General features: G+C 44.2%; 2 protein-coding genes across 3 annotated transcripts; both read right to left on the minus strand.

Annotated features, from left to right (window-relative positions):
• Positions 1–5,694: 5,694 nt before the first annotated feature.
• EIF4G (eukaryotic translation initiation factor 4G) lies at positions 5,695–45,762 on the minus strand. Of its 2 annotated transcripts, none has more exons than XM_086815000.1 (13): positions 44,964–45,762; positions 44,003–44,139; positions 43,740–43,859; positions 43,558–43,643; positions 38,717–43,416; positions 38,421–38,615; positions 11,903–12,233; positions 11,678–11,782; positions 11,454–11,546; positions 10,161–10,254; positions 6,626–6,714; positions 6,153–6,221; positions 5,695–6,009 (listed from the first exon to the last, which is right to left on the minus strand). In XM_086815000.1, the coding sequence occupies exons 1-13, from the start codon at positions 45,143–45,145 to the stop codon at positions 5,947–5,949; spliced, it is 6,264 nt and encodes a 2,087-aa protein (XP_086671126.1). In that variant the 5' UTR covers positions 45,146–45,762; the 3' UTR covers positions 5,695–5,946. The 2 variants fall into 2 exon arrangements, with proteins under 2 accessions (XP_086671126.1, XP_086671125.1); XM_086814999.1 differs by having other exon boundaries at positions 43,731–43,859; positions 44,964–45,681.
• Positions 45,763–56,817: 11,055 nt separating this feature from the next.
• On the minus strand, positions 56,818–108,214 carry LOC147628030 (uncharacterized). The gene is made up of 2 exons (XM_086815001.1): positions 107,588–108,214; positions 56,818–58,141 (listed from the first exon to the last, which is right to left on the minus strand). The coding sequence occupies exons 1-2, from the start codon at positions 108,077–108,079 to the stop codon at positions 57,407–57,409; spliced, it is 1,227 nt and encodes a 408-aa protein (XP_086671127.1). The 5' UTR covers positions 108,080–108,214; the 3' UTR covers positions 56,818–57,406.
• Positions 108,215–144,179: the final 35,965 nt, after the last annotated feature.

The following is a 144,179-nucleotide window of genomic DNA, read 5'->3' on the forward strand; positions in this document are numbered from 1 at the left end:
TATCATCTCATTATGTGCTCTCTTGAGCTTCTCCACTGTGTGTTTGTGTGTGTGTGCGTGTGCGCGCGCGCGCATTCTTTCAACCCCATTTCCAACAAGAAACTCTTTCGTTTGGATCCCAAAAACCTCATAAACCGCACCCCAATTTTTCTTAAGCAAAGAGAGTTAGGTAGTGAACCTCAAACGCTAGTTAAAGCTGTGAGACAGCCAACATTCCATTGGATCCCAACCAATCCCATAGGGCTTCTATGAACAAAAACCCTACATTTGGGTTCCAAAGTCATGAAAACTTACACCACAAGCCTTTGCAGCCATGCCATCAAATGCCAAACCAAATACGGAGTGACCAAAAGTTATGCCTTTGACATCGCCAAAGCTTAAGCAAGAATGGAGAGTAGTGGTGGGTTCCACCTCAACTCATGTGTCAACGTCACTTTCAGAAAACTCAGACGAGTCGGTGGCCACAAATTAGTAAGAGAAAGTATGTAGTGCCCTTACCCATCCCTTTTCCCATCAAAGAAGAGCCACCCATGATGCCAAGCCCCAAAGAGTGTCATACACACACAATTGCAGCATCCTCGACGAGTAACCCTAAGGCTCAAAAGGAACACCACCACGACCCCACAACGTTAGTTGTTGGTGGCCACACTGCAACACCAAGCTAGGAACTGGAAAGACAAAGCTCAATCAAGTGTGCCAACAAAGACACCAACAATAGGAGTGATGTCAACGCTTTTGTCATGGATGGGTAAGTGACTCCTCTTTGCCTTCGCTCAGTGAGGCCACACGATAAGCTGAAACCTTTAAACCCCATTGTAATGCAGCACTTCCTATTAATTGTATATAAACATATACTCGAAAATGATTAAAAAAATAAAAACCAAAACAAAACTAAAAATAACCAAAAGTTAAAAACGCGCACGTACACTTACGTGCATGTAACACATATATAGATGCACGTATGCATAAACACATAGTTTGTATATAAACATCTATAAACTAATTCCCCTCTCTGTCTCTGAAGCCCCTTTGAATTTCCTCCCCCTACATTTTTGAAACATCCCTCCCTTGTATAAACAGCATCCGAAGATCCTTTAATTTTTCTCTCTCTACATTTTTGAAGTACCCCTCCCTTTTAGAAAAAATTATCACATGCACGCACACACATACACATGCACTTGTAAAAAAGGTCAAAGAAAAAATGTTTTTTAGAAAAAAAAAGTCACGTGTTGACATAGGCTCATGTGTGCCATGTGGCAATGAAAGATTAGGGATTCCATGTCTTTACCCAAACAAGAACTTCACAAAAAAAAATTGATTAAAAAATAAAACAAAGACCACATGGTGACGTAGGCTCACGTGTGCCAAGTGTCAAAAAACGTAATTTTTTAAAATTAATTATTATTTATTACAAAAAAAATGAGAGAGAGAGAGAGAGAGAGAGAGAGAGAGAGAGAGAGAGAGAGAGAGAGAGCATGAAACCGACAAGAGAACTTAAACGGGAAGAAAAACCAACAAAACATGGTAATCAAACGAAGAAGAAGAAGAACCAAGATGTTGGTGTGCAAAACAGACAGTCATGTTGGTCCAAGAAGAAGAACCTACCATGTTCTGCCTCTCCCTCCACGGTGCAAAACATGCCCACAAAAATGCTAATCAAACGAAGTAGAGATGCCCATGTCAGTGCAAAGCCACATATGATCGGTATTGTCCCATCGCTCACAATTAACCAATGTACATGCCATACTAGGTGTCCTAAATTCTTCCATTCTCATGGACAACCCAACCTCATTCACACCTCTCTTATCTGCCATCCTCAATACACATCAACACTCATTTCCCTATCTCAAACCATGTGTAAGGATCGAAGAGAGTAGACAAATAAGTGTTGAAAAAATGATTTGTTAAGAGTTTTCACCAGAAGGAGCGTCTACACGAGCCCACCTTTTGCTCAATGCCCACATGTACCTACAATATACACACGGGCTCTACATCTAGTAGACACATCAATAGGCACCAATATCTCAAGCACTTGCATTAAGCCTCATTGTCAACCATCGTCCATGTACATTTCTCAATGAGGGGACCATAGTGGCGAGCACAAGCCTCACCCATGGTACGACATCTTCTGGACCTTTCTCAAATCAACAGGAACCTTTATGGTCTCTTCTTTTGTCCTACCATCCATTGATCCACATCGCCTCTATCCTAAGTGCTCATTAACACCAAATCCCTTGAGCCACAGAGGTCGCCCAACTCCATCACCCAACTCCATTGCAATTATGGTAAAGCTGCTAGTATGCATCAACAATGTAATAATCTTGACTCCCCAAGAAAAGGGATGTCAAGAAAATGTTGAAGTAATAAAGAGAGTTGAAGAAAGCAGTTGAGTTGGTGAAATCTTCAAGTTGGAGAAGTACACACATAGGGTACACACCACCTACCCATTTTCCATTCACGTTACCTACATATTTCAGTACTACAGACATCACATTTTTTTCATATCTTGCATCTCATGGCATACACAAACACATGCACCAGCAATTAACCTCGCCAACACCAACCCTCCATGTACATCTCTAGATAGGGAAACCATGGTTGGCCCCATGGTACGACCCACTTACCCTAGCCAATGTATTCACTAACAAAGAAGCCCAATCTCTAGGCATCACGCCATGAGGTCGAGACATACTATCATGTCGTGTGCCATGAAGATCTGGACTGCCATTTACCCATACCAATCACTACATGGTAGTCCTATCACACTCATTCTTCCAATCGGAGGGTACGGATTGCTTCTAACAATGACCTAATGTTCATGGGTCCACGCCACTTCCATAACCAACGAAGGTCTAGCATGAAAAGCCTCTACATCGCCTATCACTTTTCGTGCCCCTTTCAACCATGATGCCTTGTATCCAGCTTCAGATCAGTCTCACGAACCATACCGCTTACCCTCGCATGCCCACTTCATGGCATATCCTAGACCATCCACACCTTTCCACGCTTGCAAGAAACTTCACCACCACCAACTTGGTTAACACGAGGACATGATCACCATTACGAAGGGAGCCATGTTAACCACTCCCTATGTTAACATGGTTTCACCCGCCCAACCTACTGTAAGGCACTTTGCCATCTTATCCACTAGAAAGGGCACTTACCTTTTGTAAGACAGTGTTGGAACACATAAAGTGGCCTTACCCAAGGCTTCTCAACATGTCCTACATATGACTCCAGTTCAATCTCAAACCATACCACGAACCCTTGCATGCCAACTTCAGGGTATATCATGGACCATCCACATGCATCTCCAACTAACCTCGTCAACCCCAACCCTCCATATACACCACCAATAAAACTTCACCCTGGCCAATGTATTCACCAACGAAGAAGCCCAATCTCTACGTATCACGCCATGACATTCAGACATAATGTTATGTCATGCCATAAAATCCAGACCACCATCTACCCATACCAATAATTCCATGGTGGTCAACGCTCATTCTACCAACAATCAGAGAGTGCGGGCCGCTTCTACCAACTACCTAATGCTGATAGGTCTACGCCACTTCCACAACCAATGGATACCTAGCATGAAGAACCTCTACATCGCCTCACTTTTTATGTCGCCTCAATATGCTTCCTACCACTAGGCCTGCCCAAAGGTTCTCATCAATATACCCTGCATCCGACTGCCTGCTATGGATTGGTCTCGAACCATCCTCGTGTGCCAACTTCATAGCATATCCTAGACCATCCACGCCTTTTCACCCTGGCAATAACTTCACCATCGATGTTGTCACACCATTAGGAAGAGGGATATGTTAACCACTTCCTAGGTTAACATGTTTTCGCTCGTCTGACTTACTGCAAGGCGCTTTACCATCATCTGCCCCGCTTGAATGGACATTTATCTTTGTAAAGTGGTGCTAGAACATATAGAGTGGCTTTGCCCAAAGCTTCTCATCAATATGCCTTACATCTGGCTCCAAATGGATCCCGAACCATAGCATTTACCTCACATGCCAACTTCGTAGTGTATCATGAACCATCCCCACACCTTTTCACCCTGGCAACAACTTTACCACCGACTTGGGTAACATGATAGGACGCAATTATATCATCAAGGAGGGGAGTATGTTACCACTCCCTAAGTTGACACGGTTTCAACCACCCGACCTGTCGGAAGGCACTTTGTGATCTTCTTGCTCGAAGTGGCACTTATTTTTTGTAAGACAACGGTGCAACATATAAAACAGTCTTACCTTGTGCTTAATGTCAAATACGAAAAGTCTATGGACTTTTGTACATACTTGCTTAAGACTAGTAATAAAAGTGGAACCATTTTTAAGTTTGACCACGCTAGTGTGAAAACTAATCAATTCTATATCCGTCATTTTTTGCAATAAGCAATACACAATCATTCCCTTACAATAGAATACTTATGAGCTTCCCCTTATTCTCTACTCTTGCCTCAAAGTATCCTTATCCGTGAGTTGATCTAGAACTGACCATTATTGGAGGATTGATGTGTTGCAACTCTCTACTTTTATGGCTTTCTTAATTGCCTCTTGGAGAACCATACTTTTGTGCAGCCATGGTCGTTGCTCTAGGCAATGAGCAAGTTCCTCCGCACCCACCCTTGGTTGTATTAAACTTTTGTGAAGAGTAAAGCTACAAATCCAAAGCATCCGATGTGTGGATAATGAAGATCTTGAAATGTCATAGACTTCTTGATTTGATCACACCATAGAACCAATGCTTTGGGTTGCCCTCCTCTCAAGTGTAAAAAAAACCATCGTTCCTACACAGACCATTCATAGTAACTATCCTTTATCTCAAAAAGATGATGTGAAATCGGGACAATATACATAGCCAACAATTGTTTAATATAAGAGATTCGAAACTCACACGTTCTCAATTAATAAGTCCATATTCACAATTCAACGTGCTTCAAAAGCAGTCTTCCATTTCACTCCAACACATGCTTAATCACATTTCCAATTTACAGGCCCATATTCACAATTCAGTGTGCTTAAAAGGCAAACTTCCATTTCACTCCCACACATGCTCTTGCAACTACCGAATACTTTTACAACTTAACTTTTGCATTCTTTGAATCCTGGTAAAGGGAAGAGTGTAACTCGACGCCCACCTTCAAAACTTTTAAGAACAAACAGCACTTAATATCAAAAAGTTTGCTTAGTAGAGATTATGTAGAACTAGGTCTAGTCTTCAAAAAAAAAACAGATGGATTCTGAAACCTCTCATCAATTGAAAACAAGACATTTTATTGAGGGTGCAACAATTCAGGTCACAAGAAACCAAATAACATTACAAAATCACATAACCAGTGAAGAGATGAAGCTGTTTTATAATTGGATCTTGCAGCAGCCAGCATTTCATGCGACAAGAAACCAAATAACAATACATCACTTCTTCACTGAAGAGGCACGCCAAACTGCAGTAGAAACTCACTTGCGTGTAAGGAAAATAGAAATAAAAACAAGTGTTATCAGGTTGGATGAGCTTTCGCGTGTGCATTCTTTCAAAAGTCAAGATACTGAAGAATTAGGAAAATCAGATCAACAACCTACCTGAAAACGAAATAATTTCCTTGACGCTTGTGTTCCATGCACACCACCTTTCCTCAAAGCTATTATTAGAGAGAGAGAGAGAGAGAGAGAGAGAGAGAGAGAAGGGAATTGGATTGAACGATACATATACAACAGTGGCAGATTTCCCACTGCCTTCTGTATCTGAACCGTGACAACAAATAGTGTACGTGAATCTGAACTAGAAAAAGTTGCATAACATGTCATCCACCTGAAAGTGATTTAAAAAATTTTCTCAGTTGAACGAAGTGTCTCTGCTATTGCTGTACAAAATCCGCTCCCACGTTCAAAGGGAATGCTCCATGACAAAACAAAGTTTCACAGCTTGTCAAAAATCTTGTTCAGGTGCTGTTCGCAACCATGATAACCATCTATAAACATCCCTAAGAGCCTGCAGAAACACATGATTCCACAAAACTTGTTTACTTGTAGACAAAATCCAAGGGACCTGAATTAGCGAATAACAAAAGGTTCTGGTGGGATAAACATAGGGGCGTCCCCTATAAACTAAACAAAGAACACTCAGAGAAAGACCTTATCCCTGCCTAGGGTGGGATCATTCACATCGTCTTCCCATTTGACGTATGCAGACTCAGAAATTACCTGCAAAATATTCATCAAACTTTACTGGTTGCAAGCCTTAGTAGACCCAGAAGGATGCATTCAATAGTGATGATGTTACATATAAAAGGCAGTCTCAAAAATAAGATTTAAAAAAATCAATAAAACAAGAACAAAAGGTGCCATCACATGTGCTGATAGGTGAGGAACAAGAGTGGTGCTAGTAAGAGAAGAAGAGGAGCAAGGTAAAGGGCATGTGCGAGGCAGATATCCCACACACACAGCACACACGTCATGGCTGCCCTCCCTATTCAAAGCCTGAGGTGTTCTCATAGATTATTGAGGCAGTGTATATTGACATATGTTCCATTCCCATCGAGGTCACCTGTGTGTACCTTCATTTCCATTAAAACCAGATAGCTGCAAAATTGCTTAACTTCACGTACCTCTTCCTGATAAAAAGTATTGAACAAAGTGGTCATCAAGCCCATTGGATGACCTATATCATGGACAAACAGTTGCATGGCAACAATGTCTGAAACACACAAAAAAAGTGTCAAGACTCAAAATACAAAAGAGACCAAGCAGGAAATCAAAAAGATGAACTTGGTAATGTGATAGGCAAGCAATTAACACCTTTCAATCGTGAGACTGCCTGAGCCATCCAAGCGGAAAGAACAGGCAGGAAGGAAAGGGTGGAAATCGGGGCTGTCTACAAACGGGTTTAGACTTGGAAGAGACCATTGTATCATCATAGATACGAGCTGAATGAATGGCCTCGTCCAAAGTTTTGCATTTGTTATTTTTAACATGTAAACGGTATGAGTCGAGTAAACCGGCTACAAAGAACCCCAAAAGAGTTGTGGGATCCATCTTCGTAGCTTTCATCTGCAAGTCCCCTAAATTTCTGGAGGTAGACCTCATAAGTGAGGTGCTGCGAGGTCATCGTCAAAGTTGTAAACCGGGCAACAACATCATAATCATCCTCTTTCTTCAGGAATTCTTTCTTGAAGACATCTTCGAATTGTACCCGAGTCATTGGCTTAGGGTTGAGTTCCTTCCACCAAAGCAAAGCTTTGCCTGAGAGGAAACCTCCTCCTAACTGGATCTTTTTCCCATCGTCATATGGATGGAACTGAAAATGGACTTGCCACTTATGTAGCCAAGTGTCCACTATCTCCTTGGTACGCTGCTTTTGCTCGCCCCCGAACTGTTCTAGAGTAATGTTGGGACCTAAAGCAGAGACCAAGGTATGCATACCCGAAAGAGTAGATAGGGTAGTGGTCAACAGAGAAATGGAGTTCTGCAAAGCCTACATCTGCACGGGGATTTGTGCTTGACGTTCCGAAGAAGAAGCTTCGAGAGCAACTTTAAACTCTTGGAAATCTTATTTTGACACATAATCGTTGAAAAGGTCGGCATCCGTATCTTCCGTAGCCGACAGGCCTTCACATTCGATAAGAGGCTCAAACTCGGATTCTTGGATCGACATCTTGAAGAGGGCAAGGGGAGAGAAAATTCGATCTTGCACAAGAAAAGTGCTAGAGAACTCGAGAGCTTGAGAGCTTGAGAACTTGAGAGATGTGTGGCAAGAAGCCCACTTAAGGGGTTTATATAAGGTTCCCCAAAAGCAATCTTGAGCTTTTGCTTTTGTGTTTATATATATATATATATATATATTCTGTTTTCTTTAAAAAAACACCTTTAAGCTTTAAATAGGACTTTAAACTCTTCAATAAGGTTTAATCCATTCAAAAAAAACGAAAGCAAGCGTATGTTTTTTTTTTAAAAACAAAAGCTCAATTTGACACTGGTATGCTTTTACGCTTTTTTTTTCTGCGCCCACCTGAACTCGACGCCACACGTTGCCGGCGTGGTCGGAAACCGTTGTGGCGTGCGCACTGCCTTGTTGCCTGCGAAAAGGTGTGGCTGCCTGTGCATAGGCATCACCACCCGCCCACGGCTGTCTTCGGCTACTTGCGCCAGCTTGCGCCTAGGCTTGGCCGCCTGCCTGCCTAGGCTTGGGTGCATGCCTTCCTAGGCTTAGACGCATGCAGGCCTATGCTGCCACGTTGACAGTCCATCCATGCTTGCGGTGCCTATACACCTGCGCCCACAGCCTGTGCAAGACCCGACCAAGAGTACCCTGCGCAAACAACAGCCGGCGATCCTTTCTCTCACTCGCTCTCTCTTTCTCTTACAACAATAGCCGACTGCCTTTTTTTTCTCTCTCTAAACTGTTCAATGCCTGCCCAGCTCCAAGCTTCCCCAAACTTCGAAGCTAGTCTTGTGTGCGTGTAGCACACGGTAGATACACACTGTGCACACATGACACCTGCCTCCCCCTCTTTGATGCTGCCCCCCCCCTCCCTCTCTTCGTTGCTCCGTGCCTCCCCTCGTCTCCTCCCTCCCCATCTGTGTGGCCTCGCTGAAGTCTGTACCACATTGTATATCTATTGCGAGCCTTGGAGGAAACCCCATACAGCAGCACGTGGAGTATTCTGGCCTTCCAAGCCAATGCTTCATTTGCTATATTACAACGGCAGTCATCCCTTTCCCGCCCTATTGCCAGTGTCATTTAATTTTCAGCATTTCTATCTTGTATTGTGCTGTGCCATTTCATAGATGTTTTAGAGTATTAATAGTACAAGTGTGTGGCAAGATTGTGCTCTGCCCTTGCTCTACCGCGTTGGGGGGTATCTCAGGATCCACAGATCTTTACCATAGATTGCAAAATCATGATAGTGTTGATAGTGTGTTAATTCTCTGGATCAAGGACCCAAGTGAGCAGCTGGCAACAGAGCTGCTCATATTTGCACAGGCTTGTTCTCAGATGGGTATTCAAGTAATGTGAATGCCTGAAGTCAATTCATTCTTCCACATCCGTACCCAATCCATCAGGCATTCACATCGACAGAATGCAGCACATTCGAGCTCTTCTAAAACAATTCATTTACATAGACCTTCTATCCTACAAAGCGTTGCTTTCTTTTGCCACACAAGCTTCTAAGCCTGTGTATTGCATTTGAGAGATGCATCATTGCAAGTCTGCATCTTGCACGCTTCAGAATTGCAAGCCATGAGAAACAAGCCACTTTTGTAGTAGTGCTAGTGATTTCACTTGCAGGATTAACAATACAGGATTTATGCTCAGGATTATATGTGTGGCTAGACCAGAAATTGAACTGTGCGCTAGTATTAGCAGTGCACAACACAAGGGTCCCATAGCCAGTCATGGTGTGTTAAGCACATATACTTCAACTCAAGCAAGAAGCCGTCTCATCATTCACTCTTACGAGATTTCTTGGTGTTTGACAGTGCTTTTTCTATCACCTAGACACATCTTAAATACAAGATACCCTAGCAGGCTATCTTTGGTCTCAGGTGCAGTGTCACGAGTACAGCACTGAGCATACAAGTGTCTCAACTTATGCATAGCATTCTTTTTTTTTTAATGAATGCTTTACCAATGTAACCAGAGCACCCCACACTATGGCCATGTAAGGTTGAATGCTGAACCAGTCATCATGTTCACAGAAGCTGAAGAAACTCAAATTAAGTAATGTACCAATTGCCCTCTACACAACTAGGCATGAGCTGGGAAGCTCACCCTTAATAGCACAGATACAGTTGACAGGCCTACCGCACCTCCAATTGCGTAATCATTACTATAAGGTTTACTATTATGGTGTCAAGCAATTTTTCATCATGGACATTCATCCTTTCACAATTGCTGCATTGGAGTAAAGGTTTAAAGCAAACAACCCTTTCATCATTAGCATAAAGACACCTACAAGATAATCACACAAAAGCTTTATGTGCGACCATTGATAACACAATTAAGCCTCCCATACCTAATGTCCAGCAGACACAGGATAAATGCCATAAGTCTATTAAAAAGGGTAAAATTACAGGATATGCCTGAAAATAAAAAATAACAGAAGACAACTGCTGAGACACACAGCAAAGCCTTAGACTTACATTGCCGTTGCTTCTCCTTGTCCGAGGCAAATCTCCTCAACAGTGTCCTATATTGAGAGAGCCTTTCTTTGATAATTTCATCTGGTGGATCTTTCTGTACATAACAGAATCAAAAAGTTTAAATTCAGAAATCTAACCTTCAATTTATAACAATTCAATTTTCTGCAGAAATCTCTAAAAACTGGTAGAAGAAAGTAACATTACCTCCATGGTGTTTTTAAAAAGTAAGGAGAAGACATCTTACACTTATGCATATTACCTCCATGGTTGTTTAGAAAGGAGAAGACATCTTACACTTATGCATATTACCTCCATGGTTGTTTAGAAGAGTAAGGAGAAGACATCTTACACTTATGAAAAATAATTTCGATCCAAAACTTGAACCGACGTACTTCTGAAGTTGGATGGTTTCAGACATAAAACAAAGTACCTTTGTGGTTGGATCACTCAATCGTGCAATACTAGATATATAATCAGCCTGACTCTGTACATACTACAGAGAGACTACAGAGAGACAGCATTCACAATACTCTTTATTTATTAATTGGAGATCTGGACCGAGCTATCATGATTAGCAAATCTGAATAAAACTTGAAAAGGTTACGTGACACCAGTGACCAGATCTAATTAACTTTGCTAGCTTTTAAGCCTGTCACAAGTTACTCTTTGGGTGACCTTGATTAAACTAAATACTCTCTTGTTGCTTCTAGAGCTCACTCTTCCTTCTACTACTTCAGCAAGCTTCATGAGTAGCAACTACCCAAATGCATCCCTCGTTTCACTCCTGCCAGAAAAAATTCCTCCTTGATATAAGGGTTTTTGGGCATCTTGAATTGTGCATGTCAGACTCCAATCTTTGAGCAAGTGTAAAGATTAAAGACCCCAAACCATTACTCAGATTAGAAACAGTATGTACTTGTCACACGTCTAATCTTCCAACCTTCAGTTCAGGTGCTAGACATGGCGTCCATCCACTCTAGTGGTCTACTGCAGCCACTGCTAGCCATTGTCAACAACCTCACAACCATGTCATCTTGTTCTTTTCAATTTCAAAAGCTTAGCTCTTACCCTTACTGTGCATCCACAAAGGCGCTCCATGGTGCCAAAATGAAACCCTATGTGAAGGACCATTGTGCCTCTCTACCACACTTGAAGTTGAGAACCACACAGAGGAAGCGATTCCTCGCTCAAGCCAACTTGCAAAGCACCATAATACTAGAACGTGAGCATCATGAAAAATATATTCTACACTGGAGTGAAAGCAACACTGCTAAAAAAAGATGTTAGCCATACCTCAAAGCTACTAGGTATGGAATGTTTCAGTACTTGAGTCATCAGCATCTGTAAAAAGGTAGAATCTGACTGCATTGGAGGCGTAATGCTCCTCTGAAAAAATCAATTAAGAGAGTTTAAAAACAGATCGATTAGATGCTATGATCTCCATTAGAATCTTTAAAACAAGCATGTGCAATTAAGCCCATCGAGGCATGATTAGATCAAAAATTGAAGTCACTGACCTCTAGCCACCTCAAAGTCTCTGAAATAGGTTCATTTCTGCTTAAATGGTCCAACAGTTGTTTCCCCACCTGTTGAATGATGGGTGGTGGTCTATTATCAGAATCCTGGAAAAGAACATGTTTGAACACAACTAAGCATGAGTCCCCGACGCAAAAAGGTTTGAATAGTACATCTGAAAACAAGCAGCTACTTACATAACTTTGTAATGAGGCATGCAAGCTCACCATATCTATACAGTGCAGATTATATTCTTGGAAAAATTCAGATATTTTTTTGCTTCGAGGGTTGTCAGAGATAATGAAGTCTTCAAGCCGAATCCTCGAGGATTTAAACAATTCCAGCAAATGTGTCTCTCCTCTATCCTGACGAAGACCAGCAAGCACTCTTCCAATCATATCAAGACCAAAACCACTCTGCATTTTTAACAAACCCGCGACTTGATCAAGTAACAAAACTTCTGCTGAAGTCAGCCTCGAGAGCATTTCAGCAAGAAATTCTGGGGCCCTAGGTACATCCATTATCGAATCCTCCAATAACTCCATAAACATCTGAAAGCTGAAAAAAATTAAACATGTAAGGTCTTGGGAAAGTAAACTATAAGCCATGATTTGTGGAAGAAAAGTCACAGGATGGGAAGAGTTAGTAACATAGATGAAAAGCAATACTGGTTTTCATATGCTCCTGAACTCATTTCCTAGCAACCCTCTGAGATCACACAAACAAAGGTTATTCTTATTCCTACTCCTACCCAACCTCAATAAGGTATACAGCAGACCAGGCCATAGGACAGAGAACAGGCCTCAATCACAACCTTTATCCCTATGCAGCACAAAAGGCAATGGGGCAATGGGACAGAACAGACCAACAATCACAGTGTTTATTCCTATGCCGCACACCAAGTGACGAGACAGAGAAGAGACCATCAATCACAACCTTTATATCCCTGCATTAAACCCCTGAACCCATTGACGATAAGCCACAAAAAAATCCAGTAAGAGCCTGGACAAGTGACATAAGGATGGTCTTGTAAGGACTTTGACCACATCCAAGAGACCATATATTCAAAGGCAGTGAAAGAGCTCCTGTCACGTGCATCCCGCACTTGGATACCACATGCACATATCTGTACAGCAGAACCTAGAGTGGTAACTGATCCCTTGTGAGCGCTAGTCCGGGACGAGTTAGCTAGGGTTCCACTCTAAGTGTCCAAGGTCAGGTGTACAAGTCCCGTACATGGTCTTGGTCACGTGTGCAAGTCCCACACATGGAGCAATGCCAATCTATATTGTGAGTCACCCTCTAGAATGATGTAGAAGTGTATCAAGCTCTGCCTAGGACACTAGTCATAGGTTTAGAGGTCTTATATATATATATATATATATATATATATATATATATATATATATATATATATATATATATATATATATATATATATATATACACATACATATACACATATATATATATATATATATATATATATATATATACACATACATATACACATATATATATACATATATATATATATATATATACATATATATATATATACCTAGATGAATTCAAGAACATGCCCAAAATCACCTTTTAAGAACGTACATGTTATATACTCATGGTAGTCAACCCACAAGACTATACAACTATACAACTATCAACTCCATTATGCATAGTATGGACTAGATACTACGACATCCCCACTAACATCATCAGTGCCCAATAGTGGGTGTAGAACTCTGTATCAAGATAAGCTCTCACACACGCACTCCACACACACACACACACACACACACACAAGAGCATATATTCACACACAGCCCTTCGTACTGAGTTTCTGTCAAACAACCCTTGTGGCCCATCCTAGGGACCAAGGAGCCCAAAGGGGCTAGGGCCTTAGTTAGCGCCCTTATGGGGCCTTGACAACAGTTGGTCAGCCCTACTAGGGACCATGTGTGAAAGGTGCCCCTTTATGGTGCATATTTTCAGGTCATGGGGATTTATCTACCACCCTTGTAGCAAACCGACCAGCACTTTTGAGTCATATATAAGCATGGGCTTGTCAAGGGCTCAATCCATCTCATTATTCAGAAGTGCTAAAGTACTTCAAGGGCCAGGACAGCCAAGGGAAGTCTGAAGCAAAAGGTGAACTTGAGGGTCAAAATTAGGTCATCTTCAAGCAACAGGTTTACAGCCAAGGAAGATCTCCAAGAAGTCGGTCTTTTTCATCATTCAATAAAGCAATGAGACATAGCGGAAGCCGTCATGCCTTAATCACAGCCCTTAAGCACCCTATAGGAACATTTAACGCAAAACGCACGAGAGAAGAGAGAGAGAGAGAGAGAGAGATAGACTGGTTTTCAGTATATATATTATGTACATGGAGAAGGTTACATGTATGCTATCCGTAAATGGGCTACTTTTACTTCTCACTACTTCTACTGGCTCTACATCATCAAACTCCAAAGAGGAAAGAGATTAGAAATGAGCTAACATGCGTATGATGTTGATATGTTGGTCGGCCAGCTGATTTGTCCTCTGACATAAAATATGTAGCATAAAATGCTAACTTTTGTATTTAAATTACTCATAAATGCTGCCGACTCACACACAATGCTGCCGATTGATATTCTACTACGGTCGACCTGATATATGTGTACTGAACTGCTGCTGACCTGATGCATGCCGGTGAAGACGCACTAAATGCACCTAATACTGGTGCCTAACGAGGGATATGATCAAGGATTAGAGACATCCCCTCATGCTAAGCTTGATGACGGCAGTCCAACTTTTTGTCTTTGACTTTGGATGACTATCATCATTCCTTGACTACTCTGGGCTGCTTGCATTTACCTTGCTTGGACCTGTACACCCCTTATGACAATGCCCTTGAAAATTGCGACAATGCCCTTGTGGTGCAAGTATGACGCCCCTAGGGTGGGGGGTGGAGGTTGGTCCTCATGCGATGAAGGTAGGGTGCGTGTGGCTTGCAAGACTACTAGCCCAAGTACGGGAACTCTACATATTATGATGTGAAGCTGTGGGACTAGTCCCGATATGGGAACTCTACAATGCTTGGTGATGTGACTGCACCTTATGCTCTAATACCAATGTGACAGAGCAGAAGCCTTCATGCCTTAATCACAGCCCTTAAGCACCCTATAGTAGGAACATTAACACAACTGGTTTTCAATATATATATTATGTACATGGAAATAGTTACATGTATGCTATCCCAAAATGGGCTACTTCTACATCTCACTACTTCTACTGGTTCTACATGATCAAACTCCAAAGAGGAGAGAGATAAGAAATGAGCTAACGTGCTATGTTCTTATATATAATGCTGATATGTTGGTCGGCTAGCTTCAACTGCTGTCAGCCGGGTGAGATGCCCAGGAAGATTATCAGAGGAGACCTCCACTACAATTGGAGTGAAGCAAGAATGCCCACTGTCTTCCACTCTCTTTGGCCTCTACATCAGCGAGATTTCAGCCTTCATTGATAGAGGAGGGGGAGGAGGTGTATCACTACCAGGCATCCTTGTTTCCATACTACTTTATGCTGATTTGTTCTTATTGCAGATTCTCCAGAGCCATCTTGCATATTACAGGACTTGTGTGCACACGGGATCTCACAATACACCATGGGAAAACCAAGGTTATGGTCTTCAACACATCCCCTCTTTTCGCATCTCGACCAAGTTTCACCTACATGGGCAGCCCAGTGGAGATTGCATACTCACATGTGTACTTGGGAGTCACTTTTACAGGACCGGTCTTCTCGATGAGCTTCTCTTGCTCTCACATGTGGAAGCTCTAGGAGTCTTTCAGCCCTAAACACCATCTTGGAACAACCTGATGCAAAACACAAACAACCTGAGAGAGAAGAGAGAGAGAGAGAGAGAGAGAGAGAGAGCTGAGTCTCACTATTCATATAATACAAAAAGATGTACATCATGGCAAGCCATAGGCTGCCCCTCGTGAAAAGGTTCTAGACCAAAAAGAGTCCTCCCTAGAGGAATGAATAAACTACCAAGAGCCTAGCCAATGCTATGTATAGGCCTTCGAAGGGATTATGAGCTGGCCAACATGATGTCCGCCAATTCCCTAGACACAAACATATCTTTGCTACAGCCGACTAGTTGTTCTCATTCATTGCTGGCCGACAGCCCTCTTGGTCAATTCCCAATGCCTTATCATGCCCAGCGGATCTGGAAAGCCTTCTACACGCTAACCACATGCTCGATATCCTTGATGGCCCCCTTCAGCTCCATAGATTGTATGATGATGATGGTCCCACTTTGTATCATATGGCTCAGATTTGACATTCCCAGCTCATAGCTCTAGTTTTTGTTTTCTTTTGTACCATGATGAGATTACATGGACACTATTGTATCAGTTTTGGTCTCATAGACACACTGGGTCTTTTCAAGACGTTTAATCTCTCTCTCTCTCTCTCTCTCCACTCTAGTGTGACTCCAGTCCCTCAAAGGACAATTGGTTTATAGCCTTTGGAACCGACCGAAAACGTCTCCTACACACATAATGGATGGTTTTATTGTGGTAAGGAAAAACTTGACCACTCCCACTATGGCAACTTCTTGTTGGGGTAAAGGCGTTATGCCCACCCTTATAGTGTGTACAAGCCCATAAGTTATAGTACATAGTACACTTAGTACTTTTAATGTACTAAGTGCACTATGTGTACTAGTGCAATATACATGTGTGATAGGGGAGTCACACACTCATGCCTCATGAGTTGACTTATCCCCACAACTCTCTCTCTCTCTCTCTCCCTTGCTTCTCTGTGTATGTCTCCCACATGACCAAACCCTAATTCTGTTTCTCCCACACAACTGGTATCAGAGCCTTCAACTGTAGCACACAGTCGAGCCAGCAATCGTAGAAGGGCAAGCGCTCGGCGTAAAGCCACGAGGCGTGTAATCTTGAAGGGCGAATCCAAGGGGGTAGGCGTGTCAGGCGCCTACTGCAACCAAGGCGTGTCAGGCGTGTCGGATACGTAAGCCAAGGCGTCTCCCACTCAGCGTTGGTCGCTAATCGTAATCACTGGCGCTGGCGTGAGCAAAGGCGTAATACAACAGCCGAATAGAGGCAAGGCGACGTCAACAAGTGGTGCTAGGCGAAGCTAGGCGCAGGCAGGCGAGCTGACTGCTGGGCGTGAAGCGAAGGCTACCACAGCGCGAATAGTGCCAGGCAGCGTACCTAGGCGAATGCACGAGCGAGTAAAAAACTCAGGCTGCCTACTGTGAGCGTTCGTAGAAGGCTGCGTACAAGAAAGCTCTCACACAACTCGTATCGCTTGCCGCCTGCCACTTACGACAGCTTCTGTGTTGAAGACTCCAGAAACAAAGCAGCACACGAATTCTGCAGCACGCCTGAAGAGCCCTCCAATAGCATCAGATTTCTGCACAGCAGCACCAAATTCAACACACCCTCTTTCCTGCAACAAAATCAGAAATCAAGGTATTTGTCTCAATTTTTTTTGGGATTTGCAATTGCGCAGGTGCAATCATCAATTGAGCAGATACAGGTGCCGAATTTCTCAATTTTGAGCAAAATTGGCAAAATTGGGTGACATTGGTCACAATCAGGATCAATTTGCAGGAAATTGGTCACAATCAGGATCAATTTGCAGGAAATTGGATGTCGAAATTTGGGGCTTTTGATGTAATTGTGCAATTAAGCACTCATACATGCTGTATGATGTGAAAAATCGCACATTTGGGTAAAATTGCAGCAAATTGCAGTGCAAATCAAGGGGCTTTTGTGCCGATTTGGTTGATTTGCATGCAGGCGATCGCATTTGATGCTGTGAATAATGTGTTGATGCCTTACAAGCACTCAATGTGCCTGTAAATCAAGGGGCTTTCATGTATTTGATGTATATGTGGCCAGGGGGAAGAATCGTGAACACTCTGGATGCCTTCATGTGCGTCAATGTACCATGTATGATCAGAAATTAATCTTAAATCAAGGGGCTTTTCAAGTTTGTATGCTTGTTGAGCTTGGCAAAGCAGCAGGCAAGACATTTATGCCTTGAATCCTCAAAAATCAGCTTGCAGTCAAGGGGCTTTTGCCCAATTTCTGTTCGGGACTGTTGTATGCAGTGTACGGGACTGTAAAAGTCTGATTTTTACTCATTTGGACAGCCACGAGAGCATTTATTGCTATTGTACCTGCTGGTACAGATTTGGCACAGCTTTGTGCATGTTTTGGCATGGCTGTACACTGTTTTGAGTGACCAAAAGGTTCAATTTCAGCTGCTGTACTTGCTGGTACAGGTTTGGTACATCATTTGTGAGCACTTGGTACTGCTGTACAGTACTTTGGAAGGGCAACAGAGCACATTTAAGGTGCTGTCCAAAATCTGCAGCAACCAGATTTTGGTGATTTCATCACAAAAAGTGGGAGAAAAGTTGCATTTGTGCTTCCGCAGTGGGAGATAAAGCTTGGGAGAACAACTGTGAGCACTTTGTGTGCTTTTGGTGCAGTGTTTGCACATTTTGCAAGGAGTCAGGCATTGACAGGTTGCATATTGCTATGGCAACCACAGGTGAGAGCTCTTCATTGCTTCACATCAAGAAGCTTGAAGCCTCGCATAATTATGATATTTGGCAAACCCAGTGCTACAATGTGTTGCTCCAGAAAAAGCAACACAAGCCTATCAAAGAAAGGGGTGTGATGCCCGCTTCTCTTACTGCTGAAGAGTGGGAAGATATGGATGAGCTGGCAAGATCTACTATCATGTTGTCTGTGTCAGACTCATTACTTTTCAGCATTCGTGAAGAGAAGACAGCTTGGGGAATGTGGCAGAGATTGCAGGACTTGTATGCCCAACAAAGTGCCTCAAGCAAAGTGTATTGGTTGAAGAAACTCATAGGTCTTCAGATGAAGGAAGGGGCGTCTATGACAGCCCATCTAAATGAGTTTAATGGTATTGTCAGCCAAGTCAGCCACTAGCAATTCGCATGCTATGCTGTCATATGCAGATGTTGAGGGTGCTCTTCTTCAAGAAGAGATGAACAGGAAAAACAACTCTGTTGAAAAGTCCAATGCAATGAATGCACGTGGGAGATCCCAGCAAAGGGGGAAAAGCCAAGAAAGGGGAAGGAGCAAGTCTCGCTCCAAAAAGGATTTGGAATGCCATTATTGTGGCAAGAAGGGACACATTAAAAAGCAATGCTACAAATGGAAAAATGATCAAAAGGAAAAGGGAAAAGGCAAAGACAAAGAGAAAGATGAAGCCAAAGATGTAAAGCCAAAGGGCAAAAGTGGAGTCAAGATTGAAGAAATCAATGTGTCACATGCAAGTGGCAGTGAGGATGAGGTCCTATTTACGTCTTCACTTGATGCCCATTCACTTCTTACAGGTGGTCATGGTATGCACTCATGGATCATTGATTCAGGTGCCTCCTTTCATGTCACAGGTTGCAGAGACTTGTTTGTCAGGTATACTGCTGGCAATGAAGGAGTGGTTTATTTGGGTGATAACCATGCATGCAAGATTCTTAGCGGAGGTGATGTGAGGCTTGTGTTTTCAGATGGCTCACAGCTTATGCTCCATGATGTCAGGCATGTGCCTGAGATCAAGAAGAATTTGCTTTCTACTGGACAGCTTGATGATGCTGATTATGTTACCACATTTGGCAGTGGAAAGTGGAAGATTAGTAAGGGCTCACTGGTTGTTGCCAGAGGCTCTAAGGTGGACACTCTTTACTTCATGCATGCAGGTGTTTGTCACCATGCTAATGTAAATGCAACCGAGCTGCCAGAAATTTCTATGTGGCATAGCCGGTTGGGACACATGAGTGTCAAGGGAATGGAGCAATTGTCTCGTTTGGGTTACTTGCCTTCTCTAAAGTTTTCAAGTTTTCAATTTTGTGAGCATTGTATATATGGTAGGCAACTACAGTGCCCCCACAAGAAAGCTCTTGGACAGAAAGATGCTCAGTTAGAGCTTGTGCATACAGATGTATGTGAGATGCCTCAGCTTTCTTTGGGAGGGGCAAAATATTTTGTGTCTTTTATAGATGATGCCACACGCAAGGTGTGGGGTTATCCTCTTCGTTTGAAGAGTGATACATTCTCAGTGTTTCAGAAGTTTGTTGCTCATGTTGAGAATCAAACTGGCAAAACACTGAAGGCTTTGCGTTCCGACAATGGTGGAGAGTATATGTCCAAACAGTTTGAGGACTTTTGTGATGCTAAAGGCATCAAGAGGGAGCTCTCTACTCCTTATGATCCTCCACAAAACGGGACAGCAGAGAGGATGAACAGGACCATTCAGCAGAAGGTCCGTTCTATGTTGTCACATGCTGCATTACCTCATGGTTTTTGGGCTGAAGCTGTTAGACAGCCGTTCATCTTATAAACAGGTCACCTAACACCAAGCTTGGTGGGAAAGTGCCAGAAGAGGTATGGACAGGGAAGCCTCCGTCATACAAGCACTTGAGAGTGTTTGGTTGCGTTGCGTACGTGCACATACGCAGGGAAATGCGCACCAAACTTGATCCTAAGTCTCACAAATGCATATTCCTAGGATATGGTGACAGAGGTGAAATGGTGTATAGACTTTGGGATCCCATGAATAAAAAGATCATACGCAGCAATGATGTCATTTTTTATGAAACATGCATGTATAAAGAGCCTGCAAGGCAACAGGAGCCTGGCAGGGTCATTTTTGATGATGATGGACATCATGGACAACAACAAAGGGCTGTAAATCAGCCATTACAGCAAGAAAACCAGCCCTTAAATGGTGCTGAAAATGGTCCAAATGGACAGCCAGAGATGGCAGAAGATATCCCTATGGATATACCACAGTTAGAGGAGATACCGGGCATGATTTTTCAGCCTTATGGCATGGAACAGGAGCCACCAATGGGTGATATGCAGGCTGGACAGCAACCTGCAAATGATGGTCATTGGGTACGGAGGTCCACAAGACCCTCCAGAGCCCGTGACAGGTTTGTTCCAAGGGTTGACTATTTGATGCTTACTGACTGTGGGGAGCCGTCATGTTATAAAGAGGCTTTACAGAGGGCAGACAAGGCTCTTTGGGAGCGTGCCATGAAGTCAGAGATGGATTCTCTGCACAAAAATGGAACATGGAAGTTGGTGCATTTGCCTGCAGGCAAGAAGGTTTTGCCATGCAAATGGGTATACAGGCTCAAAGTTGCACCAGATGCAAAGCCAAGATACAAAGCCAGGTTAGTGGCTAAGGGCTTCAAGTAGGAATATGGTGTGGACTTTGAGGAAATCTTCTCTCCAGTGGTCAAAATGACCACACTTAGAGCTGTGTTAGCTTTGGTTGCACATGATGATCTGGACTTGATTCAGATGGATGTGAAGACTGCTTTTCTTCACGGTGATCTCCATGAGGAGATATATATGCAGCAGCCAGAGGGTTATGCAGTGAGTGGAAAGGAGAAGCTTGTATGCAAGCTGAAAAAGAGTCTTTATGGGCTCAAACAAGCACCAAGAGAATGGTATCATAAATTTGATACATTCATGAAATCCCAGAAATTCAGGAGAAGTGACATAGATCACTGCTTGTACACCAAGAAAGCTTTGGATGGCAGTCTATTGATTCTCATTTTGTATGTTGATGATATGTTGATTGCCGGGAAATCTCGTAAAGAGATGGATGCCTTGAAGAAGAGGCTGCATGAAACCTTTGATATGAAGGATTTGGGTGATGCAAATCACATCTTGGGTATGCAGATACTTCGGGACAGAAATCAGCATGTGTTGTATTTGTCTCAGAAGGAATACATTGGCAAAGTCTTGCAGAGGTTCAATATGGACGGGGGGGGGAAGAAGACTAGTACTCCTTTGCCTCCATATGTGAAACTCAGTGCTATGGACAGCCCGCAGTCAGATAGAGACAGAGCTGATATGGCCAAGATTCCGTATGCTTCAGCTTGTGGCAGTCTCATGTATGCCATGGTTGCTACTAGGCCGGACATTGCATTTGCAGTGGGAGTGGTTTCTAGATACATGGCCAACCCTGGCAAGAAGCATTGGGAAGCAATGAAAGGTGTCATGAGATACCTGAAGGGCACACAGGATATGTGCATTTGTTTTGGCAAACAGGATGCATTAGTGCATGGTTAAACGGATTCAGATTATGCCGGTCATCCAGATAACCGGAAGTCTACTACCGGTTATGTATTTACATTCACAGGAGGTGCTGTGTCATGGATATCCAGGATGCAGAAGTGCACAGCCTTATCTACTACAGAGGCCGAGTATATTGCAGCCACAGAGGCTTGCAAGGAGGCATTATGGCTATCTCGGTTAGTGATTGATTTGGGCTATACAGGTGATATTCCATTGTTGCATTGTGACAGTCAGAGTGCCATCCAGTTGGCAAAGAACCCTGTCTTTCATGCAAAGACGAAGCATGTGGATGTGAAGTATCACTTCATCAGAGAGGTGATAGAGAACAAGCAAATTCAGCTTGTTAAGATTCATACGGATGACAACCCGCTGATCTGTTGACGAAGAGTTTGCCTCCGGAGCGGTTTGCTCATTGCAGACACTTGATGGGCATTGGATGAGGCCAGTTTCAGCCTTGATATGGCCTTGCATATTATCATGTACATGCTGATTTTTCTTTTCCTTTACTTAAGGGCACTTTGCCTTTAAGTGGGAGGTTGTTGGGGTAAAGGCGTTATGCCCACCCTTATAGTGTGTACAAGCCCATAAGTTATAGTACATAGTACACTTAGTACTTTTAATGTACTAAGTGCACTATGTGTACTAGTGCAATATACATGTGTGATAGGGGAGTCACACACTCATGCCTCATGAGTTGACTTATCCCCACAACTCTCTCTCTCTCTCTCCCTTGCTTCTCTGTGTATGTCTCCCACATGACCAAACCCTAATTCTGTTTCTCCCACACACTTCTCACAATGAGAGAGAACAAAATTGTTTCTTCGACCGCAACTACTTCCAGAAGCCAAGTTACCAATGGTGGTACAAACGCCATGTTCCGAGAATTTATGTGCGTCATATCGCAACATGGGAATCAGATGTACGCGTGATGACTTCTATACAGGCCTTGGAGAAATGGATACCTCTTCATGATACCTCGACGCCCGCCTTCCCGCCCCTCTCCTCCGTCAATCATCATGATTCATCGAGATCCCTTCCTAGACCCCTTCCCAAATACCTACTATCTCCCTTGCGGAGTTAGCACAATAGCCCCATGTGTTACATGATTTATAGGTACAAGAGGTAGAGCTTCAAACATAGGCGACAACGCGAGCTACCGCGCTAAAGGAACGACGACACGTGTAGCACGAGCGATACCTTGCACCTCTCAACGCAAGAACGGTACAAGCCACTTCTTCGACTCGCCTTCACAAAAGGGTGAATTTTAGTAAGTATAACTGTAAACTCCATCCCACAACTTCGTACTCTTGGATTCATTATGGGCCCAAGAAAACTCTGATTATGGAGTTGCTGCCTATAAATGGGACCAATTTGTCACGGACCGCTCACTATCTTGGGCAGCTCGAGGATGAGTATCGAGAATTGATTCTTACAGAAAAGTACTACTCAGTCTATGACCGGGAACTCCTCACGATGATACAGGTCCTAAAGCATTGGAAGCATTTCCTTTATAGGCGCGACTTTGAGGTTCGCGCAGATGGCTTCAAACGAAGCCAAGCACGAAGTGAAGTAACCATCAAAACCGTTGGAGCCATATTTTCTAGCGATTTGGTGGAATAATCGAGTACCTTCCAAGCAAGGCCAACCTAGTTGCCAACGCCCAGAGCAGAAAAGAAACCGTGTCCCACATCCAATCCACACTGTGGATCTTACTAGTACAAAACTAGACAAGATGAAGCACAAGTACGAGGATTCTGTGGAATTCGGTACTCAACGGGAATATGCATTGGACGCCACACGACCATGCCACTTCTTGATACGCGATGGTAGGCTTTTCTACAAAGGCCGCCTCATGTTGGGTAAATAGGGAAGCAGCACCCCCCCACACACACACACACACGTACACATTCATGTTAGCTTGACAGAGAAAGAGGCACCTACCTCAATAATATTAGATATACCAAAATGAAAGTACAATGACATGATAAGGGGTAGCACAAAGAGAAAGGCACGTAACTCAATAATGTTAGATGTACCAAAATGACATGATAAGGTAACACACACTAAGTGGCTAAGAGGGTGTGTTCCTGTCAACGAAGAAAAAAACCCTCGTAAGGAGAGAAAAAAGTGCCCCAACTATCCTATGGTGTTCACACACCACTGCCTGTGACATAGAGTCAACAAACACCCCTGGAGTGTTGATGTCACCGTGTACAAGGATAGACTGATCAATCCCCAAAAGGCAATAAGCCCAAAGCTATGCGAAAAACTTTAAACTTTTCACGAGAACGAGCCTTCGTGAATAAATCTGCCATGTTATCATGTGTAGGCACACATACAAAGCTGATCTCTCCTGCTGGGAATCTTTCTTTGGCATAATTATAATGCACCTCAATGTACTTAGTGTGAGCATGAAACACTGGATTTTTCACAACAGCCAATGTGCTCTGACTGTCAATGAAAATGGTAGTGTAGGACGATTGTCCAACACCCAAATCGACCATAAGGCGTCTAAGCCAGACACACTCAGCTGTAGCTGTAAAAGTTGTCCTTTACTCCCCTTCACAACTTGAAATGGCCACTGTTGTGGCTGCTTCTTGCTGGGCCATGATATACATGAATCACCAAGACCAAAGCACAAGCCGTGAGTGGACAATAGCATGTGGTAACATCCAGCCCAATCCAAATCTAAACAGGCATGCAACTATGAATCACGTCCCCTAGAATTGAACAATCCGAGGTGCCAGGTGCCCTTTAGGTAACGAAAAACCCGCTTGATAGTCCTGCCGATGGAATAGTGTCAGTCCGTATTGAGAGTCACCCTCTAGAATGATGTAGAGGTGTATCACGCGACACAAACCATAGTTATGTGGGCAGGTGGGCAAAGGGGCAGCCTTGTGGGCCACCTCAAAAGGCCGCCTTAAGGGACTTGCCTGGGTAGCCCTTGTGGCCCACCCTACATGGCCAAGCCCAACAACCCATGGAAGGGCTGGACATCCAGTCCGCCAGGCCTAGAAGCAAGGCGGCCAGCCCAAAGGGGCTAGGGCCTTAGTCAGCCAACCCTTATAGGAACTTGACAACAGTTGGCCAGCCCTACTAGGGGCCATGTGTGAAAGGCACCCCTTTATGGTGCATATTTTCAAGTCGTCGGGGATTTATCTAGAGACCCACAGGCCCGTTTTATGTGGGTGAGATTTCAGCTGACAGGGGCAGGACTATGTACATTGCTGTGTGTTACTTTCCACCAGACACCTCACATTATGCCACAAATACAAAGGAGATAGAGGAGGAGATAAGAGGATGGAGAGGAGATAGAGGAGGTGGAGGAGAAAGAGGAGACCCGAGGAGCTACATCACCATACAGTGCACTCTCAAATGAGATTACAGAGTGCTGTAGGCATATGCTCACTTATGGTAGTGCTATGTGTGAACAGGGCTTAACCAAGGGCACTTTTTCCCATGTGGTTTTTCCCCTTGGACATCAAGTGTGAAAGGACACTCTAACATATAATATTTTGTACTTCTATATTATATGAATGTGGCACACATGCAAGGGTTGACTTGCATTTTGTGGATACCACACTTTTGGCTCTCTCTCTCTCTCTCTCTCTCTCTCTCTCTCTCTCTCTCTCTCTCTCTCTCTCTCATTTCTGTGTGTGAGCTTCTCTACCTTGCACCTAACCCTAATGTGCAGGTTTGTGTGTGTGAGTGTGTGAGTCCAACCCCAACAATTGGTATCAGAGCAGGGAGCTGGCCCTGAAATTCTGTCGCTGGAAGGAAACCTGTAGATTTCTGTCGCCCTGCGAATTTCCGTCGCCGGCCGTCCGTCGATTCCGTCCGACAGTTCCGTCGCTGCTCCACCGTCTGGCCACCGAAGGGATTAGAGGAACTGATAAGGTCGCTGTCAGAAACTCCTGTAAATAATCCTCTAGGGCACTGACTTCTGAATCAAAAGTCTCCTGTGTGACCACCAGGATGGACTCGTCTTGCTCTTGTGAGTGAAGATGAAAGAACAGGGGAATCATAGACATCACGGAAATAAAAATTATCCCTGAAAGAATCAAAGGAAGCACGCAACTTGCCAAGAAGTTTATGGATAGAAGAAGGAATGGCTGTAGAGAAGTGGTCTCCTGAAGCCATGTCTGCTGAAAAAACAAAGTACCTCCTCTCAAGTTGTGCACAGCAAGAGAAAGAAGCAAGAAAGGGAAGGGAGGGTGGGAATCTGAATATAGAAGAAGCAGACTATCTCAGAGTTCCTATCCTCGGCACCTGTGAAGAGGGTTTCAACTAATAACAATAAATATGCAGAAAACACAGCCTACAGTAGCAAGAAATTGCAGCACTTGAGGCAGTCCCGTAGCTCCACTGTAAAACAAAGGTTAATGATGAAGAAACGCAGCAGTAAACAGCTCCTATATGCTGAAAACAGTCAACAGCAGCATGGGAAAAGAAACGCAGGTTCTTGTAGATGTTACCCGCTCTGATACCATGTAAGAATGGGTACTATGCTGAGATACCCACTCAGAAATGCTGCAAGATATATACAACACTGTATATGGACAGCAAGCATAAAGGAGAAAAGAAGATCACTGCTGAATATCACCAGAAAAGGCAGTACATCATGTGGAGCAGCATGAGGGAGGTCCCGTAGATGCTGCCTATCACTGCAGAAGCTGAAAAATGAGATGATAATGATGCTAAGCCAAGCCACCTATATATATGTGGGAGAGGAGCTGGTCGGCCAGCTGTAGCACGTCGATAGCTTGACTATAGCAAAGAAATGCTAAAATGCCTAAAAAATACCAAAAAAATGCTGAAAAATCTCTGCTAAGATATGCCAATGCAGGGCTTCATATGGAGCTAGATACAAGCATAAATATGCATGGGAAAGTCCATCGGGGAATGAAATAATTTCCAACAGAGAGGAATAGAGTTCTGAGACAGGATTTGATCCAGCTGCACACCGGGGAGACTTGGTCGAGTCCCCTTCCCACCAAGATGCAGTACTACAGAGATCATTTCCTTAGATTCACAGAGGATGGATTTGTCAGACCCCACGCAATATGGATGTACACGTCTCACGCTATGAGGGTGACTATTGGTCCTATCAGAGTTTCCTCGCTCTGGAGATTGACGTAGGGAGAGTAGCAGAGACCCCTAGAGAGGACAGAGTCTGCAGATTATGCTAGAGAGTGGTAGAGCTAGACGAGCATTACATATGCACATGCCCTCTATATTATGAGATCAGAGGGAGATACCATTGCTTGTTCAGAGAGGGATTTGGCCCACTTAGTCGGGTGATGGAGTATCCTCATCGAAGATGCTTAGGCCTTTTCCTCCTTGAGCTACCAAATGTGCTGTAATACCCAAAACATCGGGGGAAATGCCCCCATGCCAACCAAATGTACCTGTAATACCCGAAATTGCCTACAAATAGTGCCAATTTCTGCAAAACCCCCAAATTTCTAGTGCAATTATGCACCAAATCTGTTGAAATCAAAGCCAATAGGTGCCAATGTCAGGCTCAATGGTGAAAAGCCCCAAATTTCAATAGGCAATGTGTGCAATTTCAGGTCAAACCTTGCAGATCTGGAATTTGAAGTTGCTTTGGGCAGAGCATAGCAGAGCAAGTATAGTTGGACTAGGGCAGGTACAATCATACGGTACGGGGCATAGTACGAGCAACAGGTAGCAGAGCAAATCTAGACAATACGGTGATGAGGCGGCGCAGATCTAGGCGACAACATCGATATAGTACGGCGGTGATGGCGTCGACAACAGATACAGGCATAAACGGCGACGGCGGCACCTTAGCGACGTCAGATCTGGACAGGCGGCGCCAAATCTAGGGCGGCGCGGGCAAGGGCAACGGCCCACAGGGGCGGCAGCAACGCTAGATCTAGGGCGGTGCGGGCAGGGGCGACGACGCACAGGGGCGGCGGCGACAGCGTCAAATCTGGACAATTGGCGCCAGATTTGGGGCGGCGCGAGCAAGGGCGACCGCGCACAGAGGCGACGGTGTGGAATGGCGACGGCGACAACGTCAGCTCCGGACAGACGGTGCCAGATCTGGGGCGACGACGCACAGGGGGAGCGGCGGCAGTGTGTAGCTGAGGGCGCGACGGGGACGGGCAGTACGACGTACAGACAGAGGTACAATCGGAGCAAGGACGGCCGTACAACACAAGCGGCGTCGTACGACGGTGGATTTGAGAGGTGACGACGGCGACGGGCAGCTGAGGGCAGCAGGGCAAGGTGGCTGCACAGCGGCTGAGCGCAAAACTCTAACCCAAAACAGCAAAAAACTTACTGCTACAAACCCTAATACAATAGGCTGAAGCTCAAGCTCTGAAGGGCAACAGGGGGCAAAGTGTCATGTGCAGAGTGTGTATCTACCGTGTGCTATACGCACGCAAGACTAGTTTCGAGGCCTGGGAAAGCTTGGAACTAGGCAGGCTGATTGACGAGCTGAGTTAGGGATAAACTAACGGGCGGGGACCCAAGTATGGACGGGTGGGCGCCCAAGTGTGGACGCCCGATGACCGGCCAAGAGCCTATAAAAGGGTGGCCAAGGTTAGTTATTGGGATATAGAGAGTCTCGCAAGTTTGTGAGAGCTCTATGGTCTTGGAGCCTGGATCTAGTGCAGACGTGCACCTACTTTATGCAACCGAGGCCGGCAGCAATCTCGAGGCCCGCGAGGACAGCTTCGTGGCGGTATGGGACGTCGCGAGGAGGAGATTGGTCGGTACGTCATCCTAGTTAGCTCAGCTCGTGGCTCGGTGGGGACAGCCAAGACTGTGGGCTTGCCCACGGCTGTCATGGTTGGGAGGTGAGTCAGGCCTGCACCCCCTTGTTTGTTTGTTTGTTCATTTGTTTGCAAGATTCGAGTTTCGAACCAAGATCGATCACGAGGGGATCCGTGGGGATTTGACACAAAGCCTAATGCTAACCCTAACCCTAACCAGGCTCTGATACCAATGTCGGGTAGAAGGGAAGCTAGCCTGCACACACACACACACAATCTCAAGCACAAAGAAATGTGAGAGTGCTGGAAAAGATGTACTCAATAATGATATGAAATGAGAGTACAAGTGAGTACTAAAAAGCCTAGGGCTAAGTGTCCAACACACATAAGTGTGTTCACACGGGGAAAACCTATGTCCAGTCACAGGGAAAAAGTGCCCGTGAGTAAGCTGGGTTCACACCTGAACTAGCCGGGATGACCAACAGACGTGTGGCTATGCAGCTTTGAGATCACTCAAGAAGTGTTGGAGATTGGTTGTCGAGTGTTCAAATCATCAGTGGCACAAAGGTAGGCGCCTAAGGCTTGTATGGCCAGGCGGCCAGGCCTACGTAGCCAGGCAGCCAAGCCTACGCAGCCTAGCGCAGGCACCCAAGCCAAGCCAGGCAGGCGCCCAGGCCACGCAAGGCAGGCGCCCAAGCCACGTGGCCTTGTGGCCAGGCATACTTGGGCTGTCGCAGGCGCAGGCTGGCGTGAAGGTACCGACTGAAGCGCAGGTGCTGGCAACACCCGACGACTGGCAAGGTGGCGCCGACAGGACAACTCACGCAAGCAGCCGCAACGATGACGTCAACAACAGTGCCGGCGGCTAATCCAGGAGGGATGAGAAAAAAAAGAAAAACAAGGAAAGCACTTGTTTTTGGGCTTTCGTTTTTTTTATTTTTTAAAGGTTAACCCCCCCCTCTCCAAGGTTAAACGTGTTTTATTTTTTTTAAAGAAAATTGAATATATATATATCCATATATATATATTTATATTCAAAAAAAAACACAAAAGCAAAGCAAAAGCTAAGCCTAGCTTTTGGAGATTTTTAGCTTTTGGGGCTATCTTTATAAACCCCTTAAGTGGGCTTCTTGCCACACATCTCTCAAGTTTTCAAGCTCTCAAGCTCTCAAGTTCACTTTCACTTTCCTTGTGCAAAGATCAAATTTTCTCTCCACGTACCCTCTTCACGATGTCGACCCAAGAATCGGAGTTGGAGCCCCTTGTGGAACGCGAAGGCTTGCCGGCTACAGAAGGTACCGATGCCGATCTTTTTGACGATTTTGTATCAAAATCAGATTTCCAAGAGTTCAAAGTAGCTCTCGAAGCTTCTTCAACGGAACGTCAGGCACAAATCGCAGCCCAGATGCAAGCTTTGCAAAACTCCATTGCTCTATTGACCACTACCCTCTCTACTTTCTCGGGTATGGATACCTTGGCCTCTGCTTTAGGCCCCAACATTACTCCGGAACCGTTCGGGGGCGAGCAAAAGCAGCGCACCAAGGAGATCGTGGACACGTGGCTACATAAGTGGCAAGTTCACTTTCAGTTTCATCCATATGATGATGGAAAGAGGATCCAGTTAGGAAGGAACTCAACCCTAAGCCAACGACTTGGGCACAATTCGAAGACGTCTTCAAGAAAGAATTCCTCAAGAAAGAGTGACTATGATGTTGTTGCCCGGTTTTCAGCTTTGACCATGACCTCGCAGCACCTCACTTATGAGGTCTACCTCCAGAAGTTTCGTGACTTGCAGATGAAAGCTACAAAGATGGATCCCACTACTCTTTTGGGGTTTTTCGTAGCTGGTTTACCAGACTCGTATCGATTACAGGTTAAAAATAACAAATGCAAAACATTGGACGAGGCCATTCATTCAGCTCGTATCTATGATGATACGATGGTCTCTTCCAAGTCGAAACCCGTTACCGAGCAGGGGAACAAGCATAAAAGAAAGTTCTCCGCACCTATGGCTAACACGACAGAAGGAAAGTCTTCGGACCAACCTTCGAAGAGTTCCAGTTCGACACCAACGAAGAAGAAACGGCTCCTTAGGGCTTTAAAGCTCAAGAAGAAAGGACGTTGTTTTATCTGCGAAGAAAAAGGACACATGCGTAACGAGTGCCCAAAGCAAAAGGGTACTAAGACGAACGCAGGACCCAAGCCAAAGGCAGCTAACCAGTTGTCTTTGACAGGTACGTCAATTACTGTACTTTCTCGCCCTAGTACTTGTTCTGATTGTCTGTTCAATTCTAAAGTATTTGGCTTGCATGATCTTCTCCGAGTTTATGGAGAAGTGAATGGCCATAAAAATCACATTCTTTCAGACCCTGGCAGTTCACATAAGCCGAGGAAGATGTGTTGGGGTAAAGGCATTATGCCCACCCTTATAGTGTGTATAAGCCCATAAGTTATAGTACATAGTACACTTAGTACTTTTAATGTACTAAGTGCACTATGTGTACTAGTGGAATATACATGTGTGATAGGGGAGTCACACACTCGTTCCCATGAGTTGACTTATCCCCATAACTCTCTCTCTCTCTCCCCCTTGCTTCTCTGTGTATGTCTCCCACATGAACTCTAACCCTAATTCTCTCTCCTATTCAACTGGTATCAGAGCTAACTCGTACCGTCGTGCTGAATTCTGAAGATACTGGTCGTACCCTGATCTGGTTGCCTTTCTCTGCCCAGCCAACAGGCGTGGGCTGCTTCAACTGATGCCCAGCAGCAGCTGGGCGTAGGCAGCCAGTAGCGTGGGCTGCCCAGCAGCCATGAGGACTGCCCAGCCATTCAGGCGCAGCCAGGCGCCTACAGCAGCCAGGCGTCTACACGCTTAGTGCGAAGGGGAGGCAGGCGAGCTTGGAGCCTTTCGAGCGTAGCTGCAGGAGTCGGGCAGGATTTTGGCGGAGTCTGCGAAGCAACGCGTTGGGCACACAGCGCTAGCGGGCGGCGCTCAGCTCCACGTCATCTTCTCCAAGGCGGGCTTCCATCTGGTACGCGCCTACGTGGTGGTGGTCAGGCGAACTCAGGCGAACACGTCTATGAGTTAGAACACGGGCAGCGCACCTGCTTCCCTGCCATTGGCAAGCTGCCGCGTCTACCAGTCTGAAGCTAAAAATCTGAACCCTTGGGGCGCGCTCTTGTGCACAAAATAACCAGGCAAGCTCTGTTCGTGAAATGCAAGATTGATCAAAGCCTTTTATCAACCTGTGAAATGGCCAATTGTTTCTGCTGTCCTGCTGAAGAAGAATACGTGAAGCATTCGGACAATCTTTACAGTAATACACCCAATGGCAATCCAACAGGCATTAGTCATCATTGACGTCCATTTGGAATAAGGGCCATCAGCATCCGATTTCTGCAGCAACACCAAATTCAGCAAACCCCCCTTTCTTGCAACAAAAAAATCAAAAATTACAAGGTATTCTGCTTCAATTTTTTTTTTGGGATTTGCAATTGAGCAAGTACAATCATCAATTGAGCAGGTACAGGTGCCAAATTGCACAATTTTTTGAGCAAAATTGGCAAAATTGGGTGACATTGGTCACAATCAGGATCAATTTGCAGGAAATTGGATGTCAAAATTTGGGGCTTTTGATGTATTTGTGCAATTAAGCATTCATACATGCTGTATGATGTGAGAAATCGCACATTCGAGCAAAATTGCAGCAAATTGCACTGCAAATCAAGGGGCTTTTGTGCCGATTGGATTGATTTGCATGCAGGCAATCGCATTTGATGCTTTGGGCAACGTGTTGATGCCTGTCAAGCACTCAATGTGCCTGTAAATCAAGGGGCTTTCATGTATTGGATGTATATGTGGCCAGGGGGAAGCACTGTGAAGACTCTGGATGCCTTCATGTGCGTCAATGTACCATGTATGATCAGCAATTGATCTTAAATCAAGGGGCTTTTCAAGATTTTATGCTTGTTGAGCTTGGCAAAGCAACAGGCAAAACATTTATGCCTTGAATCCTCAGAAATCAGCTTGCAGTCAAGGGGCTTTTGCCCAATTTCTGTTCGGAACTGTTGTATGCAGTGTTCGGGACTGTAAAAGTCTGATTTTCACTCATTTGGACAGCCAGGAGAGCATTTATTGCTACTGTACCTGCTGGTACAGATTTGGTACAGCTTTGTACAAGTTTTGGCATGGCTGTACACTGATTTGCGTGAGGAAAAGGTTCAATTTCAGCTGCTGTACTTGCCGGTACAGGTTTGGTACATCATTGGTGAGCACTTAGTACTGCTGTACAGTACTTTGGAAGGGCAACAGAGCACATTTAAGGTGCTGTCCTAAATCTGCAGCAACCAGATTTTGGTGATTTCATCACATAAAGTGGAAGAAAAGTTGCATTTGTGCTTCCGCAGTGGGAGATAAACTTGGGAGAACAACTGTGAGCACTTTGTGTGCTTTTGGTGCAGTGTTTGCACATTTTGCAGGGAGTCAGGCATTGACAGGTTGCATATTGCTATGGCAACCACAGGTGAAAGCTCTTCATTGCTTCACATCAAGAAGCTTGAAGGCTCACATAACTATGATATTTCGCAAACCCAGTGCTATAATGTGTTGCTCCAAAAGAAGCAGCACAAGCCTATCAAAGAAAGGGGTGTAATGCCCGCTTCTCTTACTGCTGAAGAGTGGGAAGATATGGATGAGCTGGCAAGATCTACTATCATGTTGTCTGTGTCAGACTCATTACTTTTCAGCATTCGTGAAGAGAAGACAGCTTGGGGAATGTGGCAGAGATTGCAGGACTTGTATGCCCAACAAAGTGCCTCAAGCAAAGTGTATTGGTTGAAGAAACTCATAGGTCTTCAGATGAAGGAAGGGGCGTCTATGACAGCCCATCTAAATGAGTTTAATGGTATTGTCAGCCAGATCATTAATCAAAAGTTGGCAATGGACAATGAGTTCAAAGCCACTTTTCTCTTATGCACTTTGCCAGAGAGTTGGGACACATTCAGGACAGCCACTAGCAATTCGAATGCTATGCTGTCATATGCAGATGTTGAGGGTGCTCTTCTTCAAGAAGAGATGAACAGGAAAAACAACTCTGTTGGAAAGTCCAATGCAATGAATGCACGTGGGAGATCCCAGCAAAGGGAAAAAAGCCAAGAACGGGGAAGGAGCAAGTCTCGCTCCAAAAAGGATTTGGAATGCCATTATTGTGGCAAGAAGGGACACATCAAAAAGCAATGCTACAAATGGAAAAATGATCAAAAGAAAAAGGGAAAAGGCAAAGACAAAGACAAAGATGAAGCCAAAGATGTAAAGCCAAAGGGCAAAAGTGGAGTCAAGATTGAAGAAATCAATGTGTCACATGCAGGTGACAGTGAGGATGAGGTCCTATTTACGTCTTCACTTGATGCCCATTCACTTCTTACAGGAGATGGTCATGGTATGCACTCATGGATCATTGATTCAGGTGCCTCCTTTCATGTCACAGGTTGCAGAGACTTGTTTGTTAGGTATACTGCTGGCAATGAAGGAGTGGTTTATTTGGGTGACAACCATGCATGCAAGATTCTTGGCAGAGGTGATGTGAGGCTTGTGTTTTCAGATGGCTCACAGCTTATGCTCCATGATGTCAGGCATGTGCCTGAGATCAAGAAGAACCTGCTTTCTACTGGACAGCTTGATGATGCTGATTATGTTACCACATTTGGTCGTGGAAAGTGGAAGATTAGTAAGGGCTCACTGGTTGTTGCCAGAGGCTCTAAGGTGGACACTCTTTACTTTATGCATGCGGGTGTTTGTCACCATGCTAATGTAAATGCAACCGAGCTGCCCGAAATCTCTCTGTGGCATAGCCGGTTGGGACACATGAGTGTCAAAGGAATGGAGCAATTGTCTCGTTTGGGTTACTTGCCTTCTCTAAAGTTTTCAAGTTTTCAGTTTTGTGAGCATTGTATATATGGCAGGCAACTGCAGTGCCCCCACAAGAAAGCTCTTGGACAGAAAGATGCTCAGTTAGAGCTTGTGCATACAGATGTATGTGAGATGCCTCAGCTTTCTTTGGGAGGGGCAAAATATTGTGTGTCTTTTATAGATGATGCCACACGCAAGGTGTGGGTTTATCCTCTTCGTTTGAAGAGTGATACATTCTCAGTGTTTCAAAAGTTTGTTGCTCATGTGGAGAATCAAACTGGCAAAACACTGAAGGCTTTGCGTTCCAACAATGGTGGAGAGTATATGTCCAAACAGTTTCAGGATTTTTGTGATGCTAAAGGCATCAAGAGGGAGCTCTCTACTCCTTATGATCCTCCACAAAACGGGACAGCAGAGAGGATGAACAGGACCATTCAGGAGAAGGTCCGTTCTATGTTGTCACATGCTGCATTACCTCATGGTTTTTGGGCTGAAGCTGTTATGACAGCCGTTCACCTTATAAACAGGTCACCTAACACGAGGCTTGGTGGGAAAGTGCCAGAAGAAGTATGGAGAGGGAAGCCTCCGTCATACAAGCACTAGAGAGTGTTTGGTTGCGTTGCGTACGTGCACATACGCAGGGAAATGCGCACCAAACTTGATCCTAAGTCTCACAAATGCATATTCCTAGGATATGGTGACAGAGGTGAAATGGGGTATAGACTTTGGGATCCCATGAATAGAAAGATCATACGCAGCAATGATGTCATTTTTGATGAAACATGCATGTATAAAGAGCCTGCAAGGCAACAGGAGCCTGGCAGAGTCATCTTTGATGATGATGGACATCATGGACAACAACAAAGGGCTGTAAATCAGCCATTACAGCAGCAAAACCAGCCCTTAAATGGTGCTGAAAATGGTCCAAATGGACAGCCAGACATGGCAGAAGATATCCCTATGGATATACCACAGTTAGAGGAGATACCGGGCATGATTTTTCAGCCTTATGGCATGGCACAGGAGCCACCAATGGGTGATATGCAGGCTGGACAGCAACCTGCAAATGATGGTCATTGGGTACGGAGGTCCACAAGACCCTCTAGATCCCTTGACAGGTTTGTTCCAGGGGTTGACTACTTGATGCTTACTGACTGTGGGGAGCCCTCATGTTATAAGGAGGCTTTACAGAGGACAGACAAGGCTCTATGGGAGCGTGCCATGAAGTCAGAGATGGATTCTCTGCATAAAAATGGAACTTGGAAGTTGGTGCATTTGCCTGCAGGCAAGAAGGTTTTGCCATGCAAGTGGGTTTACAGGCTCAAAGTTGCACCAGATGCAAAGCCAAGATACAAAGCCAGGTTAGTGGCTAAGGGCTTCAAGCAGGAATATGGTGTGGACTTTGATGAGATCTTCTCTCCAGTGGTCAAAATGACCACACTTAGAGCTGTATTGGCTTTGGTTGCTCATGATGATCTGGACTTGATCCAGATGGATGTGAAGACTGCTTTTCTTCACGGTGATCTCCATGAGGAGATATATATGCAACAGCCAGAGGGTTATGCAGTGAGTGGAAAGGAGAAGCTTGTATGCAAGCTGAAAAAGAGTCTTTATGGGCTCAAACAGGCACCAAGGGAATGGTATCATAAATTTGATACATTCATGAAATCTCAGAATTTCAGGAGAAGTGACATAGATCACTGCTTGTACACCAAGAAAGCTTTGGATGGCAGTCTATTGATCCTCATCTTGTATGTTGATGATATGTTGATTGCCGGGAAATCTCGTAAGGAGATGGATACCTTGAAGCAGAGGCTGCATCAAACCTTTGATATGAAGGATTTGGGTGATGCAAATCACATCTTGGGTATGCAGATACTTCGGGACAGAAATCAACATGTGTTGTATTTGTCTCAAAAGGAATACATTGGCAAAGTCTTGCAGAGGTTCAATATGGACGGGGGGAAGAAGACTAGTACTCCTTTGCCTCCATATGTAATACTCAATGCTCTGGACAGCCCACAGTCGGATAGTGACAGGGCTGATATGGCCAAGATTCCGTATGCTTCAGCTTGTGGCAGTCTCATGTATGCCATGGTTGCTACTAGGCCGGACATTGCATTTGCAGTGGGAGTGGTTTCTAGATACATGGCCAACCCTGGCAAGAAGCATTGGGAAGCAGTGAAAGGTGTCATGAGATACTTGAAGGGCACACAGGATATGTGCATTTGCTTTGGCAAACAGGATGCATTAGTGCATGGTTACACGGATTCGGATTATGCCGGTCATCTAGATAACCAGAAGTCTACTACCGGTTATGTGTTTACATTCACAGGAGGTGCTGTGTCATGGATATCCAGGATGCAGAAGTGCACTGCCTTATCTACTACAGAGGCCGAGTATATTGCAGCCACAGAGGCTTGCAAGGAGGCATTATGGCTATCTCGGTTAGTGGTTGATTTGGGCTATACAGGGGATATTCCATTGTTGCATTCCTAAAAGGGTGGATCCGGGACTTTGGGGGGGTGTATCGAACATGCCATATGAACTCTACGCCAAGGTGAGAGCAAACACAATGTGGGATATGTGACGTGTCAAGCCACGTGGAGATGAGCTAGGATATCATCCAACAACTCCCCTCCAAGCAAATGCCAACGCACGGATTGTACAACACAAGGCCCTGCCAATGAGGAGGGCGTCAAGGCCAAGGTGAGGACCAGCAGGAGCCAACGCCAATGAAGGAAGAGCAAAGGCCATCGACAAGTTGTCAAGGCGAGAGCAGACGGGAACACCGACGGCGGATGCCGGCAACCGAATGCGAACGCACGCTCTGATACCATGCCAAAGACGGCAAGAGCTAAAGACGGGTCGCGTGTAGGGGGGTCCCACTCACCTGCCGCCTAGCCACCCAAAACCCCCACCATCCCTAAAAGAGTGGATCTAGGACTTTTGGGGGGGGGGGGGGGGCAGGGGGGGGGGGTTATCGAATGTGCCATATGAACTCTACGCCAAGGTGAGAGCAAACACAATGTGGGATACGTGACGTTTCAAACCGCGAGGGGATGAACTAGGATATCATCCGAGAGCTCCCTAAAAGCAAATGCCAACGCACGGATTGCACAACAGGAGGCCACGCCAATGAGGAGGGCGTCAAGGCCAAGGTGAGGATCAGCAGGAGCCAACGCCAACAAAGGAAGGGCGTCAAGGCCATCAACAAGAAGTCAAGGCGAGAGGACACGAACGCCGATGGCGGATGCCAACAACCGAACGCGGACGCACGCTCTAATACCATGTCGGAAACAGCAAGGGCCAAGGAAGGGTCGCGTGCCGCCGGGCGGGGGGGGGGGGGGGGGGGGGGGGGGGTCGAATGTGCCATATGCCAGGGTTAGAGCAAACACAATGTGGGATATGTGACACATGTCAGGCCATGGGGGGATGTGCTAGGCTATCATCCAACGGTTGATACTTCAGATGATTTGCTGTGATAAAATTAATCTTGTAATAAATATATGAAAAACTCAGCTACAACTGTGTTTTTGCTTTTCAACTTTCTCCTAGTGGAGAGGCTTCCCTCCTCCCTCTTGCTAATTCACCATGCATCCCTATCTTGAGGGTCAGATTCAAGAAAATCATAGACAGGAATCAACTAGACTGCTGAGAGTCCAGTACACAGCTGGAATCTAGGCAAACAGATAAGAACATCCTTGTGTACCACATCAGCCACGAATGAGTACGGCAAAGACTGGAAAATCCTCAACATCGCACCAGTACATATGGCTTCAATATAGTGCCATGATTGTTTCTCATTCAGACTTTGATACAAATTAGATGGTCATTTTAGTCTTTCAAGTGTATTTTGAACACACCATGAATTGGTGTTAAGAGACACACCTCTTGTGCCACACTGACATTAAGTGACCATATGAATACTTTTTCTTACCCTTGAAGAATCTGTTCTTGTTTAAGCAGAAAAGGTTCTGATTTGTGCAAACTTATTAGCAGTTTCACCAAAAGCTCTCTTTCCAAATCCTTTTTCTCCAAAGAAAGAGCAATCCACGTGTACACCATTGTAGAATAGAACTTAGGAGCTCTTAAGTCTTCCACACATAGCGCTGCCTCCTTCAGATCTCGAGCACTGCCATGAAGCATACATATATTAAAAACACTGTAATACTCACTAAAAAGCTAGAATGAAGAAGTAAGAAAAAACCTTCAAAACCTGCCAGCCAGACCAACCTGAAATATTCAATCAAGGCAGCTTCACTTTTTTTTTTTAACTGCTCTTCACTTAAAGGCACAAATGCAGGTGCTGTTGATGGTCTGCTACTTAAACCTTGCTGCTGGTGGTGAGTGGTTGATGCCGTAGATGTACTAACGGCCCTGTCACTTAGAGTTCGCTCAAGATGGCGCGAGCTTCTAGTAGAGGATCCAGACCCGTACCTGTCCACTGCAACAGGCCTATCCAATAATGGCCTTTCGGGTGGGGTAAGAGGCCTCTCAGCTCCAAGAGGTGCACTAGAATTGTACGCTGGCAATGAAACTGGCCCAAACCGCCTGATCTCACCAGAGACCATCCCTGGAGACACATCCACCAACAGGCTTCGACCAGATCCTGATGGTTGGCCTCGCATGGATGCCCCCCTGCCTAGACCTCCCTGAGGACCAAGGGTTATGGGACCCTCATCCACTGATCGTTGAGACAGGGGCATTGGCACAGGCCTACTCTCCATAAGCAGCCTGTCTTCCATTCGCACATCCTGTACAAAGGGGCCACGATTGCCAATCTGAGGTTGAACTCCTCTTACGCCTCCTACCTGGGAAACACTGCCCATAGGCATATTTGGAGAAAACATTGGTGATGGTGGACCTCGCACGCTGAAGTCTGTCGGAGGCACGAGTCTTCTTCCAGCTGAAGCACCTATACTCGGTCCGCGAGACATGCGACCAGCTTGTGCAACCGTAGCCTGCCTCTCTTGCACTGCATCTCTATGCACCTCCTCGATCTTCTTAGGACCCTCAACCTTCCTCCTTTCTTGCCAACCATTCCTCCGAAGATCAATCGCATCCTTCAGCATAAACCTTATTCTTGAAGAGAGTTTCTGATTATTAGACAACCTAGCCATCCTATCGAAGTAGGCGTCTATATGCTCCTTTGCTTTTGGATGGTCAATCATATGACCAATAGTGCTCATCAGCTTGCACAATGCTTCTACATCTTCTTCTTCTGGGTTCTCAAATTCACCTAAGAGCTTTCTTATGCATTCGTGCATGATTCGTTCTGTCAACATATGCTTCTTGTAAAGCTCTCCAATAAAGCGAATGTTACCCAGCATCCGTCTTTTAGCTTTCAGGCGTTTCTCCTCCCGTTCTTCCGGGCTCATCTTCTCCTTGCCGTCTTCTTCCACTACACTGGCCTCAGCCTGCTCCCTCTCCCCCCGATGAAACTCTTCTTGACATTTGTTCAACAAGACCCGTTTAAATGTAACCTTCTCACCATCTTCAACGAACTCTGGCATATCTGCAGCAAGCTGCCTACAGAACATTGCATACATTTCACAAAAAGTTGGTTCTGTCAGTGCTTTGTCAAAAATCTGTGAAATCACTCCAGTAAGCGTAGCTGCAGACTGTATTTTCACGTCCTTGACTTGCTCAAAGAGTTTCTCAAAGTTTTGGGGTGTTAGCTTATTGAGTATCCCTTTCATTTGTCTCTGCTTTGAATCCTCTTCATCAGAAGTCTTACCAACCTCATACCTCTTTTCAGCCTTATGCACTGGAGGAAGAGGGGTTTGCGGTGATGGAATCAGTCCTTTTTGTCCAGCTGGCATTCTTTGCCATCTGTCAGAATCAACAGTGTTGGTCCTAACCAGACCAGGATTTGCCGAAGGTGTTAAAGGTTTTCCTGGAATCAACCCGGGGACTAAAGGTGGCACTGAAATTCCTGGACGAATGTTGGATGGCATTCGAGGAAGAAGGCCCTGGGCATTCCCTGGACGAAAACCACCTGCAGGACCCATGTCTACATAAGTGTCAAGCCAGAGAGGAGAATGCAGGCCCTGGGGTTGTCTTGCCCACCTTTCTTCATCAAAACTGTTTGCTGCATTGCTACGTCTAGGACCACCACTAAGCTGACGATCCAGAATCCTTCCTGAGCTTGAAAGCATGTCTCGCTCAGCAAACCGTGAAAAGGCCACTTGAGGATTAAGAAGCAACTCAGCAATGTCAGCCCTCACCTCAAAGTCCAGAGGAATTTCCATGTTTTGATCTTTGAACGTCAGTAAGAAATCCCTTGTATATGTTTCTCCTCCCTTGACCTCTGAGGCAAGTTTCTCACCAGTTCTGCTACTGTCACCAGCTTCGGTACCCATGATACCTGATGGTGCCTTAGGAGAAGGAAGCTCGACTGCATCCTCCCAGTCATCAAGCTCTTTAGGTGCTGAAATTTCATCAGGCATAGCCAACTGTTCGACTGGATCAATGCTTGGAGTTTTTGTGATATCCACTTTGGAAGCCACCAGTTCATCAGATTTCTTCTCTTCTGGAGCCTTGTAGGCATTGTATAAATCAGCAGTTGTGCCTGCTGCATCTGCTTTTGCTAGAATATCCTTCATCTTCTTCTTTTTGCTGCTGCCATGTCTTATGTCTGGGGTGGTCAGAACAGATGTGTCTCCTAAAATCCCTTCTTTGATTGAGGAGAGTACAGACAATTCGACATTTACAATATTGTGCACTTCTACTGACTCTGTTTGCAATTGTGCCCCTTCCTCTACTTTACAAGCACTATTCAAAGAGGATGAGTCTGCATTGTCAATATCGACAGTGGAAGGAGCGATGGCAGCATCAACCACTTCGATACAGCTCTCATTTTCAAGTACTTCACAGGTGCTTTTGCTTGCTTCTACCGTTGCTTCAACTGTGTTTTCCAGTATTCCCACCACACTAGCACCTTCACCTGTTTCTGCAGTATCTAAAGGTCCTGGACTCAAATCATTGGCAAACACAACAGAGGTGGCAGGGGGAGGTAAAGCTTCAAAACTTTCTACTTGAACAACTGCCTTGTCATCTTGTTTCTCGTCATTACTAGGTACCTGCTCATTGACTGATTCATGCATACTGACACAAACTTTATGTACACTTTTTACCAAAGGTCCAAGACTTAGGCCAGAAACTGCGATATCTAAAGGTACCAGAGCCTCAATGGTGCCATCCACCTTTGTTTCATCATTGTCATTTGCTGAAATAATGGGCACACTTTGCACCTCAGCTGCAACCCTATCAATATCCAACACGGGCTCACCACTAAAACTGCTAGCTACCAGTGATTGAACTTCTGAAGTATTTACATCAGCAGCTTCAGGTATTATCCCTTCCATCAAATTCGTGGTATTCCCTAGATTCACCTCTGCCTGTTCTTCAACTTTTGGTGGCATCACTTTTGCCTTGTAAATGTCAGAAATCTTACCCTCAACCTGCTTCTTGCCTTCTGAAGCCTTGGATACCTTGTATGCATCCCCTGGATTGGCTTTTGATGAACCTTCCTTCTTTTTCTTCTTCTTGTTGCTTTGTTTTACATCTGAAGTGACAAGGACAGACAAATCTGTTCTGTGGCTATCTTTTGATGAAGCCAGATTTAAGGATTCTGCTTGAGCTTCTTTAAGGGGTTCCTGCACTCGTACAGCATCCCTGATGGGTGCTGTAGACCCCTCTGGATTCCCGACATTGCTAATTTTTTCTTCAACATCAACTCCAAATTCCTTGACTTGTCCAATAGATTCCGAAACGGAAGTAGCTACTTCAATTTTTTTCTCTTCAGCAGATACACTTGTTGCAGGTTGACTTGATCCAGAAAGACTCTGAACTGCTGCTGTGCTTATCCCAGAAGTCTCTGTAGTTGTACTACCCAAACTTGCAGTAAGTACTGGAGAGGTTGTGCTTGGTAAAGACCCTCCTTGACCTTGCAAAGGTTCGCTGAAGCTATGCTTAGTTGAACCTGGACCAGTTACAGCAGTGGAGATGCCTGGCACAGAAGGCTGATAATAATTCTGAGTTGCATGAGCATATGGCCCGTTCTGTTGTGTGGAGTAGACACTTTGGTTGATCTGATGATGAGCTCCACTAACATAGCCTAAAGAAGGCCTTGTGTGAGAAGGCCCATTTGCTACCACTCTTCCTTGAGAGACGCCTGATGTCGCAGGAACCCCACTGTCAGCCGCAGAATCGCCCTTTGAGCTCTTAGAATCAAATCTCAACTCCTCATGTGTCTCCGGATGCACAATTTTCACAGCACTGCTTGTACGAGGCTGAATGAAAACATTTGTTACTGGCACCACCCCATACGGAGCCCCTGGCATTCCTGAAGCTATTGGGCCAGCCAAAGCCCCAGATAACTGATGAGGCATCTGCGGAATTTGTTGCGCAGACAATTGACCAGGCAGGGAAGCTAATTGAGGCCCAATCAGCTGGCCAGCCAGGGGGGGACCCGCCATAGATTGTGGAAACTTCAGTACTTGTCCCGCATTATGCTGCATCAGACCTTGCTGAGATTGCAGGGTATGTTGTGAATAAGGCAGTTGAACAAGTCCTTGCTGCTGGGCTTGGGCAGGGACCAAATGGGCTTGCATTTGCAAGTGTGCTTGAGTGGTCACCACAGCTTGTGCCTGCATATGAGAATTAGTCTGTGTAATCTGTGCCTGAATGGTGTGTTGACCCTGATTCTGGAGGTACGGTGGTTGTGGGATGCCAGCAGGCAATGCAGCTGCTGATTGCTGTGCCTGAGACCTCAGCCCTCCTGATTGCTGCACCTGGGACCTTGGGCCTTGCTGCTGCCCTCCTGATGAAACTGGTACTTTGGCCACTGTAGCATTGACTGCTTCAAACCGTGCCTTATCTTGCTTTTGCTCGTCAAGATTAGGAGGGGCTGAGCTTGTTCTCGCTGGAATCTGTTAGAATATGAGAGAAAAGTAGAGCATAAGTATGTCACCATATCAAGCTTAGCAACAAATAATTGCACAGCAAGAATCTGCCAAAAAAGTGCTGCCCATTCAAACCAATCAACTGAGAAAAACAAACATGAAACAGACCTGCACCCCAGTGTTATGCCCAAAGCCCGGTCCTATGCTGCCAAACTGAAACGACAGTTGAGGATGGACGGAACTCCAAGATGACTCTGTAGATCCGGTGGGGGAAACAAGGAATCAAAAAAAGTATCTTTCAATATAAATCAAAATGGAAGAGAGCGATGACAGATCTTCACCAAGCAAACCTGGTTTTGGAACAGCTGGTGTGGCTTCTGTAGCTCCAAGAGAGGAAGAGCTCGATGGTGTCCCAGGCCTAGATGACCTGGAGACATTCCCATTGCTAGGTTGCATGGAAGTCCTGGTCCCTGTAATAAGATGAAAGATGGCATTACGCTTGCTTATACATTCAAATGAAAAACTCAAGATGAGCTGTTCTCATGACCATATTGCCGCCCTTGAAGCGTTTTTGTTGAGCCCAATGGAAAAGTTAAAAAGAAGCTATTCTCACCTGATTGCACGTGACCATGTTGCTGCCCTTGATTCTGGGATGAAATATTTTGTTGAGCCCGCTGACTGTCAGAGGGATCAAGACCAGCAGACGAATGTCCTCTAGGTTGGCCATTAGCTCCACTGGACCGCTTGGAGCTGCGAGAGGCACCAAAATTTAGAAGGTGCTGTGATATTATGAGGAGAAATAAAAAGGCGAGCTCAACTGAAAGCCATGTTTCTTCCATTGCTAGATAATCACACACACTACATGTTAGCTGTTCTCCATCTGAAATAAAACCTACACGTATGAGGAAATAGAGATGCATGAATAAGAGCTGAAGTAACAAGGGTTTCAGTTCCTCCGGATAAACACTGTTAGATAAAGCAGATTTATCATTAAAACTTGACAGACAAACCCTATATGCAGATGAAAAAGAAATTAGAGCAATTCCTTCATAAAAGGGTGGGTTTGACAGTAAGCTATAGTAGCAAATTAACTCTGGTAAGACCAATCTGACAAAGGAATCTCTCTTCAATGAGAACGTCAACTACTTTGTCATGCCAAATCTGCCAAAGGAATCTCTCTTCCCACATCAGCTCTCTCTTCCCACATCAGCCAACAACCATGGGCTCTTCCAAAAGCTTAATTAACATATTGGTACTACCTTACTCAACCACACTCTCTCCTAAAGTAAACTTTAAGCAAATCCAAAGGCACAGCCTCACATCCACGAAAGCACTTGTTGCTGCGGCTCTTGAAAGCCATTGCTGAACGTGACAGGTTCATTAACAAGCACAGGTTAACATTCAAACTCAAGGTTTTCATCACAGATGATGCAAATATTACAGAGATAGAGATAGCATGGAGTGTGCTGCGCAAACCCTAACTGCGAACCACACTTGTCTGTCTGGAGATTTGGGAAGGGAAAACCTAGATATATGTAAACCATAAACTAAAACTTTAAAGTATGGACGCTCACCTGGGGACCGGTGCAGGTTGAACGGCAGGAGAAAGTAAGGGGGCGCTGGCTGAAGGGCCGTGCCCTCCTGCGCCACCTCCCTTCACTATCGAAGCTCTCTGATGAGAAGCACCACCGCCAGGCCTCGAGCTCCTCCTCTGCTGCGGGTCGCTCCGGTCTACTCTGGATTGGTGATGGGACATATATAATGGCGTGTAGAAATCCCTTTTCTTTTTATTCAGGGTTGATACAAGTGACGCACAGATCGGGCGAAAGGATCCCCCGATCTGTCAAGAAGCCGCTGCGAACCGAAACCCTAAGAATGCCCGCTCCAGAAAGAAAACGCCATGGCTACAGGCGCTTCGAAGCACGGCTGTGGCGGAAACCTGTTGCAAACGATAGACGAAAACAGGAAAATCAGGAGAAAACCCTGCCGGATGCTTCAGTATGTGTAGAGAAAGCGCGCGTCACACCCTCTGGATTAGGGTTTTCCTCCTGCCACTGCTTTTGATTTCCGCTACTGCTTGTGAATCAAAATTTTGAGTTGGGGTTAGGGTTTCGGTTCATTTCTGTGTGCGGTTTGATGAGGGGAGATCGGGGGAAGGGGAGAGAGAGAGGGAGAGAGAGAGAGAGAGAGAGGAGGGGGTTCCTAGGTTTGTTTTTATTTTGTAAGAGTCCAAGAAATCAGAGTAGGTGGAAACAACACACACACATATAATGTACCTTTTTTCCCCTCTATGAAAGCAAGTTGACGCTACAATGTGTTCCAAGAGAGCTCGCTAGCTCTCACACACACACACACTCACACTCACAATGGCCTAATTTACAACACATGAATCACGCCTCTTCAACAAGCGGACTCACAGAATTGCATCTACATCACCCTCCTATTGCACGAACTCGCACCTCTGTAGTCACCTCTTCGTGTCATGGGCTTGCTCTCTCTCTCTCTCTCTCGTTGTTGATACCATGAAGAAGATCGTTGTCGTCATCATCTTTCTATACACATTTATATTCTCATCTCTTTTTCTCCTTTTCCTTTTTTTAGGCGGGTTGGAGATCTTCATAAGTATTTCACACCCAGCGACACAACTGCGTGAACTACTCAAATCAGTGTAGCAGTCTAGCTATTAACCACTCTGGTTTAACATGACCTCCTTCCCTTGTCCTAACTTTTGTAAGACATTGCACTATCTATTCGTAATTCAAGTTTGTCTTTTGTAAGACACCGTTGGAATATATAAAGTGGCCTTACCATGAGCTTAATGTGGAATAGGGGAAGTGAAGGACTTTATGTATATACTTGTCTTGGTTAGAATTAGGATACCATGGACTATTTTCAATCATGACTAACCAAGTGTGAACATTAGCCACTTGTATATAAGCCAATTTTGACATCAAGTAATACAAGTCATTCCCCTTGCAAATACAATATATGAGCTCGTTAACGCATTGTACACACTTTAGTGCTTAAGAGTTGTAAGGCCGATCATCAAATATAAGGCTATTAGTCCATAGAACTCTATTTTTATGCTTTGAGCGGTCACAATGTGAACACATGGTCAAAGTATATAAGTGAATTCTCACTATTGTGTTATGCACAAGACTCTTGGCTCATCCTTAGTGAGTGTAGAGAATAAAACAGTTTGTTTTAAGTGGGCCAAAATACATACATAGTAGCCAGCCAAAGTTTATGGGCAAAGGAGTGGAAATAATATTTAAAAAATATGCGAAAATACAAAGAAAAATAGAAGAAGCAAGCGTAGAGTTTGTGGGAGGCTGTAGAGAGCAAAGAATCAAAGATTTGAAGTGTAAAATAGCTTAATAATCATCAATGTAGTATGCTACATGCAATAGAGATCAATTTGGGTTTTCTACTCTCTCTCTCTCTCTCTCTCTCTCTCTCTCTCTCTCTCTCTCTCTCTCTCTCGTAAAAGAAGATATATTACCACAAATTACTTTCCAAATGGCCACATAGCCACCATGTGATGTACTAGCTTTCCCTCACTAATTACTCCGAACCACAAGTGTAGCTTGGAGTACCTTCAAGGGAGAGACTTGCCACAATAGTAGCCCTTTTATACAATCGTGAGCTATAATACCAACTTTTGCATCAAATATGAAGCCATTCCTAGTTGACCAGATATGCCACAAATATGTCCACCTAAAAAAATGAAAGAAAACTATATGTTCTGGGTTATCCGGCCCATTCGGAATCTTGTCAAAAATCCAATCTTTAACCTTTACAGGCCTATTTGTCAATGGAATCCATACGAAAGAAAGGAAATCCCAAACCTTCTTTGCCACCGGACATGAAATGAAAAGACGCGGGCAAGTTTCCAAGCATATCGTATAAAATACACAATTACCAGAAGCAATCTGCCGCTTTAGGCCTCCAACTAGCATGCGCCATAGGAACACCTTCCCTTGATATGGAATCTTAGACCACCAACCCTGTAAGATTACTTCCTTCCACCAGGCCCTACTTTTCTTGATGTTCCATACCCTATTAGCCTTCTCAATGATCTAGCGCTTATCTTCCACCATCACCTTCTCCCATAATTATACATATCCACATGAAACCCAAAAGTATTGATGGATTTTCTCAAAAAATAATAAGCGGCCTCTACGTGGCAACAAAGCATCCATAATTCTCACTAGTTCCAATTGAGCCATTCTATTGAATTTGGGCCGCTCAACAAGTTTGACATGCCACTCCAAAAGTTGTGAAGTAGCCAATAGCACACCTGCCATAGAATTCAACTGCAACCGTTGATCTTAAGGCTTCCATTTAGTGTGTGCCAACACCTCCTTCCATGAGATCATTAAATGAGAAAGGAGAGGTGAAGCCACCACTCGAACCTATTGGGAACCATTCACTACATCCCACCATGTACCATCAATCCTGGTATTACCATGTAGAAGTGCAACCTCCTCTATGAGGGCCTTAGCCACATTGCCACCCATGGCTCTTCATATACACACATATCTTGTAATAAAGGCCATCTCCTAGCAACCATATGTAATCTGATATTTAATAGGGCTGCTCCTCCACTCCTCTTCTAAGTAGCAACATGTTCCCAAGAAATCCATGTCTGCCCTAGCTTATTCTTGCTCTTTTCTATAGCATAAATCTAATTGGTTGTTGTATCTTATGTAAAGCTTTAACCATCCATGGCAATAAAGGCAAGAAAAAGAATATCATGGTAATCATAATGGATTGTGCCACTTTGAGTCTAACATGCATAGGCCAACCCTGAGATTTCCAATACACAAACTTATCATTTCTCCTTGTAGAAATCCATGCCAACAAAGCCTGTGAATCAACATCAACTCCGATTGGATAACCCAAGTGGTGTGTGATGCATCCTCTTTGTATAACCTATCCATTCCATCCCAAACTAAGCAAATCGCTCTTACTATAGCTTATCAAAGCAGATTTCTACATATTAATATATAACAATGAAGCAAGACCAAAAGTATCCCAAACAGCCATAACCTTCTGAACATTATCTCTTTGAGCCTTAAGGAATATGAAAGAATCATCTACCAATGCCTGGCCGACTATTTGCTCTCCACTTAGAAGAGTAAGCCCTACAACTTCACCGTCCTCCACTAGCTTATCCAATCGAGATAAGATTGGATGTGTAACAATTGTCAAATGAATGAGCTCAGTCACCCCACTATTAATCATAAGCCTAGCCACTACATGTTGGCTAATAGTATAAATCAAAGAAGACATGTGAGGGCCAAATCCCATAGCCTGCATAAGCTGTGAAAGAAAAGACCAACTAACGTGATCATAAGCCTTTTTTAATATCCAGTTGAATCATAACCACCCCTTGCCTCGAAGCCCTTGCATAATCAATTCCAATTTGTACATTCATTATACTATGCAAAATATTTCGATCTTTAATAAAACCATATTGTCTTGGATGAATCAAAGTAGGGAGAAATTGCTGCAACCTGTTGGCCAACAAGCCCTTTGCAAGTATCTTATACATGGCCCCCATCAATATGATTGGTCTCCATTGACGTAGATTAACTGGGGATGGAACTTTAGGCAATAAACATACAAGCCCAATCCGCTAACTCGCAGGCACATGATACATGTATTCCACACCTCCTAAAAAATAAAAGCAAGAGGAACCTTCATCTGATCAACATACTTCGTGAAAAGCTCATTGAGGAGCCCATCCCATCCTGGACTTTTCCCTTTAGGCAAATGCTTCAACACATCTTCCACCTCATCTGCCCGCAGAAATATCTCTTTCCAATTCATTACAGAAACATCTGATACTTGGTGAACGAACCAAGTGAAATAGACTCTCTAGTTACAATGACATTAGGAGATATGACCTCTTTGCGGACCCAACAAATGGTGATAAAAGTCCATACACACATCTAGAACACAAGTAGGATCAGTAATCAATACTCCTTGCCTACCTTGCATCATGATAATATTCTCACGTGCATGCTTTTGCTGCAAACGAGCAAAAGAACGTGTGGCTGACAATTAGAATCCATTAGGGCATCCATTCAAGCCACCATAGGCTTATATTTCACATATTGATTGTTGTGCAATGCTGCAACCTGATGGAACAACCAATAATCAATAGCTATCTCAATATCAGGGCAAGAACCTTCCTCTTGAACCACTTGGAACGATTCTAGGTTTCGCAACTTCTCCCTAAAATATAATGCATTATGAATCCCATACTAATCAGCAAGCTTTTGAATATTGAACATACAACACTCCCAAGCTGACACCCCAATAGAGATTACATGGCCTTGAAAGTTTTGTAACACCTACAACATACATTGATGGAAACCAGTATGCTCCAAAAAAGTCTGGTTAACCTTAAGAGGAGCCTTTCCCAATAATGGCCTATAAGCATCTACAAAATGGCTATGCATCTCCAATGCGAAAGGGAAATGATCTGACAAAATATGATATATTCCACCTACATGGACAATATCTCTGGTAGAAACAAATCATGCTAGCAAATATACATTTGATCCAAACAAGGGCTATAGGAGGTCAGATCTGACATGGGAGGACAGTTGGAGGAGCCATTTGAATCAGTTTGAGGGGTTTTAAGATGTCCGACTGTGTTAGCTGAAGGTCAGAGGATATCCATGTGTCCCTTTCCATTCATGCACCCTTTTTCGGGGTGGCAACTTTGATTTTCCCGCCACCTCCATGCTCTGCCAGTTGGCTCCTCTATTTTTGTGCATACTGAAATCATATTTACATATGTACATTCTAATTTTGGATTTTGTTTTCTTCTATTTTTGTATACCCCATAATCATGTTCTAATTCCCAATCCAGACAAAACTCAGACCCTTCCTCTTGGGCACCTTCCAAATCCTGATTGAACCCTTCTACATATTGGACAAACTCTAGATCTGGACATGGTTCTTCTTGTTGGACACGATCCAGATCTGGATCTGGACCTGAACACAATTCTCTTGGGTTCTCCAGATCTGGATCTGGACCTAGACACATTGTAAATGTAGCAAGGTAGGGGGTTTAGCTCAAAAGCTCATATATTTAATCCTTTAGATAGAGTTCCTTTTTATAGGCTTGACTACATATCTATTAGTAGCCATTAAACATAGCCCATATGCTTGGTTAAGCATCCCGTAATCTTTTCTAGATTTGAGCACAATCTTCCTTGAAGTGAGCACCTACTTCTTCTAAGCACCTACTTTGGGCCTCCACAAGGGCTAGCTATTCCATATATTCTTTATCTTTGGGCTCCATTTGACCCTTTGAACTATACTCCTACAAATGTTTGAGGGTCACATACCACTTCCCCTTGCTCCAAACATTTACTCCACATCACTTGCTATTTTAACACTCCACCTTAAGTTGAGGCATTTTATCGCCTTATTATCCATCCTATTTTGTTTCTTAGGCACAAGAGTATAAGAAAGACAACCAAAAACATGTAAAAATAAGCCACAGAGGGCTTCCTACAAATTCTAAGCTTTAGGGGTAACTGTCTATAAGGCCTTGGTGGGGCTTCTATTTAGCACATATAACTACCTCCAACCAAAAAACATAAGGCAACCATCTAACGTGCCATCTCCATGAGAGATATGTTCTTTCTCTAGCCACACCATTTTTCTAAGGTGTTTAAGACACTCTATGCATATATGTTTTATGCCTCTTTCAACCATATATATATTAAACTCATTTGACATATACTTCCCCCTCTCATTGATGTGTACAAAGGGTGCCAACTTTATAGTAGACACATTTCCAGCCATAGGGATAATGTGTCTAAGAAGTATGTAAAAATCTCCATCTTTGCTTTCAATGCATACATCTAGGCGTGCATGGAGTAATCAATAAAAGTCACAAAGTAGAGATATCTCTCGATTGATGGTGCCCTTATAGGACCACATATGTCACTATGTATAAAATCTAATTTTTACTAATCCATCTTTTGAGAATGATGCCTGTTATATCTTGTCCAAAATCCCTCACATACGTGTTTTACAAGGGCCTCAAGCTTTGGCAACTATGACACCTTCTTGCCTTTTAAGGCACAACAAATTGCTAAAATTCAAGTAACCAAAGCGGGCATATCGTAGCCCTACATCACACATAGCACGTGCGGCAGTAAAACTGAAAAAGTATTATGTGCTTTATCTCTAATACCTAGCCAACCTGTAAGGCCCATGGCGTAGAGTACTGGATATACCACAGTGCTGTCTCCATCACTTTGGTCAGGAACTGTACATCTATCAAAAAATTTGACCACTAGGCATGCCTTAGCAATGGCAAAGACTAACAAGTTTTTCAATGCCTCACATATATAAGACTTCAGAGAGAGTGGTTGTCCCACCATTTGTACTAGTGAGAAAACCTTACCAACTCCTTTCACTAGATATAGGGAGTTAGTTGTTTACACATGTGGTTGTGCCTCCTTAAGGAGTAGAATTAAGGGAGGAGAACAAATCACATAGAGAAGTAATGTGCTTACTAGCACCACTTTTAAAATACCAGACATGCTAATCACCTGATATGCATACATCATGGACGAAAGGGTCATAACTGCAATGCACAATGAATACCCAATCATCATGTGCATAGTTTACCGACTCCTTCTTTTCAGCACTTTTCAAAAAAGTACGAACAATTCATGAGCATGTGCATCCCTACCATCCCACCTAGCTTGTTTCGTTGTGGGAGGTGCAGAGGCAGAAGCCGTAGTTACATTTGAACTAGTGGCACCATCCAAAGTACCTATACTATCCTGAGTTGGCGTGTATCAATGCCCATAACGACATTTGAAAGTCCTTTGGCAACCAATATGACGCATTATATATGACCACAAACAAGGAGGTGGTTCTGTCAAGATTATCCTCAACAGAAAGCATCCCAAATACATCACTACCTTGCCATTTCAGCCGGCAAATAACGAGTGTAAATATCCTACGTGCCTACAGGTATTTTCAGTGTCCATTGAATGCAATCGAGATGGCTTCCATAGATCACGATGATGAGTGAAACCTACAAAGTGTACGAAAAACGAATGAAACCTACAAATAAATCATTGCCTACCGTTTCAGTTTGCAAATAACAAGTGTAAATATCCTACCTACCTATAGGTATTGTCAATGTCCACTAAATGCAATCGAGATGGCTCTGCCAATAGATCATTGATGACGAATGAAACCTACAAAGTGTATGAAAAACGACAGAGTGTAGTGTAGAACTGTTAGCAAGAATGCAAAAAAATTGATGATAATGATGCTGATGTAGTCAAAGATGTTGATGATGAACTCGAAGATGCGATGTCAAAGAAGATGACGACTTTGTCTGCACACACCAAATGTTGTTGTAGTGCAAAAAAGCTAGTTCGAACTGACATTCCTCTAGGATGTCTACAGAAACCTGTGAAAATATGTCTTAAAATATGCAAAAACGTTGTTAACGTAGGGTATACCTTTTCCACCTAAGAGGATAGCTCAATTTGATTCAATTAAAAGAGCAACTCGAGGAGAAGATAACAAGGGGTTGAGTGCCAAGAGAGCATGCTTTGATACCAATTATTGGAGTTGAGATAAAGGTCATAACATACACACAAATGCAACAAGCAAGGAGAGATAGAAAGAACCACAACACAGTAGATTGATGAGAATGAGTGAAGTATAAGGTAACGTCAAAGAAGATGACGACTTTGTTTGCACACACCAAATGTTGTTGTAGTGCAAAAAAGCTAGTTCGAACTAACATTCCTCTAGGATGTCTACAGAAACCTGTGCAAATATGTCTTAAAATATGCAAAAACTCTGTTAACGTAGGGTATACCTTTTCCACCTAAGAGGATAGCTCAATTTGATTCAATTAAAAGAGCAACTTGAGGAGAAGATAACAAGGGGTTGAGTGCCAAGAGAGCATGCTTTGATACCAATTATTGGAGTTGAGATAAAGGTCATAACATACACACAAATGCAACAAGCAAGAAGAGATACAAAGAAGCACAACATAGCAGATTGATGAGAATGAGTTAAGTATAAGATAAGGTCGCTTACACAAATCCATACGAATGCATACACACACTTCAAAAAGAATGTGTACACATGCTCAGGGAGAAAAACCCTCCTAAAGAGGAAAAAAGTGTCCCAGCCCATTATCAGTCTACATCCACACATCACTAACATATAAATGGTTACATTCTTGTGAGTGTTCTCTAGTAAACATTGCACATTATATCTTCTTATATGGTACTAGAGCTTGGGATCAGTATAAAACTTATTTATTAATTGTTGTCTAGTAGTCCCTTAGAGAAATGACATTTTTTGAAAGACCCCGTTCACGACCATTCGGTGCTGATGGAAAGCTTAATGGCACCAATTATCATGTCTAGTAGTCCCTTTGAGAAATGTATCTTCTATAAGACCCTGTTGATCACCATTTGGTGCTGATAAAAATCTTAATAGCATCAATTATCCTATCTAGCAGTCCCTTAGAGAAATAACATCTTCCGCAAGACCTCGCCCACCACCATTCAGTGCTGATAGAAAGCTTAACGACACCAATTAACCTCTTTGGATTATTCTTTTCTCCTATGAGAACTGGGACACCGTTATTGGTGTAGATGTTCGACCCCCACCAACAAAGGATGATGCCAACTTGTCTAAGCTTAGAGATAAAGGGATTCTGATGCTTTGTACACCGTTGTCACTAGCATGGAAGATAGTGTGATGACCATGGTTCAGCATGTCTTCCATTAGTAGAAGCATATGATTTATTATAGAGCCAATACAAGACCACAAATCTCTAAAGGATTCACAATCTTGAAAATCAGCTTCAACAACAGAAGCTTAATGACACCAATTATCATGTCTAGTAGTCCCTTTGAGAAATGGCATCTTCCATAAGACCTTGCCCGCCACCATTTGGTGCTGATAAAAAGCTTCCTAACACCAATTATCATGTCTAGTAGTCCCTTAGAGAAATGACATCTTTTGTAAAACCTCACCCACCATTATTCGATGTTGATGAAAAGCTTAACAGCACTAGTTATCATCTCTGGATTATTCTTTGCTCCTATGAGCTTTGGGACACCATTATTAGTGTTGACCCCCACCAAACCGCCACCAAGGGATGTTGCGGACCTTGTCCAAGCTTGGAGATGAAGGGATTCAGATGCTTTGTGCACCATTGTCTTACTAGCATGGAAGATAGCGTGATGACCATGGTTTAACATGTCTGCATAGCTATAGAAGTATAGGCTTTATTGCAAAGCTAGTACAAGACCACAAATCCCTCAAGGATTCATAATCTTGAAAACCAACTTCAAGAATAGAAGCTTAATGAAGGTGAAATTACAGAGGTGTTTCTCACCAAATCAAAGATCTCCATAACTAGATGGTTGCAATTGGCACGAGTGTGCTCTTCCCAGATCTCGCTCGTCATTGCCTAAGAGTATTGGCGCTTAAGTATGATAGTTTTATTACATCGTTGAATATTGGTGTTAGGCCTACTTCTCTCATATTTGAGGAGTTCAGCTCGTTACTTTGGGATGATGAGACGAGGATGCAGAGCCATAATGGTGGTGACTAGGCTGTCTTCGCTAACACAAAGAATAGAAGGGCAAGGTTTTTAACCCTTCAAATTAGAGGAAAAAGGTTAAATGCTTTTATTGTAACAAGAATGTGCACACAGCCAAAGAATGCAAGAAAAAGCAAGCAGATGCTAAGAATGACACTTTAAAGACCAAGGAAGAATCCAGTCATGCTAATCCTATGACAAGTCTCGCCCTACAAAACATAATCAATCACATAATCAAAGAGCAAAAACAAAAAGAAAACTCATTACACATCATTGGGTCCAATCCGCCCCCTCCAGATGGTGGCTCCCATCTGTAACATTTATATATTTTCATTCCCAAAATATACCCATGGAGCCAATAATAGCTTACTTCAAATTTCGGTCTTCTTTTACAAAAATAAACCTTAGTGCAATGTCTAAGACATAACCTTTGCCCAACAACTATGTACAATGGACCTAACCATAATAAATCAAAATGGTGCATACATGTACACAGAAGACCAAGGCAGGTATTCACGTTCAATGCCAATCATCATCATTCTTATACTCATAGAGCCTATACTCATACAATCCACAATGTTAGGTTATAATTAAATTCGAATCACTCAACAAAATAATATTAACATGTGGTGATAATTAATTGGAGCCAATCATTACCAACTGCTATCATGTGAATATATTATTGTTGAAATCTCTCGACAAATCAATTCACATGTATGGTACAAGTACAAACACAACCTCCTAAATCTATACAAGCATATATTGGGCACTAAGTATTAGATAGAATCACCTATGATATCGAGCTAAATATAATGACACGTCCCTAATGCATGATAGAGAGAGCACACCCACACCTCCCTAACATCATACATAGAGAATCACCTACAATATCGAGCTAAATATAATGACACATCCCTAATGCATGATAGAGAGAGCACACCCACACCTCCCTAACATCATACAGAGAGAGTACACGTCACATGTAACATTTCCTGTTTGCTTAAATTGACCTTAGTTGGCTATTCTGTTGATATGAGAGATAAGATACGGATATTGACAGAAAAACCGTTCACGTATCCACCTAGTATTTTTAATTGGATGGTTCTTGAAAGCTATAAGATCTATACTTGGTATATATAATTGAATAGTTCTTTAAAGTCATAAGATCTATACTTGGTATATACAATTGGATATTTTTTGAAAGTCATAAGATCTATACTTGGTATATATAATTGAATAGTTCTTGAAAGTCATAAGATCTATACTTGGTATATACAATTAGATAGTTCATAAGATCTATACTACTAGGCCCCAGTTCACATGGGCTCTGATTTATGAGGCCAGTGATCTCCTCTTGGTGTATCTCAATTTATCAAACCTCTTGTTGCTTCTTTCTCAAAACTATGATGCTTCTTGATTGCTCACTATGATTTACTACAACATCAAACTCTTTCTTCTTATAAGCAACATTTCTAGCTACTCTTTCAATGCATCTACTTCTCAATCCTTTGTTAGACTATGTTAATCCATTGTCAAGGTATTAATCTACTGTTATAATACTTTCAAGCCTTAATCCTCTTGATGTAGCTTTGCAATGATGATTTTTAAAAACAATGATTAGCATGTATCTAAAAATGATCAACACTAGTTCACCTCATATAGGCTGTCAGACGACATTACTAGTTGTGTGTTGCTCCTACAGAAACCATACCATAAGCCTGGGCATGACAGACGATTAGCTCTTTAGAAGGGACACATAACAGAATTGCAGTGCATGAGACTATATCACATCTCTGTATAAATGCTTTAAAATGACCAGGCCTCATAAATTAGAGAACAAAGACTGACTTGAGGACAATCTGCTCAAATAGCTCCACCTAAGCAGCAACTCACATACCATACTACAAACCTGGCCACGACGGATGTGTTTCGCCCTTTAGGAGTCCATGTTAGGGCGCTTTACAGGCTTGCAGTGTACAAGACTCTACCACACTTCTGTATAAATGCTCTAAAATCAACTGGCCTCATAAATCAGAGAACAAAGACTGGAGGACAATCTGCTCAAATAGCTCCACCTAAGCAAAAGAGCCACCTCCTGGCAGCAAAATCTATTTGTGAGAAGACAAGGAGGAGGCAATAGCTTTCCCTGCTGTTCTCAACCTGCAAGAATGCTATCTGCACATGACTGTTTGGAAAGCATGGGCACCAGAGGCAGACTTCACGAAGGTCACAAAAATTTCCAACCAGTTGACAATGGCCCCGTGAAGGTCCTCACCAAGGTCTCACAAATTTCTGACCAGTCACCTAAAAGTGTACTACCAGCCTCCCAAGCTTTGCAAACTGGTTCAGCATCGGCATCTTCTGGGAAATCATGATATCAGTACATAAACATCAGGCAAAGTTGATCCCTGCTTCATTGAATGACGCAAGTAGCTTCAGAAAGTCATCCTGAGTGAGCTTCACAGATCTTTTATTTTCAAAACCTCCTGCAGACAAAGTACAAATTGCCTTCTCTTTCAACTGCAACAGGTCCTCATTGCTTTTAATCCCATTATCATTCCCCAAATCCAATTCCTCGCCCTCTGCATGAGAGCTTTCACCTGACCGATCCTTAGCCAGTTCAGTGCCTATAACATAACTGTCAACCTCTGTACATGCCTCATCAGAATCCAAAAAACCTTGGGACTTCTGTCCTGCTAGGAGAGAAATCACATGTTTCTGCCGGAATATTGCTCCTAGAGTTTTGTTCTTTCTGCTAAAGCATACCCGAATGAAATTATCCCACTCCTTCAGATCCACAGGTGGAGGCCAAGTACGTGGGCTAATGCACACAACAGATGAATCAACTTTGGGAGGGGGTGAAAAATTGGCCTTGCTAACTTCCATCAAAACATTCACCCTGGCTAGAAGCTGTGTGTTCACAGAAAGGCGGCAGAAGAGCGGGTCACCAGCAGTAGCCATTAGACGCCTGGCAAACTCTCTTTGAAGCATCAGAACGGCAGCTCGAAACTTTGAGCTGCAGCCCAGCAGCTTGAAAGTGAGAGGAGATGAGATTTTGTATGGAATATTTGCAACACAGATGTCAAATTCTGGGAGCTCCATGCGCATGACATCAGCTCGAACAACCTGCAGCAAACTCCAAATTGCAGACGGAAACCTTGTGAGAAGTGATGTAAAGTGTGTCAGAGGCAATTCTTTTGGGGCCTGCTCCATCCAAAAGATATTAGCTTCATCAAACCCCAAAATGCAAACACTACTGAGAGCATGATGAATCATGTGATAAAAGAAAAGGTTCCAAAGGCAGGATGCAGTGTCTGTATTAAGTAATGCAATGCAGAAGAGATGCAATTTCTTCAAGTTTGGTTATGCTGACACTCAAAGGTCAATTTTAAAAGACACCTGCAAACATGAGAAATGGATAAACAAAGATTTACCAGGTGCACAAAAGGCATGTTTCCTTTGGAAATTGATGCAAACTAGGATGAAGCCTATAACTGTGTATATGGGACAAATCCAAGATGCAAGTCTGCATGCAGTTTTTTGCACATAATACGACGCAATCTGCTGGTGAAGTCAATTCACCAAGTCAGACGTTTTCTTGGGTTATGTGCGTTTTACGAACCCTCCACAGGGCGCAGGTTTTGAGGCCTTGACTGGCCAGCGATCGAAAGGCCGTAACAACAACAATAAGGGCAAAAGAAAGTCTTCATCGGAGAAGTCTTCTGAGAAGAAGCTCGATTCAGACCGTGAGAAACTGAAGGCCAAGCGGACTTGTAATGATTGTGGCGAGAAAGGCCACTATTGGAGAAAATTTCCTAAGCGGAATACTGGGAAGAGTGTTGATTCTTCGGCTTCAGCTGCAAAGACTTCTGCCTTTGTGCACTTGGAGATTTTGGACATAGATGCTTCATCTTCTTCGAGCGAGGAGTCTGCAAACTCTTAGCACTCTCTTCTCTGACAGGCACTCAGATCGATGACTTGTGGCACTTCTGTTTTCGCCACTTGAAAGTGGATGCAGTGCGGCGGGCTTTCCGGGACCAGATAGTGGATGGCTTGCCACATGTTGGCAGCAAGCAAGGACGTAGTTCTTGCATTCGTGGTAAGTAGCACAAGGAATCTTTTCCGAAGCAGGCTTCTAGGCGGGCTTCGAAACCTTTGGAGTTGGTACACACTAACTTGTATGGACCTATGCAGACCCTATCCTTGGGAGGTTCTTTGTATTTTATGCTGCTGCTTGATGATTGTGGCAGATTCACATGGGTTTATTTCCTTTCCCAGAAGGATTAAGCTTTTACTCGGTTCAAGGAGTGGCATGTGATGGTGGAAAAAGAGTTTGGATTGTAGATAAAGACTCTTCGGGCTGACAAAGGAGGGGAGTTTTCTTCCAATGCGTTTGTGCGGTTTTGTGTGGAACATGGCATCAAGCGGGAGCTGGCCAATACAGGTTTGCCTTTAGAGAATGCAGTGGTTGAGTGAAAGAACCGGATTGTGGTGGAAATGGCGAGGACGATGTTGGAGCATCGTGATCTTCCTCGTGCACTTTGGGAAGAGGCTATGGCTACGGCTGTCCATATCCTTAACTGATCTCAGACGACTTCAATACCAAAGATGACTCCATTTGAGGCTTATTATTGGTAGTGATGCGTCTGTTCATATTCCAAAAAAGCAGAGGGGGAAGCTTGACTCGAAGTCCTAGAAGCTTGTATTTGTGGGATATAACTCTCTTTCCAAAGGATACAGGTTATATGACCTGGAGTGGAACAAGGTTGTTGTCAACAGAGATGTTTTTGATGAGCATGTTCCAGCTTCCCCTGTTGATGAGCCGCCACTTCTTGGAGACGCGATGAGTATGATGATGATTCCCAATCTATTATTCCAGCTGGACAGCCTCAATCAGTTTTAGAGGTTGAGCCCGCGACTAGAGATGAGCCCCCGGAGCAGCAGAAGGGTCCGCGTTCTGTTCGAGTACCCAGGTGGTTGTTAGACACCCTTCGGGAGTCAAGTGTTACGGAGCTTCCCTCCGAGTGGACCACAGAGGACGGACCTCGAAGATCGCACAGAGTTCATGACAAAAGCCATTCAGCGGAGCTCTTATAGGTAAACTATGCTTTGATGTCTCGTATCATGCGGGACAAAAGCCATTCAGCGGAGCTCTTACAGGTAAACTATGCTTTGATGTCTCATATCATGCGAGACAAAGAGCACACTTCTGTAAAGGAAGCTCTTTCTCAGGATACTTGGAGGAAAGCCATGCAAGTGAAACTGGATGCCATGGAGAAGAATAAAACTTGGGAGTTGGTTCCGAGGCCATCAAAACGGTCAGTCATCGGTGTCAAGTGGGTCTTTAAGACCAAGTATACCTCTAATGGGTCGGTGGACAAACACAAAGCCAGACTTGTGGCTAAGGGTTATGCTCAGCAGCTTGGCATCAACTATGAGGATACCTTTGCACCGATAGCGAGGATGACCACGATTCAAATTTTCTTGCCCTTGCCTCTTCTCAGCGGTGGTCTGTATATCAGATGGATGTCAAATCTGCGTTCCTTAATGGTGACTTGCAAGAGGAGGTGTATGTTGAGCAACCTCCAGGCTTTGAGGTTCCAGGATCAAAGGGGATGTTTACACGTTGCGGAAGGCCTTGTATGGTCTTAAGCAAGCTCCTAGGGCTTGGAATCAGAAGATTCATTCCTTTTTTCTACGGACTCGATTTCAGAGATCGGTTGCTGATCCTAACTTATATCTCTTTCGAGAACGTGGTTTGGTCACGTTGATCATCCTTTATGTAGATGACCTCATTCTCACTGGCGGTCATGTGGAGCACATAGCACTGACGAAGGTTGCCTTGTCAAAGGAGTTTGAGATGACCGCCTTAGGCTTACTCCACTTCTTCTTGGGATTGGAAATCTGGTAGACCTAAAGGGGGTTCTTTGTCTCTCAGCAACGGTATATTCAAGAGTTGCTTGAGGCCTTTGGGATGGAGAGCTGCAAGCCTATCATGTCACCGATGGACCTGAACACGAAGCTTACAGTGAATGATCCTTGTGAGCCAGTTATACCTCTCTGTATCGGAAGCTTGTTGGTTCATTGATCTGGTTGCTGAACACCAGATTGGACTTGAGCTTTCTTGTGGGGCTGTTGAGCTCGTTCATGCAAGACACCTTAAGACTCATTGGGACGCAGGATTGCGAATCTTGCGGTATTTGCAAGGTACAAAGGATCTTGGACTCTTCTACGGCACTGGAGGGGAAACGAAGGACCAAGTCCAACTCCAAGGCTGGAGTGACTCAGATTGGGGAGGAGATCCAGACACGAGGAGATCTACATCAGGCTACGGATTTACCCTCGGCTCAGGAGCTATATCATGGAGCAGCAAGAGGCAGCCAACTATTGCCTTGTCGTCTATAGAGGCAAAGTACCGGCTGCTTGTGGTGCTTCTTGCGAGGGGTTGTGGCTGCGAAGGTTGCTTAGCGAGATTGCGTTTCCACAGAAGGAGCCCACAGTCATCCAGTGCGATAAACAGACCTGTATCGCTATTGCTCGGAACTCGGTCTTCCATGCTCGGACCAAGCACATAGAGATACAATATCACTTTGTTCGTGAGAAGATTTTGGCTCGTGATATCTTGCTTGTTTATCGTTCGACGGAGGACAATGCGGTGGACCTCTTCACGAAGTCTCTACCTTAGGCTATGCTCCGGCAACACTCCAGCTCACTGGGGTTGGTTCCACATCCAGGAGCTGAGAGGGGGTGTTAGCAGTCATCTCCTGTATGTACATTACACCAAGGCCTCTGTTGTGGGTGCGCCCGCCCATTTTAGGTGTTCTCCCATTTTTCCTCATTCTCCATAGTATTTTCCCATTTTTGCTGGGTGTGGGAGGACAGTTTCTGGATGTCGGCTGAATCAGATGCTGGCCGACTGTTTCTATGCTACCTGACCTGACCCTCTGTGCTGGCCGATTGGTTTTCACCTCGCCGACTGGTTTTTTCTAGTCATGTGCATTTATTACTGGTCGTGAGCATGTCCTGGCTGTTGTCGGCTTGTTTTAGGCTGGCCCACCAGCAACCTGGGGCCATATAAAATGGCCCTGGCCCCCCACACTTGTTTTGTATCACATCCGGGATTTTCTTGTGTATATAGAGCAGAGTTACACAGCTTCTCTCTCCCTCTCTCATCTGCGTTTTGCTCTCTACAGCAGTTGTCTTCATTTCCGCTATGCATTCTGACAATTCTTGCCACTACACAAGCTTTGGAGAAGTACTTTTTTTGGCCAAGCATGCGCAAAGACAATAACAAGCTGGTGGTTGCAAATCCGAGGTGTACCTAGTGGTTGGCCACTGCTGGGGTGTCCATGGTAGCTTCTTCATCGACTTGGTATTCCTACTTATGTCCACTATGAGCTGCAGAGAGGGTGTTAAAATTTTTTGCATGCATCTCAAGTGAGGTCGGCCAAGTCCATTTGTGGATATATAAGCACCCTAGCTCCATTGTAAAAATTCATCTAATTCATTGCTGTTGTGTTGGTTCGAATACTCTCTCTCTCGCGCTCTAGCGTTTGTGTACCCTCTCTCTCCCTTTCTCTGCCAGCGTTTTCTCTCATCCTCTCTCCCTTAGCGTTTTCTCACTAACGCAATACTGCTTCCGCATTGTCAACTTTGACAGAAAGATGCTTGAGGAGGAGTTTCCTGACATTCTTTGGACTCCATGTGCTGCTCATAGCTTGGACCTCCTCATCGAGGATGTGGCAAAGATAGGTTGGGTGTCAGACATCTTTGAGACCTCTCGCATGATGGTAAAGTTTATGACAAAGAGGCCAAAGGTGCTTGCTATGTATCGGGCACACAGTGACTTAGAGCTTCTCAAACCTTCTACCACTAGATTTGCATACACATTCATTGTGGTTGAGAGGCTAGTGAGAGTCCGCCATGGACTCCTATGCACAGTGGTTTCCAGGGAGTGGATGGATTGGGATGATCGTGATAGTCCCAAGGCCATTGCATTTGTACGTGTTAGTCATGAGAGACACTTGGTGACAAGAGGCTGAAGCTCTCATAAAGGCCATTCAGTCTATTTATAGTGTTCTTCGCATCACGGACATGGAGGGCAGCACTCTGGGACTCCTGTATGAGTTCATGGATAGAATTGATGAAGCTTGGAACCGTTGCACTGTCTTATCAGCAGAGAGGTATGTTGCATTATGCATGCACTCTTAGTCTCTTTGATTCTTCAATCTTGTATAATATCATGTTTATGACATTATACTGTATACATTTCATGGCTGTTTTTTTAGGGTTTAGGACATCCGAGCTGTGTGGAACACACGATGGGATTGGTTTCATAGACCAATCCATGCAGTTGCTCACATATTGCATCCTCTTTGGAGGAATGAGGAGCAATATAATAATGAGGAGCTTGAGGATGGATGGCAGCAGTACATCCAGAGATACACAGGAGGGGATGTGGACCTGCCAATGCAGCTGGAGGATGAGCTACTTATTTTTTGAAATGGTAGCTTTAAATTTGGTTCAGTGATGGCCAAAATGCGGGAGACAGCTACAGCCAGTGTCATGGTGTGAAAAATGATAAAACACCTATACGGGGCGGGCACACCCACAACAGAGGCCCTAGTGTCTGATTAAGACAGGAGATAACTTCTAACACCCCCTCTCAACTCCTGGCTATGAAATCAACCCAAGGGAGCTGGAGTGCCGCTTGAGCGTAGCCTGAGGTAGAGACTTCGTGAAGAGGTCCGCCGCATTGTCCTCCGTCGAACAATAAAGTAGCAAGATGTCACCAGCCAAGATCTTCTCACGTACAAAGTGATACTGTATCTCTATGTGCTTGGTCCGGGCATGGAAGACCGGGTTCCGAGCAATAGCTAAACTCTGGTTATCGCATTGGATGACTGTGGGCTCCTTCTGTGGAAACCCAATCTCGCCTAGCAGCCTCTGCAACCACACAACCTCGCAAGCAGCACCACAAGCAGCCCTTTACTCTGTCTCTGTCAAAGATAGGGCAATAGTTGGCTGCCTCTTACTAATCCAAGAAACTGCCCCTGAGCCGACGGTAAAACTGTATCCTGAAGTAGATCTCCTCGTGTCTGGATCTCCTCCCCAATCTGAGTCACTCCAACCTTAGAGTCTGACTCCATCCCCTCCTGTGTAAAAGAGTCCTAGATCCTTCGTACTCTGCAGATACCGCAAGATCCGCAATCCTGCGTCCGAATGAGACTTCAATGGTGTCTGCATAAAAGAGCTCAACAGCCCCACAGAGAAACTCAAGTCCAATCTGGTGTTCAGCAACCAGATCAATGAACCAACCAACTTCCGATATTGCGAGGCATCAACTGGCTCACAAGGATCTTTAACGGTTAACTTTGTGTTTGGGTCCATCGGCGAAGTAATAGGCTTGCAGTTCTCCATCCCAAAGGCCTCAAGCAACTCATGAACATACCGCTGTTGAGAGACAAAAAACCCCCTCTGGGTCTGCCAGATCTCCAATCCCAAAAAGAAGTGGAGTAAGCCTAAGTCGGTCATCTCAATCTCCTTTGACAAGGCAGCCTTCGTCACGCTAATGTGCTCCACATGACCGCCGGTGAGAATGAGATCATCCACATAAAGGATGATAATCGTAACCATGCCGCGTTCCCGAAAGAGATACAGGTTAGGATCTGCAACCGATCTCTCAAATCCAGTCCGAACAAAGAAGGAATCAATCTTCTAATTCCAAGCCTTGGGAGCCTGCTTAAGACCATACAAGGCCTTACGTAACCTGTATATCATCCCTTCTGATCCTGGAACAACAAAGCCTGGAGGCTACTCAACATACACCTCCTCCTGCAGGTCACCATTAAGGAACGCAGATTTTACATCCATTTGATGCACGGGCCACCTCTCAGAAGAAGCAAGGGCAAGAACGGTCCGAATCGTGGACGTCCGTGCTGTCGGTGCAAAGGTATCCTCGTAGTCGATGCCTGGCCGCCGCTGAGCATAACCTTTAGCCACAAGTCTAGCTTTGTGTTTGTCCACCGACCCATATGACACATATTTGGTCTTAAAGACCCATTTGACACCAATGCACCCTTGGGATGCCTGGACACTAGTGTGCCATCCTAGTGAATTGGTTTCGTGAGTGACTCCAGATTAAATACTGTTTTTGTGTTCTACAACTCCATTCTCTGAAGGCGATCCTGTATTGGCCAGCTCCCTCTTGATGCCATGATCTGCACAAAATCTGAGAAATACAGTCGAGGAGAATTCACCCCCTTTGTCAGCCCTGAGAGTCTTTACCTGCAATCCAGACTCTTTTTCCACCATCACGTGCCAATCCCGGTCCACTGGGAACGTGGGGAGAGTCGGGATCTTCACATACTTCTCAGCCATCTCTAACAAATCTGCCCATCGCGGGGATGTAACTGAAAAAAGGGTGGGTGGGTGGGAAAAAAAAAACTCTAAACCTGCAAGTGGCTGTCCAGTACCTTAGCCTGCCTTCCTCTTGCAACTTCTCTTCGCGAACAGTCCCTAACAGTCCACCAATCAGCAACATAACAATCCCCCTCTTGCTCTCAGGAAACTCCCAAGATCTTTCAAGAGCCTAGGGCTCTGATACCCTGTCAAAATACGCAGCGGAAATGATAACCAAACTTGGGACCACAAGAGCAAGTAGAGTGCAGAAAATAGACAGCACAAGAAAGACAGAGAGAACTCTTCTCTATACACAAGATCCCGAGGAAACTAAATGAATACAATGTGGGAATTATGGGGCCTATTTATATGGCCCCTTGAGTGCAGTCGGCCAGCGCATAATGTCCCACCAGCCCTTCACGACTGGGCACAACCAGCCGGCCAGCAAAGAAAAACACCACGACCCCTCCTGATCAAGTCGGCCAGCTCTAGGTACACAAGAGTGCAGTCGGCCAGCATCAGAGGCTCCTGCCAGCCTGTGGCATCCACCCACACCATGGAAAAAATGGGAAAAAATACGGGGAGTGAGGAAAAATGATAAAACACCTATACGGGGCGGGCACACCCACAACAGAGGCCCTGGTGTCTGATTAAGACATGAGATGACTTCTAACAATACCATCCTACAACCCTCCCCAAGTCACTGACTCCATGAAGCTTACAGCAACCAACTATCATACTTGGTCTTTCTACACTCAGTTGTTGCTGGAAGGAGCCGGTGTGTGGATGGCTATCTCCACACCTCACTTGGTGGACCCTGCTTTGCAAAGCATATTGGATGCTCGGGCTCGTCTTATCATCATCCATTGCATGACTCCATCCATACAGGCACAGTTTGTCTCCTCTCGGAGTAATGCTCATCAGATGTGGACAGAGATCCAGAGAAGGTATGGGAGAGTTTCAACAATGAAGATTGTCAAATTTGAGTCAGATCTGGAGAAGCTTACCATCACTGAGTCAGATAACTTGATTGAGAAGATTGGAGAGTTCTCCCGTATCAAGCTGCAACTTGAGGAGTACGGGCGCACCATCAACAATCTCATCCATAAACTTCTTGGTAAGTTGCCTGCTTCCTTTGATTCTTTCAGGGATAATATTTATTTCCGTGATCCTCCCCCCCTTTTGAGGAAGTCGTGAGTTATCTCCACGACAAGTGCATGCTTCGCGGAAAAGGCAAGTCAGAGTCTGCTTTTGTTGCCTCTAACAAGGGCAAGGGCAAAGGCAAAAAAGGGAACTCCAACAACAAGAAGCAGAAAGTCACCACAAAGTCATCTTCTGACGACGACGATTCTGACAAATCTAACAGCATCAAGGGTTCCAGGATGAAGGATTCTTGTGAGTTTTGTGGCCGACTTGGTCATTCATAGGCCAAATGTTTTGCCCGACAGGCTGCTTCCTGCAAAGCTAAAGCAAAGCAAGAGTCCTCCTCTGATGGCTCAAACACTTCACCCACGATAGATGGCTCAGATACTTCACCAACGACAGAGGAGAGTATGAAGTCTCATGCTAAGATGGCTTTTCTTGCTGTCTATGATCCCCCTGTTCTTTCATCTTCAGAGGAGCAAGATGAGTCCATCCTGGTGGTCACACAGGAGACTTCTGATTTAGAAGTCAGTGCCCTAGAGGATTATTTACAGGAGTTTCTGACAGCGACCTTATCAGTTCCTCTAATCCCTTTGGATGAGTATCTTCCTTCTCTTGTGCTGTTACATGCTGATGCTATTATTGCAGATTTTCTCTCCTCTTTCAGAGGAGGATAGTGGTTCTTCTACAAAGCAGGTGGATGATTTTGTTGAGATATCCTCACATATTCTGGAGCTTCCTACTTTGGGAGCTTCTCTCCTGGCAGTTGCTTCTCCTTCTTGTGTTTCAGAGGAGGCATCTTCCACTATCTTGGAGCCTGTTCCTACTTCGAACCTGGCAAATTCAGCTATCACTAATGATCAGTTTGTTCCAGTGGTTGTTTCATTTCCTTCTTCTTCAGAGGAGGATTCTACTTCGGTCCCGATACTTGTTGTAGATGCAGAGGAGGTTCCACATTTTTCGAAGTTATCTATGGTTCCATCTCCTGAGGGCTTCTCTCTCAAGATTGGTCCTGTTGTTTCGTCTTCGATATCTTCTTGATCTTCTCATGGCTTCTTCTGGAGAACTTCTCGATATAGATGTACCATATCTTCGCGAGCTTTGTGCCTTTTATGAGGAGGTTGTTCCTTCAGACTCTTTGGAGGATTTTTTGCAGCATGCCGGAGTTGGTCCACCCATCTGGCGCTGAAGAGGAGGTGTTGGAAATGATTTCATCCCCAGATGGACTTTCCCATGTAGGCAGCCGACTGGACACAAGAAGCCTCACGACTGGATAAAACACAGTCGGCCAGCATCAAGATAAGTCGGCTAGCAGCAGGAGAGTCCCACGACTCATGAGGTGCAGTCGGCTATCTCACAGATGCAGTCGGCCGGGCTCAGTGTCCACCTGCCACTACAGGGCTGCCTCCCAAGCCACAGAAAAATGGGAAAAAATAGGAAAAAAATGCGGGGAGTGAGGAAAAATGATAAAACACCTGATAAGGGCGGGCACACCCACAACAAAGGCCCTGGTGTATAAAACTGGACAGGAGATGACTTCTAACACCCCCTCTCAGCTCCTGGCTATGTAACCATGTTCTCGACAAGGCAAAAGATGACTGTCTCCAACTGCTCCGTAAAACTGCTCCTGGGCCTGAAGTAGATCCCCTCGTGTCCGGATCTCCTCCCCAAACTGAGTCACTCCAACCATGGAGTCGGACTCCATCGAACAATCCCCCTCCTGTGTACAAGAGTCCCTGATCCTTCGCATGCCACAGAAACCACAGGAAACGCAATCCTGCCTCCCAAAGAGACATCTGCAACCATGAGCTCAACTGCCTCATCAGGAAGCTCTCGTCCAAACTGGTGTCCATCAACCAGATCAATGAACCATACAGCTTCTGAGTCACAGAGACATCGCACTGCTCACAAGGATCAACACCTGTTATGGTGCACAAACAAGTCCTGGAAACCTGATGAAACCTGTCAACCACCCCCTCTGAATCCGGAACCAGAAAGCCTGGAGAAACCACCTCCTTCTGCAAGTAAGCACCTGCCACCTGCCTGGCTTTCCGAAAGGTCCCCGTGGAAAGAACATCCTCAACTACTGGAAGTTCTATGTCCCGAATACTACGAGACATCAGAGCATAAGTGACCTGTTCAGCTTCCTCTGACTGACAAACACAAGAACTACCAACATCAGTACTGGAAAGTTCCTGCCAACTGCTGCCATCTACTGGCAAGCTATCCACCACCTGGTCTCGGAAAGCCCGCACCTGCAACGTATCCACACTTGAGTGGCCATTACCAGACTGCCACTCATCACAAACCTGAGGACCTGGGAGAGAGAGTGCTGAAAGCCTGTAAACTGCATTCTCCACTCCGCCTTCCCAAACCACCTGTTGCTTTGTCCCGGAGAGCAACAAAATGCTCATCAAACTCCACCCGTACGCCAGTCTTGCAAACCTGATGCACTGACAACAAATGAAAACCAAGGGCCGGAACATACAACACCTGGGAGGAATGCTTCCCCCCTCTGCCATCGGGAACTATCTCCATCCTACCCTCACTGTGAACTGGGATAGTGGACGTATCCCCAGTAAGAATATGACCAGAAAGCCTGCAGAGATCCTGTAAACCGGAACGGGAAGGAGTCATGTGCCTGGAAGCACCACTATCGAGAATCCACTCCCGAGTATCCGTTGTAGAGAGTCCTCCAATCTCCTCCCTGCCTGAAGAAAATGAAGCATCGGTGTCCATCACCTCCAGGTGCACAAAAGCCGGAGTCTTCATGATTGCTACTAAGGAATCTTCACCCTTCTCGGTCTTCCGCTTGGGACATTGCCTCCAATAGTGGCCTTTCTTGCCACAATCATTACAGGTCCTCTCTGCCTTCACTTTCTCGCGGTCAGCGTCGGACTTCTTCTCAGAAGACTTCTCCGATGAAGCCTTTCCTTTGCCCAAGTTACGGCCTTTCGATCGTTGGCCAGTTAAGGCCTCCGAACCTCCACCCTGAGGAGGGTTCGTGAATCGATCCTCCTGGTCCAGGACCATGGGCACAAGCTCCTCCCACGTGATGGTGCTGAGCCTGCCACTGGTAATCAAAGAGGAGTAAAATGCTGAGTACGAAGAGGGCAAGTGTGACAGCAACGTGATGGCCATGTCCTCTGACGATATCTCCTTCCCAGCCTGAAGAACTTCCTGCTGAAGAGCCTGCAGCTTGTTAATCTGCTCCCGCATCGTCGACAACTTTGCAGGGCTCATAACCCGCAACTGTACTTCCAAGGAAATCCTCTTCATGGGCGATACCCTGTTGTAAAGTGAGGCCAAATGCTGCCATATACCTCTGGCCAACGTCATGTGCTTTACATGATTGATTACCTGTAGTTGAGGAAAATAAACGAACGGACCTTGGCGTTGACACGATCCCACATCTGTGTCTGGGCCTCCCCGTCCTTTCGGATCGATGGTAACTCCCCTTCCTCTACTTCCAGCCGTGGAACACCAACAACGACGAAATCGGCGAGGTCATAGGACTCCAGAACAGATTCCATCATCACCTTCCATATGCCGTAGTTGCTTCCGTCCAACTGACGGTCCACCGGGAACGTGGGGAGTGTCGGGATCTTCACATGTCTCTCGGCCATCTCAAACAGATCTGCCATAGCGGGGATGTACTATGAAAAGGGTGGGTGGGTGGGAACAAAGAAGAACCAAAACCTGCAAGTGGCTGTCCAGCAAATCAGCCCGCCTTTCTCTTGCTTCTCCTCTTCCCGAACAGTCCAGAACAGTCCACCAATCAGCCACAAAACAGTCCTCCTCTTGCTCACACAAATCCCAAGACCTATCTAGAGCCTAGGCTCTGATACCATGTCAGAATATGCAGCGGAGATGATGACCAAATCTGGGAACACGAGCAAAAAACGCAGGCAGAAAAACAACACAAGAAATGAAATGAAATGAAATGATATATTAACGTCTTCAAAAGGCCAAAATGACCTATGAGACCAAAAAGGTTACAACAATTGGTGGATCTGATACAATGTCTGTGTAAGAAAAGCTAAAAACAACTAACTGAAACTGAAATAACTATGAGGAAAAGTACGGTACTAGGAGCTCCTAATGGATAACATCTGGGAGGAAAACTCCAGCAACAAAGGTAAGCATCATACACATCACTATCCAAAGAAGTCTCTCATCGGTCGATGGCGGATATCCTCAATGTCCTCCATGGTGAGTACTCTGGCTGGACGTCTCCCATGCCGTGCTAGTATGGTCCTGATCCTCTGTTGTAGTCTCCGCCGGTGTCGAGATGGGCCTCTCATCTTGGGGCGCCTGGACCGCCCCAGCTCTCTAGCCCGATCAATCAGTGTACCTCTAGTGCGGCTATACTCTGGGGCTAGCTGCAATGCCTACTGGCCTGACTGCTCAATCTCTGGTCGAAAGAAGTCTGTAATCTGCCTCTGTAGGTGTCTCTCCCTCTCTGATCCCCTCCCTCTCAAGAGACCCTCTCTATGTCTACGTAGCTCCAGCAAGTATAATCCGAGGCATCTCTGATCCTGGTATCTCATGACTCTAGAAAGTGGTCCAAAACCCTCTCTAAACAGGCAGTGAAAACGGCCTCGTATCTCATAATATACTGGACAGTGACATATGTAATGTAACTCTGTCTCTGGCTCCATCTGGCATAGCTGACAAATCCTGGCCTCAGCTGGTACTCCTCTGAATCTGCCAGTCTCAATCTCTAGCTGGTGTGAGGATGTGCGCATCTGACCAATAGCACACCGTACCCCATGAGAAAGATGAGTATCCATGTAGCTGGGTCTAATCACAAACCCATCCTGCGTGAGCTCGAGAAGATGATCTCTATAGAAAGCCATCTTCGTACCAAGCTCCTGTGTCGGCTGTATCCATGTCCTCCTAGTGTCGAGCTGAATCAAGTCTTGCCTGATAAGGCTGGTAATCTCTGCCCGTGTGAGAGAGAGGGAGGGTGCATCCAGGGAGTACTGAAATGGAGGTAGCCTCTCCATACTAAAGCCATGCAACTGGAACCAAGCTGTCATCTGTGCATACCAACATGATACGTCTCCCTGTGATGCCAAATGTCGTGAAGACTCCAGGGCTAAGCGAGCATATCTGTCTCTAGGGAGAGCCCAAGTGCTATGTATAAAGGAGACTGATCGAGTGAGTGCCTCTACTACCAATGGGGGGGCAGCCATCTCTGCACGGATAATATCATGTGGTACGGAGGCCTTGGCCCTAATCATCCGGGAAATCATAGAAACCAAGGGCCTCTCCATATGTCTCCATCCATCAGTGCTACCAGCTCGGCTGTGGTGATCTACTGAGGGTCCCCATATCTCCACTCCATACAGCATGGCTGAAGTGACCAAAGTGTCAAAGAGCCAGAGCTTTGTTCGAGGTTCCTGAAACTGAACCTGCGAACACATCCTCTCTAGTCTCCCCAATGCTGCATAAGCTCTGGTCAATCTGGTCTCCGCTGCTCTCCTCAAGGAAAATAGTGGGCCACTGAAAACCACACCAAGGTAAGTATATGCATCTGTATACTCCACTGTCTCCTGACCATATGTAAAGGTGGGTACTGACCTCCTAACCCACTGTGCTGTGGTGTTAAACACCATCACCTTGGTTTTACCAAGGTTAACAGACAATCCACTGTCCTGTGCAAAGGTGTGCAATGCATCCAAATGACGCTGCATCCCCTCTGGAGAATCTGAGATCAGCACAATATCATCAGCATACAATAACAGCGGAATCCATGTCCCTGCTAGCTGTGCTCCTCTGTCACCCTCCCGCTCTACATAGTCTGAAACCTCATCCACGTACATCCCAAATAAGGTGGGAGAAAGGGGGCAGCCCTGTTTCACCCCAATAGTGGAGTGAACCATCTCAGATATACCCTGAGTAGTACGTACCTGCCCCACAACTGTCCTGTATAAAGCCATGATTCCCCAAATCAGCTCTGTGGGCACTCCCATCTCCTGTAGTCTGCGCATCAGTCTGGCTCTCGGTACTGTGTCAAAAGCTTTGCGGAAATCCACAAAGCAACAATAAATCCTCCTGCCATATAATCTGCCCTCCTCAATAATAGCTCTGAGTGTCAAGATATGGTCAAGAGTGGAGAAACCTCTCCTGAACCCTGCCTGCCCTGATGCACGTATGCCCTCTCTCTCTGCCCATCTACTCAACTCCTGCTCAAGAATAGATGCATATAATCTAGCCAATGTGTGACCAATCATGATGGTACGATAATTCCCAGGAAGCATGGGATCCCCTGACTTGAAGATAGGCACAATCGTGGACATATTCCAAGTCTCAGGAAAACCCTCACACATGGCTCGGTTAAACATCATAGCAATAAGCTCTGCAAGCATATCTCTGGCAAGAGAGAGAGAGATGTAGGCGTGTAACTCTGCTCTGATATACACAAGAAGATCCCGAATATGATACAAGTATGGTATGGGGGCTGGGGGCCTATTTATATGCCCCCACATCAGCAGTCAGCCTGCTGTAGGCAGCCGACTGGAGTCTGGACACAAGAAGCCTCACGACTGGATAAAACACAGTCGGCCAGCATCAAGATAAGTCGGCCAGCAGCAAGAGAGTCCCACGACTCATGAGGTGCAGTCGGCTATCTCACAGATGCAGTCGGCCAGGCTCAGTGTCCACCTGCCACTACAAGGCTGCCTCCCAAGCCACAGAAAAATGGGAAAAAATAGGGGGAAAATGCGGGGAGTGAGGAAAAATGATAAAACACCTGATAAGGGCGGGCACACCCACAACAAAGGCCCTGGTGTATAAAACTGGACAGGAGATGACTTCTAATAGCATATTCATGCTTGTATCTGGCTCCATATGAAGCCCTGCAGTGGCAAATCTTAGCAGAGATTTTTCAGCATTTTTTCTACCATTTTTTCTGGTATTTTTTAGGCATTTTTAACATTTCTTTGCTACAGCCAAGCTGTCGGCTTGCTACAACTGGCCGACCAGCTCCTCTCCCACTGTAACACGCTGGAAATTCAGTATATTCATATAGTACAAAAAGGGTACTCTGCTACAGCCCTAGGCTGTCTTCATAAAAGGGTGATAAACACCAAAATTCTGGTCCCTACTTGGACCCTATGGGACTTCAATCCCTAAAGCCTAAAGGACTGAATGCCTAAAACCATGAGCACACTTTGCTATTTATATGGTTCTTGGACGCTTGGTATACTGGCCGACTGCTGGTCGGCCAGTCATAAATGCATTAAATGCTCCTCAGCGCTGCCCCGATTGGATCTCCTCCTTGATCATGATGCGCCTGCTGCTGCCCCTGTCCTCTGGTTCAGCCGACCAGTTCTGTGAACAGCCGGACAGCCTGTGTTTGCTTCTAACGCACTGTCAGGACACCTTCTTCATGCCCTCTAGGCCTTGCTCTGAGTCCTCACTTGTCCTCCTCTACATCTTGTGCTCAAAATCCTAACTCTATCTAGTTCGTACTCTTTATCTGGCTGCCTCTTCTGGATTTAGCCCTAAAAATATCCATGGCATTTATCATGCACATGACACCCACATATATATAGGTGGCTTGGCTTAGCATCATTATTATCTCATTTTTCAGCTTCTGCAGTGATAGGCAGCATCTACGGGACCTCCCCCATGCCGCTCCACATGATGTACTACCTTTTCTGGTGATCTTCTTTTCTCCTTTATGCTTGCTATCCATATACAATGTTGTACAGTTCTTGCATCATTTCTAAGTGGGTATCTCAGCATAGTACCCATTCTTACACATATGACCTTTGAGTCTATGGCTCGTGAAGTGGGCAAGAAGCCAAGGGAGTTGACACTCTCCTTTCTCATCCAAAAGAGTGATCTCAAAGAAGGAGAGGATGGGGAGTTAATGTTCAAGAATCCGTCTCGTTTGAAGCATGGAGACCCAGCATCTCAACGGTTGAGGTCTTTCATACACAAGAAAGAGGTATCAGTCACTTCCCATCATGCATCAGCATCTCAATGGTTGAGGTCTTTCGTACACGAGGAAGAGGTATCAGTCACTTCCTGTCATGCATCTACTCCTCGTGGGATAGGAGGAAACAGATATGTGCATGCTGGAATTAGTGGGCAACATGATGGCCTTGTGGATTCAAAGCTTGTTCATCATGGAGAGAGAGGTTGGCATGCAAGCCAAAAGACTTTGCCCATTGAGTTGTCTCATGGTGAGACACTGCATCATTCAGGAAAGTCACATGCTTCTGGGCCACAAATTCATGGAGCACGTGCCACAGTCCCTCATGAAACATCTTTGGCTGCCTATGAAGCCCATGCAGACTCCAAAGAGGGCTGGGAAGAGAAAGAGGGAAGAACATGAATCACGTCCCAAAAAGCTCAAGCAGTTCAAGGCAGGGGACAAGTCCGTGAAGTTTGATGCCTTTCATGGAGAGTATGATGCCTCCAAGGTGCTTGCTTTCGTGGCACAGTTTGACATTGCTTTTAGTAATAAGGACTCTACTGAGAAGTCCAAAATTCGTCATGCAAGCATGTTTTTGAAGGGGATAGTTGCCCATTGGTGGATCACTGAAAAGATCACCAAAGATCCCATTTGCACTTGGAAAGAGTTGAAGGACAGATTTTATGCCCAATTTTTACCTCCAAATGTGGAGCAAACTCTCACACAAAAGTGGGATAGACTTGAGCAAAAAGACAATGAGAGTGTGCAGCAATATGTCAACAAATTTTGGAAAGTTTTGATTGAGGTTACTCCCTTTATGCAACTCTCCGAAAATGAAAGGAAAAGGAAGTTTAGCTCCAGGTTGCAACCAACTTACCGTTCGAGCATCGAATTGCACCCGAAACATACCCTTCCGCAGCTCATAGCATATGTTCTTGCTACGGAGCAATTGGTGATTAAAATTACGCAGGATCATGGTGGTTCTAAGGGCAAAGAGAGGGCTGTCCCAAACCTACAAAAAGGTGGACAGCCACGTAAAAAGAGCTTTCGGGAAGCCCAAAAGGGAGGTAAAGCTGAAAGTACCCCATCCAAGGACATTGCACCAAAGAAGAATAAGTTTGGCTTGACCCCCGAGCAAAGGGAGCAATATGCAAAAGAGAGGAAATGCTTTTCTTGTGGTAGTAAAGAGCACATGTTTAGGCAATGCCCTACCCGCAAGCAAAAGCAAGAGGACAAGCCTGTCAGAATATGCAGCGGAGATGAAGACAAAATCTAAGAACACGAGCAAGTGCAGAAAATAGACAGCAATGGAGAGAGAGAGAGAGAGAGAGAGAGAGAGAGAAAGAAAGAAAGAAAGAAAGATATATTAACGTCCTGTCGAGGCCAAAGCTGACCTATAGGACAGATCAGAATACATCTTTGGTTACAATCCACTTCGGGGTATCGGTTAAAGAAAAGTGCATGTGGGATCAAAAAGAAACTAACTTCAAAGCTCTCATGACTCATGAGAGTTACATGTTACAATGGTAAAATCACCATGTGCTTAATGTGATTAGATATGTATAAGTATCAAGTTCATGTCCTTCAAAAGGAGGGTGGACCTTTAAAATCTTTGATGAGAGAGAGGCGTGTAACTCTACTCTATATACACAAGGAAAATCCGGGATACAACGATAACAATGGCAAGGGGCTGCAGGGCCATTTTATATGGCCCCAAACATGCTGTCGGCTTGTAGAAAGGCAGCCGACAGGGCTTGAAAACTCCACGACCAGCAAAGACCACCAGTCGGCCAGCATTACTCTGTTGGCCAGCATGTGTGAGAGGTCGTGGACCTGAAGAATCAGTCGACCAGCCCATGTGTCCTCTTGCCAACACAGAGCAACCACCCAAGCCAAGAAAAATACGGAAAAATGGGAAAAAAATATGGAGAGTGGGGAAAAATGAGAAAACACCTAATACGGGCGGGCGTACCCACAACAAAGGCCCTAGTGTATAGGTATAGACAGGAGATGACTTCTAACACCCCCTCTCAGCTCCTGGCTGCAAGACCATCCCCAGGGAGCTGGAGTGCCGCCGGAGTAATGCCTGAGATAGAGACTTCGTAAAGAGGTCCACCGCACTGTCCTCCGTCGAACAAAACTCTAGCAAGATGTCATCAGCAACGATCTTTTCGACGAACAAAGTGCCTCTGGATGACCAAGGATTCCACCGGTGGAAACCCAATCCTGCCAAGTAACCTCTGCAACTTCACCACCTCGCAAGCAGCACCACAAGCAGCCCGGTACTCTGCCTCTATCAACAAGGCAAGAGATAGCTGCCTTACTGCTCCATAAAACTGCTCCGGAGCCGAGGGTAAAACTGTCACCTGAAGTAGATCTCCTCCTGTCTGGATCTCCTCCCCAATCTGAGTCACTCCAACCGTGGAGTCGGACTCCGTCCATCAATCCCCCTCCTGTGTAAAGAGTCCAAGATCCTTCGCATGCTGCAGAAACCACAAGATACGCAATCCTGCCTCCCAAAGAGTCATCTGCAAACATGAGCTCAACAACCCCATCAGGAAGCTCCCATCCAATCTGGTATACATCAACCAAATCAATGAACCATTCTGCTTCCGAGTCAGAGAGACACCATATTGCTCACAAGGTTCAACAACTGTTACGATGGGATGCCAAGTCTTGGAAACCTGCTGAAGACCACTCAAGGCCTTCGGAAACCTGTAACCAACCCCCTCTGAATCCGGAACCACAAAACCTGGAGGATGCGTAACATCCACCTCCTTCTGCAAGTAATCAACTGCCACCTACCTAGCCTTCCAATAGGTCCCCGTGGAAAGAACTTCCTCATCTACAGGAGTTTCTTTGTCCCGAATACTACGAGACATAAGAGCATAAGTTACCTGTAAAGTTTCCTCTGACTGACGAACACAAGAACTACCGACATCTGTATTGGAAAGTTCCTGCCAACTGCTGCCATCAACTAGCAAGCTATCCACCATCTGGTCCCGGAAAGCCTGCACCTGCAACGTATCCAAACTGAAGTGGCCATTACCAGACTACCACTCATCACAAAACTGAGGACCTGGGAGAGAGAGTGCTGAAAGTTTGTAAACTCGATTCTCCACTCCGCCTTCCCAAACTACCTGGATTGTAACATGCAGTCGGCCTGTAGAAAGGCAGCCGACAGGGCTTGAAAACTCCACGACCAGCAAAGACCACCAATCGGCCAGCTGTACTCTGTTGGCCAGCATGTGTGAGAGGTCGTGGACCTGAAGAGTCAGTCGACCAGCCCATGTGTCCTCCTGCCAACACAGGGCAACCACCCAAGCCAAGAAAAATAGGGAAAAATGGGAAAAAAAATATGGAGAGTGGGGAAAAATGAGAAAACACCTAATAAGGGCGGGCACACCCACATCAAAGGCCCTAGTGTATAAGTATAGACAGGAGATGACTTCTAACACCCCCTCTCAGCTCCTGGCTGCAGGACCATCCCCAGGGAGCTGGAGTGCCGCCGGAGCAACGCCTGAGATAGAGACTTCATAAAGAGGTCCACCGCACTGTCCTCCGTCGAACAAAACTCTAGCAAGATGTCATCAGCAACGATCTTTTCGACAAACAAAGTGCCTCTAGATGACCAAGGATTCCACCGGTGGAAACCCAATCCTGCCAAGTAACCTCTGCAACTTCACCACCTCGCAAGCAGCACCACAAGCAGCCCGGTACTCTGCCTCTGTCAACAAGGCAAGAGATAGCTGCCTCTTACTGCTCCATAAAACTGCTCCGGAGCCAAGGGTAAAACTGTCACCTGAAGTAGATCTCCTCCTGTCTGGATCTCCTCCCCAATCTGAATCACTCCAACCGTGGAGTCGGACTCCGTCCATCAATCCCCCTCCTGTGTAAAAGAGTCCAAGATCCTTCGCATGCTGCAGAAACCACAAGATACGCAATCCTGCCTCCCAAAGAGGCATCTGCAAACATGAGCTCAACAACCTCATCAGGAAGCTCCCATCCAATCTGGTATACATCAACCAAATCAATGAACCATTCTGCTTCCGAGTCAGAGAGACACCATATTGCTCACAAGGTTCAACAACTGTTACGGTGGGATGCCAAGTCTTGGAAACCTGCTGAAGACCACTCAAGGCCTTCGGAAACTGTTGGGGTAAAGGCATAATGCCCACCCTTATAGTGTGTACAAGCCCATAAGTTATAGTACATAGTACACTTAGTACTTTTAATGTACTAAGTGCACTATGTGTACTAGTGCAATATACATGTGTGATAGGGGAGTCACACACTCACTTGATGAGTTGACTTATCCCCACAACTCTCTCTCTCTCTCTCTCTCTCTTGCTTCTCTGTGTATGTCTCCCACATAACCTAACCCTAATTCTCCCATCAACTGGTATTAGAGCTTTGGTCCCTCCCTCTTCTCCTTGATGGCTCCTGCTGATTTCTATCCTTCTGTTCTGGTCGTATTCAGCCCTGTCATGCTGGTCGCCTGCTGAATCCCTCTTGGAGCTGCCTGTATCCTTTCTGGTCGCCTTTTTTTTTCTGCCCAGCCAGTAGGCGTGGGTTGTGAGCTGCTCAGCTGCTGCCCAGCCAGCAGCGTGGGCTGCCCCAGCTGCCCAGCAGCCAAGCGAGGGCTGCCCAGCAACCAGGCGGGCTGCCCAGCAGCCACGAGCAGCCCTGCAGAGTCATTTTCAGCACACACTAGCTGTATTTTCAGCACACGCAGAGAATCAGGCAGGTCTCAGCAGCATTAAAGTGAACATCAAAGCATTCAACATCAGCAAGTTTCGCCCCCCTCACCTGCACAGAACAGAAGCAGCAATCATCAACCCCTCTTTTCCTGCAACAACAAAAACCCGCCTGCAAATCAGAGAAAAAATCAGAAAATTACAAGGTATTTTCCTCAATTTTTTTTTGGGATTTGCAATTGAGCAAGTACAATCAACAATTGAGCAGGTACAGGTGCCCAATTGCTCAATTTTGAGCAAAATTGGCAAAATTGGGTGACATTGGTCACAATCAGGATCAATTTGCAGGACATTGGTCACAATCAAGATCAATTTGCAGGAAATTGGATGTCAAAATTTGGGGTTTTTGATGTAATTGTGCAATTAAGCACTCATACATGCTGTATGATGTGAAAAATCGCACATTTGGGCAAAATTGCAGCAAATTGCAATGCAAATCAAGGGGCTTTTGTGCCGATTTGGTTGATTTGCATGCAGGCGATCGCATTTGATGCTGTGGATAATGTGTTGATGCCTTACAAGCACTCAATGTGCCTGTAAATCAAGGGGCTTTCATGTATTTGATGTATATGTGGCCAGGGGGAAGCATCGTGAACACTCTGGATGCCTTCATGTGCGTCAATGTACCATGTATGATCAGCAATTGATCTTAAATCAAGGGGCTTTTCAAGTTTGTATGCTTGTTGAGCTTGGCAAAGCAGCAGGCAAGACATTTATGCCTTGAATCCTCAAAAAATCAGCTTGCAGTCAAGGGGCTTTTGCCCAATTTCTGTTCGGGACTATTGTATGCAGTGTACAGGACTGTAAAAGTCTGATTTTCACTCATTTGGACAGCCAGGAGAGCATTTATTGCTACTGTACCTGCTGGTACAGATTTGGCACAGCTTTGTGCATGTTTTGGCATGGCTGTACACTGTTTTGAGTGACCAAAAGGTTCAATTTCAGCTGCTGTACTTGCCGGTACAGGTTTGGTACATCACAGGTGAGCATTTGGTACTGCTGTACAGTACTTTGGAAGGGCAACAGAGCACATTTAAGGTGCTGTCCAAAATCTGCAGCAACCAGATTTTGGTGTTTTCATCACATAAAGTGAGAGAAAAGTTGCATTTGTGCTTCCGCAGTGGGAGATAAAGCTTGGGAGAAAAACTGTGAGCGCTTTGTGTGCCTTTTGGTGCAGTGTTTGCACATTTTTGCAGACTAGTACTCCTTTGCCTCCATATGTGAAACTCAGTGCTATGGACAGCCCACAGTCAGATAGAGACAGGGCTGATATGGCCAAGATTCCGTATGCTTCAGCTTGTGGCAGTCTCATGTATGCCATGGTTGTTACTAGGCCGGACATTGCATTTGCAGTGGGAGTGGTTTCTAGATACATGGCCAACCCTGGCAAGAAGCATTGGGAAGCAGTGAAAGGTGTCATGAGATACCTGAAGGGCACACAGGATATGTGCATTTGCTTTGGCAACCACAGGTGAGAGCTCTTCATTGCTTCACATCAAGAAGCTTGAAGGCTCGCATAATTATGATATTTGGCAAACCCAGTGCTACAATGTGTTGCTCCAGAAAAAGCAGCACAAGCCTATCAAAGAAAGGGGTGTAATGCCCGCTTCTCTTACTGCTGAAGAGTGGGAAGATATGGATGAGCTGGCAAGATCTACTATCATGTTGTCTGTGTCAGACTCATTACTTTTCAGCATTCGTGAAGAGAAGACAGCTTGGGGAATGTGGCAGAGATTGCAGGACTTGTATGCCCAACAAAGTGCCTCAAGCAAAGTGTATTGGTTGAAGAAACTCATAGGTCTTCAGATGAAGGAAGGGGCGTCTATGACAGCCCATCTAAATGAGTTTAATGGTATTGTCAGCCAGATCATTAATCAAAAGTTGGCAATGGACGATGAGTTCAAAGCCACTTTTCTGTTATGCACTTTGCCAGAGAGTTGGGACACATTCAGGACAGCCACTAGCAATTCGAATGCTATGCTGTCATATGCAGATGTTGAGGGTGCTCTTCTTCAAGAAGAGATGAACAGGAAAAACAACTCTGTTGGAAAGTCCAATGCAATGAATGCACGTGGGAGATCCCAGCAAAGGGGGAAAAGCCAAGAAAGGGGAAGGAGCAAGTCTCGCTCCAAAAAGGATTTAGAATGCCATTATTGTGGCAAAAAGGGACACATTAAAAAGCAATGCTACAAATGGAAAAATGAACAAAAAGAAAAGGGAAAAGGCAAAGACAAAGAGAAGGATGAAGCCAAAGATGTAAAGCCAAAGGGCAAAAGTGGAGTCAAGATTGAAGAAATCAATGTGTCACATGCAGGTGGCAGTGAGGATGAGGTCCTCTTTACGTCTTCACTTGATGCCCATTCACTTCTTACAGGTGGTCATGGTATGCACTCATGGATCATTGATTCAGGTGCCTCCTTTCATGTCACAGGTTGCAGAGACTTGTTTGTCAGGTATACTGCTGGCAATGAAGGAGTGGTTGATTTGGGTGATAACCATGCATGCAAGATTCTTGGCAGAGGTGATGTGAGGCTTGTGTTTTCAGATGGCTCACAGCTTATGCTCCATGATGTCAGGCATGTACCTGAGATCAAGAAGAACCTGCTTTCTACTGGACAGCTTGATGATGCTGATTATGTTACCACATTTGGTAGTGGAAAGTGGAAAATTAGTAAGGGCTCACTGGTTGTTGCCAGAGGCTCTAAGGTGGACACTCTTTACTTTATGCATGCAGGTGTTTGTCACCATGCTAATGTAAATGCAACCGAGCTGCCGGAAATCTCTATGTGGCATAGCCGGTTGGGACACATGAGTGTCAAAGGAATGGAGCAATTGTCTCGTTTGGGTTACTTGCCTTCTCTAAAGTTTTCAAGTTTTCAGTTTTGTGAGCATTGTATATATGGTAGGCAACTACAGTGCCCCCACAAGAAAGCTCTTGGACAGAAAGATGCTCAGTTAGAGCTTGTGCATACAGATGTATGTGAGATGCCTCAGCTTTCTTTGGGAGGGGCAAAATACTTTGTGTCTTTTATTGATCATGCCACACGCAAGGTGTGGGTCTATCCTCTTCGTTTGAAGAGTGATACATTCTCAGTGTTTCAGAAGTTTGTTGCTCTTGTTGAGAACCAAACTGGCAAAACACTGAAGGCTTTGCGTTCCGACAATGGTGGAGAGTATATGTCCAAACAGTTTCAGGATTTTTGTGATGCTAAAGGCATCAAGAGGGAGCTCTCTACTCCTTATGATCCTCCACAAAACGGGACAGCAGAGAGGATGAACAGGACCATTCAGGAGAAGGTCCGTTCTATGTTGTCACATGCTGCATTACCTCATGGTTTTTGGGCTGAAGCTGTTATGACAGCCGTTCACCTTATAAACAGGTCACCTAACACGAGGCTTGGTGGGAAAGTGCCAGAAGAAGTATGGAGAGGGAAGCCTCCGTCATACAAGCACTAGAGAGTGTTTGGTTGCGTTGCGTACGTGCACATACGCAGGGAAATGCGCACCAAACTTGATCCTAAGTCTCACAAATGCATATTCCTAGGATATGGTGACAGAGGTGAAATGGGGTATAGACTTTGGGATCCCATGAATAGAAAGATCATACGCAGCAATGATGTCATTTTTGATGAAACATGCATGTATAAAGAGCCTGCAAGGCAACAGGAGCCTGGCAGAGTCATCTTTGATGATGATGGACATCATGGACAACAACAAAGGGCTGTAAATCAGCCATTACAGCAGCAAAACCAGCCCTTAAATGGTGCTGAAAATGGTCCAAATGGACAGCCAGACATGGCAGAAGATATCCCTATGGATATACCACAGTTAGAGGAGATACCGGGCATGATTTTTCAGCCTTATGGCATGGAACAGGAGCCACCAATGGGTGATATGCAGGCTGGACAGCAACCTGCAAATGATGGTCATTGGGTACGGAGGTCCACAAGACCCTCTAGATCCCTTGACAGGTTTGTTCCAGGGGTTGACTACTTGATGCTTACTGACTGTGGGGAGCCCTCATGTTATAAGGAGGCTTTACAGAGGGCAGACAAGGCTCTATGGGAGCGTGCCATGAAGTCAGAGATGGATTCTCTGCATAAAAATGGAACTTGGAAGTTGGTGCATTTGCCTGCAGGCAAGAAGGTTTTGCCATGCAAGTGGGTTTACAGGCTCAAAGTTGCACCAGATGCAAAGCCAAGATACAAAGCCAGGTTAGTGGCTAAGGGCTTCAAGCAGGAATATGGTGTGGACTTTGATGAGATCTTCTCTCCAGTGGTCAAAATGACCACACTTAGAGCTGTATTGGCTTTGGTTGCTCATGATGATCTGGACTTGATCCAGATGGATGTGAAGACTGCTTTTCTTCACGGTGATCTCCATGAGGAGATATATATGCAGCAGCCAGAGGGTTATGCAGTAAGTGGAAAGGAGAAGCTTGTATGCAAGCTGAAAAAGAGCCTTTATGGGCTCAAACAGGCACCAAGAGAATGGTATCATAAATTTGATACATTCATGAAATCCCAGAAATTCAGGAGAAGTGACATAGATCACTGCTTGTACACCAAGAAAGCTTTGGATGGCAGTCTATTGATCCTCATCTTGTATGTTGATGATATGTTGATTGCCGGGAAATCTCGTAAAGAGATGGATGCCTTGAAGAAGAGGCTGCATGAAACCTTTGATATGAAGGATTTGGGTGATGCAAATCACATCTTGGGTATGCGGATACTTCGGGACAGAAATCAGCATGTGTTGTATTTGTCTCAGAAGGAATACATTGGCAAAGTCTTGCAGAGGTTCAATATGTACGGGGGGAAGAAGACTAGTACTCCTTTGCCTCCATATGTGAAACTCAGTGCTATGGACAGCCCACAGTCAGATAGAGACAGGGCTGATATGCCAAGATTCCGTATGCTTCAGCTTGTGGCAGTCTCATGTATGCCATGGTTGCTACTAGGCCGGACATTGCATTTGCAGTGGGAGTGGTTTCTAGATACATGGCCAACCCTGGCAAGAAGCATTGGGAAGCAGTGAAAGGTGTCATGAGATACCTGAAGGGCACATAGGATATGTGCATTTGCTTGTTAGAAGCCATCTCCTGTCTAGTTTCATACACCAGGGCCTTTGTTGTGGGTGTGCCCGCCCTTATGAGGTGTTTTCCCATTTTTCCCCACTCTCCGTATTTTTCCCCTATTTTTTCCCATTTTTCTGAGGCTTGGGAGGGCTGCCAGATGATGCCAGGAGCACCCCAGTGCTGGCCGACTGGATATTCATCAGTCGTGGGCTTCAGGGCTGCTGGCCGACTGGTTTTGATCAGTCGTGGGCTTCATTATGCTGGCCGACTGCATTTATGCAGTCGTGGGACATATTCAGCAGTCGTGGGCTTTTCTGTTGCTGGCCGACTGCCCTCTATGGGAGGTATATATAGGTCCTTAGCCCCCATACCTCATTTGTATCATATTCGGGATCTTCTTGTGTATATAGAGCAGAGTTACACGCCTACATCTGTCTCTCTCTTGTGCTGTTTTTCTGCCTGCGTTTTTGCTTTTGCTCTTGTGTTCCCAGGCTTGGTCATCATCTCCGCTGCATATTCTGACATGGTATCAGAGCCTAGGCTCTAGATAGGTCTTGGGATTTGTGTGAGCAAGAGGGGGCTGTTTTGTGGCTGATTGGTGGACTGTTTTGGGCTGATCGGGAAGAGGAGAAGCAAGAGGAAGGCGGGCTGATTTGCTGGACAGCCACTTGCAGGTATCAGTTCTTCTTTGTTCCCACCCACCCACCCTTTTCAGAGTACATCCCCGCTATGGCAGATCTGTTTGAGATGGCTGAGAGACGTGAAGATCCCGACACTCCCCACGTTTCCGGTGGACCGTCAGTTGGACGGGAGCAACTACGGCATATGGAAGGTGATGATGGAATCCGTTCTGGAGTCCTACGATCTCGCCGATTTCGTCGTTGTTGGTGTTCCACGGCCGGAAGTAGAGGAAGGGGAGTTACCGTCAACCCGAAAAGACCGGGAGGCCCAGACGCAGATGTGGGATCGCGTCAACGCCAGGGTCCGTTCGTTTATTTTCCTCAACTGCACACCGCAGGTAATCAATCATGTCAAGCACATGACGCTGGCCAGAGGTATATGGCAGCATTTGGCTTCTCTGTACAACAGGGTATCGCCCATGAAGAGGATTTCCTTGGAAGTACAGTTGCGGGTTATGAGCCCTGCAAAGTTGTCGACGATGCGGGAGCATATTAACAAGCTACAGGCTCTTCAGCAGGAAGTTCTTCAGGCTGGGAAGGAGATATCGTCAGAGGACATGGCCATCACGTTGCTGTCACACTTGCCCTCTTCGTACTCAGCATTTTACTCCTCTTTGATTACCAGTGGCAGGCTCAGCACCATCACGTGGGAGGAGCTTGTGCCCATGGTCCTGGACCAGGAGGATCGATTCACGAACCCTCCTCAGCATCGAGAGGCACTTTGTTCGTGAACAGATCGTTGCTGATGACATCTTGCTGGAGTTCTGTTCGACGGAGGATAGTACGGTGGACCTCTTCACGAAGTCGCTCTCTCAGGATTTGCTCAGGCGGCACCCCAGCTCCCAGTGGTTGGTCTCACAGCCAGGAGCTGAGAGGGGGTGTTAGAAGTCATCTCCTGTCTAGTTTCATACACCAGGGCCTTTGTTGTGGGTGTGCCCGCCCTTATGAGGTGTTTTCCCATTTTTCCCCACTCTCCGTATTTTTCCCCTATTTTTTCCCATTTTTCTGAGGCTTGGGAGGGCTGCCAGATGATGCCAGGAGCACCCCAGTGCTGGCCGACTGGATATTCATCAGTCGTGGGCTTCAGGGCTGCTGGCCGACTGGTTTTGATCAGTCGTGGGCTTCATTATGCTGGCCGACTGCATTTATGCAGTCGTGGGACATATTCAGCAGTCGTGGGCTTTTCTGTTGCTGGCCGACTGCCCTCTATGGGAGGTATATATAGGTCCTTAGCCCCCATACCTCATTTGTATCATATTCGGGATCTTCTTGTGTATATAGAGCAGAGTTACACGCCTACATCTGTCTCTCTCTTGTGCTGTTTTTCTGCCTGCGTTTTTGCTTTTGCTCTTGTGTTCCCAGGCTTGGTCATCATCTCCGCTGCATATTCTGACAGCTTTGGCAAACAGGATGCATTAGTGCATGGTTACACGGATTCGGATTATGCCGGTCATCCAGATAACCGGAAGTCTACTACCGGTTATGTATTTACATTCACAGGAGGTGCTGTGTCATGGATATCCAGGATGCAGAAGTGCACAGCCTTATCTACTACAGAGGCCGAGTATATTGCAGCCACAGAGGCTTGCAAGGAGGCATTATGGCTATCTCGGTTAGTGGTTGATTTGGGCTATACAGGGGATATTCCATTGTTGCATTGTGACAGTCAGAGTGCCATCCAGTTGGCAAAGAATCTTGTCTTTCATGCAAAGACGAAGCATGTGGATGTGAAGTATCACTTCATCAGAGAGGTGATAGAGAACAAGCAAATTCAGCTTGTTAAGATTCACACGGATGACAACCCGGCTGATCTGTTGACAAAGAGTTTGCCTCCGGAGCGGTTTGCTCATTGCAGACACTTGATGGGCATTGGATGAGGCCAGTTTCAGCCTTGATATGGCCTTGTATATTATCATGTACATGCTGATTTTTTCTTTTCCTTTACTTAAGGGCACTTTGCCTTTAAGTGGGAGGTTGTTGGGGTAAAGGCATAATGCCCACCCTTATAGTGTGTACAAGCCCATAAGTTATAGTACATAGTACACTTAGTACTTTTAATGTACTAAGTGCACTATGTGTACTAGTGCAATATACATGTGTGATAGGGGAGTCACACACTCACTTGATGAGTTGACTTATCCCCGCAACTCTCTCTCTCTCTCTCTTTCTCTTGCTTCTCTGTGTATGTCTCCCACATGACCTAACCCTAATTCTCCCATCAGAAACCTGTAACCAACCCCCTCTGAATCCGGAACCACAAAGCCTGGAGGATGCGTAACATCCACCTCCTTCTGCAAGTAATCAACTGCCAGCCTTGACAGGGACGCCGCCGAGGGAGACAGCCACAGCAGCACGCCCAGAGACCGCTGCAGCAGCAGCCACAGTCTCAGCCTCACTGGGTTCCCGTGAGGAACAGCTTTGCTCCCCTTCAGGAGGAGACCCCTGCAGCGACCGAGGACCAGGAGATGCCAGCTCCCCCTCCTTCACCCCCCCCACCCCCGTCCCCTCCCACCGCCTCACTTCCACCATCGCCTCCTCCCGCCCCCGCTCCGGTTTCGGCAGCGGCTCCCTTTCCACCTCCCTCGCCTCCCCCTCCTCCCCCTCCGCCCGCCTCACCTTCCCGGGAGACCCTGGCAGTTCCCTGGCGCTCACCTACAGTCCGGAGAGCGCTGAGCACTGACCTCGCTCGAGCATCACAGAGGAGACCTATGCCGATTAGGGCCTCACGGATTTCATCTATCCGCAGTCGACTGAGTCGCCTTGGCATTAGACAGCGCTCGGAGGCCTTTGGTTATACCTTCACACGGCTTTTTGGAGCAGAGGGCCCCCATGAGCCAGCACCCATTCGAGTTCATGTAGTGATACCTCCGGCCCGCGGGGAGGAGGCACTAGACTCAGCGGTGGCCTTCTCGTTCCCTCTATGTGGACCTTGTGATCGGGAGTGGACTCTTGAGCTCGCTCTCAGGCACTTTGAAGACTCAGGCAGTTGAGTTTTCTCACCACATGAGCGATCTGGAGGTGACAGATGTGATAGGCCGACTTTGGGAGTTGGCTCATTTTTTCTTGGATCCCGGGAGTGTGGATACCTCAGGGATTCGGCATTTGGTCGTGCGCATAGTGGCAGACTTGGCACGCGACCCTGGATATGTGAGTATACACGAGGTTTCTATGTCAGAGCAGGAGAGTCGCCATGGGCCACAGCCACTGGCGCCTGATCCGGGATTCTTGCAGTACACCGGGTGGGCAGATTCGCAGCCGTTCGGATGGGGACTACTCTCCATCCAAGCCGCTTGCGAAGGCCCGCCGTACGGCTGAGACAGCATCCACCTCAGCAGGGCATCCATGAGGATCATCTCATGGAATGTACAGGGCCTTGGCGGAGCACACTTTATACGCTATCGTCGAGGTTGCTTGAGGCAGGAGCTTCAGAGATGCCTGGTTGGTGGCAGCATTGACATTTTGATGATGCAAGAGCACCACTTGGGTGAGAGCAGGATCCGGAGATATGGTTCAGTGATGCCTGGTAGATGGGACACTTTTTGGTCTGCAGGGTTTGGTCCTTTGGGTGGACAGGGAGGAGTATGCATGGTTATTGCAAATGCATGGCGGCAGGCCATTGTGGATCGAGGGATCATTGTGCCTGGTAGAGCACAGTATGTCATTCTGAGGATGCATGATGAGCTATTGGGTGTGCTCAACATCTATGCGCCCAATCATGCTAGTGCCAGAGCAGAGTTCTGGACTCAGGTTACAGATGCATTGCCAGAGGCCGCACATTGGTGTGTTGGGGGAGACTTCAACATGCTTGAGGACCCGGCAGATAGGGTGGGAGACAGTCATGTTACAGTGCACGGCACGGAGCTTGCAGCTTGGGACCGGTTTTGCATGTCACTGAGGATCACTGATGCATGGCAGCATGGGGCTTTCTCCCGGTCTCAGGACAGTCTTAGTTTCTCTCGGTCGGATCGCCGGCAGGGAGGGACTAATCTATCACGGATTGATCGCTTTTATGTGGGCGACTGGTTAGGGGAGCGAGGGGGCTCCGTCGGCATTCTCGCTGGCACCTCATTTTCAGATCATGCGCCAGTTATATTGACATTGTGGAGGAGGGGACACGGGAGCCCAGCTTGCAGTTGAGGATCCCAGAGAGGGTACTTGCAGATCCCAATCTCGCTGAGGACATTGAGAGGATCTGGCATGATAGTCAGTGCTCTGACCAGGATGCAGCGGGCCAGTGTGCCCAGGGACTCATTGATCTTAGCTCTTTTCTACACGCTGCAGCTTTGACACGACTGGGAGAGATTCGCGAGCGGGAGCAACGGCTGAGACGCAGCCTTGCTTCGCTACAGCGCCTTCAGGAGCAGCAGCCTGCATGTGAGTGGGTGGCGTCCCAGCTGAGCCAGGCACGCCAGGAGGTTAGAGAGGTAGAGGAGCAGAGACATGAGTTTTACTATCGTCGTCAGGCCTCTCAGTGGACGCAGCTTGGTGATAGAGTGACTGGGGAGTTTTTTGAGATCACTGGACCCCGTCATGCGCGAGCAGGAGTCCTCCAGCTTGGTAGACCGGATGGATCGGTAGCTACTGAGCTCGGGGAGATCAGAGCCATTGCCACTGCATTTTATAGTGACCTGCTTTCAGCGGAGCCTGCCACTGAGGATCGAGATGTTTGCAGACAGACTGTGTGGGCCCATGTGCAGAGGAGGGTCACAGACCATATGCGTACAGTTCTAGGTGCGCCTCTGTCAGAGATTGAGCTTGCCGAGGCCTTGAGGGTCCTGCCGCGACATAGTTGCCCAGGGGAGGACGGACTGACGCCGGCCTTTTTTATGCGCTATTGGGACCTTTTGGGGCCAGGCCTCCGCAGGGGCTTTCAGCATGTTTTGGACACTGGGGTGATGCCGCAGAGCTTTTCAGAGGGCTTGATCTATCTTATCCCCAAGGGGGAGGGAGTATCTAATGACATTCGGCATTGGAGGCCTATTACGATCCTCAATACTGTCTACAAGGTCTTAGCAAAGGCCTTGAGTTTGAGGATCCAGCCCTTCCTGGTGGGGGAGTTGATCCATGCTACTCAGACAGGATTTGTCAAGGAGCGCAGTATCCTTGACAACATCTTTACTTTCTGGGAGGCGACGGCCCGAGCTAGATTTCTTGGTGAGGACTTGGTCGTGATGCTTCTCGATTTTGAGAAGGCATACGATAGAGTTGATTGGGGATTCTTAGAGGGCACTATGCTTCGCCTGGGCTTTGAGCCAGGATGGATCAGAGGGGTGGCAGCTCTGTATTCCACAGCTCGCAGCCAGGTGCTCGATTGCAGGAGGGCGGGGGCCGAGTTTTGAGCTGACCAGATCAGTCCGTCAGGGGTGTCCTCTCGCCCCTTTCCTTTTTCTCTTCTTTGCGGAGGCTATGAGTATGTATTTGACGGCAGAGGAGGTTGGTTTGAGAGGACTTCAGCTCCCAGTCCGGGGGGAGGATTTGCTTGATGCTGAGTTTGCAGACGACACGGGCTTATTTTTGCATGGCCAAGAGGCCAATCTTATTCGGGCTGAGCAGTCGCTCCAGGTTTTTAGTGCAGCTTCGGGAGCATTGATCAATTGGCGCAAGACAGTGGCCTTTTGGATCAGTAGTGCTCCCACTCCGGCATGGAGCCCGGACCCCGGTTTTAGATGGATTCCTCCAGGCACAGCAGTGCGGTATTTGGGATGCCAGATTGGCCTCGATTTGTCACCTGAGCAGCAGATTGCCCCGCTTCTTCTGAGCATTCGGAAGAAGCTATTGTATTGGAGTACAGCTCGACTATCCTTGGCTGGGAGGGTGGTGGTGGCAAATCAGGTGCTGTTGGCGACCATGTGGTACATTACGTCTTGCTGGATTTTCTCGAGCTCTTGCATCAGCCAGGTACAGAGGCTGATCAGGAACTTTCTGTGGTCTGGGCGGGACGGTCAGCCAGCTCGGGCAAAGGTTGCATGGGCAGTTATTACACTTCCGCTGGCTCAGGGCGGTTTGGGCATTATAGATCCAGTCGATCAGAGTAGAGCCTTATTGGGGAAGCTTATTGTTCGGGGGTTGCTTCCAGGCGCTGAGCCTTGGAAAGAGCTCCTCTTGCAGCGACTGCAGGCTCAGGCGCCCCCTGCAGGGGGTACTTGGGCACCAGAGATTCGCTGTATCTTCATAGAGATGAGGAGGACAGGCCTCAATAGAGGATGGGAGGACAGATTTGCTTTGAGTATCCTGAGAGCTTGGGAGCTGCTGAGACCGGGGCTCTCTCAGCGGCCTCCTTCTTGTGTTGAGGAGCGGGCCAGGCAGCCGCTCATCTGGAGCCCAGTGGTTCGTACGGAGCAGGATCATATGCTGGGTTCTCGGCCTCGTCTAGCCTGGGGACCTTTAGCGGCAGGCCCAGCTCGTAGTTTTGGAGACTGGCAGGCTTTCTGCAGTCTACCAGAGGAGATCCAGGTGGAGAGGCTGAGTCACTTCAGAGGGGGGTTGATTATGAGGGATGATATTCAGGAGGCACTCACAGAGGAGTGGTTCACACCTCTCGAGCCAGTGGCCCCACGGTGGATGGGAGCCTTTACACAGTTGGAGATCCTGATTGCTGTCAGAGCTAGCACTGAGGATGGCAGATGCCTCTACTATGAGATTCAGGATGAGGGCAGACTCCAGAGAGTGGAGGTGGAGTCGCCTTTGGTTGCAGAGTGCACCTTTCAGAGGATTCGGGTAGTGGCTGCCGCTTCTCGGAAGTGGCATATTGACCCCGACCCTGCTGATGTGCTCCCGGATTGGCGCATATGGGCATATGCAGCGCGCCCCTTGGCCCGGCTACAGTGGGACCCCGGGGAGTACGAGTGGCATGATCCTTATGCATCCCTTGAGGCCACAGAGATCACCTTTTTCCAGTATACTGTTCGGCTGGGACGGCATATTTTGACGGCGAGGAGGACGGTTTCTCCAGCGGCAGCGGGGCATTGGCGATTGCAGGGACTCTCACAGGAGTTCCTGGAGGATTTCTGGGCTCGGCTCTGGGCTAGTCGGCAGGCCCGCAGGATCTCGGCTTTTCAGTGGCTGGTCGCCCACAGGGGCTCAGCAGTTGGCACTTGGCTTGTTTACAGCGGTCTTCCGGCGGCCTGCGTCCGATGCGGCCACCCTATGGAGACACAGAGACATTGCCTTTGGGACTGCCCTCAGGCACAGCAGATTTGGCTGCGGATGCTGCGTATTCTGGCCCCCCTCTCTCCAGAGGGTATGTTTACGTGGGGTGCCGCTGCTTGGTCGACTTCGTCAGGGCCTGCTGTGGGCTATGAGATGGAGCAGGGCAGTCAGGCCATCAGATTTATTAGGGGCCAGCCTCGCCTGGTTCCGGCACCGGATTTCTCGTCCGCCAGCTGGACACAGGAGAGGGATTTACGATGGGAGCTCCTCAGCAGCCTCACCATTTGGTTCACCTGGAGGGCCCGGTGCTTTACGGCCTTTGAGGGGAGATTGGAGCCACCAGCAGAGACTGTACGGGGGATTTGGCAGGAGTTGATCCACACCCTGCGAGGACAGTACGACCGCATCCGGGGAGACTCGGATGAGGCGATCTTACGGCGCCAGGCCTTTCACACCACTTGGCGTTGTGGCCCGTTTTACACCTTACACACGGGATCCCCCCGTTGGCACTACAGGCCACCTGTTTGGCTCTTTCCCCCCCCTATTGTATGATTTAGCCGCTCAGTTCTTTATACTGATGCTTGTATTTTGCAGCACCTAGGGAGAGTCTCCCGGGCTGCCATGATGTATTCGCTGCTCTTCTCTCTCTTAGGAGCAGGAGAGATCTTTTGTAGCCCTACGGGCGTTTTTATATAACTAATGAAAGGATCTTTTCTCGGAAAAAAAAAAAAGTAATCAACTGCCACCTGCCTCGCCTTCCAATAGGTCCCCGTGGAAAGAACTTCCTCATCTACAGGAGTTTCTTTGTCCGGAATACTACGAGACATAAGAGCATAAGTTACCTGTAAAGTTTCCTCTGACTGACGAACACAAGAACTACCGACATCTGTATTGGAAAGTTCCTGCCAACTACTGCCATCAACTAGCAAGCTATCCACCATCTGGTCTTGGAAAGCCTGCAATGGCCATTACCAGACTACCACTCATCACAAAACTGAGGACCTAGGAGAGAGAGTGCTGAAAGTTTGTAAACTCGATTCTCCACTCCGCCTTCCCAAACTACCTGGCCTGTAACATGCAGTCGGCCTGTAGAAAGGCAGCCGACAGGGCTTGAAAACTCCACGACCAGCAAAGACCACCAGTCGGCCAGCTGTACTCTGTTGGCCAGCATGTGTGAGAGGTCGTGGACCTGAAGAGTCAGTCGACCAGCCCATGTGTCCTCCTGCCAAAACAGGGCAACCACCCAAGCCAAGAAAAATAGGAAAAAATGGGAAAAAAATATGGAGAGTGGGGAAAAATGAGAAAACACCTAATAAGGGCGGGCACACCTACAACAAAGGCCCTAGTGTACAGGTTCCACCGCACTCTCCTCCATCGAACAAAACTCTAGCAAGATGTCATCAACAACGATCTTTTCGACGAACAAAGTGCCTCTGGATGACCAAGTATTCCACCGGTGGAAACCCAATCCTGCCAAGTAACCTCTGCAACTTCACCACCTCGCAAGTAGCACCACAAGTAGCCCGGTACTCTGCCTCTGTCAACAAGGCAAGAGATATCTGCCTCTTACTGCTCCATAAAACTGCTCGGGAGCCGAGGGTAAAACTGTCACCTGAAGTAGATCTCCTCCTGTCTGGATCTCCTCCCCAATCTGAGTCACTCCAACCGTGGAGTCGGACTCCATCCATCAATCCCCCTCCTGTGTAAAAGAGTCCAAGATCCTTCACATGCTGCAGAAACCACAAGATACGCAATCCTACCTCCCAAAGAGTCATCTGCCAACATGAGCTCAACAGCCTCATCAGGAAGCTCCCGTCCAATCTAGTATACATCAACCAAATCAATGAACCATTCTGCTTCCGAGTCAGAGAGACACCATACTGCTCACAAGGATCAACAACTGTTACGATGGGATGCCAAGCCTTGGAAGCCTGCTAAAGACCACTCAAGGCCTTCGGAAACCTGTAAACCAACCCCCTCTGAATCCAGAACCACAAAGCCTGGAGGATGCGTAACATCCACCTCCTTCTGCAAGTAATCAACTGCCACCTGCCTCGCCTTCCAATAGGTCCCCGTGGAAAGAACTTCCTCATCTACAGGAGTTTCATTGTCCCGAATACTACGAGACATAAGAGCATAAGTTACCTGTAAAGTTTCCTCTGACTGACGAACACAAGAACTACCGACATCTGTACTGGAAAGTTCCTGCCAACTGCTGCCATCAACTAGCAAGCTATCCACCATCTGGTCCCGGAAAGCCTGCACCTGCAACGTATCCACACTGAAGTGGCCATTACCACACTACCACTCATCACAAAACTGAGGACCTGGGAGAGAGAGTGCTGAAAGTTTGTAAACTCGATTCTCCACTCCGCCTTCCCAAACTACCTGGCATGTTGCTTTGTCCCGGAGAGCAACAAAATGCTCATCAAACTCCACCCGTACGCCAGTCTTGCAAACCTAATGCACTGACAATAGATGAAAACCAAGTGACGGAACATACAACACCTGGGAGGAATGCTTTCCTCCTCTGCCATCGGGAACTATCTCCAACCTGCCCTCACTGTGAACTGGGATAGTGGATGTATCCCTAGTAAGAATGTGACCAGAATACCTGCAGAGATCCTGTAAATCTGAACGGGAAGGAGTCATGTGCCTAGAAGCACCACTGTCTAGAATCCACTCCCTAGTATCCGTAGCGGCGAGTCCTCCAACCTCCTCCTTGCCCGAAGAAAATGAAACATCGGTGTCCATCACCTCCAGGTGCACAAATGCTGGAGTCTTCGCGATTGCTGCTGAGGATTCTTCACCCTTCTCGGTGTTCTGCTTGGGACATTGCCTCCAATAGTGGCCTTTCCCGCCACAATCATTATAGGTCCTCTCTGCCTTCAGTTTCTCGCGGTCTGAGTCGGACTTCTTCTCATAAGACTTCTATGATGAAGCCTTTCCTTTGCCCTTGTTGTTACGGCCTTTTGACCGTTGGCGAGTTAAGGTCTCCGAACCTCCGTCCTGTGGAGGGTTCGAGAATCTTTCCTCCTGGTCCAAGACCATGGGCACAAGCTCCTCCCACGTGATGGTGCTGAGCCTGCCCCACTGGAAATCAAAGACGAGTAGAATGCCGAGTACTGAGAGGGCAAATGCGACAGCAACGTTATGGCCATGTCCTCCGATGATATCTCCTTCCCAGCTTGAAGAACTTCCTGCTGAAGAGCCTGCAGCTTGTTAATGTGCTCCCGCATCGTCGATGACTTTGCAGGGTTCATAACCCGCATCTGTACTTCCAAGGAAATCCTCTTCATGGGCGATACCCTGTTATAAAGAGAAGCCAAATGCTGCCATATACCTCTGGCCAGCGTCATATGCTTTATATGATTGATTACCTGCAGTGTGCAGTTGAGGAAGATGAATGAACGGACCCTAGCATTGACACGATCCCACAACTGTGCCTGTGCCTCCCGGTCCTTACGAATCGACGCTAACTCCCCTTCCTCTACCTCCGGCCGTGGAACCCCAACAACGATGAAATTAGCAAGGTCGTATGACTCCAGAACAGATTCCATCATAACCTTCCATATGCCGTAGTTATTCCCGTCCAACTAACGATCCACTGGGAACGTGGGGAGTGTCGGGATCTTCACATGTCTCTCAACCATCTCAAGCAGATTTGCCATTGCGGGGATGTAACTGAAAAGGGTGGGTGGGTGGGAACAAAGAAGAACTTACACTTGCAAGTGGCTGTCCAGCAAATCAGCCCGCCTTCCTCTTGCTTCTCCTCTTCCCGAACAGTTCTACTCTATATACACAAGGAAAATCCCGGATACAACAATAACAATGGCAAGGGGCTATGGGGCCATTTTATATGGCCCCATACATGCAGTCGGCCTGTTGTAGAAAGGCAGCCGACAGGGCCTGAAAACTCCACGACCAGCAAAGACCACCAGTCAGCCAGTTGTACTCTGTCAGCCAGCATGTGTGAGAGGTCGTGGACCTGAAGAGTCAGTTGGCCAGCCCATGTGTCCTCCTGCCAACACAGGGCAACCACCCAAGCCAAGAAAAATAGGGAAAAATGGAAAAAAAATATGGAGAGTGGGGAAAAATGAGAAAACACCTAATAAGGACGGGCACACCCACAACAAAGGCCATGGTGTATAGGTAAGGAGATGACTTCTAACAAAGCCACCCAAGGCAAATGTGCATGCCATTCCCGATGTGCAGAGTAACACTGAGCATGATGGCAAAGAGAGAGTGGTATGCAAAGCTTGGGGACAAATCAGCTTGCCTTATTCATGTTTGATGATTGTGCAACAGATAACTTCATCTCTACACAGATGGCAGCCGCCTTAGGCATAGAGATTGGGACATGGGACCCAGATTGAGGCAGAGCCTGCTTTTGTTGGCAAAGAGGTGCAGGTGACTCCTCTTATTGGCAAGTTGCGCATACATATACAGGGTTATTTGGATCATGAGCATTTTTTGACTGCCCCTCTCAATGGATGTGATGTATTGCTTGGCAAGCCTTGGCATCATAGGCTTGAGACCCGCAAAGAATATAAAACCAACAGGATCACCTTTCTGCATAAAGGCCGCATGCATGTCATTGATGATGGCAAAGAAGGGGATTCTATCCCAGTGGTATCTCACATCCAAATTAATAAGGCAATGAAAAAGAGTCTTTCCGCGTACTTGGTTTTTGTTCGTGACAAAATTGAACAAAGTAATGTGAATGTGGATGTATTGACTCAAGAAAGGCTGAATTTTCTTAATGCTCCGCATATCGTGTGAGTGCCGCACAACAAGAGGAGATCATGAAGCAGGTTAATGAGCTTTTAGAGAAGGGTTTGTTTCAACCAAGCTCCTCACCCTTTTGTTCTCCTATGCGTCTTGTGCAAAAGAAGGATGGATCCTTTCCCATGTGTGGATTATTGAGCTCTAAACAAGCTCACCATCAAGAACAAGTTTCCAATCCCACGCATAGGTGACATCTTGGATAAGCTTGATGGCTTGGCTTGTTTCAGCCGTATAGACTTAAAGAATGGCTATCACTAGATTCATGTGGTACCCCAGGATGTCCATAAAACCGCATTCAGAACAGCTTTCGGATTGTATGACTTTGAATGAGCAAGATGCCTTCTTGCAACTCAAAAATGCTATCATTTATGGGCCCGTGTTGATTGTTCCCGACTTGCAAAAGCCATTCACGGTGGAATGTGATGCATGTAGGAATTGTATAGGGTTTGTCCTAAATCAAGAGGGTCATGCAGTTGCTTATGAGAGCCGTCGATTGCATGATGCCAAGATCCATATGGACATTTATGAAAAAGAGCTCTTGGCTGTAATTCATGCCTTAAAAATATGGAAGCATTATCTTCTTGGGGCTGAGTTTGTAGTCAAGACAGATCACCAAAGCTTGAGGTACTTTCTATCTCAAACAAAGCTCTTGGAGAAGCAAATGAGAATGAGAATGGCAAACTTTCTTTCGATGTTTCATTTTCAGATTGTATACACTCTGGGAAAGAAGAATGTAGTGGCAGATGCTTTGTCCAGAAAGCCTTATATTGATGTAGTTTCAGTGGCCTCTCATGGGGATTTATCTGCCATTCGTGATTTGTATCATTTGGATGCTGATTTTTCCCATATATGGACTGATTTGATGGCTGGTCACTCGCATGTCTCTTATGTGATCAAAGAGAGTTATCTTATGAAGGATAATTGCCTTTGTGTGGTGAAGGATATGCGTCCAAAGATTATGGAGGAATGTCACGCTCCACCTTATGCTGGTCATAGAGGTATTCTACCTACGACACGCATGATAGAAAGATATTTCTTTTGGCCAAACATGCGTAAAGACATCGAGGCTTATATACGCACATGTATTACTTGTCAAAAGGTGAAATTTGATAGGCAAAAGCCTCCAGGTTTGCTTCAGCCTTTGCCTATTCCCTTACAGCCATGGGAAAGCATTACTATGGACTTACCTAGATCTCAGCACGGGAATGATGCTATTTGGACCATAGTTGACAGGTTTAGCAAGCAAGCTCACTTTTTGCCCGTCAAGAAAACCATTAAAGTTGATCATATGGTGAAGCTTTTCCTTGCTCACATATTAGCATCATGGTATGCCTAAGTCCATCGTTGGGGATAGAGATCCCAAGACTACGAGCCTCTTTTGGAGGACTTTATTTGATAACATGGGCACTAAGCTTGAGTTCTCATCTTCTTATCACCCCCAAACAGATGGTCAAAGTGAGATTGCAAATTCTGCTATGTTGGATTTGTTGAAGTGTTATGTGGCAGATCAAAAGAGTGCTTGGGAGAAGTATCTTCCACTTGTAGAGTTTGCCTACAATAACACAGTACATGCCTCCACGGGAAAGGCCCCGTTTGACATTATTTATGGCAAAGTGATCTTGCCACCCATCCTTCGTACAAAGGATGAGATTTTTGCAGCCGATGAGTTTATACGTGACTTGGTTGTATCCTTTGCTCAAGCGCAGACAGCCTTTGCAAGGTCACAAAACAAGCAAAAGAGGGCTGCCCACAAGCATAGAAGGGACATGCAAGTCAAGGAAGGTGATTGGGTATTGCTGAAATTTGAGAAAGCTAGGCTTCGGAAGAGGCCAGGACGAGAGGGATCATATCCAAAGCTTTCTACTCGCTATTATGGACCCTTCAAAGTGATTGAAAAGATCAATGAAGTGTCCTACATGCTTGCTTTACCCAATCATTGGAAGATTCACAATGCTTTTCACGTGAGTCTTTTGCGGAAGTATGTGGGACCAGATCCGAAAGAGCCTGTTACAGAAGATCCGCCCGAGATTGATGAGCTTGAGCAGATCCTCCAGCCAGAGCAGATTGTATTTCAATAGGAGAGAAAGTTACTACATGGGAAGCTTTCCAGGAGATTCCTTGTGAAATTTAAGAACTACTTACCCATTGATGCAACGTGGGTAGATGAGAATTATTTTAATGATTACCCGCAACTTTTGCAGGCATATCTTGAGGCTTTTCAGTTGAGGTTAACTATTTAGAAGCCAGGGGGATGTCACCATTTGGTCCATCTCCATTTATGGAGCCACTTCTATGGGACTATCACTCCATAGAGCGGCCAGATTTGTACCATGTTCACATGTGGCCAAGCTAGTGTCCCATGAGAAAGGGTCAATCATTTGGTGTCACATGGACGGGAACCAGTTTTGTGCCACCCGTGTGTGAGCAGCATTGTGCCATATGGACGGGAGCATGTTTGCTGTCACCCGTGTATGACCAGGATTGCGTCTTATCCATGGGACTGTCACTCCATGGAGGACTGATATTTGTGCCGACCTTGTCTATGGGATTGTCACTCATAAAAAGGCCCATGCCAAGACTTGTGTTTTGCCTATGGGACTGTCACTCCATAGAAAAACCAGAACTTCACATTTCTGTCGCACCAGTTTTGTGCCCGACAAGAAATCCTTGTACAAGTTTTACGAAAGGGAGATTTCGTCCATTACATGTGCACATGCATTTATGTTTGCATGCATAAACTTGTTTTCGCATGACTTGTTTTCGTGTGTTTGCCTGCTATGTCGTGCCAGTACACTGGATGGGGACGTCCCCAGTGTACCGTGGGTGTGCTATCTGCTGACGAGTTGGTGTGGCGTATGAACAGGTGGTAAGTATTATATACCTAGATGAATCCAGGAACATGTCCAAATTCACTTTGTAGGAACGTACATGTTATATACTCATGGTAGTCAACCCACAAGACTATATAACTATCAACTCCATTATGCATAGTATGGACTAGATACTACAACATCCCCACTAACGTCATCAATGCCCAATAGTGGGTGTAGAACTCTGTATCAAGATATGCTCTCACACATGCACTCCACACACACACACACACACATAAGAGCATATGTTTACACAAAGCCCTTCGTACTGAGTGTCTGTCAAACCTCCAGCCTTTTCAAATTAAGTAATGTAAACCTTAATGGTTATAAGGTTGGATGTTCATTGGTTGGACACTTGATCTAATGTGGATGCCCAACATTATTAAGGTTTAATAATAATATTTACAACATGTATTGCATGGAGAAATATTTCTTCCCCACACGTGGATGGTTAGTTGGGGAGGGGAGGGGGTGATTGATGGAAAATAGGCGCCTGTTGTACCCGCCTGGAACTGTCCCGTATGCAGTCCATTGTACCCCGCCTCTGTTTGGTTGCCCTGTGCCTGACTGCTGTACTCGCCTGGATTGTTGTACCCGACTGTACTAGCTACTGCCCTATACCACCTGTAATCATTTGTACGCGACTGTACCACCTGCAAAGCTTGTACCCGACTCTACCTGCAGCTTGTACCTAACTGTACCTGCAACCTGTACCCGACTGTACCTACAAGTGATGTACCCGATTGTACCTGCTGGTGTACCCGTATGCAATCCTTTGTACCTGCCTACTGCCCAGCATCTACTGCAGCCCTTGTACCCGCCTACAGTATTGGAGTGCCTGCCTGTGACTTGGTCTACTCCGACAACTGATTCTTCATCGACAAAATCTTATTGTTTACCAGTTGTACTCACTCCTTGTTATGGAGAAATCTGGCCTTGGGCCCGTGAACACTTGTACATATAAATACTCCAAGAAATACAACTGTATTGAGGAGGGAGGGGGGGCCTTTCCATCCCCAGTGATGGTGTCAAGTGTTCTTTATCATTTTCAAGTATTGTCCATTGTTTGTATTAGTTAAGTGATCTAAAAATGTGTATTTTATCTTCCAATTTGTCAGGCCCCTGTAGAGAGCGGTTTCATTGACTGACTGACTAACCGACTCTCTAAGGCTGAGGAATGACCTACGTAGCTCGTGCCTGACATGTTCTGGACGGAGGATTACAATAGGGTCACGGCGTACAACAAATATCAAATCCTAAAGGGTTCTATTGCTGTATAGTGTTGCATTGATGATGAGCCATCTTGTCACCATGCACTACAGTGCAGTGTGCATGTGACAGTGGTGCCATCTGGAGAGTGATGGAATCCCCCCCCCCACTATTGTCTCGGCCCTCGTACTGGCAGCCGGGATTCCATCTCTTTGCATCTGTGTTGCCTTGCCAGATTCAGTGCCTCATGTTATATCTATTCCATGTCTTCTGGGCGACCCCATCATTCAGTGAGTGGAGTATTCAGGCCTTCCAGGCCAATACTGTTGGAATTAGGGTTGCAGGAATGCACACACAACTTCAAGAAGATGAGGAAGCTTGAGCACAACACAGTAGTGTATTATGAGTGCCAAAAATGAAAGATAACAAGCCCTAGAAGATAATGGGCGTATATACAATGCACGGGGGAAAAAACCTCCTAGTGAGGGAAAAAGTGCCCCGGCGGTCCTAAGTGTGTTCACACACATCACTACTATAATATGGTAACAAATCCCCCCTGGAGTGATGCGGTGAACAAGAGCTAGCACTCATGTATAGGGAAGTGTCTAGCTATGTGGACGAATCCACAAAAGGGAGTAAGCCCAAAGCTTTGCGAAAAGCTTCGAACTTCTCACGAGGCAGAGCCTTTGTGAAAAGGTCTGCAAGGTTATCCTGTGTTGGCACATAAGCCAAACTGATCTCTCCTGCAGAGAGTCTCTCCCTGACATAATGGTAGTGCACCTCAATGTGCTTCGTACGAACATGGAACACTGGGTTCCGCGCAACTGCCAATGCGCTCTGACTGTCAGTGAAGATGGTGGTGGCAGATGGCTGCCCAACACCCAAATCAGCCATAAGGCGTCTGAGCCACACACACTCAACCGTAGCTGTGAAAGCTGCCCTGTACTCAGCTTCACAACTAGAAGTGGCCACAGTAGGCTGCTTCTTGCTCAACCATGATATGCATGAGCTTCCAAGCATGAAGCAAAAACCACTCGTGGACACGCGTGTGTCATAACAACCAGCCCAGTCAGAATCTGAAAAAGCATGTAAATCTGGCGGCAATGATCCCCCCTTGGGATAAAACAACCCAAGATGCCGAGTACCACTCAAATAGCGAAAGATACGCTTCACTGCCTGCCAATGCTTAATGCCTGGGCTATGCATAAATCTGCTCACCTGTGAGACTGCAAACTGAATGTCTGGCCTCGTAATGCATACATAAATGAGGCAACCAACAGCTGTCTGATAGAGTGTGACATCAAAGTGATCTCCAGCATCATGAAGACTCAACTTCAAACCTGTCTCCATTGGAGTAGCAATAGGCTTGCAGTCTTCAAGGCCAAATCTCCGCAACAATGTTTCAATATACTTTGTCTGACACAAAGCAATACCTCCATCACACTGCTTAAATTGTATCCCCAAATAATGATGCAAATGCCCCAAATCTGACATCTCAAAAGAGGCATTCAAATCAGCCTTAAAATCAGCAATATGACTCTCATTTGGTCCTGTGAGCAGCATGTCATCGACATAGAGAGCAATGATTAGATGTACACCATCCACACGTTTAACATACAAAGTGCTTTCTGTTGGACTATTCTGAAACCCATGTGCAGTCAAATATGCATGTATTTTTTCATACCAAGCTCGTGGAGCTTGCTTTAAACCATATAAAGCCTTTTTTAACCTGCACACTTTGTTTTCCTGCCCTCTTTGAACAAAACCACGAGGCTGCGATACATACACCTCCTCATGCAAATCTCCATTTAAGAACGCAGTCTTTATGTCCAGCTGATGTACATTCCAACCATTATGAGCTGCTAATGCACAGATGCTACGAACAGTGGTCATACGACATGTGGGAGCAAAAGTCTCATCAAAATCAATGCCCTTCTCTTGAGCATAACCTTTTGCAACAAGCCTAGCCTTATGGCGATCCACTGTGCCATCAGGCTTACGCTTCAATTTGTATACCCACTTAGTGCCAATGGCCTTCTTGCCAGGGGGCAAGTCACATAAAGACCATGTACCATTCTTCATAATAGCATCGTATTCTGCTTGCATAGCAGCCATCCAATTTTCTGAACTTTGTGCCTCATCAAATGAAACAGGCTCACTTTCATCGCACATACTAGAAACAGCCAATGCATAACAATCTGACGCATAAGAGGCACCATGAGAGCCAGAACGAGTGCGACTAGACAAAGGGGCATCCAACTTGCTGTCACGCAAAGTCTGCACCAGCCATCTAGGCATGTTCCTAGAGCCCTCAATCTCTTGTCTCTCATCCTCAAGTGCATCATGCACATCTGCATCAGATATAGGCTGATCTGTGCCATCATTTAAAACCTGCATAGGCTGAAAAACTGCCTCATGAGGTATTGCACTTGACTGTGCACCACTGAAAAGAGGCAACAATGTATCATAGACATCACGTGAGCTGATATTTGTCTCCTTAGTACATGAAACCAAGGGCTGAACTGCATCTTCCACAAATACAACATCACGGCTAACCAAAATGCGCTTTGTCTGTGGATGATACAAACGATAGCCTTTGCTCTCAGCACTATATCCAACAAAAATACATTTGACAGCTTTGTCATCCAATTTTCTGCGATGTTGCACAGGCACTAATGCATATGCCAGGCAACCAAAAACACGTAAATGGCCAACAGATGGCTTGCGGCTATGCCAAGCCTCATATGGAGTGACAACCTGTAATGCTTTGGTGGGACACCTGTTTAGTACATAAGTGGCACACATGACAGCCTCAAGCCAAAAACCATGTGGTAGACTTTGACTCTTAACCATACATCTTGCCATTTCCATGAGAGACCTGTTTTTTCTCTCAGCCACACCATTTTGCTGTGGTGTATACGGCACTGTACATTGGTGTTTTATCCCACGCTCAGCCAGAAATGCATTAAATTCTGAAGACATATACTCCCCCCCTCGATCTGAACGGAGGGTGCCCATCTTACTTTCTGACACATTTTCAGCCATAACCAAAAACTGTTTGAAGCACAAAAACACTTCGGACTTTGCCTTCAAAGGATATACCCATGCATGCCTGGTAAAATCATCAATGAAAGTCACGAAGTAAAGGTAGTTTCCAAATGATGGAGTTTGCATGGGGCCACAAACATCACTGTGAACAAGCTGCAATCTGCGTTCAGCTCTCACTGATCCATCTTTGGGAAAGGAAGCACGCTGCATTTTACCCAATATGCAGCCCTCACAAACATGCTTGACAGGTGCCTCAAGCTTAGGCAAAGAAGACACCATTTCAGATTTCTGCAGGCGCAGCAAACTTGCAAAATTCAGATGACCAAAACGTGCATGCCACAGTTTTGCATCTGAAATAGCCTGCGTATCCATAATAGCACATGCTGAATCCTCTACACATTTGCCATCCATATTGAGCTTATACAGCCCTCGACATAGTGAACCAGATGCTACAATGATGTCACCACAAGAGAGATCATGAACAGTACATCTGTCATCCACAAATTTTACAACCAAACCTGTTTTGGCAAATGCGGAGACTGACAGCAGATTCTTTTTGATCCCTGGCACATACAATGCATCAAAAAGTGTAAAGGTGTTGCCATTTGCAACATTCAGCACAATCTGTCCAACTCCTTCAACGGGATAAGAGGAGTTATTGGCACAAGTGACAGTATTCCCTGTGGGAGCAGACTCAAGGAAAGTGAATAAACTGCGCTGCGAGGTGATATGCTTAGTGGCACCACTGTCAAAGTACCATACATCTGAATCTACTGCAGACATACATGTGTCATGCAAAGATGGGTCATAACTGCACTGCGCATTGAATGCCCATTCTGTATCTAGCACAACATTAGCAGATTCATTGTTAGAAGGAGAGGCATCTGCAACAGCCATACCAGCCTCTTTCTTCTTAGCCTCTTTCGCAGCCAGCTTAGGACACGCTTTGATGACATGATCATTTCCCTTACAGTACTTGCAAAATGTCTTCTGTTTGTCACCCTTCTTCTCATCTTTGTCTTCCTTCTTTGGTTGCGCAGCATTTGCAGATTTCTGCTTACTAGAAGAAAAGCCAGCTTTACCTTTCCCGCTTCTCTGACTAGCAACGAAAGCTTGATCTGCGACACGCATAATATTCCTGTTTTGCCTTGACTTGTCTTCTTGCAGCAAAACAGAAACTAACTCCTCAAATGATAAGGCATTGGGATTGCCTTTCATCATCAAGCGAAGAGTGGAAGCAAAACCCTGATAAGAATCTGGTAGACCATTCAAAACAGTCTGCACAAGTGAACTGTCTGACAGGATTTCATCTGCAGAAATGAGCTGCTCTTTGAAATCCTTGATCTTTGTCAAAAAGCTATCCATAGAATCACCTTCGTTCATATGCTCACTCTCCAACTGTTTTCGGAGATAAGCAACACGAGCCTCATTTCTTACCTGATACAATGTGGCAAGTACATCCCAAGCATCCTTAGAAGTCCTGCAGGAGCGAATATGTGGGATAATGGTACGTTTGACAGACAGCGCAATCAAGGCATGAGCCTGCGCATCTCTACCATCCCAACGAATCTGCTCTGCTGAAAGTGGTGGTTCTCGAACAGCTGCTACAGCACTTGTGCCTGCACCATCATCAACAGTACCTGTTTCTGATGTATTTGCAGCATTCCCAGCCACAATAGGACGTGCATCAATACCCTGCACAATGTTCCATAACCCCTTTGCTACCAATACATGTCGCATCATATATGCCCACAATGGATAGTTGGTGCCATCCAACTTATCCTCAGCAGCCAACATGCGGAATACATCATTGTTGTCAGCCATGGCCAATGACTGTACTACTAGATGTAAATGCTGTCTGTAAGAGGTTAACCTGTATAAAATCGACCCGTGCTATGTAGCACAGCCCAAAACAGACGAATGGGCACCTGTCCTGCAGATTTTAATCTTGACAGAAAATCTGCACAGTAGGACGATTTTGCCTGCGCAGTACTTGGAATGCAAAAACGGAGGGCGAAATGACTTCAGATCAAAATTCTGAAACGAACAAGCCCTACGGGCTCACCCACGGCATATACTAACCTGCAGACGCTCGTGAAACCTCGTCGCAATCGGAGGAGATGAAGCGGCAGGTGCCGGTGATGCTGCCCGGGAGGAGGAAGCCTGCTCTGATACCAATTGTTGGAATTAGGGTTGCAGGAATGCACACACAACTTCAAGAAGATGAGGAAGCTTGAGCACAACACAGTAGTGTATTATGAGTGCCAAAAATGAAAGATAACAAGCCCTAGAAGATAATGGGCGTATATACAATGCACGGGGGAAAAAACCTCCTAGTGAGGGAAAAAGTGCCCCGGCGGTCCTAAGTGTGTTCACACACATCACTACTATAATATGGTAACAAATACTTCATTTGCAAGCAGATGGGACATCTAGCCAGAGCTTGCCCTCGGCATCAGTCCAAGAGACCGCCTCCTGTGGTTTCCCGTCTCGTTTCCCGTTCAGATCCTCACCATGGGGTAGAGAGAGAGGCATATTCTCAAGCAAGGGAGCACTAGGTCCCGTCCGGAGACGTACGTAACAATAACACACACCAAGGGCTTCTTTATACCTTTATGTTTGAGTGAGTTTAAGCAATCCACTTTAATTCTTGAACAATATGCTATAGAGTGAGAAGATGGAGAGTCGATACCAAATTGGGTCCCAACTACCCACTTAAGGCGCCCCCTCCTACAAGGAGGAGTATTTGCTTATATTACTTTGGAGAACTTCTTTACAATGCAGACTTTACCAAGAAACCTACTTGACAACGATTGACCGTGGAATGCCAAATGCAAGGACAACGTAGACCAAACATCCCTGAACCATCAAACCATCTGTAGACAACTTAGAAGCCATTTTCAAAGCCAATGTGCACACCTAGATCTGTTGAGGGGATGCAAGACTCATGGCTAAATGCTGAAGATCACTTCTGGCTGCCTTGGACTGTAGCACACTAAGGTGCTCTGCTGAAGATATGTATGCACAAGTCAGAAGACTCAAGCACACATTGAAACTGCTTTGTTTCACTACGGAATGATGTAAGAATGAGATGATTTATCAATGAGACTGAGGAACTGCTTATATATGCACCCCTACTGCAAGTCGGTTTATTCATATGTTGTCGGCCTGTTTTAATCATGCCCACAACATGCTGAATAGCATTTATGCACGCGCCTTTCACTCGTGTGGCTGCTGGGTCCTTTTCTGCTGGCCAAGTGGCCTCTCTGCTGGCCGACTGGTTGCTGTTGGTGGCTGACTAGTGCTGCTCTCCCATGCTTGGCCATGCTGCCCCCTTTTGTGGCTCTTGGTTGCACTCTAACACCCTTGAAAGAATATAGCACTATTAAGAAAGGGGATTTCATCATGGTACACTATACCATAGCATGGAGAGTCTCCTTACTTCTCTATACTAACGTAAACAGATAGATGATGCCAATATATGTCAACAGATGCAAACAAGAGAGATGTGAGGGCATACCTCTAATTTGTGCGCAAATTCTGTCTGTTGGACTCGTCGCTGCAGTTCTTCGACCATGCGGGGATCAACCTCCACAGCAATTACCTTCTTGGCGACCTCGAGGAGCTTGAGCGTGAGGTTGCCTGTGCCAGGCCCAATTTCCAGGACAGTGTCGGTGCTGCGGATGCCAGCCTTATCCACAATGGCCTCCACAATGTGGGAGTTCTTGAGCAAGTGCTGGCCCTTCCCCTTTCTGCACACCACGTGCAGAGCCGGAGGCAAAGAAGACTCCCCCTTCGCACAACGGATCCTCCATAGCCCATTCTCCCGCTCGATCCTCTGCATTTGCTCTTCTTCATGATAGTTCTTTCCCCTAGCCCCTCTTTCACTGTGTGACCTCGCGCTAAACCATGCCCTCTGTGCTGTGCATGCCTGCTTATGGCCGTAGCCAACCAGAAGACGACTGTCCAAAAAGGAGAAAGCTCGCAGCTTTGCACAACGAAGGGCTCTCATTTGCTCACAAGAACATGCAGAATTTTCTTTCACCGTGTCTTCACACGCCCCTAGAGTCTCCTGCGAAGGCTCAACAAACCCTTGCCTTCGCTATAATGTTCGATTCAGCCAGCCATGTCTGTTTGAGGAAGAGGGAGGGGGGGGGGGGGGGGGGGGGGAAGCTTTGTATATCAACCTAAGGGTGAGGGCTTATTTGTAAGTGAGGGCTTATTTGTAATTGCCAAGTCATAGGAAGCTTTGTATATCAACCTAAGGGTGAGGGCTTATTTGTAATTGCTAAGTCATAGGGAGCTTTAGACCAATAATAATATGGCACCAAAATGTTTTCTGCATTTCCATTAAATATATTCTGTGAGATTTTCAAGAATAAGAGTGTTTTTTCAAGGTTTCATTTTAATATGTAATGATTAATGCTTGAAAAAGTCAATGAAATGATGACCCTTCTCTCTATTTAAGGCAATGAAATGATGGCCCCCCATATGCTTTCTATTTGCATGTCATATCCTCTCTACTTAAGGCAATGAAATGATGACCACCCACCCATATGCTTTCTATTTGCATGCATTCACCCATATCCTTTCTATTTAAGGTCTCACAAATCTCTATAAAAAGGCCTCAAAGGGCATTCAAAGAGTAGAGGGAGGGAGAGAGAGGAGGAGGAGAGAGAGGGGTTGGGGGGAACTCATGTAACTAAGGGTGAAATAATTAAATGCCACATCAATATACCTATGTAGGAAAATAGGGAATTGAAAGAAATTTCCTAGTTCTAAAGAGCGAACATTTTCCTCCTATATATTTAGAGAATTACATTTTCTACGTAGCTCTTTCTTCATTATTCAGGAAATCCGACTATGCTCTAGGAGGTGTTTCATTCCTATATAGAGATTTCTTTCTCAGTAATCTACCAAATGTGCTTGTGATTGAGGAAATTGCAAGAAGTAATATAATTCCTATATGGATAGTACAACTCGTGTTTCAATTCCTATATAGAGAATATCATAATTAAATAATAAGTGTTTCAACATAGAACCCTTTCTTAATGTAGAACCCTTTCCCAACAAAGATTCTCATGGATATATATCAATATAATCTCAAAAGAGCATGGCCTACTTAAGGCCATTTGATCTAATAAGCTCAAAGAAGTATGTTTGGCTTACATTTGATGTCATAGGAGGTAATAAGAATCTCTAATAGACTTAAATCAATAAAGTATTAAATATATAAAGACTTTGAGGTCCTATGTAGGGATTAAAAATATAGACTTTAAGGTCCTATGCAGGCATTTATGAGACTTTAAGTTCTTAAGCTAAAATGCTTTCTCAAAAAACGTCTTCATCAAATTTTTACTAGCATTTATGCTAAATGAGTTGATACATGATAAAACCTCCTCGTAGCTTATACAAGAGCATGCACAAATTCTATAGGAACTCATAAGAGCTCTTAAGAACTTTTGTATGCTCATGAGTGTTGATGTGATCTCCCAATATCATATAAGATCTTGTAAGAACCCTACAAAGTCTTACAATATGAGAAGAGCCCATAAGCGCTATTTTGACCTTAAAAGTTTCCTTTGATTTCATAAAACATTCTATAAGCTCATTAAAAATTTCCCTCTAATTTCATAATGCATTCATTCTATAAGCTCTTAAAGAAATTCCCTTTGATTTCATAATACATTCTATAAGCTCATAAAAATTTCCCTCTGATTTCATAATACATTCTATAAGCTCATAAATCTCATATGATTAATTACTAAAAGCTCATAAACCTTATATGATTAGTTACTTAAAGATCACATGATCTCATAAGGTCACATGCAAGCTCAAAAGCTCATCCTATTATCTCATGTGACATGATAAGGATATGAGTTCTTAAAGTTCTTCCATAAGCTTATAAGATCTTTTGCGTGTCAGTAAGAGATTTATAAGCACATAGGGTATGATAGAATCTCAAGATCTTATAAGCTCATGTACTCTCACAAGAGCTCATAATCTCATGTAAAAGCTCATAGAATATCTATTATAAAATTCTTGTACAATACACTAACCCTACTTAAGAGTAATGAATTAAGATGCAGGTTATTCTACCACATCCTCCTCAGAGCAAGTAGCAATGGATCATCATCATCACAACACTAAAGGGGTTAATATTAATCACGAAGATAATAATGTAATTATGTAAAAACAACATCAAATTATGAAGAAGATTCATGAGCTTGACAATCGAAGAGTAGGGTTAATGTTGAGAGACGATACGAAGTGCAGGCACTTCCATGATTTTTTCATTATTAACATCAACAAAACTAATAATATTTCTAACAATATTCATATTAATCATCTACACCGGCCTACACCACCTCATCACCTGCAACAACAACAACATTTCTTCTACTAAATACCATGTAATTTTTTAAAAAAAATAGAGATTTCAGTTTTCATGACCCTTATAATTGTTTACTTTAAGTTTTATTTGGATTGTTTAAGTACATTTTAAGTAATTTTTTGACTAATATGTTATTTTTTTAAAAGTAAACTTTTGACTAATATGTTATTTTTTTACGTTGACATGACCTCAATCACCACCTACATATTATGACTTTTTTTGGCTTTTAGCGTGTGACCATTATTTTAGTGAAGTTCTAATCATTACTAGACAACTTTTTCCCACTCTCACTAACTACTTTTTAAAGAAATAAATAAATCTCTTGGTTACGTGACCTTATGTCACATCCTATATGGCTCTAATCCAAGCTGTCATGTAGGACAATAGAAACGTGTAAATGTAATATTAATACTAAAAATTATACTAGCTTTTCCAAAAATGATATGGACTATATATACTAGTATGGGACTCGCGCGATGCTGCGACATTGTTTGGAATGGCATATATATCGCATTCAATTTATGTGTTTTTACACACATAAAGTAACTGTAATGGTATGTGCATTCAAGAGCGCGAGTGTGAGTGAAAGAGATAAAGACAAATAGAATGCTAATGATTTTAAGAATCAACACGCATAGTTGGTAGTTTATCACTTTTACACACAAAAAAAAGTGCAACCATTGCTTTTGGGAATTTGAGAATAGTAAGTGTTCATAACTGGAAGTGTAAATTTCCTAATAGAAAATCTAAGCACCGACATTTTTGCAAGGGGCATCTCCTAATTCATATTGAGCAGTTCGAAACCCAATATCCCCAATCGACTGTGGCATAGGACCTTAAAAAAAGTATATTTAATTAGGAGAAATTAAAATTATAAAAAAGAGTACATTAACACGTAAAGATAGTAACTCGCCACCATAATAATAAGAACGTTCAGTTGGTGTCTCAGGGGGCGGCATGAAAAAACATTACAGTAGGAGTTTGACCTCTTATAGTATTGTATCCATCCTTTTGGAACATGATATCCTAGAAACGACACTTTCCAAGTAGGAGAATCTTTATCGGCAGAGTGAAATAATTACCATCTTTTTGAAAGAGATAAACACCTTGTGGCATCTCAGGCACAGAGATGCCATACACCTCTAAAGAATCCTCATATACTTGTAATATGAAGATATCCCTTGGTGGTAAATCCCTAAATTTAATAATTCAAAAGTAAATCAAAACATAGTTCTCAAACTTCTATTTTAGTAAGAAAACAAACAGTGAGGAAAGTATGAACTCCTTACACATCCTGATATGCATTTTTTGCCTCATACATAGAAAAGTAAGGTCCATCAGGTGAAAACCAAAATGGTGGTGTTGTACCACTCAAAGCCCGAAGATCTCTTTCATTAAGCTGAGGCATTCCTTCAAAATCAGCCAAACATTTACCCTTACCACCACGGAGCAATCCCTCCAAGTGTAGAAGAGCCCGAGTCTCAACGACTTCAATGTCGGCATATGATTAAACCATAGTTCTGGTCAGAGAATAAACAAAATCTTCTATCATGTGCTCACAGAATTTCTCCCACAATAACCTAGGGTTGGAAGGCTCACAAAAAAGCAATAGTATGACAAAAAGGCATCTCAATTGTAGGCCATTTTGTATAAAAGAACCATCCTCTAAGCATGAAATCCATTTTGAATCATCTTCCAATATACCCCTACCAATGCAAGAAGCTTTAAATGTAGGATAAACAGTACCATTGAATGTGAGTAAATCTTGAAAGGACTTGCACCCTTTACAAATTTTTAGTAGCAGCCCCGAAAATAAAACTGTTCACACCAGAGGGGGCTATAAAATACATTCGGCCAATCATGTTCCCTTGTTTACTCTTGGTCCACATATTTCTTTGGTTCCATACCCATTGCAATTGGAAGTCACAATATAATGTATCATTAGCTTCTGGATGTTGTGCATTGCATGTAAACCACTATGTCAAAGTTGTCTTCCTTGAGTTCTTTGTTTTCACAATATTAACAATATTGTCACTGTCTCTAAATATAATGGTTTGACCACCATCCACATGTACCTATAATCTTTGTACATGTGGCTTCTCATCATGCAAATCAAATTCATATAGTCTCCAACACGCCTCAGAGGCAGAGATATAACGTGCATCCAAGAAAGTTTCAATTTCATCAATAACTTGATTAGTTGCATCAACACCATTATTATGCACATTTTCGAATCTTACTGTTGCTCTATCATGCCCTTTGTATATGTACTTGTAAATATACTTGGACAGTTAATATGGTAGAACATATTTATGTTGAGAAATGTGGTGCCAAAGAGAACAAGGAAGAGGTAGGAAGTGAGATAAGTAGCCAAGAAAGTGCAAAGCATAGCATGAAGCCACATAAGACAAAGGGATTTATCCCACATTGATATACGAGCCCAAGGATGTACCTCTTCATATAGAAGGGGGCCATTTCAAGCAATAAAATCATATCACTTACACACATCTCAAACCTCTCTATGAGTACAAGTCTTAATCTTGTAACTGTTAAAACCCTAAGATCTCTCTAGATAATTGTTATGCATAAACATGCATAAATCAGGCATAAATTCATCCACCCAACCACCCCCGAGCCTAAGGGATGCACACATGATACCAGCTGTGAGATCCCCCCTCCATTGGGTTTTGGCGGCAGGAAGCAGCGTTGGCCTCTCGCGCGGGGCGGGGATCCACACTTGGGGCCTCGCTCGCGGATGTCCGGACGAGAGGCTAGCCGCCGGTTCCTCCAAAACCGAACCCGAAAAAACTCCCCTCACCCGAAAGGCACGGGCGATTCCACCATGGGAAAATCTTCTAACGGGGGAATTACTCTAACGAGTCAAAGTCTTAACTAGTTAAACTGATCTGTCCAAACCTGAAGTCACATGGTTAGATCAAGAAAAGACTTGCACTTGGTCCATGGAATCACCGCTTTTTTCCTCCTTTAATGAGGCACAGGCGCCGCTGATCCCCTCCCACAAATAAAGGTCTTCTCAGGATTTAATCTAACTAATGTAACTAATCGTATCTTAATTGTTTCGCAGGAATCCTCCGATCCAGCCGACCGGCATGGGTTAGCCAACCACCCACCGACCACTGTATTGGTGGGATTCCTTTATAAAGATTTGGTTGTGTTTTGCCCGGGTACCGAGGAAAAGAGTTCCGAGGCCCCCTAGCCGCCGACGATTCATGCAAAAATTAAGGTAGGCATACCACATGCACACCCAATATAAAATTGCCATTTGGATTGCACTCATTAAATGAGAAAAGGAGGGATTTCAAGCTTATTCAAAAAAATAGATATTGGTATTTAGTTAAAAGAAGAATTTTTATGATATTTAAGAAAAGAAGGATTTGAATTAATTTTTAGTGTCAAAAGATGAATTTCCACCATAATTCTACCTAGGGAATTAAGGTCGAGAAATAAGGTGGCAGAAAGAATATCTTTAGATATTTTAATCGGTTAAATCACTAAATTGGTATTTACCCAAAATAGATGTTTATCTGAAGGGAATCCTCGTAGAACTAAACCGAATAAATTTGGTTAGACTACGAGAGGGATGGATAGTAAACCTACTTGTCCTTCTCTCGATCTGAATCAAGCAAAAAAGCTTCGTGACCAATTCCAGTTCCTAAATACAAAGAATAGACTACCGTTGGACTAAACTAGTTTTCCTTTGACCGAACTCACCAAGAATCTAGTTGGACAACCAGTCAAAAATGATGGGTAGATTACCCTGATGAGAGATCAAGGATCCTCATTATGAAACTGGGAAGTATGGAAAAAAGGGATTTTGTGAAACCAATCTCAAACTGGGAATTTTACTTGCATTGGAACCTCTATTTTTCATAGGATGGTTTTACGCCAGAATGCTGGAGGAAGCATTTGGCATGTGTTTTACTAAGAGGAGGTTCGTTGTTACAACAGCTGGCGGGGAGTCATCAAGGGACGTCGCTTGCGGCAAAGCCTACCAAGGTCTTGACTAGCCTCGGTACGATTAAAACGGTGTGTTTTCGATACGATGGAGGACCGACGAAGCGGTCCTTGAGTGAAGTGCTAGGACACCTAAGGAGGATCCTAGAGGGTTCTGACCAGCGATGCATGGACTCGCAATTTCTAGGACACCCATGCGTGCGTCGAGGAAGATTCGGATGGACTAAAAGGAAAGATTTTTGTGAATCAAGTTTTGATACTAGATCTCGTTGGTTGGCTAGCTGGTCTTCAACAGAGAGTCCAGAGGACACATTTTGTAATGCAATGGACTGAAGATTTTGGAGGATGATGATCAGTAATATTATGATTTCTATTGAAGGATTGTTTTAAAGCCAGCTATCGTGCCTTGGTGTTAGTTTCATACAACTTCACCAAGGTTTCCCATGCCTCTTTAGGTGACTTGGCATCCTACATATGCCCAATCATGGTGTCCTGTATACTAATAGAAAGCCAATACATGAGTTTCCTTGCTCCTTGATCCCAATCCTTGTATTCTTTTACATCTGCAATAGTTGGATTAATCTCAGGTATCTCTAGTGCCTCCTTGTGTTCACCTTCAATGTTGTCTCAGTAGCCTTTTCCCATCAGAAAATTTGTTAATCATTTAGGAAAAATCAGAACTCATTTTGGGGCCTTTTAGGGTTTAGGAAAAATAGCCCTCGACCAATCAATGGAGGGCCAACGTAATGGAGGAAATAATAAATAGGAGGAAAAAAGAATAAAAGTCATATTCAGATAGAGAACGGCGAGTTTGCATTGAATGAAGATATCTTTTTCATTTATTATAATTGATATTGTCATCGTGCGAAATTTGCAATGCAGAATTTGGTGATTCGGACATCGCCGGCGTGTCCGGAGCGGTCCAAAACCCCCCAAAATGACATCGGAAGCGCTGAAAACGGGCATCCGGAGGCCCGGAAAAGGCCGGAAAGGGCCGGCCAGGAAGATTCGCCGGCAAAAGCGATTTGGTGTCACTCAGCTTCTCCTGTGGGTGTCTTGCTTGCCGCTCAGCTTCTTAGCATGAATTGGGCTCTGATACCATGAAAAGATATAGGGAGAAAGAGAGCTTAAGCTCTTATAAGTACACACACTCACACAAACCCTAGAAGAGAACACACAAGATGAGAGGCTGAAAATTTATTTTCTTCTTCTCAACAAAAGAGTTCTACCAAAGAGATAAGAGAAATACAACATAAGTACTAAAGTACTATATACATGTGGTCCATAACGTGAACACACTTAGTGAGATGGGAAGATAAGTTTGTTATAACTCAGTGGACTAGTAGCTGGTGTAGTTCAGCCGTAGAATCACTGGTGAAGATCTATCATGTTAGCATCCTACCAAACATGCCAGTGATATAAGTGGCGAAAATGGTTACCCAAGCATATCATAAGTGTCAGTTCGTATTGAGTTTGACATCTCAACAAAATCTAATGCTGAGAGCTTCTAAAAGCTAAGTGTAGTGCTAGTGTGTGGGGTTGGCCAGAATGTATTGTAACAGAAAGAAGAACTGACCAATGTACATACGGAGGCAGAAACCTTAGATCTGTGTAATGTGCTAGATGCGGGGGTGATGTACAGTGGAGCGGCAACGCGATGACCACTAACAACACCAACAATGTATAGAATGAGGTAGAAACCCTAGATATGAAAATGCGAGAGCTTACCTAGAAGATGTAGGCAGGTAAAAAATGAATGAACCACGATAAAGAATAATGTCGTGGAGCTATTGGCACTTAAACCATGCTCTTATCAGGTTCTGACACCTAGGCATTGAGATCTAAGCTCTGATAACACCGGCTCTGATAGGTGGCTCTGAAACCAAGGCCATCGTAAACACAGGCTACTCTGATACCAATGTTGGTGGATGAGGGAGAAGATGCTGTATACACTCACACAAACACACACGCACACATAGTGACAGAGAAGCTCAGAGGAGCGAGAGACAAAGCTTGATGCTGGAAAGTACTTGACAACAATGATATAGACCTATCCCTAGGGGGTTAATGTGGCTAACACATAAGAGTATGTTCACACTCACGACGGGGAAAAAACCCTTGCCAGCACAAGGTAGGGCTGTTCACACCATAGACTTCCAGGCTAAAAAGTGTGATGGCAGATGTGCTCTATTTTGTAAGGTCCCCTTTATACAGAGTAGCCATTGTGGTGAGCACTTGGGCACTTGATAGGTCCTAGTTTAGACACCTTACTATCTAGCCAAGTATGGCCAAATGGTTAGGAGATGTCTTATGTAGACTTGGTACTCTTCCAAGTAGGATGCATGCTTGTACAGGCTATGTGACCACATTAATGAGTGCTAGAAAACAAACTGAGGAAAAATTATTCTTGGGTTATGTGGTTTGAGGGTCCAAACGGTCTCAGATAGCCGGGATAGTTATGTGATATCCCTATGAGACCGTATTGTAGTCTAACATGGTCCTAGTCAGATGATATGTTTGGTTGGTCATTTTGGACCAAGTCGAGGGTTGGCCAACATGGCTGACCTACATCTATGCTGACCTTGGGAATTGTATATAGACTAGTTTGGCAACCTGAGTCTTGGTATTAGGGTTAGTATCACAACCAACTACGAAGGCTCAAATATGTCCATAGCTGAGAGAGAGAGAGAGAGAGAGAGAGAGAGAGAGAGAGAGAGAGAGAGAGAGAGAGAGAGAGAGAGAGAGAGAGAGAGAGAGAGAGAGAGAGATGTGATAATGCTCAAGATTGCATAGATCAATGAGGATTATATTGATGTGTTGAAGCTCCACCAAGTACATGCTTTTTATAGGCAATTAGCCTTATAAATCAAATATAGATAGAGAGAGAGAGAGAGAGAGAGAGAGAGAGAGAGAGAGAGAGAGATTTGATAATGCTTAAGATTGCACAGCTCAATGAGGATTAGATTGATGTGTTGAAGCTCCACAAAGTACATACTTTTTATAGGCAATTAGCCTTATCTTTTGACTCAATCAAATATAGATTAAGTCTCCTAAGGAAACTTCCTACACGCTTGCATAAAATCATAAAAGGTTTTTCACACCAAACACACACAAATATGCTACTACACTCATAAGGAGTGTTCACACGCTCACATACAACTTGTCCTTTTTTGTGACTTTGGAACTCGTACAATGATAAAAGGCAAGAGAAAATGTGGTGTCCGCTGACACTTAGCTCATCATTGACTTGTAAGCAATACATCCTCCTTCTAGAGTGTGTCTAGATCACCATCAAAGCTCCTTACCCCAGGAGCACGTGGGTGGGCAGACACCAAGTTTGTAAGCAGTCATATTGTTTACTCTACACTTCTTTTTGCAATTCACTGCTTTATATTGTGTTGATCGTGCTTCTGTTATCGTGTATTCTTATAAACATCACACCCCGAAGGGTGTGGCTTGGCTTCCAAATAAAGTTCCAGAAAGTCCACATACATCAAAGACATACTATAATAGTGGCAAACCTAGATACATCCGAGAAACACGATAAACACTATAATAGTGGCTTGGCCCACATATATTGAGGACACACTATAATAGTGGGATGGCTTCCAAATGAAGTTCTAAATCAAGGACACATTATAATGGTGGAAAGCCCACATACATCGAGATGCTAGCTCTAATATTATGTTTCTAGGATCCTGGAAGTCACTACACTTACATAAGCCAATTATTACATTAATTATTTTAATGAAATGCAAATAAAAAAGTATTGGATTCTTTGAGCCCACAATCTACATTGGTGCACTCTAAGGTTGAGTGATCCTTGAAAGGGAGTGGATTAATTGTGGCAAGAATGCATGGTGTAGGAGCTTGTGCCCATGGTCTTGGACTAGGAGGAATGATTCACGAATCCTCAGGGTGGAGGACTTTGCTGGTCCTTGGTAGGGATCTTGTGGACTACCGACACAAACACTAGGGTTGGGGAAAAGGGAGCATGGATCCTCTCACGGAAGTATACCCGCCACAAGGATGAGTCGACCTCACTGGCTAGACATGCAAGACCTATGCTCTACACTGTCTATTGTTCTCTCCGACCACCACCTAGCATCGCAGTATCCCTACAGGCCTCTCACTCACACCACACCCACCACTGACCACTCACTCACCTTGCTCACACAAAACACCACAAGAGCATAACACTGTACATCAAAATGTCGAAAAGAATGATACAAGAGAGACTGTACTCCAATAGAGAGAATTTCATACAAGAGAATTTCCTCTCCCTGAGAATGTGTTGCACGGCCGAGAGAGTGCTCCCCTTAACTCCTCCTTGGGTGTCTTCCTCCTCAAAGTCCCAACCCTCATCATGTTGTGTAGAGGGGAGATATTTTGTTGGAAAAAGGGAGATGGTGCTCAAGAGATATTTTGTTGGAAAAAGGGAGATGGTGCTCAAGAGGATCTCACCTTGCCTTGGGAAAGGGAGAGGGGTGTTGCCTCCATGAGTACCATCGGAGTTGTCTATGCACGTCGTAAGTGCCACTGGTAGTCAAAGGACCCTGATGGGTGTCGGAGATGTCAGAGGGCGCACCGGCGGTGAGACGGCGGTCTAAAGCAGTCAGAGCGCATGGGTTCAGAGGGCACCGGGGTGACGACGGTGATGGTCGAAGTGGTCGGAGGTGATAGTGGAAGGCTCTTGGTGGAGTGCGGAGGACCTGGCTTCCTGTCCACAAGTTGCCCACTACTACTCAATTCACTATCTCGGTGAATGCCACAAAAAAATAGGTGGTTCTCTGGCAAGCTAGACTCCGAGGGGAAAAACTTCCGACAGGTGGGCTCCCAAGCATACATTATACAATGATCTTTTCTTCTGGAGAGATATGAAAATAATAAAAATGATTCAATTGAGCTCCTGGCAAACTTCATGGGCAAACTTCATACGAATGGTTTAGGGTTTAGGCCTGCTACTTCCACCATCTGCTCTACAGGCTTCTTGGCCCTATTTGCAGCAATTACCTTGCTCACATCCTTGTCTCCTCATCCTTTCCACTCTCCACTCGTTGCTTGTCCTCTTCATTACCTCTCTCCCCTTGTCACTCTACCTCTTTAGGCGCGGGCTTGTGTCAGTTGTTCAATGTTGTGACAACAGAAAGGGTAGGTTGGAGTAGGAGAGCTTTGCATGGTTGCACCCCATGCTAGAAGCTTTTTTACACATTCAGTTGACCCACCTCGGGCCACAAAATGCAAAGGCATGCTCCCAAATCTGAGGTTGCTTCAAGATTATCTAAAGGCAGGGGAGGTGCCTACTATTTGCAGTGTAGTGCATGTAAGTCCTCCCACAAGATGCATCAAATATGAGGACATCAACTCCCCCTTCCACCATAACTCAATGCGAGCTACTCTTCCATGCTTTTCAAGAAAACATCAATGGTGTCTGGTTGTGATAAATCAAGGCATCCACCATAGCCCCATTCTCCAAAAGCAGCGAAAGCACATCTCATCCACCTCTTCATGAGTCAACTTCTCACAAAGATTTGTCATCCCGTGACGAAGCTCTTCTGTGTAGAAATGAAGCCATTCTAATCCTTGTCAAAAACCTTAAATGCCTCCTTAAGTTCCTCTTCAGAGAATTAGTGTCCATCTTTCGGGCCATGAAATTGAGAAATGTAGGAAAGTCAATGGTTCCATTTTCATTTGCATCCACCTTGTTAATCATTTCCTGTAACTTAGCTTCTGTGGGGTTTTGGCCAAGCGATTGCATCACAGTTTCCAATTCTTTTGTGGTGATATAACCATCACCATCCTTGTCGAAGAGGCTGATGGCTCCCTTGAACTCGGCTATCTACTCTCCTATGAGCTGTTTTGGCCAAGCGAGTGCATCACAGTTTCCAATTCTTTTGTGGTGATATAACCATCACCATCCTTGTCGAAGAAGATGATGGCTCCCTTGAACTCGGCTATCTACTCTCCTATGAGCTGTTCGGCCATAGCGGGAGCTCCAAATTAGGGTTAGGACTTAAGCTGGGGGGTGGCACTAGGGCTGTGCTAGAGAGAGATGGAGAGGGGGAGTGTGGGGTTGGGTGAGAGGGGGAGGGTGGGGAGTGACACAAGGGGGAGGTTGCCCACGAGAGAGAAGAAGAGGGGGGTGATGGGTGAAAGGGGGAGAGGGTGGGATCGGTGAGAGGGGAAGCACGAGGGTTGGTGGGGAGTGACGCGAGGGGGGGGTGAGAGGGGAAGCGTGGGGGTTCAGTGAGTAGCAAAGCAAGGGGAGAGGGAGGGTGGGGAGTGGGGGGTCAGTGAGCGCATGGGAGGGTTGGTCAGCTGCGCACGAGGGGGGGCTGCACCCGAGAGAAAGAATGGGGTTAGGTGCGAGGGGGAGTTGGGTGAGAGATGTGTTTCTTGACCTACGCCCACCACTACGCCACCGGTCCACGTCTTTTGTGACCACCTCGGGTGCTTTGTGTCTCACCAGTAGCTAGATGCTACGTTTTCTTCAGCATCCTTCTACCCACCTGTCGCCTACAATCACTGCCATGGATTTAGTCACCTACATATTTAGCCCAAATCCATCAACAACTCATCGTCATACAGGTGGTCACTCAACGGCCTCTTTTGCCATGTCAACATTGGCGCTCCTCCTAGCCACTGCTTGTGCTACTACGTTCAGTTCTTGTCGTGCCTAGCACCTCCATTACTCTACCGCGTAAGCTCCACCTGTGCGGCTGTGCTGGCCAGCCCGCGGGGTTGGTGAGAGGGGGAGTTAGGTGAGAGGGAGAGGGTGGGGAGTGGTCGGTGAGGGGGGGAGTGTGGGGGTTTACACCAGAAAGAGAAGGAGAGGGGGTCAGGTGAGAGGGAGAGGGTGGGGAGTGAAGAAAGAGGGGGGTGACTGAGAGAGAGAGAGAGAGAGAGAGATGAGGGGGGTGGCTAGTGAAGGGGTGCACATGTGAGAGAAAGAGAGGGGGAGGGGGGTTGGGATGGTCGGTGGGGTGAGTTGAGACAGGGGTGGGGTGTGTGGTCGGTGGAGAGAAGAGAGGGGTGTGTGGTCGATGGGGAGAAGAGAGGGGTGGGTGGCAAAGGAGAGATAAAGAGGGGACGGGTGACGGTTGTTGAGAAACCTGGTGCCAAAGAGCACAAGGAAAATATTATGGAGTGAGTGTGAGAAGCCACATTACCTAGTGAGAATTATCCCAAATGCAAGAGAAAGGCTAAGTTATACTCTCCTCATATAAAAGGAGGACATTTGAAGCATTGGAATACAAGCATAACATCTCAAGTCTTTTTATGAGTACAAGATTCCATCTTGTAACCTAATTGAACTTGAGTCTAAACCTTAATTTACACACACTCATGATGAGTTTTTATCATTTCTATCTACCTTAGTTTAGTATTGTGATTAGTGTAAGATTAGTTTATGATTAGGTAAATGTCTTTTTATTAGGATGTGTAGTTAAGAGAGCTCGATCCATGATTCTCAAAATGGTATCAGAGCATAGGTGTTACTCTCTTAGTTTAGTTGTTTTCTCCACTATTAGGTTTCACTTAGTGAGTGAGTTAGGGATAATTAAGCTTATCTTTTAGTGATTAAAGATTTCCAAATTAGGGTGCTTATCTCTTTTCAGGGCTTCCTCTCCTTGCTGCTCTTGAGATTAGAGAGAGAGTTCCCAATTTGTACATATTTTTTATGAGCTCACGCAAAGAGTTTTGATATTTATATAAGAGTTTATATTTTCTTTTAATATATATTTTTATAAATTTACTAATTTTTTGGAATAAAGAACCCCTTCTTGATGAACTCATGTGGCAAAACTTATATACCTGGAAGTGTACCCTCAAGCGTGGTATTTACAAAGGAGGAAGATTTTAAGTTGTAGGAGCACAACTAAAGCAAGCACAACACGACTAGCACATTCATTCAGCAGCACAAAGAGTTCAAACTCACCATTCCGCTCAACATTAGAAAGAGGGACATCAACCATAGCATAACGCACAAACAAGGACACAAAGGAAATACGCAAGAGAAAGAGGCTGTTGTGCTGCTAACAGAGCGGGTTGTTTAGAAGCCCAAACAACTTGTTGGTGGGAGCGGTCACATGCACATGCACAAGCATGGATGAGATGGCCAGATTCTGTGAATTTGAAGCAAACCAGATCATAACAACTAACAAAGGAGACAAAGCAATCGCATCAGCCAACAGCATAATCGCATCAGAAAAGGAGACCACACAACTGCCCGCAAACAACATAGTATTTTGAGCAAAGGAAAGGCACAATAGAGCAGTGAGCAGAGCTAGAGTACCATCATCAGCACCAGCATTTGGCTGTTGAAAGAATAGAACGGTCACTCCACAACAAAAGAAAGAGATGACACACACAGCGAGCATCAACAAAGAAGCAGAAAAGCACTGGCCTAGCGCAGGCACAACGAGTGTGGGTAGCTGTAGTGTACCGCAGCACCGAAGAAGAAAAATCATAGCGATAAGACTTGTGGAAAGATAAGGTTGTAGAAGAATAAAAATAAATAAATAAAAAACAAAATAAAATAAAAATAAAAGTCTAAGGTCTAATAAACCTTAGCCTCATAAGAGGTTGTTCACATGGGCTTGCATTAAATTGGCATGGAATTCATCATCAACACGAGCGGCATCAACGAGAATTTAAAGTCATCGTCAACATCTTCAAACTCGGCATCCCCAAAATCCTCTACAAAGGTTTTTTCATCATGTTCATCATTGAGTTGGGAATTTACATTATTAGCAATGTGTGTATTGCATGTGAGATCTACATCAAGATCTATGTTTCAAACCATGGTACATTGGAAGGGTAAGGACATAAACTCAAACATGAGGAGAGGACCACTACAATGTTTTGGTTCTGGTGGATCGCATCGAATCACTGAGTGTCCAAACAAGAATGTGGTTCACACACACCAGCCCCAATAATTGACCACTCCACCCAATGACATGCCAGTACTTACTTGTACTAAATACGGCATTGATCATTTGATCAAGGATTGTCCATACCATGCAAGTGGTTTGACTTCCACTCATCCAGACCATTAGTGTGTAGCCTAAAAATATCATGCCACTCAATGTCTTGACATGAGCCCAGGCCTAATTGGGGGACAAGGGAAAGAACTGAGCAGATGAAACCACTTCCAGAACTGGATGGAGAAGAAGAGTGAAAAAAGTGGGTAAGGGTGACACTAGGGTCACAATCAAAGATGGATCCAAAGAAGATATGCTCGACACTGGATCCACCCAATCAAGAGAAGAAGGGGATCAAGCGGTCAACCAAAAAGAGCCTGACCTAGAGGTGCAAGGGGAAAGACCATCAACCCCTAAGGAGTTGGGGAATACCCAAATGCCGAAGAGGAGATAAGGAAGCTCGAAGTCACCAGGGCCTTAGTAGAAGAATGTCAACGGCTTCATGAAGCCACAAGCTAAGGGCTAACCAGGCCAAGAATACAATGTATCCAAGAAACGAGTCAATAAGGAAAAGAGAATTGGGCGTACGTACAATTCTTGAAGAGACAAAAGAGGGATCTCAAGCAAACACAATGTCAAGAATGTTTAAGGAAGTTACGCAGGGTGAGTCCATCCATTCATTCCCTAGGGATGGATACAAGACACACACATGGAAGGCACCCTCAATTGCCACTAGAGAACCCAGAGACATAGCCAGCCTCGTGGTCGTACTATCCAGTTCTGTGCAAATGCCATTGGGGCAACTGCTACATAGTTCACGAACATTATGGACATACATAAAGGAATGGGTAGAAGGCGGCAGACTAAGGCCAGCTGGCATTACAGAGGATGTTCTATCACCTTTGGCTGAAAGAACCTTAAAACAAACAAGGGAAGGAACAACCAGAGTCATCAAGATACCATTTAATCAATTGGGGCATTATACGAAAGTGAACACTGATGCTACAATCTCAATTCATCATAATGGGTACCAGGCACACTGGCTATCCTGGATGGTGGGGCGGGGGTTAGCATCATCACAAAACAATGTTAGAAAAATTGGGGAAAACCCGATCTAAAAAGAGCAGATCTAATCGTTAAAATGGCAGACGGAATATTTTCAAGGCCCATTGGGCTTTTGGAGAATGTGAAACTCAAACTCTACGTTTCGCTACCATCATACATTTGTAGTAATGGACTTTCTGCACCAACCAAACTTATATGACATAATATTAGGGAGACCCTCATGAGGGAATCCAAATTGGTGCACGATTGGGCATTAGATCATATGTATGTGCGTAGGGATTCACAAGTTTTAAAGATAGATCTGGGAACATGGAGAGCACAGCCTATGGAAGGGCAACTGTTCAGCAATGATTTGGTCACAAATGGGCAGACCACATCCGTACAAATATGCCAGCCCACGGTGGAAAATTCCAAAGAGGAAGAGGAAAAGGAAATGTATACATCACTTTCTCCTCTGGATTTTAGTGAAAACTGGATGTATGTGCTAGCTACCATAGATGTGATGCAACCCAGAGGAACCCAATACGTGGAATCTGAAACTGTTCCCACTACCTCTATCTGTATGGTCAATTGGCAAACCATTGAGATGAGGAATCAGAGAGGAGGCCTCTGTTGAAATTTGAGCAAAATGATGAGCTATGGTGGATCAAACACTAGAATCAACATCATTAACAAAGTGATTAGCAAATGATTAAGACGTAATTAGTGAATAATTAGCAAATAGATTAATGTAGGCATGGATACTCAAAAACCAGCAAATTCTCATTAGAGCTATGCCTCAATTTATAGAGTTTACATCAAGCATCAAATCCCATTGATTTCTCCATGATTCACTCCCAGAATATCTCCACCTTTTGCCTTATTCTCTCCACCTCTTCTCTTTTCCCTGAATATCTCCCAGAATATCTCCACACTCCTAAATTCTCTCATGCTACCCTTTATTCTCTCCCAGTAGATTCTTCTCACCTTTTCACAGGTTCTTTCACAATTACATCTCCTCTTTTACAGCCTCTATCCAAGAGCTTGTTCCCGCACACACCCTATTCACTTGTATTTTCAACACCTCCCCTCAAGTGAATACTCCTAGTACACCTAGACCCTATACCAAGTTTGCCTTCCCTTACTTGGTAGTCCGTGACCAGTGTCTACTCCTCCCCTCAAGTTATCTCAGCAAACCTGGACCCTGTATCAAGTTTCTCTCTTACTTGACAGTCCGCGACCAGTGCCTCAAGTCCCTAAACTCCATAGTCCTTGACACTCTCTCTCTCTATGTGTCCAAGGCTACTATAAGTGCCCGCGACCTTGACTAAAGTGCTCACACATACATCTACCACGTGACCTACATCATCAGTGGCTCAGAGGTGGTTTTACTTTATTGGGGCAGGTTACATTGGGTTGTGGGGTCTCTCTTTCTCTCTCTCTCAAAAATTTTCACATGGCTCCTCACTCTTTGGAGCCTCACATCTTCTCTTGTCTTCAGTCTTCTTGTCGTGGCAGCTTCTCTCCACGCATCCGTCTCTTCTTTCAGTCTTCTTGGGGCAGCTTCTCTTCTTGTGGCAGCTTCTCTTCTCATGTCCATGTCTTCCTTCAGATCTTCTTCTCAGTGTGGATCCTTTTCTTGGAAAGAGATATTCTTCTTCTTTCATGGCTGGGGCCATGAGCTTGTCCGTTAGGTCATTTTGCTCCATGTGAGCAACATGTTTCAATGTTTTGCTGTCAGTTCCTTTGGGCTTTTTATGTTTATCTTGTATCATCATGCAATGCAAATCCAAATTTATGCGGGAGGTCTTACCTCTTGCCTTATTCTGGACAAGAGCAGTGTCTGTTCCCATTTTTACACTGATGCAATGTGCCCAATACATAATGCGTATAGCATTCATTCTCATGCACATTCCTAATGCAACTTTGGCTGTGAATAATCTTGAATTTGAGTGAGATTTACAGGCATTAACCAAGGGCTAAATGCAAAATGATGATTTTCACAAATTTATCAACACAATTTTACCAAAAATTACATTAAATCAAGGGTAACCAATTTGTACGGGATGGTTGGAGCATCAAACCAACTCCGAATTGCAATCTGAAGTTATAGGGATCTGTATCAGATACCTAATGGTTAATTTGAACCCTCAATTGCACCAAAGTACAGTGATTAGTACTGATTAATTATTGATTAGCAAATTAATGCTCTGTTTTATGTGCAGAAAACAGAGTATGCGGGGAGCCCAGATCTGGTGCAAATGAGCTCAAATGCTTTCAAAGGCATCAATAGCAATGAGTCTAGTAGAGGATTAAGCCAAGAAACACAAGATTTGACCAAATATTGAAAGCTTAATCTCTGTTTTACCAAAGTCACCTGTAGATTTGATGAAGAGCTTGGATCTCAATGTAGACTTGATGAAACTCAATTCTGTCTTCACCAGCTTGTAGAGCATGCTTGATTACACCTTGGGCTAAGAGGAATAAGAAGGATTTGTCTTGAGCAAGAAGAAATCTCCAATATGCTTCAGAAAAATGGTGCCCTTCAATCTACAAAAATCTGCGTAGATACGTAGCGGTTTGCTGCATGGAGTAGATGGGCTTAAAGAGCCTTGAGATGGCTAGCTATGGCTAGAAGCAAGTCTAGGGCTAATTTTGACTGTGCAAGGAGAATAGAGTCCTCCACTGGCTGGGGGTGAAGGGGGAAGTGAAACACTCACTAAAAATTTGATTTTTTTGCTAATTATCTACTAATCTTAATTAATTAACTAATGGGCTCATAAACCTAATTGATTCTAGGCATGGCTCTGATACCATGTTGAAATTTGAGCAAAATAATGAGCTATGGTGGATCAAACACTAGAATCAACATCATTAACAAAGTGATTAGCAAATGATTAAGACGTAATTAGTGAATAATTAGCAAATAGATTAATGTAGGCATGGATACTCAAAAACCAGCAAATTCTCATTAGGGCTATGCCTCAATTTATAGAGTTTACATCAAGCATCAAATCCCATTGATTTCTCCATGATTCACTCCCAGAATATCTCCACCTTTTGCCTGATTCTCTCCACCTCCTCTTTTCCCTGAATATCTCCCAGAATATCTCCACACTCCTAAATTCTCTCATGCTACCCTTTATTCTCTCCCAGTAGATTCTTCTCACCTTTTCACAGGTTCTTTCACAATTACATCTCCTCTTTTACAGCCTCTATCCAAGAGCTTGTTCCCGCACACACCCTATTCACTTGTATTTTCAACAGCCTCTAGCATAGAAGGGACTAGATCACATGTGAGACCTGCGCCCCCTCTGTGATTGCCCCCGCCGTCTCGACGGCGGAAGCAGCGTCGGCCTCTCACATAAGGCAGGGATTCGAACTCAAGGCCTCGCCCACAGATGTCTGGACAAGAGACTAGCCCAGCGGAACCGAACTCCTAAAAAACTTCCCTCGCCCGAAAGGCACAGGTGATTCCACCAGGGAAATCATCTAATGGGAGATTTATCTAACGGGTCAAGGCCTTAACTAACCAAACTGATCTGACCAATCCCGTAAGTCACATGGTCAGCGTAGATCAAGGAAGAGACTTGCACTTGGTCCATAGAATCACCGCTTTTCTCCCCTTTAAGCGAGGCACAGCCGCTAATTCCTTCCCACCACAGAACAAGGATCTTCCTAGGACTTAATCTAACTACTGTAACTTAATCGTATCTATCTATATCGCAGGAATCCCTTGATCCAGCCTAACCCCAACCAGCCCATGGGTTAGCCAACCACTATATTGGTGGGATTCCTTTATATAAAAATTTAGTTATATTTTATCTCGGGTACCGAGGAAAAGAGTCCCCAGGCCCCCTAGCAAACGCTTCAAGCAAAATTCAAGGTAGACACACCACTTACACACCCAATATGAAATTTCCTTTTTAACAGATTCGACTGTCTTTAAAACAATCTTTCAATGAAACCATAGTATTATTGATCATAATCCTCCAAAATATCTAGTCCATTGTTTTACAAAAATTATCGTTCAGACTCTCTATTGAAAACTAGCTGGTCAACCACAACGAGATCCAATATCAAAATCCAGTTCACAAAAATAATTCCTTTCCAGTTCATGCGTATCTTCCTCGACATACGCATGGGTGTCCTAGCAACCGTGAGCCCATGCATCACCTGGTCAGAACCCTCTAGGATCCTACTTAGGTGTCCTAGCACTTCAGTCAGGGACCGCTTCATTGGTCCTCGCCCATCGTTACCGGAAGCACACCATTTTAACTATATCGAGGCTGGTCAAGACCTCGGCAGGCTTTACCGCGTCGAGCGACGTCCCTTGACGACTCCTTACCAAAGCTGTTGCAATGAATCTCTCCTTAGTTAAATCACAACCAAATGCTTCCTCCAACATTTTAGCATAAAACAGTCTTTTAAAAAAAGTAGAGTTTCTATGCAAGTAGAATTCTCGGTTTTGATTCCACAAAACCCTTTTTCCCACAATTCAGATTTTCTTAATGAGAATCACTAGTCTCGCATCATCAGGGTAAATCTACCCATCAATTTCGCTGAATTTCTAACTTAATTCTTGGTGATTTCGGTTAAAGGAAAACTTCTCTAATTTAGTGGTAGCCGATTCTTTATATCGAAGATTTGAAATTGGTCATGAGGTTTTTGCTTGATTCAGATTCGAGAGATGGGCAAGTAATTTACTGGCCGCCATTCTCACGGTCGTGGTCTACACCAAAATTATTCGGTTTACTTCTAACTTTGATTCCTAAGGATTTTCTTCAGATAAGTTAACAATGACTTCCAACCATAAGGAAAATTCTAACTTTATGAAATACATTCCTTCCTAGCCACGATAGAATTAAAGAAATAGTTCTATATGAGAATAACGAGATTTTATAAAAAATACTCTTCTTCCAATAATCCAATTTTGAGTATATATCATTTTGTTGATTTATACACATATAAATATCTTAAAATATTCTTTCCATCAATTTGATCTTCAACATTAGTATACCCTAATTTCCTACGTGAAATTATGGTGAAAACTCTTATTTTAATATCAAATTAATTTAGATCTTTTTCTACTTAAATACAATGAAAATTCCTCTTTTTAAATAAGTAAAAATATCCATATTTTAGAATATGCCAAAAATTCCTCTTTTAACATTTAAATGTTTGAATCTCTAATGTCATGGGAATTCCTGTTTTTACATCTAAATTCTTATGCATAAAAATAAATTTATAAAAAATTTTCTCTTTTCTCTTAATTAAATAATTATGCATAAATACTAAAAAGTATTTTTCATGAATATGATAAAAATCATTATTTTTGTATAAAATATCTAAATCTAGAATATGATAGAAATTTCTCTTTTTGCTTTATTCAAAATATGCATAAAATTAAGATTTATCTTTTTTCTGAAAAATTTTGCCATAGCTTCGCTACAATTACTGATAATATTCGATTTTCTAATTGAATGAAAACTTGTAATGAAAATATGATAGAAACTCTTCTTTTCAACTTAAAATTAATTTATGTATACTTAGTATAATTATAACCATAATTATAAACATAATTATGATTATTTCCTTGATTAAACTAAATTAACCATTCCTCATTTCTAAAATTGTTAGTATATTCCTCTTTTTCAATTTAGAATGAATTAATGTGATTTTTCCTACTCATAATCAAGCTAAAAAGAATTAACCATTATTTTTACTAAATTAAAAATCATGAAAATATCAATCCTCATTCTCTAGCTCATCAAGCCAAGAGATTAGATTCAAACATGAGATTATTATTGAAATTCATCCTTTTTCTAAGGATCTAGCCATAAAGATGATTAATCTTTTCAAGAGAGATTTTCTTAAAGAAAATATTATAATTAAGCATAAAGATTAATATAATTCTAATTACACAATATGAATCTTTGGAAAGCTTGATTTGAAGAAAGAACCATTACTTTGAAAGCTTCTCAAGCTTTAGAGGGGTTGAGAAGAAAAAAATCATTGAGATAATTGAAAAAAAAACCATAAAAATAGGATTACCTCTAAGTTTGGCTTGATTCTTTGACTAGCAGTGACGCCCCCAAGCAAGTCCTTGGCCACCAAGAGAAGAAGAGGAATCTTCAAGAGATGTTGGAGAGTAAAGAAGCTCCAAGCTCCCAAGAGAAGAGGCAAGATAAGGGATAATAGAAATATGCTAATTTTTAAGATAATACTGGCATAACCCACCAATTTGGACAAGATTTGGACCAGTTTGGCTTCCTTTTTGATCCAGTTTGCTCCAGGAGAGAGGAGAGATAAAAATATCACATTGTTTTGAATAAAAAAATCCAAGTAATGATGAAGAAAAAGGTTCCTACTTGATGGGGCTCCCCCTCCTTACCAAGGTGTCAAAAATTTATCATTTCTCCTAAATATCTCTTTTTTTTTACTAATATACCATAATTTTTAACTAATAAACCTTGTACTCAGTCAACTCTTCATCTTATGTGAGAATTTATTCATTGTTCGATTTTTTTTATTTTTTGGATTTATCTTATCATTAATCCTATTGGCCCATTGGAAACCTTAATTGGATCATAATCTAAAAATTTCTGAAATGTGGACCTTTAGGCTAAGGCCTTTAATACACATATTTAATTGATTTTCCTAATGCATATTGGAGAATTTATTTTAAACTTCTGTTTCAGGGGATATTAGGAGAATTTTTATATCCAAAAATATCTCAATATTGAATTATCTCTCTCTAGAATATTTCTTCTCTCTAGGCCAAAATAAGAGAAAACAATATTTTCTTACATTCTGAAATAGGGAATGATTACAGGGGATTGAGGTAAAAACTTATTCATTATTTAGGCTGAGGGAGGAATCTTACAACAAGGCCATAGTAGCACCCAATGCCTTAGAAGATGGTGAAAACAGAAATGATATATTGCTCAACGAAATGCCCTATTTACGAAGAAAACCCATGGATGCCCAGTTGGCTAAGATACCTCGAAGCCACTAAGGTACACAATGAGTTTTCTAATCCCCGCCCCGTGCGCGGGAGGCCGACGCTGCTTCCGCCTGCGCCGTCAGAACCCTCGGAGGGGGGATCTCACAGCTGGTATCAGAGCTTTGTTGAAAGCTAATAAGGACAAATGAATTCTTATCAGAAATTTGTAATAAAAACTCAAAAAAAGCATTCTTATTAGCTTTGTTGAAAGCTAATAAGGACAAATGAATTCTTATCAGAAATTTGTAATAAAAACTCAAAAAAAGCATTTACATATTGTATTTTCATTCCGTAAGATTCATTACTGAAGATTTTTAATCAAAGAATTTGATTTTATAGATGGAAGTTCCACACTTATCTGGTGTTCCTGACCTCACCTAATCACAAGACATGACTGCTTCCCCTTCCGGCATCTCATCTCTTCCGCTGCTACAACTCGAATGAGCCGAGTGTCAGACTCGCACGCCATTTCGAGGATCTATATTTTCCTGACCGAGCGGAGAGACGGCAGCACAAGTGGTTTGTAGGGCAGTATGTCCATGCCTCTTGTTGCGACCAGCGTGTGCGATGTTGAGGTAGAATCTCTCATTGACCATGATTCTATAATGAAGCTGAAAGTGATACATGGTGTTATTTTATATCACTCAACACCTCAGAATTTTAGACTTTCATGCCAAATCTACAGACTCCTTAGTCGCTTTATTCCTAAGGTAGTAAGGAAACGTTTGTATCAGGGCATGTCTATAGCCCAGTACCGTCGTCTTATGCATCTCCCGAGGAGATTTTAATTTATGGAGCTGAGTTGCTCTATGTACATATTGCTACCTTTCTATAAATAAAGAAATGTTTTGTGAAAAATTTTCCTGTTGTATAAGTAATTGTTTATTATCTTGTTTAAGAAATTATTTTTCGAACCTCTTAAGTCTTAGGATCTCGTGGACGATATCAAAATAAAAATTTAATAATATATCATTTTTGGTAGAATCATGAGACGAGGAAGAAACCGTGGCCGTCAGCCAGACCCTCTCTCTAAAGATGAAGAGCTTGACCCCAACGTTCGCAAGGCTCTTCACAGAACTCGGCCAGGACCCTTCAAAGGAGAAGGGGAGAACCTAGGCGAGGCTGTGGAGAAATGGGTTGAAGCTATGGAAGAATATTTTGATGTCACAGGCTATAATGAGCGGAGCAAAATGGCTCTTGCCAGGCTGAAAATAGTGAAAATAGCCAGGGTGGCATGGAGGAACCATTGTGACACCAACCATCTGGACACAGGAATACTCAGTCCTGGAACAATCTTAAAACCTATTAGGAAGAGATTTTGTCCCCCCAGGTTTTTAGAAACCAAAATGAATGAATTCTTAGAGCTAAATCAGGGGAGAAAAACCATCGAGGAATATCACCAGGCATTTGCTCTTCTACTCAAATATTCACCACCTCGAGATGAAGAGCAACTCATGGCCAGGTTCATTTGGGGAATGAACAAACGAAAGATGCATATTAGAAATTTTTTTATTATAAAAGTGTTATTTTCATTGAATTCAATTTCTATGCATGGAAAGATGCATAATAGAAATTGTTTTATTATAAAAGTGTTGTTTTCATTGAATTTAAATTCTATGCATGGAAAGATGCATAATATAATTTTTTTTATTATAAAAGTGTTATTTTCATTGAATTTAATTTATATGCATAGAAAGATGCATAAAGGAAATTTTTATTATTATAAAAGTGTTATTCCTATAAAAATTAATTTTTATGCATAAAAAAATGCATAAAGAAATTCTTTTTATTTTAAAAGTGTTATTCCTATTAAATTGATATTATGTATAAATAGATGCATAAAAGGATTTTCTTTTATATAAAAGTGTTATTTTCATTGAAGTTGGATTTTATGCATAAATAGATGCATAAAGAATTTTTATATCAAAATTAGATTCTCTTTAATTCTATGTTTAATTTCCATGAATATTTGATAAAGGAATAAGTAAATACTCAAAGAGAGAAATTTCTATCGTTTCATATTCACTCGGATTGTAAATAAAAAATTCAAAAAATCTATCGAAGTCGGAATTTCTATCATTTCATATTCACTCGGATTGTAAAGAAAAAATTTAAAAAATCTATCGAAGTCAAAATTTTAGATAAATGATTAATTTATTCCTCATCAGAATTCGTGATTAATTTAGAAATCAGTTAAGTGAATATTCAACAAAATAAAATTCGTGAATATTCAACGAAATGAAATTCAGTAAAATAGTAACTCAAATATTACCCCCTTTTCAAGAAAGATAGTTCAAGAAAAACCTTATCAGACACAAACCTTGAATCAGACTATGACCAAGAACAAACTCTTTCGTCAAATTCGAGGAAAGACGATGTGACTAGTTCAGGAAAATACACTCAAATCTCCCACCAAATCTGAAACTAAGTTGAGACCCTTCAAATTGATCTGAGGATCAAGGTTACAGAATTCAAGGAATTCGGTTTTGAAATTCAGTATTACGATTATGAAGTTTTGGGGATACTGATTTAAGATATACTCATTGTATTCAAAAAAAAATCAAACTGAAAACTTGCATAGAAACTCTGTTTTCTTAAAGGAATGTCTTACGCCAGAATGTTGGAGGGAGCATTTGGTATATGTGTTTTTCTAAGGGAAGTTCAGTTGCAGTTGGCGGAGTGTTCAAACAACAGCTCACGTGGCAAAGCCTGCCTAGGTCTTGACCAGCCTCGGTACGGTTAAAATGGTACGCTTTCGATACGATGGACGAGGGCCGACGAAGTGGTCCCTGAGTGAAGTGCCAGGACACCTAAGGAGGATCCTGGAGGGTTCTGACTAGGCGATGCATAGGCTCGCGATGCCGACACCCATGCGTATGTCGTGGAAGATATTGTATGATGGACCAATGATTATTGTAAACTGTTATACTAGATCTCGTTGCTGATCAGCTGGTCCCAACAGAGAGTCCAGAGTGATACTGTTTTTTTTAGAAACAAGGATTGGATGGAAATTTTGAGTTATGACATCTGTAATCAATAACTGTTTGTCAATGGATTGTTTTATAAGTTAAAGTTTAAAGAGCAGTGTGTGCGTATCTGTATTCGAAAGCAAAAGTTAAGAAAGACATTCAATTATGGGTGAGTAAGTAATTGTCTAGTTCTACCAATTCCAGTGGTTGAGCGGTGGCTAACCCATGGGCCGGATAGGCTAGAATCAGTAGAGTTTTAATAATGAAATTGAATAATAGGAATACGCTTAGAACTCGAATAGTTAAATAATAACCTGAAGACTTCTCAAATGAATAGATCAACGGCTATGCCTGATTCAGTTAGGAAAAAAGTGTTGATTTCTTCAAGTTAAGTCTATAATAGTTTTCCTTTTATCTGGTTTAATCAGGTGAAGGTTAGTTTAGTCTCTTGACCCCGTCAGAAAATTTGTTAAGGAAATAAAAAAGGTGAAATTGTTCCCATTTTCCAGGCAAGGGAAATTTTCTTGGTTTCGGTTTCGAAATGACCACCAGATTAGTCTCGTGTCCGGACATTCGAAAGCGAGGCCCCGAGTGGAAAACCCTGCCCCACACATGAAGAAGCTACTTCCATTGCTGCTAGCAACCGCGAATCCGTGCGCGGAGGGGGCAGTGAGATCTCATAGCTGGTATCAGAGCGCTATTGTAAACTTATGAAACAGCAGTAGAAATTACCTAAAATTTTAAAGTAAATCTGGGAAGTAATGTTTTCACTTGCTAAGATTATGTTTGAAATGATTTCATAAATTGAACTGGAATTTTAGATGGATACCCCAAATCTATCTAGCATTCTTGGACTTTTCCCCCAGAGTCAGGATATGATCGCCTTTGCCTTCGAACATCTCATCAACTCTGCTACAACCTGAGAAAGCAGAGTGAGGCTCGCTCATCACTTTAAGGATCTATACTTCCCTGATCCAGTAGAGCGACATCAACACATGTGGTTCTCTGGAGGGCAATGTATTAACATCAATACCAATCAGCTTCAAAGACTCAGGCAAAATATCTCACTAGCCATGATAAGGCTAGGAGTTGTTCATTTTGCCCCGAAATTTTAGAAATTTTTACCGAATTGACATTTCTAAGCCGATTTATTCCTAGAAGTAGAATTACAGCACCCTTATCAGTGATGAATCGTGTATATCATAGCATGTCTCCATTGTAATGTCGCCTTTTTATGCGTACGCAATTGAGGCAGTGACTTTTGGAGCCGAGACGCTCTATGTATATATATGAAATTTTTGATAATAAATGATGTTTTACAAAAGATTCCAAATTGTCTTCATGGTTGTGGATATTGGTTAACAAAATTATCAGAGTGAATCTTGTTTTCAAGAATTATGATGGAATATTTAATTGTTTAAGAGATAAATCTCAAAAAAAAATTAAATAGTCATAAATCTGATGACAAGTTGACAAAAATCTCGTTTGTTAGAATCATGAGGCGTGCGGCCCGTGCTAGGTAGCCAGATCCTCTTACCGATAATGAAGAGTTAGATCCGGACGTTCGTAAAGCCTTGCACCGATCCCAGCCTAGTCCATTCAAGGGTGAAGGGGAATAGTTAGGAGAAGTGGAAAAATGGATTGAGGCAATGGAAGAGTACTTTGATGTAACCGGTTATAATGAGAGGAGCAAGATGACTCTCGCCATATTAAAAAGGCAATGGAAGAGTACTTTGATGTAACCGGTTATAATGAGAGGAGCAAGATGACTCTCGCCATATTAAAAAGCCAGATTAAAAATTATGGAAACAACCAGGGTCGCATGGAAGAACCATTGCGAGACAAACCGTCTCGATCAAAATACCCAGACCTAGTCAGATCTTAAAGCATACCTCAGGAAGAGGTTCTGTCCTCCAGGCTGCCTGGAAACCAAAATGAATGAGTTCTTAGAATTGAAGCAGGATAGCCGAACAATCGAAGAATACCATCAGGCATTTGCCCTTCTCCTCAAGTATTCTCCACTTTTGGATGAAGAGCACCTGATGGCCAGATTTATTTGAGGAATGAATGAGCCATTAAACACTAGTGAAAAATGCCAAACCGGTCTCAATGGCAGAAGCTGTCAGAATGGTAAAGGACTTTGCCAAGGCATTTGTTGTCAAGGTCCCGCCAAAGCTCCACCTTTTTCAAGGACTCAGAGGGATGAAGTCTGCCCAACCCCTACCATGTCAAGAGGACAGGGAAGTCAGGGACCTAGAATGCAGAGACCAGCCCCTTCCTATCAGTCAACCGTCTTGTTAAAATCAGGGCAATCCCAAGAGGAATCCAGCTGAGCCATCTGCCTCTGTACAGAGTAATATCAAAACTCCCTCCTAGAACTAGGGTAACCAAAGAGAAAGAGTTCCACCCCAATCTTCAGTAGCCAGAGCAGTTATACAATAGCAGAAGTAGCGGAAGAGGAAAGAGGTCAAATTTATGCCGCAATTAAGAACCAAGGGCCAAATCGTCAATTCTCTGTCATCTATACTCTAGTTGAGTATAAGGGTAAGTCATTCAAACTTTTGATTGATTCAGGCAGTACTCATTCATTTATTTTCCCTGGATGCTTGTGTAAGCTAGTTTTAGAACAAAAATCAGGGAAACCTATGCAAGTTGAATTGGCCAGTGGGAAGATCCTTTTCACTCACCATGAGACAGATCGTATTCAGTTTAATCTAGATGGGAATATAACTGACTGTCAGTTCAGAGTCCTACCTTTGGGAGTTTTTGACGGGATCCTTGGAATGGATTGGCTCCACAAAAATCAAGCTGACATTCACTATCATAATGGAATTTCCTTTCGTGACCTTCACGACGGAAACAAAGTTCAAGGAATCGGAATTTCAGGATCCCCAATTCTGCAATTAGTAAAAGCTTCTAAATTACTGAAAGGACTTAGAAAGAAGTAGCTCATTTATGTTGTCAAAATGAATCCAGTAGAGACACAAAGTTAAAAGCTAAAGAACCAAAATGGTTAAGTGAGTATGATGATTTATTTCCAACAGTGCTAACTGAGATGCCTCCAATTCAGGAAGTAGATCATGTGATAGAATTGACCCTCGGAGCTCAGCCCCAGTAGCCCAGCATAGGTATAGAATGCCAGTCCCTAAAGCCATTGAACTCAAGGAACAGCTTAGGCAGCTGTTAGAACAAGGGTTTGTAAGACCAAGTGTTTCACCTTGGGGATCGCCAGTTCTCTTCAGAAAAAAAAAGATGGAACGCTAAGACTCTGTGTGGATTACAAAGGTCTCAATCAGCTGACAGTTAAGAATAAGTATCCTATCCCCAGAATTGATGAGCTTCTAGACAGGCTAAGTGGAGCCCAGATTTTCACAAAGATAGATCTCAAATCAAGGTTTTATCATATCAGGATTAATGAGCAAGATATCCCGAAGACAGCCATCAATACTCGATATGGGCACTATGACTTTACAATCATGCTGTTTGGATTGACAAATGTCCCAACTACATTCAATCACCTAATTTAGAACATTCTCATAGAATACTTGGATGATTTTGTTCTTGTTTTCTTTGATGATATTCTGATTTACTCCAAGAATGTAGCTGACCATGAAGCTCACGTCCAAGAATGTAGCTGACCATGAAGCTCACGTCCGAAAAGTTCTTGAGATTCTAAGGAAGCACCAACTCTTTGCAAAAAAGAGCAAATGCACTTTCTCTGCCGACCATGTTGAATACTTGGGCTTCCTGGTATCCAAAGACAGAATTTCTCTAGATTCCACAAAAGTCCAAGTAGTCATAGATTGGCTTGAACCAAAGACAGTGAAAGAAGTCAAAGGATTCTTGGGATTAACTAGTTGGTATAGAATTTTTATACCTAAGTATGCTCTCATAGCTTCCCCCCTGACTAATCTTCTCAAGAAAAATATCACGTTTCAATGGTCTACCAGGTGTTAGAGTGCTTTTAATAAGCTAAAGACCGCCTTGGTATAACCAATCCCATTCTGAAGTTGCTAGATTTCTCCCTACCCTTTGAGGTAGTAACTGATGCCAGTGGTTTTGCCTTGGGAGGTGCACTCATGCAGGATGGTCATGCAATGGCCTATGAATCCCGAAAACTCAGAACGCATGAGAGAAATTATGCTATCCATGACCTAGAGCTACTTTCAGTAGTATATGCCCTAAAGTTATGGAGACATTACCTACTGGGTCAAATATTCACGTTGATGTGACAGATCATCAGAGCTTAAAGTGGATCTTCACTCAGAAGGATCTCAACATGTGCCAAAGAAGGTGGATGCAAACCCTGCAAGAATTTGATTTTGAAATCAAGTACCATCCACGCAAAGAAAATGTGGTAGCATATGCCCTCAGCAGAAAAGCCTCCTTGCTTGCAATCACAGTGGTGTCAAATCCATTGATTAATGAAGCAAGAGAGAAGATCATGCAGGATAGATTCTTTGGCCCTATTGCTACCCTACTTATGCCGGAAAGCAAAACTCCTCAGGAGTTGAACCGAGTTCAAGGGTACAGCCTGGATGATGGAATTATGTATTATAATAGCAGGCTATGCATTCCCAATGATGAGGGAACTAAGGGTCAAATTCTGAATGAAGCCCATGACAGCCTTATTGTAGGACATCCAGGTTTCATCAAGACCTACGTGTCTATAAAGAAAATCTTCTGTGGCTTGGACTAAAAAAGGATGTAATTAATCATGTACGTCAATGCTTGATTTGTCAGAAAGTCAAAGCAGAGAGAGTAAAAATGCCTCGAAAGTTACATCCATTAGACATCCCCCAGATGAAGTGGGAATGTATCAGTATGGATTTTATTACTAGACTACCTTCAGTGCAATCAGGTTACAACTCCATCTTCGTGGTAGTTGATAGACTAACCAAAGTTGCCCATCTGATTCCAGTAAAAGAAACCTACACTTCAGTGGATGTGGCCAGAGTGTTCCTCAAGGAAATCTTCAGATTGCATGGCCTACTCAGGAGAATAGTAAGTGATCGAGATCCCAAGTTCATGTAAAGATTTTGGACTGCATTTTTCGAAGCAGTAGGAACTTTCTTGGATCTTAGCACAGCTTACCACCCCGAGACTGATGGTCAAACAGAAAGGGTGAACCAGTAATCAAAGATATACTTCCATCATACTGTGGCAGGAAACCCAAGAAGTGGCTAAGCTATCTGCACCTAGTCAAGTTCGCCTACAATGCTTCTTATCACCGAAGCATCAGGATGAGCCCTTTCAAAGCTCTGTATGGACAAGACTGCCTAATACCATTAACTTGGTCCAACCCATTGATTAGGGTTGAGATGTCTAGACAGATGCTTGATGACATGGAGCAGCAGATGCAGTCAATCCGCAAAGATTTAAGAGCTGCCCAAGATAGACAGAAGCAGTATGCAGATAAGAAAAGGCTAGACATAAAATTCGAAGAAGCAGATATGGTCTTCATTCGAGTACGCCCCAAAAGAAGTTCTCTATCTCTTGGGAAGTACAAGAAGTTATCCCCCAGATACTTTGGGCCATATATAATTACAAAGAAAGTAGGTGACTTAGCCTATGAACTTCTTCTGCCTTCTCATCTCAAAGTACATAATGTATTTCATATCAGCCTACTTAAGAAGTATGTACCGAGCCCGAATCATGTGCTTAATGATGAACTCTTAACTTCTTCAACCCAAGGGCTGATGGAACTCCAACGTGAAGAAATCCTTGATGTTCGAGAGAAGGTTCTCATCAGGAACAGAATTCTAAGAGAATTATTAGTCAAATGGAAGTTCTATCCTTTTGAAGACGCCACTTGGGAGAAAGAAGCCGAACTGATGCGGGATTACCTCTAATTTGCGAGATGAGGACATCTCATGTTTTTCAAGTGGGAGAGAATGTAAGATTCCTCCCCAGCCCCTCAACATGTCCAGTTTCTTCCCCTGTAATCAATACCCTTTTCAGAATAATAAAAGATCTTGTTTCTACCTGTTTTGGTCTAGAGAGAGAAAATATTATAGAGAGAGGTAACTCAGTTTCTAGATATCTTTGGATGAAAAAATATCCTTTCTTATTAAAATAAATTCCCCCGAAATAGAAGTTTAAAAAGAAATCCCTAAGGTGCATAAAAAATAAATTATAATCTGTCAAAAGACCTTAGCCTAAGGGTCCAGATTTTCTGAAAATTTTGGATTAAGGTTCTGAGGGACCAATAAGATTAATCCAAATGTAGGGAGGAGATAAATTGAACAAATAAAGAAAAACCCCCCAAAAATGAGTAAATACTCACATAAGATGAAGAGTGGACTAAGGACCAAAGGAAACATTAAAAAAATGAATTTTTGACACCTCAGAGTGGGGATTCTCCCTCATGAAGGAGATGCCTTTTTTCTCATCATTGCTTCCCAATTTTTGACACCTCAGAGTGGGGATTCTCCCTCATGAAGGAGATGCCTTTTTTCTCATCATTGCTTCCCAATTTTAAATCAATTAAGTGAGATATTTCATCTCTCCTCTCTCCTATTTCAAGTCTAGTTCCAAAAAATAAGCTGAACTGAACCAAAAATGGTAAAAAATTGACCAAACTGATCTGGAAAATTCTAGAATCAGTTTGCTTGGTTTGAGGCTCACTTTTTCCTATAAATAGAAGCCTTCCCCTTTGTAAAATCTTAATAATGTTTATGCACTGTTACTTTACTCCTTTCCAGAGCCAATTACATTGAATTCACTTGATAATTCAATTATTTTTGACTAAATCCTCTCCCAAAGAATTGATGGCCACTCTTGATCCAAACAAGAGTAGAACCCTCAATCCCTCAAGTCAAAGCAAAGTTCACAAAACTCCATGTAAGCTAAAAAATCTACTTTTTAATTTCAAATCTATGATTTTTTTATTCTTTGCCTTTTTTTAGTTGATTAATGTGAATCTTGATTTTATGCCTAGATGAAAAGGCCACCCCCTTCTCTTCCTTAAGAATTCAGCCTGTCTTTATCCTAGATTGAGTAATAAATAAATTGATTAAACTTTTCTTATTGTTTACTCGCTAGAAAGTGAAAATTGAGTAGATTAGAGTACTTTACTTCAAATTTTAAATTGATATTAGAATGTTAAAAATTAAAAAATAGTCAGCCATACAAAGGAGGTTATGGTAAAATTTTCTTAAATTTTGTGGAAAATAAAGTTTATTTTTATGTTATTCTAAAAATAGTAATCCCCACCGTTTGTGCATTCTAAAAGAAATATTTTTATTTACTCCATGTACATATTCACCTATGAATGTGCATGGATATCATTGATATTAATTATTGAAATTAATTTCTATGCATAGAAAGATGCATATTGGAAATTTTTTATTATAAAAGTGTTATTTTTATTGAATTTAAATTCTATGCAAGGAAAGATGCATAATAGAAATTTTTTTATTATAAAAGTGTTATTTTCATTGAATTCAAATTCTATGCATAGAAAGATGCATAATAGAAATTTTCATTATAAAAGTGTTATTTTCATTGAATTCAATTTCTATGCATGGAAAGACGCATAATATAAAATTTTTTATTATAAAAGTGTTGTTTTCATTGAATTTAAATTCTATGCATGGAAAGATGCATAATGAAATTTTTTTATTATAAAAGTGTTATTTTCATTGAATTTAAATTCTATACATGGAAAGATGCATAATAGAAATTTTTTTATTATAAAAGTGTTATTTTCATTGAATTCAATTTCTATGCATGGAAAGATGCATAATAGAATTTTTTATTATTATAAAAGTGTTGTTTTCATTGAATTTAAATTCTATGCATGGAAAGATGCATAATAGAAATTTTTTTATTATAAAAGTGTTATTTTCATTGAATTTAATTTATATGCATAGAAAGATGCATAAAGGAATTTTTTATATATAAAAGTGTTATTCCTATCAAAATTGATTTTTATGCATAAAGAAATTCTTTTTATTTTAAAAGTGTTATTCCTATTAAATTGATATTATGTATAAATAGATGCATAAAAGGATTTTCTTTTATATAAAAGTGTTATTTCCATTGAAGTTGGATTTTATGCATAAATAGATGCATAAAGAATTTTTATATCAAAATTATATTCTCTTTAATTCTATGTTTAATTTCCATGAATATTTGATAAATGAATAAGTAAATACTCTGAGAGAGAAATTTCTATCGTTTCATATTCACTCGGATTATAAAGAAAAAATTTCAGAATATCTATCGAAGTCGGAATTTCAGATAAATGGTTAATTTATTCCTCATCGAAATTTGTGATTAATTTAGAAATCAGTTAAGTGAATATTCAACGAAATGAAATTCAGTAAAATAGTAACTGAAATATCACCCCCTTTTCGAGAAAGATAGTTCAGGAAAAACCTTATCAGACTCAAACCCTGAATCAGACTATGACCAAGACCAAACTCTTTCGTCAAATTCAAGGAAAGACGATGTGACTAGTTCAGGAAAATACACTCAAATCTCCCACCAAATCTAAAACCAAGTTGAGACCCTTCAAATTGATCTGAGGATCAAGGTTACAGAATTCAAGGAATTCGGTTTTGAAATTCAGTATTACGATTATGAAGTTTTGGGGATACTGATTTAAGATATACTCATTGTATTCAAAAAAAATCAAACTGAAAACTTGCATAGAAACCTTGTTTTCTTAAAGAACTATCTTACGCCAGAATGCTGGAGGGAGCATTTGGTATATGTGTTTTTCTAAGGGAAGTTCGGTTGCAACAGCTGGCAGGGAGTGTTTAAAGGACAGCTCATGTGGCTTGAGCAGCCTTGGTACGGTTAAAATGGTGTGCTTCCTGGTACAATGGATGAGGGCCGACAAAGCGGTCCCTGAGTGAAGTGCCAGGATACCTAAGGAGGATCATGGAGGGTTCTGACCAGGTGATGCACGGGCTTGTGGTGCCGAGGACACCCATGCATATGGCATGGAAGATATTGTATGATGGACCAATTATTATTGTAAACTGTTTTTACTGGATCTCGCTGCTGATCAGCTGGTCCCAATGGAGAGTCCAGAGTGATACTGTTTTTTTTAGAAACAAGGACTAGATGAAAATTTTGAGTTATGACATCTGTAATCAATAATGTGTGTTGTGTGAAGAAGAAGAAGATTGTCAGCCTCTCACCGTGTGTGTTCTCTTTTAGGGTTTTGTGAGTGTGTGTGTGTGCTTGCAAGAGCTCAAGCTCTCTTCTCCCCTGCATCTTTTCATAGTAGAGGTTAGGACGGGGTCTCAGATGTGGACACCGTGCCGGTATGGTTAGCTTGGCAGATCGGGCACCACACAAGATCCCTCTTTGGATAGGGATGGGGTTAGCCACCCCGATTCCGCAGTTCTCCATTGTTGGGTCATTTCCTGTATTAGTGCAACTGGCTAACTGCTCGACTTGTTGTCTAGACATGGACTCTTTGTCTTTTCCCTCAGACTTGGTGGTCTTAAAAGAAGCTTCTGATGTGCCCTCATGAAGTTCTCGGGAACGTGTTCCCTTGAAATTGTCCTTAAAATCCATAGTGCACCATTGCTCAAAGGAGATATGGCCCAAAGAATATAATGAGTTATGTAAGTGTATGTCATCAAAGACCCTCTAGAAATCTCCCTATTAATCTTTTAGGAGAACTTGTCTCTAGCATTGCAGCATGAGTGGAGATATCTTACTCTATTGATGGTCTCTGATGGTTTCTCCTTCCCTCTATCTAATGTTATGTAGCTGCTGCACTGGGCTCCATCTGGTGCCTTGGCGAGAATATCCTACCTTAAAGGCATCTTTCAAGGCTTCAA

This window comes from Cibotium barometz, chromosome 20 (genome assembly GCF_041138505.1).
Source record: "Cibotium barometz isolate CiBa-2024 chromosome 20, ASM4113850v1, whole genome shotgun sequence".
Lineage (NCBI taxonomy): Eukaryota > Viridiplantae > Streptophyta > Polypodiopsida > Cyatheales > Cibotiaceae > Cibotium > Cibotium barometz.

Bases quoted from the DNA above. Each gene is read 5' to 3' on its own strand.
- EIF4G (XM_086814999.1), bottom strand. From the start codon at position 45,145: ATGTCCCATCACCAATCCAGAGTAGACCGGAGCGACCCGCAGCAGAGG. The intron at 43,644-43,730 runs GTGAAGATCTGT...CCGGATCTACAG, and splicing joins TCCAAAACCAGGTTTGCTTG to AGTCATCTTGGAGTTCCGTC. The intron at 6,715-10,160 runs GTAAGTCTAAGG...TGTGTGTTTCAG, and splicing joins CAAGGAGAAGCAACGGCAAT to ACATTGTTGCCATGCAACTG.
- LOC147628030 (XM_086815001.1), bottom strand. From the start codon at position 108,079: ATGAGAGCCCTTCGTTGTGCAAAGCTGCGAGCTTTCTCCTTTTTGGAC. The intron at 58,142-107,587 runs GTATGCCCTCAC...AGTTTGCTGCAG, and splicing joins AATTTGCGCACAAATTAGAG to GTTGTTCGAGCTGATGTCAT.